Below are 140,566 nucleotides of genomic sequence, written 5' to 3'. Positions count from 1 at the left end.
CCTTCCTTTAATTATACAGGTGACATTTCAGACATTTAGTCTGATTTTTTTTGCATCTGCATATTGAAAACACCCTTTTAAAAATACTTTAAAAAATAGCTGCTACCAGAACATTTATTTAGTGAAAAGTAAATCTTATAAAAATTCAATTGCGAAGTAGTTAAGGTATTTGAATTTTTTTTAAAGAAGAAGAATCCCAAGAAAGAAAGTATTTGATGGCTAATAATCTCATTTCAATATAATAGGACCTTTCTTTTGCAAAGAGCAAGACAGGTTAAAAGATATAATTATGACTTTGCAAACTCTCCCAAGTGCTACGAGATCATCTGACAGTTCTGATCCCGGGCTCAGCTCTCAAAGGGGAAAAGTCTTTGTCTAGTTAGAGAGTTAAAGAGACAGGATCCCTATTCCACCCTCTGCCTACATTGCAATTTAACTGTCAAAAAAATCCAAGCTGCAAAATTGTCTTATTCCAACACAGCGCAAGAAAAGAGAGAGAGGTTTGAAACTGACCTGTCAAAAGCACCCTGTTTAAAAATGTATAATATATTTTAAACATTTTTTTCTGGAGGTACTTAAAGGTTAAAGATGTGCCAAAGAAGTAGGATGGATTTTTTTTTTTCCCCTTCACGAAAGCTTTTTAAAACAATTAAAACAAAAAAAAAAATCATTTCAAAATTAGGGATCATCAGTGTAAAAAATCCCCTGAAGATCAAAAGGAACACATTAGAATCACATTAATTCTGATTAAAAAAAAAGAGAATAAATCCCCTTTTTCAATGGAAAGAGAAACTTCGAGGACATTTAAATAGTGTTTTCATTGTCAGAATTTACAAGAAGGTGGAGCAGAGTGTCTGGAAGAGACGAAGACCAAGACAAGCACTGAGCCATGAGGAAAGATACAGGGGCTGCTGCTGACAGTCCGTCCTGGATATTCTTGGGCTCTTTAAAGCTTTGCTTTTTTTAATGTTTCAAAATAGTGAAAGAAGGAGGGGAAAATATTTTTTCCCAAGTAACCAAGCAAAAGAAGCCATTTCTTAAGGGGAGTTTCCAAGGAGCCACAAACAAACAATTCCAAATCATTTTTTTACCAAATATAGATGGCAAGCAGGCAGCCGGACATGACCAAAGGCTTTTGCACGGTGCCACCCGCGTGGCATTTTGCGGTACCACGAGCGCGTGGCGTGGCACCAAGGCGGGTCCAGCCCGTCCTGCTGCAGCAGCACTTCCCTGGCCCAGGACCATCGCCGCAGGATCAGGCCCCGAAGGGTGTCAGCAAGGCCAGCGGCAGCTGGGGGCTGCAGAAACGCCTGGCTGGGATCTGTAAGCACGCGAGCCGTGTGTTTATCTCTCAGAGCATGCGATGCATTCCCCTAAGTGGCGAGCGGGGGCCAAATTTCCCTATTATCCATCTCACTGCAAGGCAGGAGCGAGCCCTTCATAAAGCAGGAGTCCATTCCTCAGAGACAACAGCTTCCCTGCCTGACAGAAACCAAGTGGGGGCATGGCCAGGTTTGTTCACCCACCTCCATCAAGCCCCAGCAAACTCTACACCAAATTGGAGCAACTGAGAGGGCTCTCGCACTGAGAGCTTCTCTGTAGCCTTTATTTGCTGCAGGGGGGCTTGTCCTCCAAGGAGCCAGTTGGGTTTTCCTCCATCCTAATCAGCAAATTGTAACCTGCTCCTTCCCATATGCGGCCTGACTAACGGTCCTGCCATACCTCTGGCAGGGGCACAGACAACTGGTTTCACACCTGCGATTGCACGTACCCGGCATGAAGGGAGAGAAAAGGACAGACAGAGCCACAGGTGTGAGAACTGTAGCTTTTGGACAAAAGGGTTGCAAAATAATGTCCCTGCCTGTCCCTCTTTGGCATTTCAGATCTTTCACGTAAATAAGTCCTCTCCCACGTGCTTGGGTCCTAAACCCACAAAAAAAAAATGGAAATCTCCTTTGGGCCCTGCAGCTGGTCCTTCTAACCAAAGGCTGACAGGGAGGGTACCTGCCTGTCTTATCCTCGAAGTCACAAGCTAAAATCTTTCCAGGACTGACAGGCAAAGGATGCTACCTCAGGGAGTTCCCCAAGTCACAGGAGGAGATCAAAAGTCCTAACTGAATAGTGCTCGCAGACAGACAGACTTGTATTGCCTGCACGAGGGCTGTGCAGCTGGGCTGATCCCATAGATTTAAAGTGCTTTGAAACATGCAGTTATTTAGATTTATACAAACACCAGGGCCATAGGCTCCAGGCATCCTTGGCATATCCAGTAAACACACTCTAAATGGTATCAGTACAATTCAAGATAATGGCACCAGCAAGACAAGTGGCATAAAAATCAACCAATCAACCGACCCACCAGTGCTCCCCTTGCCAAATCTCCCCCCTTGCCAGCCCTCTTCACTCTGTCATTTCCAGGTGGTGGGGGAATAGATGAGCTTTGCGACAGCACTGTATGACACCATCAGACACAGGGAACTTTGGAACAGGGTTAAAGTAGCAGTTGTGTATTGGTGTTTATCTTCAATATTTTAATATATATAAAACTGGTAAATCAGAGTGTGACCAAACTAAAAAAAAAAAAAAAAAAAAAAAAGGAGATACTCATTAAAGCATCCTTGCAAATTGATTTGCATACCTCCTGCTGCATTAGGCAGTGTGTGAACACAGTCCTGCATTTCCATAGGACTTGCAGGGTGACCAGGCTTTAAGTATTACTCACTAAAAATTAAAGCCAAACTGGACTCCTGCCCTAGGAAACTCGCCAGATTTCTGCTCTTAAAGGAATGATAAGCCTTTGGGATGCTGCTTTTCTGACTGTGCAAAATCAGGGTCAAGTCTGGGATAAGAGCTCCTCATTAAATAGCTCCAATCCTGCTTCCCTTAAATCTGGAGGGAAGCCTTCCACTAAGAGCAGGACCAGAACCCACCAGCAAGACAAAGGTGTGCTCCTGGCAGCCCAGATGGATTATATGAGGGCAAAGGGCTTTCTGAAGGTGTTCCTTCTAGGTATGTTGCTCACAAGAAGACAGGAAAGCCTTCCCCATCCTTTCCATTAAGCCCTCTGGTCCCATATTCTCACCAGTTTGCCTCAGCCTTTCAAGGGATGAGGTGGTGAGGGGGTTTCCCTGGTGTAACCAAGAGCAGGATGTGGGGCTCCTCGGTAAACAGTGTACGCTAAAGCTGACTTCATGCCACTGGAAAGCTGCCATGATTCTCTCCACGCACGAACCAAAACTCATCTGCTTTGCACATTTTCCTCCTAATCCAACCTGTTCTCCAGCTCATCTTTTCTTGTTTGTGATCAGTTTGGGAGGATTTGTGCCTCTGCGTCAAGGACAGTCTAGCTGCTTGCTTATGACAACAGCAAGAGGGCTGCAGGTGTCAAAAGGAGATTCCTGCAGTGAAAATCGTGGATTTAGTTCTGAGGAGACACAGATAGCGGGGAGTAAGACAGTGTGTGTGTCACCTGGTGAGAAAACAGTAGAGAGTGGCAAAGAGCCACGGCACACGCTGATTCAACGTGTGTTAAGTGTGTAGCAGGAGCAGAAATGTACACACAAAAGGGGAGAGGAAGTCAGCAGGTGTAACCCCATCAAGTTACACAAGACAACCCATGCTTGGGTTTACCGTTTTCACCTCATCGCTTCCCTTCCCTCCTATTGCTGCAGAAGCCACCCTCATCTGAGCATCCCCAAAGGCCCGTTCCACCTGGCACCCTCACTGGCCACTTCAAACCAAAGGCCATGGTTAATACTAACAGCTTTGCCAGGATTTTCTCAGACAGGGGAAATTTGCAGGTGATGTGAAGTTAGCGATGCTGGCTTTGTACAGCAGAGTATGACCCTACAGAAGCAGAGTACCTGTCCTCAGAGCAATGTCTCACCATCAAATGAGACAATTTCAGCTGAGCTGTGAGCTGAGCTGCCTCCAGGCTGGGACAGGCTCAGGCGACGTCCCCACTCTGCAGTCGGTCCCCCCTCGGCGCACAGCACACGTTTCGGTTTGATTGATTTTGTAATTGCTCGTTTAATTGAACAGTTACAGCAACACTATCAGGAAAAGGTTTCAGGGCTGGGAATGGGGGTGGGAGGGGGTGGGGGTGGAAGGGGAATTGGAGCTGGGGAAAGAGCAAAATGGGTTTTTCCCTTTCTCTTAAAATGAAAACAGAGAGAAGAAGAGGCAAGGAGCCGAGTTCCCTTTAGCAGGCACTGAGGAGGAGGAGAGCCAAAAACAATGCGTTACAAAAAGAAAAGAAGAAAAATTAGAAGTGGGTTGAAAAGTGTGGCAGGGCCAGAGGGTCCCAGGGACTGCTTAGCCTCTAACTGACATCCTTTTCCTGCTGGCTGTGAATGTGGGCATGAGGAAAATGGGCCACAGAGAAGGAAAGCTGGGAAGCTGTGTGAGCTGTAAGCGGGGGAACAAGCAGGAGGTGGGAGAAGATGCCTCTGTGCCTAAATAAAACATGCATGAGCAATATGGAGAGACAGGGAAAGACATACTTGTGTCAGAGATGCTGCAAAGAGCAGAGAGTGTATGAAAGCAAACCAGATGTGTACAGGCGGGTCTCCATTTCAAGCACAAGTAAGGGTGGTGTGTGTAGCATATCCTTGTATGAGAGGCAAACCTCAGGGGCCTGGGAGAGCAGACCAACAGATATACATAGGAAAGCTGGGATGGGTGAGAATAAGAGTGCACATATATGAAAGGAAAGCAAGAAAAATAGCAAGAAATATGGACATATCTGCAAAAGGTGGTGAGTGTGGGAGAAATGAGGCCACTTGGGTTTCTCGGTGAGCCTGCTATTGGGTACTTTCCACTGTCATGATGGGATAGGAGGTTGCCACTTTGCAGATCTGGTGCCACGCTGCTTTTCACATCTGGGACTGTGTGGGCATTACTTCCATGCGTCTGTGAACTTTTTGAAGCATTTCTGCCTCCAATCTCCATACCCTGCCTAGCTGGGTTTCCCACAGGGGTGAGCAGCTGTTGGCACAGTGGGACTTTGCATCACTTTTCACAGCATGCTTGTGTATACCCGTGTGAAGGGGTGGGCATGGACACGTGTGTAAATCCACTACATGCTCATCTGTGTGGTGGACATCACGTACCTCTGCTTCCAGTTGTGGCAGTGTCACTGTATGCCCCGCTGTGGTGTGCGTGTGACTGAGCAAGGAGCATGTGCTTGTTGGGTGTGTGTCAGGAAAAGGACAGGAGAATCCAGACAGGGTCAGGGGGGAAGGTGCACACAGAGGCCATGGTGCAGCTCCACAGCAAAGGAGATCAGGTTTCAGGAGAGCCTGGAGCTAGGGCTGGAGGGGGACAGGAGGTGGGCTTTGCTGCCTGCATTCCCTGGCAGGCAGCACAAGGCAGGTTTAAAGAATATCCTTCCATTTAGGAGTTTGTTTATTATTCTTAACTAAGCGGCTCAGACAGGCAAGCCGGCAGCACCATATCCACACTGACTTCCCAGGAAGGCAGGGAAGGGAGGGACAGGAAGGCAGATTTCCAGACTAGGGGACAAAGGGATTTATATACCGCTGGGCTATGGAAGCGGGCAAAGCCGCTTTGCCAACTATTTAAAAAGAGTGTGGAATACACCCAGCTTTGGGATGTCAGGGTGGAGTCTGGGTGGGGTGCAGCTGGAGTATGGCAAACAGGATCATAGCTGACTTGCTGTTCCAAAACCCAGCAGCACCTTTGAGTTGGCTGCTCCTCTTACACTTAAGAACTTCAGACTTTTGTCTGAAATTCCTCAGAACCAGGAGCAGAGTCAGCTATGTGTTTTCTAGGGAGGAGGGAGAAGTGATCTCTCCTCTCTGTTAAAATCCACTTATTCCATCGGGAGTCACAAGGCATCAAGATATTTGTGGTAACAGGAATTCCCTCACCTTGCAAGTGTGCCCATGCCAGGGAGTCAATGCACATCTCCCAGCTCTGTGTTTTGGCTTGTCTGGCCCATCTAGCAAGTTTTCAGCTACTGCAGCAATGACCAAGAACACAGCTACTTAGCTAGAAAGGAGAGAGAGTACTGGTGTGCAATTCTTACAGGAATAGACCGAATATATCTATGGACTCCCTCGAAGCATAGATGATGCAGAAGGGAAAAGGTCTGCACATCTATACATAGAGTGAAATACACAGGAGTATTTCCCTGCATATAGCTTGTGCATGCACACCAGCTCAGCTGAACACTGCCCATATGTGCAAAGACACACAGATCAGCATTTTTCAGCCACCAGCTTTCACATCTCTGGAGTCCAGTGTGCAAAGGGAATGCTGCAGATCCAGGTGACGGGGCACCCATCTGCAGCATATGAGCACACAAACCCACCCCACGTGTGAACGGGAGAGTTAGAATCCGTGCAGCTCAGAGGGCAGAACTGCAAGGGAGGGACTATCTTTGCCATTCGCTGAGTGCTGATGTGTGTGCTCACACTGTCATGAAAATGAGGTCAAGGAAGGTCATTCAGTTCAACAGTATAAATCAAGGAGGAAAGTAGAGTGGAAGCCTGTGAATACTCGGGAGATCTCACCAGTGGGGGGTGGCTGGGGGAGCGGAGGAAGGGCTAATGAGTCCGAGAATGCCACACACGGGTGAAGCAGAAAATAACGGTGAATGAAAGCAGCCAAACGGTGGCAGCCAAAACAGAAGGCAGGAAAGCCCAGCCTCAGGTCCTTTATCCTGCACTATAACCAATGCTTCGTGTTAACTCACAGGATTATTCTGCCAGAGCAGGCAGAAAGGCTCCACACCCTCCAGTCCCAACCCGCTGACAGGAAACCTTTCACTGGAAACTTGCTTGCATTCAGTGCAAAATGTCTCACTTCTGTTAGCAATTTGTTCCCCATCACAAGCATTCCTGGGAGAAGTTTGGCGGGGGTAGGAAACGGGCCAGGAGGGCTGCATGCGGGGCGCTTCCACCTGGCGACCTGGTTAATACCACAATGGAGCAGACAGCTGGCCTTTCACCACCTCTCGCTCTCCCCTGTGTCCTTCATTCCGCTTTTCACCACCTCCCCCTCCATTTCTGTCCTTTCTCCTCCCTTTTGCCAGACTCCTCACTCCCCTTCTCTGCTTCCCCTCTTCTTTCATCCCTTTATTTTTCTGCTGCCATGTGATCTTAGCACATTTGGACCTCAAGCTTTCTCCCCTGTCTGCAGGCCTCCCAAACTCATCACACCTGTGCCCCACTGTACTCTCTGGTATGGCAGAGCTCAGCACTTTCTCCTTGGGCTTGGTCTGAGTCTCCAAAATGCTTTTTGTGATCAGTCTTCCCCCAGCTCTCTCTGGACAGAAGTCTCCCTCTTCCCTTCCCCCTTCTCTTTCTCTCCCGCACATAATATTTTCCATATGAAGAAGCCTTCCTGAAGCTGCACACTGCCCTCTCGGCGAGTCTTAGGCGGGTTAGAGGAGACCCTGGGAGCCTTTAATCCTCTCTGTCTCGCTTGCTTTCATCCTCAGCCACAGCTGGACGCCCCATTGATGTGGAACAGACCAAACACCAGGCCTCTCGCTAAGCTGCTGCTGTGGGGCCTCTTCTCCTTCAGAGCTGAGTCCGTGGCCCATGTCCTGCTTACCGAGTGCCTGTCCCGGGTGCCCCACAGCCCCCGCACACACATGGCCAGCACCTCCGGCTCTGCCTCCCCCCCCAGCCATGCTCCTGCTCTCACTGCTCACTAAAGCTACCGTTTCCCTGAGCCACCTTATTCTAAGACAAGCCCCCACCTTTTCCCTTACCCCAGCATCTCCCTTTCTCAGGATTCTTTAGCACCAATTCCCCACTGCCTCGCACCCCTGCAGAGCATCAGGCCCAGGTGAGGGTGAAGGACTGGTTTGTGTTGCTCTGCTGAAGAAGCAGCTGGTGGTGATGGCCCCAGGGAGGGCCTGGCAGGCTCCATCATCTGGCAGATAAGGTCTAAAGGCTGGAGTTTGCTTACAGGTTTGGGAAGGAGGGCCTGTGGCTGGCTCATCAAGATCTCTCTTAAGGCACGCTGCAGGGTGAAGCAACGCTGTATAGCTTCTCTAAAAACTTTGCAGCATGTACGAGATGGGCCGAGATGGGCACCTGCCTCCTGGAGCCAGGGGAAACAGAGGAGTGAGACAGACAAACTGCCATACGCGGGCACCTGCCCACACCCAGCAGCGTGACACCGCAGGCTTTGGTCACTGCGGCCCGTGCTAGCTGAGCGGTTCATCTTCACGCAAAACACGGGGAATATCACAGAGGCCCTGCAAAGGGTGCCCAGCTCCCGGCAGCTACCCAGCTGCTCACGAGCAGACAGGGGACTTGGCTGCCGAAGCCCCCCTGCGAAGCCCGCTCCTGCAGACCCCAGCCCCAAGCCCAGCACCCCATTCCTGAGCTTCCTCTGCCCTCTAGTGGCCTCGCACCCCAAAACCAGCCCTTCCCTTGGCAGCACCCCGGGCTCTGCAAATGCTCCGAGCAGCCCCAACGCTGCCGCGACGGGGACCCCTCTGCCAGGGCTTCAGGACAACGCATAGGGCAGGTGGACCTAAAGCAGGGAAGTCTCTGTAAGACCACTGACATTTTAAGAAGTGTCTAATCCAAAGAGGTTTCTGTGGGTTTCACAACAAGGGGAGTACATCAACTGGAAGCAAGAATTTCTGAGGAAGGCAACAGAGAAGCATATGGTTTCATCCTTGATTGGGTGAAAAGCTCAAAAGAAACTTCAGGGGGCTTTGGGGCCTCCAAGTAGATAGGCAGGGAAGAGGTGGATTGATGAAAGAGTTCAGAGAAGGTGGAAAAAGGTGATGCAAGCTGTCAGAAACACAAGCTAAGGGGGAAAATTAGAAGATGGGGATGGTTAGTCTGCAGTGGAAAGACTGAGGGAAGGTATGGCAGGCATCAAGGTGTACAAAGCAAGAGAAAAGGACTAATGTGTTCTCCAAGTTCACAGGGGATACAAAAGGGAGCAAGGCATTTAAATAGCAGGGAGAATCACATATTGGGAGAAGCTTTCAAATAAGAATGGTGCAGCACTGGAATAGGTCACCAGGAGAATGCTGCAACCTAAACTAGTTAAACAGAGATCTTTAGAAATTACATCGAGAGAGCTGATCCTACTGTGTGTCACTGGGCTAGACTAAGTGACCTCCTGAGATAACATTCATCTTATTTTCTGTGTTACTATAATTAAAAGCCATATTGAACCTCTGTCAGAGACGCAGCAAAAGAACCAACTTCATTACTTCCTTGCTGCTCCTTAGTGACCAACATGCTGGGTCCTGGACAGACATCTCTTCATGACCCATCCTGCCCTGAAGAGCTTCTCTCCTCAAAGACAGGACCTCCAATGGACATGGCAGATGCCGATGTTATGGGAAAGGATGAGGCATTACAATGCAGCACAGTTCTTGGCTCAGTTTGTAGTCAACCGGTTGCAGAAACCAAACTAATTGCAGACTCTTGGGATTTGTTTGTAAGAGAACAAGTGCATTCCCCCTTCTTGTTACTGAGCATCAAGTGCCTGATGAGAGAGGGATTTGGGGACAAGACAATGCGAAGATATCTAGCACAAAATGATTAGCCAGAATGTATTGTTAATAAGCTGCTTATTCATATAATTGGAAACTATTTGCAGCCAGGGTGTCAGTACAGTCTTTCTGCACTGCTCTGATGGAGCGAGGCAGGTAGGCACAGGCCCAGGGGAGACCACTGTGAGCGCATCTGCTGGCAGCGAGGAGGCAGCAGAATTTACTGCCATTACATTTCTTTACTGTCACCACCTTGAAGGGCAGAGAAGGGCACCGGGATTTCAAGGGGAGGCAGAAGGGAATCTGCCAAGCCCCACTGACTAGAGGCATGTTTCCCAGTATGACAAGCACAAGGTGTGTGGGAGCAGAGTGGAAGGACAGGCCTTCTCCAGTATCCTCAACAGCAAGAATGAGAGTAAGGCCAAGAAAGCACGGAGTCAAGATAAATAAGATCTGCCGCTACTTGTGCTTCCCAAAGCAGCTATTTGAGCTAGAGCCAGCTGCAGAAGATCCACAAGTGAGTCCACCCCAGAGCTGTGACAGCCATTGCTAAAGGAAGACTTTGGTTGTGGCTGATGCACCCATGGTGGCTTGGTGATTGAACTGGAGGTTTCCACAGCTGGCTTTGTCCTGATTTCCAGGAGGCAGAGTCCCTTGGGGGAGGCCAAGGGAAAGAGGGGGAAAGCTACAGAAGCTGTTCCCCATTCCCTCTGCCAGCTCTGCTCAGCTGGTGCAAAAATACAGGGATGTGGCATTGCACCTGCCCCATGTTTTAATCCTTCCCTCACCTCCACTGTGGTTGAACCCAGGCCTGCAAAGCACCCAGGTTCAGAATCAGCCACATGGAAGTTTATGTGCTTCTAAAAACTGAAACAGTTCTCCATTTATCTGAGGCCAAGGGCTGGCTGATTTTAATGATGTTGCTAGTGTCAAGGGGTCTTTCAGGGATAACATTGAAAGTGCAGCAAGATGGTGAAGCTGATGCAATGGGGGGAAAATAGCTTCTCCTTGAATTCTGCCTAATACATCTGTCTCTTCTGAACTGGCTGAGCTCTGTTGATATGAACAATTCAATTATTTAAGTATGAATTTGGTTATAAAACAGCAGTGAAGGATTTCTGTGCCAAGCCAAGTGGTAAGCCACTAAACTCAACCACTTCTTCCAGCAGTACCAGTGTGGGATAGGCAGTACAGAGAGAAGGTATCTACTAATCCTCTCATCTGCCCTCAGTGGTGCCCTGTCTCTTGGCCCCAAGACAGGCATGGAGCCAAGATTCCTCCTGCTTCTGCTCTTCTATTTTTCAGGTAAGAGAAGGGGTGAGGCAGTATAAGAGTCAAGGGAAGCTCAGGTACAGTGTTTCTCTTTCATTTGTCTAAGGTCCTATATAATGTGTGATATTCAAGTATTAGGAAAGGAATTTTTTGAAAGTTTCTACCACCACAGCAAGTTTCTTTTCAGATTGAGAAATTCTCTGCACTGCTACAAAACAAGATGGGCCAGCTCCAGTTCCTATTACCTGGAGATTCTGGCTTCTCCAGGACTATAAGCCAAGTCACTCTGGGCACAGTCTCCCCTTCCAAAACAGGTATAAATGTGTCATGCAAACACATCCCCTGGCACTGCCTGGCCCAGCTCCACCACTCCCTGAAAGGACCATGTTGTCACTAGCTCAGGGGACAACCGTCCTGGCAGTGATTCCTTCTCTGCATGTGCAATATTTAGTAGAAATCAGTTACTTAAGGACAGGCTAAGTCTGTGTGAATCAAGATAGGAAGGCCTTAAAGCATTTGTTTCATGGCTGTTAAATGCCTCTTAGGAGTTGATTATTAAGATGCAGAACCTAGGGTACTGAGACACACCAGACTCATTGCACAGAGCACTGCACCTTTGATGCAGCACAAAAAGCAACTCTGAAGGGAAGGATCCCTCTGAAAGCCTCTGTCAAGGAAAACGTGAGTCTTTGGGAGGCAGCAAGGAAGCAAATGTACATAAAAGAGTTGCTAATAATTTTGGAACTGGGATCATCCAAATTACAGCAGTGTAATACTATTTCAGCAGCCCCCAGGAATGACTCACAGAGATTTACTATCACACAGAACTGACAGTCTTCTATTTCCTTACCAAACCTTTTATATCCTCAGTCTTTTGAAGCCTCCACAGAACCAGCTCAGGCCTGTTAACTATTCCATAGAGGGAATATAATTCCACATATATTTGTCCTCACTGTATCTCTCAGCAGAAAGCTTGAATAGGTATGAAAAGATCTGTCCCTGAGAACAGTACTAAGCTGCTACCAAAGCTGGAGAATCTCCTCATCTTTTGACGGCCACAGTTTCCTGCCTGATCCCTCCCTTTCTCTTGAATACACACACTGAACGCACCAGCCATCACAAGAGCTTGTTCAGAACTACAGTGGAGCTGGCACTGAGCCACACAGCATAATTTCTTTGGGGTTTTTTTAATGGACTGTTTCCGACTCATGCTCAAGCAGGACAGACTAAAACCAAGGAATCCTCCAACATTACAACATAAAGAACAGTTTCTATACCAGGTCTTCACAGACAGTCAGGAATCTTTAGTTGAAGAAAACTATAGTGCAAATTTGTGATTTTTAACCTCAAACCATATTTGCTTTCTGTGAAAGATCATAGTTTTTACTTAAAGTAAATTCATGTTATCCTTTACAATACAGTGAAAAAATAATTTGTAGTAAGGAAAAGATCCCATTTTCCTATTAGCAATGCAAAGAAGTGCTGAGATACAACATCACTTATCTTCTCTTTTACTGGAGAGAAATAAATACTGGAAATTCTGAAAATAGGGCTAGAAGTCTATTCTCCCTGTATGGCACATCACAGCCTCTTGAACAGGGAAATGTTCCTAAGCCAGCACTGAAACAACAGCATTCCCTCTGCCAGCCTGGAGCTTTATCCGCTCACACAACTCGTGACACTGCATGAGGCATGGACAGACCCACGCCATAAGAAACGCTGCAGAACTGGCTTCTGCAGATGCTCTGCTGCCTGCTCTCTTACAGTCCTCTTCCCTACCCTTGTTCTGTCTTATTTGCTGCAAGGTTCATACTGATAAACAGGCAGACAAGCACAAAAATGACTATAAATCTATGCATATGATAAATAACCATGAAACCTGGGGGAAACATTTGAATGTTCCCCAGCCTCCCCTTCTCCCTTACCTTTTGTTACCTTATTGCTAGCTCACATGCTCCTCAGACCAAGAATTCAAAACAAAATGCTATTAAAATTTGCTACATTAGTCTCCTTTTTCTCCACTTCTGTGGAAAAAAAGGACAAGTTATTTTAAAGCTTACCTCAATTTTATGTTCTTTCAAACATTTTTGCAAGAGACTTGTCTGCCTTTTTTTCCCCCAAAAACCACAACCTGAGATAAGGCAGCCTGAGAATTTACTCAGCAACTCCTAGCTTGCTAGATTCTTCCACAGTCTGAAAAAAAGAGTGACTTCCTCTACCAGAGGTTTTATACTAACTAGTTGATAATGGGCTGAGGCTGCTCAGCTGTGAACACTGATGAGTTTCTCCCAGCACTGCTGTGATCATGGTAACAGGAGAGATGGAGCCCTTATATCTTGAAATTGCTACTACACCTAAATCCAGTGGTTGCTTTCTGTCAGAACTGGGGACACTGTGGGAAAATAAGTTGTTATGAGAGAGCAGGGGTTGTGTGAGGTACACAGGGCTGGGGTCCCAGCTGAGGCCAGGGTCTGGGTTTCACCTGTGAGGACTTTAGCCCACAGTGGATATGTCATTCATGAAAGATGTGTCATCATGGCTCTTAGCTGGGATTTACGCTGTGGTTCTTATGTTCTGCAGTGGTCCAATATCACTCTGATATGGAGCTGAAGAGTCTTTCTGTTGTATGTCCCTATAATGTCCAGAACTACAATGCTACAAGGAAAGCCCAGTGCTGAAGGAAAGATGTGATCTCTTGCTCTGCATGGATTACCACCTATCAGCATGTCAAAACAAGGTTCATTCTGAGAGCAGCAGTATCCTTGATGACACCCAGAAGGAGACAGTTGCTGACACAATGCAGAAACTGAAAGTTGAAGACCTAGGAGTATATTGCTGTGCACACTGTACATGTTCTCATTTTTCCCAAATAATTGAGATTAAGTTCTCTGTTTCCAACAGTGAGTATTTCTTTTTAAGGAAAATGAGGGGCATTTTGTAGATTTCTGCCTCATTTTATCTTCTTAACTTTTCAGTGTTTTGCATTACCCTCTCGCAGGTTACTGAGGAATAGCCATAGCAGGTCAGAACAAAGGGCTCCAATACTGGTTGAAGCAGATAATTAGGAAGGAGTATAAAAACAGAGAAGCACATAGAAACAGCTCTCCAGAATACTCTCCCAGCCTCCAGTGATTTTCTGGAGAGGATATTTTTGTTATAAGAGCAATGGCTCCATTCTTTTTTCTCTTTAATTTATCTGCTTGTTCTGCTGATACATAAAAACTTCTAGTATATGAACAACCTGTGGCAGTGAACTCCGCACTCAACGCATGTGTGGAGAATTTCCTTTTCTCCTAACTAGTGACTTCCTTAGATACAGAATTATTGCTCCTGTTCTCTTTCTCCCTGCTATTCCTGATTTTATAGACTTTTGCAATATTACCCCTGTCATTTCCTTTCCAAGCAAAAAGTTGTTTTAGTAATTTCTTGTGCACAAGGTGCTTCAGATCTTTCTCTGTTTTGCCTGGTTTTCTCTGATCACCAACTTGGCTGACAAATTCAGAGCAGTCTCCTGATGTTTCTGTTACAAGAAGCTTTGCTTTGTTTGGGGATAATATGATTATATTATTCTAAACTTGCTTCAGAAGGACAGAATATTTTGGATGCTTTATTTAGCATCCCAGTTCAATTCAAGTCTCCTGTAGGTAAAATGCCTGTGAACTGGATTACAGTATTGTGCTTATTCTAATTGCAGGAGGCTGATGTAATTGGACAGTTTGTCTGGACCTTACCAACCAGTTTGACATTTTCCAGAAACCCAAGGATATGTAGTGAGGGAGATGCAGTCTCTCTGCTGAGTGCCCATACAACATGCAAGATTACAAGGCTGTGTGGAAAAGCCTGGTGCAAGACAGTCGGGAAAGAGTGTGCTGTCTCGGTCAATACAGAAAAGACAAGCAGTCAGTGTGAGAATAACACTCAGAAAGGAAGATACACCATGAATGAAGACACCCAGGAGGGAGTTCTTAGCATCACCGTGGAGAAGCTCACAGTACTGGTGGACTGGGGGACTACTGGTGTGCTCTTTATGATGACTCTCACCTCTTTCAAATACAGGAAATTAAGCTGGCTGTTTTTGTAGGTGAGTGTCTCTTTTTTTTTTTTTTTTTTTTTTTTTTTAATTAGAGAAACTCCTTACTCCTCATTTTCCTTGCAGAGGAATTCATTTCCCAGGATTGCTGCCCCTCCTGCTCTACCTGTTCTCTGCCACTCATTCAGTCATGCCTGTGGAGACATTACTGTATAATGTGCAAAAACCAAATGGTTCTGGTTTGGTTTCTCCATCTGGGCACTCTGGGGGTAGGCACCCCAAGGGGTCTGTGCATGGCAGAGAGCACAACGACCAGGCGAGAGCAGCAAAGGGCCTTTGCCATCAGGACGGGCTGAGCTCTACTCACAACTACTTCCCCAAATGCACTCTGAAATTATCTTAATATCAGTTTTGTTGCAAAACACAGTGAAGGATTTCCGTGGGAAAGCACTGCCTTCAGCAGCGTCACTGTGATGTGGGAGGGCTCACAAGGCAGACACTTTTGAACGGGACACGTTTGGGCAGCCCCCAGCAATGCCCCTTCCCTGGGCTTGAGGACAGCCATGGAGCTGGGAGTCCTCCTCCTGCTGCCGCTCTGCTTCCCAGGTAAGAGAAGGGCTGGGCATGCCTCAGGCTTCCCGTGCACCCGGGGCAGTGGAACATCCTTCCCCACCTCCTGCTGCCTGTGGAGCTCCACAGTGAGAGGGAATCCAACGCCAGCAGGACTGAGCTGGGCAACTCGTGGCAGAGGTGGGGAGGAAAGGGGTAGCCCCAATTCCCACCACCACACACCTGGCTCCTCCAGGTTCCCAGGACAAACCACCCTGGGAGCACAGAGCTGCGGCCTCCCCTAGTTGGGATTTCCCATCACACTGCCTGGCCCTGCTCAGCTCCTCTAATTGCAGCTGTGGGTCAGGACAGAGCTGTCGGGGGGCACCTGCCTGCCTCCCCTGCCATCCCAACAGAAAGCACAAAGCTTTCAGCATGGGGTAGGTTGGGGAATCAAGGTAGCCCTGCACCTAGCACAGCGTTGCACCCAGGAGTCGCTGGGCATCCTCCGAGGATGTGGCACGGAGGGGCTGTAGGCTGTTGGGGACAAGCTCAGGCTCGGCCATGGATCGAGCATTTCATCCCCAGCACATACACTGGCCCGGCTCCTCAGGGCCACTGTGTAGGGAGGGGTTGGTCTCCATTTTGCCTGCAACCAGGAGCAGTAACAACGGGACGGGACTGCTGCAGCAGCTCCAAGCACTGCACTATGCACAACTTCATTTAGACTTGAAGGTCCAACTCCTCTAGCACCCGCATGTCTGTGGGTTTTAAATCAAAGATACTGGATTTTAAATTGCAGATGCGATCCCAGCTCAAATCTCAACACTGCCCACCAGAAATCAACCTTCCTGTTTCCAAATAGGTGAATTTAGCAGGGGGAATGGATCTTGATTTTCAGAGTTTCTCCAGCCACAAGTGCCCATGTGGGAAGGTCGGAGGCAGAGTTTGTCTGTGTTCACTGGGAGGCTGTGGGCAGCCCTGCATCAGCTCCCCTCTCCCTCTCCACATCTATTTACAGGTTTTCAAGCTCAAACATCTGATTCTGAGGAGAGACTATCAGAAGGAAGCACTCTGCATGTCCAGTGTCCTTACACTGCAGGGGTTACCTACCAGCAGCAGAAAGTCTGGTGCCGTGTGAGCAATAACAAATATGAGCCTTTAGTGGAGACGAGCAGGCCAACAGAATACTCATACAGAAACCAGGCCACAAATGGGAAAGTTACAATAGAGGATGACAGCATGCGTAAGACTGTGTCCATCACCATGACTAACCTCCAGGCAGAGGACTCAGGCACATACGTCTGTGCTTTCTTGTACTACTCCAGTTACAGCTATTATCTACTAAAGATGATTTCACTGAGTGTTTTCAAGGGTGAGTACCTTGGGTTACCAAGGGTAAGGGAGGCTGGGAGGCACATGCCCACCGCTTGCAGGTCAGTGACCACATTTGCTATTTTGCAGAGCTGCATAAGTCGGAGTTGGAGACTGTCTCTGTGCAGTGCAAATACAGCGCCTTGGTACACAGCACAGATGTAAAATTCTGGTGTCAAGAAGGTCAGACTGGCTGTAAAGTCCTGGTGAGGACGGATTACCCTTCAGCACAGGGTAACAGCAAAGCTCTGGAACACAGAACAGTGATCCAGGATGACACCCAGAGAAGGACTGTCACCATCACCATGCAGAAGCTTCAGGCCCAGGACACCGGTGTGTACTGGTGTGCATTCTACCGTGGCGCTCATACCATCCAGATAATGGAGGCCAGGGTCTCTGTGTTCAAGAGTGAGTACCTACTGGCAGCCAAGTGTGGATGTCAGCAGACTTCAGCCCCACCTTCCCTGCTTATTCTCCCTCCCATCCTGTGCCATGCCACTGAGGAGCCCAGAGCTGCCACCGTGCAGCTGCCACCCACCTCTCCCTGTCTGTGTCCCCCTGGGCAGACACGCCAGTGGCTGCCCAAGAGGCCTTTGGAGCCAAAGCTCAGGCCTGGCCCTTCATGCTCTGTCTGCTCCCATCAGAGACTCAGGGGAGGTTCCCATGAGCTCCCACAAACGGAGCCGCCGCTCTTCACAACTGCTTCCACAGGGCTGGTCTCAGGGCCTCCAGGAGCATCTTCCCCAGCTCAGCACTTGGCTCACTCATGCTGGACGCTGCTGTAGACCTCCCCCACTGCCAGGGATTGTTTTTCCTCTGGCCCCACAACTGCCAGCCCTCCCTGGTCCTTGCCTCCCAGACCCTATGGGCTGAACACATGTGGTCCCTGGGGGAACCAGCGGAAGGGGACAGGACCCATCCAATTTGTGACTCATCTCTGCACAAGTAATCTGGGTCCAGCCCCCTTCCGCTCCTCATGTCTGGAGGTAGAAGGAGATCCAGCCTACAGCATGCATTCCAGTGATGGGGAAGGGGTGCCACTGTGCCTGCTTTTGGATCTCACCAAATGTGCCGGGTGTTTTCCAGGGACCCAACAACACACAGCCAAGAAGTCAGGCAATTTCTCTGTCCAGTGTTCATACAATGCCCTAGAGTATGGGGCTGCGAGAAAAGCCTGGTGCAAAGAGGTTGCTGAGAAACCATGTACCATACTGATCACCACAGATTTGAAGCCCTCAGGATACCCCAGGACATTTCAGCAAGGCAGACTCACAATCCAGGATGACACCCAGAAGGGAGTTGTCACTATCACCATACGTGAGCTGCAGGCACAGGACTCCGGAGTGTATTTGTGTGCGCTTTATGAACATGGTTATATTTTCCGAATGGAGGAGGTGACGCTCAATATTTCTGACAGTGAGTACTGACCTGCAGAGAAATGTGGTTGGTTGTAGATTCCAGACTCACTTTCCTACTCTCTCCCTCTAGTCTCTGCACTGCCCAATTTACACCACTTCCCGCACTACAACTGGTTGCATTTCCTTGCCCAAACCCCACATCATTGTACCTTCTCACACTAACCATGCTATGGAACAGCAGCAGGGATCAGAATTGAACCACACTTGTGTGCTGTGGTACTTCTCTTTTACCTGAGAGCAGCTTCAGTCATTTTCACAGAAGTGTTTCTGTCACTCATGATAGCAGTCCTGCCTCTTTATAGCAACTCAACCCTTGGCTTTCATAGACTATTAAGAGCTTCACATTTGGTTGCCAAGGGGACAACCTTCAGACCCATATTTTAAAGATTTGTGATTTTGAGGTTTTACTTCAGCATGATGTTTCAGCAATCTGTGATAACACTTAAGCACCTGATTGTGGCAGATCATTACCGTGGTGCAGCCCGTCTTTCAGGAATGTGGCAAAGCAGCACTGAAGGGATATGGCAATCCAGAAGATAAGGAGGAAACTCCTAACACATGCGACTGAATGCAGTCTCTAAGTGAGCAGGCTCCTGCACGCACAAACTCCCCTGGGCACAGAAACAGTCCTGGAAGCAATTCTTGCAGCCGAGTCTTTCATGGACAATGCTCTTTGCTTAGTTTTCAGCAAGCCTCTGTCTGCTTAAGCACGGAGTCATTAAATACTTCATTGCTACCTAAAGATCTTTGCCGCAGAACATATCTGTTTGCACTTATAGCACTTCCTTCTGCCATGCACTGGGGTGGGTACACACAGAGCAGGGTTGCTGCTGCGCTCCTTGTCCCCCCTCCCTCCTATATTTTGATCCTTACGTTGCTTTGCCTGCTGCCAGCAACTCTTGATGACACAAGCTACAGCCCGAGCAGCTTGTCTGTGCTGGGTGTCACAGCGGGAGTAGATTTACATCCATGGTAGCAATGGCAGGGAAGTTGATAAATGCAAAGCAGCCCAGTAGTGATTATTCTTCTCTTCATGTTTGTGATTGCAGAGTCGGCTGGAACAACTTTGTCAGGTACTGCAGGCACAAGTCAAGCAACGCCTTCTGGCGACGACCCAAAACTGAGGTAAAGCCTAAAAAAAGTCTCTGAGCTTGAACACAGAGATGAGTTATTAATGTCTCATCCACAATACACCTGTCTTTCTGGGGTAAGCAGTCTCTGGGCATTCTGAAGACTTCTGCTTACAGAGAAATTAGATAACAGGCATCCTTACCAAAGATGGCCTCTCCTCTTCCAGCTCCTGCTCAGAGTGTAATTATAAAGGAAGAAGCAGATTGGTAAAATCAAGTCACAGCTTTCTGGAATGTAGATGCCTATCTACTTTTTTATCCTTATCTATTTGGGCTGTGCTCTTTGCAGCAATAGAAACACCCAGATTCTGCCCCTAAGCCTTTCTGTCTCGACTTTGCTCATTCCTGTCCATGAATATTTAACAACAAAATAGTCCTTGGCTGCTATTTTATCCTTCTATTTACCAGGCTGTTAAATGTAAAGGATTTTCTTCACGTTGTAGTTTAACCCTAGCCAGCAACCAAGCCCCACACAGCCGCTCACTCACTCCCCTTGCAGTGGGATGGGGGAGAGAATTGGAAGACTGAAAGTGAGAAAACTCATGGGTTGAGATAAAGACAGTTTAGTAGGTAAAGCAAAAGCCACATGCACAAGCAAAGCAAAAGAAGGAATTCATTCACCACTTCCCATCGGCAGGCAGGTGTTCAGCCATCTCCAGGAAAGCCTGGCTTCATCGTGCCCTACAGTTACTTGGGAAGACAAACACCGTAACTCCAAATGTCCCACCTTTTCCTTCCTCTTCCCCCAGCTGTATATGCTGAGCATGATGCCATATGGTCTGCAATATCCCTGGGGTAATTTGGAGTCACCTGTCCCAGCTGTGTCCCCTCCCAACTCCCTGTGCCCCCCAGCCTGTTTACTGGTGCAGTGGGGTGAGAGGCAGAAAAGGCTTTGAGGCTGTGTAAGCACTACTCAGCAATAACTAAAACATCTCTGTATTATCAATACTGTTTTCAGCACAAATCCAAACCACAGCCTCATACTAGCTATTATGAAGAAAATCAACTCTATCCCAGCCAAAACCAACACACTTCACCTTTGGACATCTTCTGTCATCAACACTACAGCAGCACCTAAGAGTAACAATCATACATCAGTTCCAATGTGCTAGGTGCAGCAAAACACAGGCAGAAAAGGCAGTACCTGCTCTAGAGAGCCTGGAATTGAGCTCTGAACTTTGAAGAGTGGCTTGTTTTGAAAGCCTGGAAAGTAGTTTAGGAAAAGCTCAGAAGGCACAGCCAGGCAGGAAAATTATTGCTGCAGGAGAACCAGACTCTCCTGCCAAGTGCATAAAAGCTACTCCTGTCCCTTTTTTTGGTCACTGTTTGGTAATTGGCTGTGCCAGCATCATGGTGTGCTACCATATAAAACTGGTAACTCCTTTGCTCTCTTGACTTCAGCTCAAATGCAAACTTCTTCATCCTACTCTATGGGGTCCTGAGCATCCTGCTCATCCTGGCACTCATCAGCTTGATAACACTGTGCATCAGGCAGCACAAGCAGCTGAAGAGAAAAGGTATGTGGAGACTGGTGATGCCTCACGTTCTAGTCTGTACTAAACAGGGCTTTCTCTGACCGTCCCTTTTTCACTCCAGGAGAGCTTATTCCCAACTCACAGTGTCCTGGAGAAGATAAGGCAGGTGCAGCCCGGGAAGCCTCAAGGCAGGCTCTTTGCTGTGCTCTCCTCTCGCAATAAGTCAAACCCATGTTCCTCAAGACTGCACAGGACACCTCCTAACATGTTAGAGGAGAAGTAAATTGAGAGCAATGTGTTCACCAGATTCAGGGTAGATGGGTCCCACTGGCACACCCATTGCTTCTATCATTGGGCAATCCCACAGCCTTCCCCAAAACTCCTGAAGCATAGGCAATGCCCAGGCATTTCATGGACTTCTCTACTTCTAAAACCTCTGATTTTGGTTCATTCCAAAGGTAACGGACAAGCAGATCACATTTATGAGAAACCAGAGGACACAGCACAGGTAAGGAAAATGATAGATTTCCCATATGGTACTGAATCCCTTACCAACAGGCTGTGAGGAGCTGTCTGACCCACCTGATGAGGACGTTGGTGCTCATTTTTTGTTGTGCATGGGAGGGGAAATGGTACGTAATGTCACTAGAGAGGGGAATGTTCCTAGCTGGAGAGGGGGGTTTGTGTAATTAATGTAAGGAAATTCCAGTAGGAATAAAGCACAGTGGAGCAAAATCTAGTGATCTGTGAAAAATGACTCAAAGACTAGAAACCAAGGTTAGATGATGAGGTTGCAACCAGTATGCAGGAGAGGTGATGAAGGAAAGAGTTTTCTTTTCTTTCACCTCTGTCATGACCAAAGGTAAATTTTCACATGGCTTTTCCTTTCCTCCTGGGAAAATCCTGTTCTTTTGATAACAGCTGTGGCCTGGCACTGAATCGTGTTAACAAGAGGTTTCTCTTTCTTTTCATAGCTTGACAGCACTGAAAGACTGGAAAGTCCCAAGGATGACAGCAAAGACCTAAAATATGTTACCCTGAACTTTAAATCCAAAATCATCCTTCAGGATCCTCTCTACTGTAATGTTGAACCAAGTCAAGCTCACATGAAACCCAAAGATGAAAATGTGGAATATGCTATCATTGCAGTCAAGCAGTAACCAATGCATGACAAAGGATGAAACACAGAATCCCAAAACAATCCAGAAATGGAAGAAAAGAACTGGAATACAAAGGGGGAATGAGGAGTAGAAGGTGTGTCGATGGACACTGGGGAAAGATCTAAGTTTTTGCTGCCATGTGTATGTTGCCTATGCATTTTAAGACCTCCTATTAGAGTCTAGTAGAGAATTTTGACACAAGTGTGCAGATTCTCTCAGGACAGAGAGGTGCTGGGTAATTCCGAGGATCCCTTGCACATCTTCTTTCTTCAATTACATTAAAATGCAGACACTTTGGAGAGGCAAGTGTGGAGGACTGACCTTTTGAAAAAGGATATTCATCTGGATATGGATGGGTTTGGTATTTCAACTATATTCACTGGTAGAAACTCTATCCTATTCCTAAGGGTTCAGCTACTATGGCCAAGGAAACTCATTCCAGTGCTGTAGGGATAAAACTCCAGCCTTGCTGTGTCTGGGTTCATTTGCCGTGAGCACTGGATTATAAGAATAAGCAGAAACAATAGCTTAAGGGTGTGTTGCAACATGATGATATGCTGCATTGCAAACTTTGCAAACTGGGGATTGTGCTGTCTGAATCTGAGCACCAGACAATCTTGTAGCTACAAAAGAACAGTGCATACATGTAATAGGTACACTTCTTGAGACCTAATGCAAATTCCCATATAACCTAAATTTATCGGTCTGCTAGGGTAAGAAGTAAGATGGTAAGAGGCTTTCAGACTAAAGCTAAATGTTGAGCTTTAGATCAAGAAATAGAGCGTGCATGCTGGAGTTTGGGGGTCAGAGGGAATGAAGTTGATGACAATACTGACTGCATGTACAAGTGTCCCTTTACAGAGTGCAGAGGGTTGTGGGATGGATTCGAGCATGGCTACTGTGGGTTACACTAGTGAGAGTCTCCAACACTGCACCTTCTAGGAAACTCAATTATTTCCAAGTTTGAGATTTGCTCTCTGGGTTATCCACAGCCACAGCATATTTATGCAGTCTTTGAGGCCTGTACATTAAAACCAGAATGAAGCAGCAGCTGAAATCTGAAGTTACAGGTATAGTGTCCCATGTGTAGCTTGTGCAGATGCCCCATCCTTTCACCACCTCCTAATCAAAGGCCCTTACTTTATTCAGCAACTTCTGGGTGGCCTGTTGCCTTACACCCTTTGTTCCAAGAACACGCAAACTGTCTGCTTACACCAAGGCAGTGTGGAATCAAGACAAGGAGGGAGAACAAAAATTAGTATTTCTGGAGAAAGAAAAGAAGGGAACAACATGTGGTATTGCACTAGAGGAGTGGACAGGGCACGGGGATGTTTTTGAACAGAATTTGCCTTGCTGTGCTAACTGCAAGGATGGTCCCCGAGACAGGCACGAGGAAGGTCTGTACACACTGTAGCGCTGAGCGAGAAGCTGGCAGGCTGCGCGAAGAAGTTGCAGGAAGTATGACACAGACAACAAAGGAAGAAGTATGAACATAAAAGGGCTGGTCTCAACATCGGGTATGTAATAGAAGGGACACAGTGGTAATTAAGAGTGGATTATTTACAGATGAAAATGTCCAAGTAAGTCAGACACACGATACATTTCTAGATCTCCAGTGCAGCTCTGATGTAGGCTGGCAATTTCCAAGAGCTGCCACAGGAACACTAGACTGGCTGGGATCTCATCAAACCCTACTATCCCAAATAACCACACCATAAACTATCAAGCATGTTTTTCCAAAGCATTTGGTCTCTCACCTTCGTTGTTATGAGGCACCTTTGCATCTCTGCAGGAATAGCTATGCAGCCAGTCTCAGATATAGCTCTGTTGTTTTGCAGCACTGTGCTGGACTTCAAACAGCTCTTCCCAGACTATTCACCAGTGCAGCTGGTTCTTGGTAAGTTTGCTGGAAGACCAATCCAAACCAGCATGCCTATTTCCAGCACTTTTTAATTTTTTGGCTATACCATAAAAAGCAAGCTTTTGTGGCTTCTTCTAAAGTCACAGGAGACCAGAAGTGTGTGTGCAGCTTCATGGGAGAGCTCACCAGGGCCTTGGAAAATGATACCATTACTTCCCTGTCTCTGCTGGAAATACTCCAGATGACACATTTGCTGCCTTTATTTAACAGTCATGTGGTGAACAATATGAAATGAGTTTGCTGGGGCTCAGCTCAATTTCTCCAAAAGACCAAAAACCCTGACACTTTATTTGGCTGCACTAAGATCTGCAGACAGGTGGCAAATTAAGGGAGCCTGAACAACTTCTTATTCCCAAGCCAGTCACATTCGATAGGCTTCTCTTGATATGGCTGCAGCAGGGAAGCTGATCTATTTTTTGAGATTTTCAGAGTTGACATGTTTAACTTGAAATGACAGAAGGAAATAGAAGATGGTTCTGGAAATGGTTCATTCAGCCCAAGATTCCCCTGTTTTCTATTCGTGCAGTCAGTTACACTGGGTCAAACAGTGGAAGTGTAATAGTAGAAAACGATTGAGTGGAAGAGAGACATTTTCAGGGAGACAGTTGCTTCTGATCAAAGAGAATCCAGATTTGTGCTCACTGGAGCAAGAATGAACAAAAACTGCAATCAGTAAGCCTCACAGAATTTCTGGATACTGTAAAGTACCATTTTCTTAAACACTAATTAGAGGAAAGAAAAGGAAGGCACATTAATGAATGGATAGACCTGCAGGTTTATCTGCCTGTTAAGAAGCAGACAGAACACAAGAAGGCAGGGTCTTTTGGTATTTGCATGGAAGATGTCCAAGTAAATAAATTCAAAAAAGAAAAAATATTAACCCATCGACAGCATACCAGTTTGCTAATACTAAAGGAGGTTACCTTAACTGCAGTCCTGAACTACTGCATCAGTATGGCACTGATGGGATCTGAATCAATGCCCCCATCCCTTGATCTTATGTCCTTTCTGCTAGGTACGAAATACAGATGTCTGCTTTGCTCATCTAAAGCACCTCACAGCTTCACCCAACACAGTGTTGTTATCTTCTTGTCTTCAGTTATATGTCAAATAAGAATGATGCGTGCGCAAGCTCTTCTAAATCTTTCTCCTGAAAATAACCCACTAGATTATGTCCTTGCCCTTCTTTCACCCTCATGATGCTGACTGAGCTACCTGCAGAGTGTTGATGAGAGCTGCCCTTTTCCTTTTGGCTTTCCAGAAATTCACCTTGTGCAAAGTTTGCATGTAAAGCCTGCTCTGGTGGACAGGCATCACTGCTGCGCTGCGTGGGACTCCCAGTACCCGGGTTACAGCTCATCACATGATGCTCTCGTTCAGGCTGTCTAGACTAAATCATGGTTGTGAGTGGGCAATGCTGATGCCTGAATTTTCAGCCCACGAGAGAAATGCCTGTCCCCGGTGAATTGCTCAATAGGCAGGATGAAAAAGATGCCAAGTTCCTGTGCTCATTCCTTCCGGCAGAGAACGGAGGAGGGAAAAGCAAGCTGCTCTTGGGCAAGAGCCCTTTTCACTTTTCTTCAGACTCCTCTCTTGTGCCCTTTGCTGTTTGACTGACATGGAGAAGCTTGTGCACTTCATCTTCTTGGTCTTCTTGTCAGGTAAGAAAGTGTACGTGGCCTGGGGTTTTGGTTAACAGATAGGGCAAAGGATGGCTGCAGAATTTAGGCTCTACTTGTACCGTGTATAAGATTAATGATAAAGCTATGGGAAAAGACTGCACAGGTCTTGAAACACAGTAGCTTTTTCCTGGATGCAAAGGCATCTTTGTTGTAGCATGCAGTTCTTTGGAAGACCAATACAAACACTTACTGTGGGTAAAGTGTTCTGCCTGTCTGTATGCTGCAAGGTCCAATGCAATGCAAAGCAGAGGGAACCTGGGCGAGTGGTGATCCAAGTGCTCAGCTTTTCTTGTAGGGATCCTTTTGAGTCAGAACAGGAAATGCTGTTGACAGAAGTCTTGTGTGCCTTCTCATAATGAAATGTGAAATTGCAAAATCGTATATGTTTGCATTTGTAGGGCTTCAAATGTAAATTGCAGCCACTAGGGTTCGAGAGGAGGAAAATAAAAGTCAGTGAAGGGGGCATCTCTGAAATCTTGGGCACTTGACTATTTTTGGTTTGGAAAGCAGTGTGCATCTGAAATGAGGCACAGGACCCAGATGGCAGCCTTCTCTCTCCAACCACACTTTGGACATCGCAGATATTTGCAGCAGTGCACAGAAAGGCAACAGATTCAGGCTTTGAGAGCACAGAAACCTGTCTCAAAAAAATTGAACGAGTTTGGAAAAAAATCCACTATACTTTTTTCAGTAGCACACAACAAAGGAGGAGGAACACAAACAGCAAATGATCTGTCAGCAGAACTGATTGAAAAGATAATGACACAAAGTTTTCCATAGGGGCATCAGCAAATCTTTAAATGCCATGATTCTGATGAATAGATTTTTTGCAATGCTGTTTCTATTTAAAACAAAACCAAAAAAAAAACAAAATGCTGAGGCCTTTCCAGTAGCTGAAGGAGCAGAACTAGAGGCAAGGAGGGGTCCAGAAGACAAATAAGAGAGGGAATTAAAATGTTCAGAGGGATTGCACAGGACTGGACTGGACATGAAGTGAGGTAAGCCTTGACTGGAACAACCGAGTGGAGCAAAATATTAGGATAAAGACTTGTAGGTGTTGGATACTTGGAGACCACAGATCCATTTTTATGCCTTTTTTCTATTCAATCCTGAAATATCTTCAGATTTTTTAGTTTACAATTCACTTAGAATGGTTTAAATTATTTTAAGAAATGTTATTAAAAGGCTCAGCCAGAACAAAGTCCTTCCAAGAGCACATTTTTAAATTTACTTCTGTTTTATCATTGCTTACGATTTCACAGAAGGCACTAGCCTCTGAATTTTGTCACTAGAAATACAGAGATTTCCACAAATACCACACTGTGCTTCTCTCTGAAAGTATTAATAGCTCAGACTGGTCCCTCTTCCTTTCCCTACCATAAAGAGGAATGGAAATTAGAAATAAGGAACTAAGGAAAAAAAAAAAAAAAAAGTCAAGCAGCCAGAGACCACTTGTCAACATGATTAAAATTAGCAGGATATTAAAAGACAGGGTGAAAAAACTTGCTAAAATCCTGGATTTAGAAATTAGGAGTGGGATTAAGAAGTAACCTCCTAAACAGCTAGCGGGACACTGCTTTGTAGGTGTCACTGTGATTCTAGGGAGGATTTGGAGGGATTAATTTTTCAGGGCTGTGTTGCTTCTCTCTCACTGTGTACAGAGCCTTAAAATGGGGATAAACTTAATGCACATTTACTGCAAAGGATTGTTTCTGCAGTGGAGGGTACTCCAGAGCCAAATTTGCATCTACGAACATATGTGGAAGGGCTGAACTCAAGACCAAAACCTAAAGCAAGCTGCCTTGATGCAGCTGTATGCAAGTAAGCAGGCTGGACATTGCAAAGCAGGGGTGTTACAGCAAGACTAGCCCAAGGAGAGTTACACAGAAGCAATTTGTCATTATTGGGTCAAGTTATGTTTTTATGAGCTGCCTTGTAAAAAGAGCTTTTGAAAATCAAGACAGCTTGCCTGATGCCAACTCAACCTACCTGAAGGCCCAGCTTCATGCTCCTCGGGACCAGAGGAAAATGCAAGTTTATATTTAATCGCCTAATCATGCTGATAAATTGCTTCCCCTTACTGGGCAGGAGCCCAATGATTACAGAAAGTGCTGTGATTGAGCTCCAGACTGCAAACCAGAGCAGTCACCACAGGGCCAGAAGCGAAGGCAAGGACCAAAATTTCCCAAGCTTCAGAAAATCTGCAAATATTAACGAAGCTGATACCTCCTCCTTCCCTCAGTCCCCCCCACATAGCTGCCTGGCAAGAGCCAAATAACACATCAGTCAGAGGGATGACTACAGACATATTTCAAGAAAGTCTGAACTGAGGCTCTGAATCTGAGCACACTGTATCTTTCATGGGGGAAGCAGACAGGTGACAGCCCTACAGTTGACAACAGCCATCACTAGAGTTGTAAAAGATGGAAATGATGTTTAGCATAAACATAGTGGTAAGGGATAGATATGAAAGAGACTTGGCTCATCGCTTCTTCCTTCTCTCTTAGCACCCTGTGCTGCAGAGAACGTCACTGTGGTGTACGGAGTGGAAGGGGGCACCATTTCTGTCAACTGCACCTATAACCCCTGGCAGCAGCGGTGGAGAGAGAAGAGCTGGTGCAAGCAGATCGACAAGACCACGTGCCAACATGTGGTGAGCGCCCGACGCTTCTGGCTGCCATTCCTAAAGAACAGGAATGGCACCACCTCCATCAGTGACAATGTCCGTGAAGGGGTCCTGACAGTGACCATGAAGCGACTCAAGAAGCAGGATGCTGGGTTGTACCAGTGCAGAACTGACTACCTGGGGGAAACAAGCAGTTTAAGGAAGGTGCAAGTAGAAGTGCTGACAGGTACGTCCTGGGGCTCTGAGTTTCATGAGTTCCTGAGTTCCTACTTAAATTTCATGCGTGTCTCCAGATGCCAAGGCCTCACTTTAGTAAACATCTACTTTTGTCTTGCTCTAAGGAGGTACTGTGTTTCATTGCCTCTTTTTAGTTCCTGATTTACAGCAACATGACCTCACTGTTACAGGACATCAAACACATGTCATCCCCTTATTGCTACACAGATTAATCTTCTAGCACACAGCACAGTGCTCAATTTCACCTTGGTTATATCTATGCCTAGCTGGGGCACTGGTGCTGGGGAGACCAATGAATATCACCCAGAAACATCTGCAGACTAAACTGTTCTGTTTATATCATCAGCTGTCCTGGAGACCCAAACGCCGGAGGAGCCTAGTGCTGTGCAGAGCGTCTCCAGGTAAGCCATAAAACTGCTCATGCTGTGATCTCCAGTGTTCCTAGTACTAAGGCAGGTTAGCATCGGCAACCCCATTTGAAGCTGAGGAATACTGCCACAGGCATATTCTCTACCGCTTCCTAATCTATGACAATTCCTAGAGCTGCTGTGTAGTTTCTAAACAGCAGCTTTATCCAAATCCAGAAAATGCAGTGCTTCAGTGCCAAGCAAAACAACTCCTGCAGATGATAATTTATCCCTATGTGAGATAACATATTACAGTTGTTCTAACCTCCCAAGCTCTGTTGTGCACAGGCAGGGACTGCCTGTTGCAGGAGATCTTACCACCTTGACATTGTGTACTACAACAGTTTCTCTGAAGGTTGAGCCATCCTCTTCATTGTCGTATTTATGGTTCCCCATAGCATCCCTCCTGAAGCCGATTTCACTGTCTCCTATATCATTGCTGGATTCCTGGTTATTAAGTTCGTGGTGGCTGTGCTGATCTTTATCATTGGCAACAGTAGGAAGAACAGAGAAACAGAGCAGAAGAACCAAAGCTTGAATGAGCAGCTGGTCCTCCCTTTCACTGGCAACCTTGCACATGATGGGATCAGCCCCCCCTGGGAGAGCACGGCTTAGAGTCAAACCAAAGGGAATCCACAGAGAAATCAAGCATTTGCAGTCAAAGCTTTTCCACCTGCCATAAGAAAAGGATTGCCTGCTAAACACAGGTATCGGTGAACCTATCACTCTAGAGAGGGAATGCCACTATCTGCCACCTCTTCTCATTGGCGCTGACCAACTTCTTCCAACACAAATGAACTGAAAAGATGCTGTCGGTAACACACCTAATGGAAGAGGATGGCATCAAGGGCTCAAGGGAAAGGAAGAATATGAAGTCTTTCTGTCAAGAGAATCAGCACAGACTTATCTATGTGCAGAGATGCTTCCCCAGGGATGGTAAAGGTGAGAGAGCTCTACTCAGTTTGCCCCCAGCTCATTGCTAGGCCAGAAAACACTTTTCTGCTCTATACAGATACTGGCAAACGCTTTGTTAGAAGTAAAACAACAGATACACCAGTGAACATAAACAAAAGTTCAGGTAATACATCTCAACGACCATGAGTTGAGTAACTCACAAACACATCCACATCATGTAAAAATGGAAAGACATGGATGTCTCTCAAATCTCCAAGAAACTTCTCCTGATTTATTGAAGACCAGTGTTAAAGAACTAATATTTTTTTTCAAGGTGTCCATGTCTCTACAAAACACTTAAATACTTCCCCAAAAAGCATGAACTAGATGGTTTGTATTGAAAGCTAATATTATTATTTGTCTATAAATCAGCTTTGTAACAGATTCTACTCTCTAAAGATTGAAGCTTTTGACACACTTTTGGCAAGGCAATGCTCTGCTATCATCACTGCCAGTAGCTGCACCACACCACCAAGCAGAGTTATTTCAGATACTCATCCCTGGTATCATTTCACCAGGGTCTGAACTGAGACTCATCAACTTCATGTCATCTCAGAGCAATGCCAGGTGAGAGATTCTGTCTTTCCAAGGTGTTGAAGACTAGCTCTCAAAAATTGCCTTGGACGGTATGGATCCTTGGTAAACAGGCACTGTGGAAAGCCATAAGGAACTTGAGAACGTAACAGAAAGGGATATGGAGCCTACATGCAGCTCTAAACCCACTTCCTCATTTCTCAATTGTGAACAAAGGATGAACTGCCTCTGTATTTCTCCCTGTATTTTTGATACCCTCCCAAGGGGATGCTACCAACATGTGATCATTGTTCATCACTCCCCAAAGTGAAGCTGAATTTAGCTCTCCCAGAAGAGCCCAAACCCAAGGACATTCGCACTTCCCTGCACTGCCTGCAAAGCTAAATAAAATCCAACTGGTTATCTGACTTAGTGTGCATTCATAATAAAGAGCTGCAGTACACCAGATCACAACACATCACCCAAAGAAGAGATAATTCTTAGAACATGCTGATGTGTTTATAATGTACAGAAATGCTCTGAGCCAGCTGGGCAGGTTGGCACATCCAGCCAGCTCCATTTACCATCATGCAGAAACAGCAGCTCTGAACCCAAAACCACATCAAGCTCCGGTTGTGCTCTGTGTAAACTAATTTCCTCTATTTCCAGAGGGTGAATTAGCCCATACACAGTCACACACCACTGCAGCTGTACTAACACAAACATAGCTTCAGTATTTCCGGATGGTACTGTGGTGTCCAGCCAGATGTGCTATAAAACGAGGGAATCGTAGCTCTAACCAGGAGATCTGGGTCCTAGTTCCAGCTGCAACCTGTCAAGAGACCTCAGGCAGGGCCACCCACCAGCCTCTGTGATGGCACAGAGATGGTTCTCTACCACTGTATAAGGGCTTTGGGAATGAGGGATATAAAACTTGCATGTAAGTACAAAGCAGTAGTAAGACTGAACACATCCAACTGAAAGCTGCTCTGTAGTATATCAAGGTAGCCCTAGAGACCAAAAATGCCTATTTCTTTTCCAGCCGCACAGCCTGATTGCTAAATATGGCTATCTAGACAACAACATATTTAAAGTGAAAAAGCAGCCAGTAAACATTATGCAGCTTTCTCAATCAAGAATTAATATTAAGATTGTGATTAAAAGATATTCTCAGCAATTCCAAACTAGCATCATCACTCTAGGTAGCAGATGACTGCAAATGACAGAGCAAGTTAGCTTCCTCTGCAACAGAGAATTTCTTGGTGAGAAAGAAGCTCTGGGATACATTTTTTTCCTCTATGCCCTAAAACACTTTCTGCTTCAGGATGGAGGTTTTCCAGCCCTGCTGCTCTTGCTAGCACTACCAGGTAAGGGGCGGAGATTCTTCATTTCTCCTCAGAACAGGATGCTCTCTGTGCTGTTGCAGGCACTGCACACTGTTACTTGCTTGAGGACTTTTTATTCAGGCCATTTATAGCCAGGCACAGAATAAGGTTCCCAGAAGTCAATAAGGGGAGGAAACATTCAGCTTGAAATTTGCTTATTTTAATCATACAGGCTTTTGGGTTCCCATTTTTGTTTATAGTAGTTCTGTAATGTGACCAGAAACTGAACTTCATGGTGGGACACTTGGAAATCTTCACCCTTCTGAGACCTTTCTCTCCCACTATTGTGAAGTTCTCAGCCTGAGATCACCTAGCATATGGGGGAGGAAAATCTGTGCTTGTTGCTTTTTCCTGATATGGCATGGATCAGGTATTGTCATAGACAGGCTAGCTGGTTTTTGCTTTCTTATTGCAAATAAATACTGACTCCAGAGAGAGAAACAATAGGAATAAAAATGGAAAAGGGGTGATCTAAGGCTAAGCATTGATTTTTATTTAGGCAAACCTGCAGAATTAAATTACTCTTCTCAGAGGGCCAACGTGAGAGTCCCAGTGCTACAATATAAGAAAAACTGGCATACCAAGCTGTGACTAGTTGCAGCATCATTTTCTTCTGTCTTTGGAAGAATCATGCCTGGCAGGAGAGGACATGTAAGTGATTCTGTATACGGAGGGAGAGTCCTCCAGGGCTAACTGCTCATATGATGTGCATAGGAATTTATATGAGAAGAAATTCTGGTGCAAGGAGCTGTCAGAAAAGTCTTGTCCAGTCTTAGCCTTGAGTTCCCCTTTAAAAGAAAGGATTAACCCTAAACATGCTCTGCATCCTTCAGTTGACCTTACAGACTTTGAATGTGACTGGTTTTCTGTGATTATGACAGCACTTCGAAGAGAGAATTCTGGCACATATCAGTGTGGGGTGATCTGAAGAATATTCTGCTGCAAAGAATACAGATGGTGGTTTTACTTGAGGGTGAGCTATGAGGTCAACAGTGTACTGGGTGGGAGACAGCCAAAATAAATCAAAAATGATGTGTCATCTTCATTTTTGTTTCACAGCAAAAGCTGGTGTATCTAGACATAGAGATTCCATTAGAGGTTATCAAGACAGGGTAAAACTCTATTATATAATTCAGCACAGAACCACAATATGTACCTGTATGTATCTAGAGGCAGAAGTGGCCAGGAAATTATTTTTGCCATATGAAATAAAAATGTTTCAAAGAAAAAAATAATATAATAATCAATATTTTATGGATTACCATCAAAAACAATGAATACAATTTTGTAAGATTGTATTAATCAAAATGAAATGTGTTTGGGACAGAAATATTTCAAGTAAGTTAATGAAAACATGAAAACCATACTTGCTTTTGCACAAAATTTTCCATTCTGTTAGAAGTGTTTTACAGTCACAGAAATCTTTCACACAGAAAAGCTTTGATAACTTGTGTAGAAAATTTGTGAGATGGAGCTTCAACTTGAACATGTAGATGAGGCATAAGAAATATGCTGAGGCGGCTCCATGTCACAGCACCTGGGGAATTTGACAGCAGTAACAGCCCTGGAACCTGACACAGCCCATGTTCAGCAAGGGCAGCAGTAATCCCAATTTCCCCTTTGTCACCCCAGCTTCACCTCTAGTTATCACCCTCCTCAGAGTGGGGCTGGTTATTTCCTTGTCTTCTGCAAGTTCTCTTTCTGCTGATGTTAGCTCTGCTCCATTGTTGGGTGAGATGTACATCACAGTGGGGATTGCTTTTTCCTGTCTTCTCCCTCTAGTGAATCACCACTCTCTTTTCTTTAGACCTTATAAAGCTATTTACCAAAAAAAAGGGAACCCCTTGTCCCTCCATTGCTTGTATTCTCTGATAGCAAACATCAGGAAACTTCAACATTTTATTTGGTGCAAAATGGTGTCCCAAATTAGATGTCAACCTATTATCAGAGGTAACTCTGATCAAAGTATTGTTAAAGTAGGAAAGACTGAAATGATGAATGACTTCTCATGGAAAATTATTAGAATGTGGCTGAAAAAGCTCCAGTTTAATGACTCAGGAGAATATCATCTTGAAAGCCATTTCCAGGGGAGAAACAAACTACTGAATAGGATCATGCTGGAAGTTTTGGGTGAGTTAATCAAAAAATTAATGATCTTCTAAAAGTCAGCAATTTCTTACCACTTGACAAGAAAGATTACAGGTCAATGCTAAAGAGCTCTCTTCTAAGCCTAGAAATTTCCTGAGACACATATAATTCCTGAATTTCTTTTTTTAAAACAGATTTTTAATACATACTAATGGTATAAACAAATTGCACCTAACTAGTGGGGGAAGTCTGGCTTGGCTTCGTTGACTAATTAAATTTTACATTTACATCAGCAGATGAAACAGACTCCAAGCAATCTGAATCTTTGCCTGAATTTCTGTCTGAGTTCATCTCTTTGCCATTAGTAAACTTCTGTATTTGTTTTAACACCTTACTTCCTTTCCTGCTTTTAGCCAGCATGGGAGGCAGAAAACCAGAAGATATTTAGTGGAAGCTATTCTTTGATTTTTCTGACGTGACTGAAAAATGTGTATAGGAATCACATGATACATCTTTTTTCTAAGATGCTTCCTTTCTAACAGCAAGTGCCCAAATAAGCAATTCAGTTTTCATATCATTCTCTAAAACAGTATGAATTTTAATGACTGACTTTTACCTTCTACAAAACTTGTCTCCTGCAGGAGCTGTCCTTTCCCTTTGATCTGTCACAGGACCCAAACTTGTAAGTAATGCAGACACTAAATCTCCTATGTCCCTCTGCACATGGTATAATCACTGATTAAGTAGGTTTTCCAAGGCATCATGCAATCAAGTAACAAAGATTCTGCAAGAACAAAAGAAACACCAGAGGACCACAACCCAAAGAGAAGAAAACTGGAATCACAGTATGTCTCTTCTTGTCCTACTAGCTGCTTACTACTACCACTCTGGCAGGGCCTACACTTGCTGTTTTCATTTAGATACACTGATAACAGGTAGTATCCAACAACCCAAAGAAAACTCCCAGCTTTTACCTGAAGAACTGGTTGATCCCATTCCTGTGATTCAGCTGCATTAACTAACCTTCTTTTACGGGTAAATAGCACAGGATGAATTTTCTTGTGCAACTTCACAATTTCATAGCTAAGCAAGCAACAACTGGACCATTCTACAAACCTGCATAGCAGGATTTTTTAGCATGAGAAAAATTCACCAGGGATGGATTGATGTGGGAAAATCACTCGCTCTTTGTTTTTTCTCAAGTGGAAAACTGGAATCAGGATGTGGATTTAGACACCATTTCATTTCCCACTAAGAAGGTGGATATTTCTAACCCCACAGATGACAGCAATAAGGATCGCAGGTAAAAAACAAAGACTCCCGGACTCCAGGTATAGCATTCTGGATGCACTGCAGGATTTGAGGAGTGGTGTGACAAACAACAGAACCATGTGCATGCACACACATGCACACACAAAGAGGCTTCCCTTTCTCACCTATAGAGTTTGGTCCAACCTCCCCACGTCTCACGAAAAGCTGTAGAAGGTTCATATCAGTTTCAGGAGCACTAAGTGAAGCTTCAGCTGAAGATGCTCAGTTTGACTGTGTTCTTACTTTCTACCTGATTAAAAAAGGGACAACTATATGGGCCATGCAGTGCTACGACTCTGCCTTTTGTACAAGCAGACCAGCCCTAGCTAAACATAGCATGTCAGACAAGAGTCATTACCAGGCCTGATCAAAGGTGACCCTGTTAACGATCCTGATCAAAGACAGACCATGGGAAGGGCTACTGCATCCTGATGAGGGATGCCTTTGAATTCTGGTAGCACTGCAAATGACTGCAGGAACAGAATTCAAGCTCCTGAATATTTCCCAGGCTTGCCAAGTGCCAAAGAAAATACAGCTGAGATGGATCTTCTGTGGCTTTAGATCAGTACTGACCACATGGAACCACACTTGTTTAGAGACAGCAGGGGTAATATTTGCATGCTGAATTTTTATCCTGGAACCATAATCCATTTTCAAACACACAAAATCCCCTCCCAAATTAACCTAGTCACCTCTGGTGCTGTAAATAGTAATGGAGATATCATGCTTTTCCCTGCAGGACTCTCTATCCTCTCATGGTGCTGAGTTCCTTCCTGCCTTCCACTGCTCTCATTGCTACCATTATATTCCTCATCACCACTTACGTCAGAAGGAAAAGGACAGGTAAAGCTCCCTAATCCTCTTGTCTAGTTTTCCTGCCCCTATAGCTTGTTGTCCCACCAGGTCTCTTCATAGCAATCACTGTCCAGGGTGGCAATGAGACTGAGTTGAGAGTGAAATACAAGATGTGAGTAAAATCACAGGGAAGGGATGGTAGGGGTAGTGATTTTTAAAATGAAAAGGTAAAGGTGTAGTTTTACACTCAAAGGAAATTCTGTCCATGGCAGGAAAAGGGGTGGACTTTGGCAGACATCCCTCTTTCAGACAAGCAGCACTGCAGATAAGATATCATGAGAAATCCCACATTCCTGGTGCTTTGTCATGCAGAGTCACTGTCTCTGTGTTCACCACTCACGTGGGTTATAAACCATGCAGTACCACACACTGTACAGTGGACACATAGCATCCACGCAAGCTAGCAGTCTGTATTTGTTGATTGTTTGACGTCTAGTTGCAAAGCAGACACAACCTAGCTTGGTTGGTTAAGTCATAGCCCTTCTGCATATTTTTGTTTATAATACTCAGGAAAATAAATGTATTTTGATACCCTAACTGTATCAAAAATAAATTTTTATAATTAACTGGCCTTGAATCTTCAGTCACATCACCAAAATTTCTCATCAGAGGAAAACTTTGCTAGTTGGAATTGCTCTAAATAGTGTGTTAACTGTTGCTGCAACTACCCAGTCCCATAAATCTTAGGAAGTAGAGTTTTTTGCGAGAGAAGTTTTCTAAACTTCTCTAAGCACACATTCCCTTTTTACATGCATTCCCTTTCCTCTTCCCCAGTTTCATGATACAAGGAGAAAACATTTGTGCTTGTAGATGAATCTAAGACTAATATTCAGAAGCAAAAAATGCTGAATTTCTTTTTAACTTCTAATTTTTCATGGCTTCTCAGGACGGAAGAAACAAAACAATTAGAATAGCAGAAGGAGAGCTGAATGATAGTACAATATATGCTGTCATAAGACACCAATCTCAACTGAAGCCTGAAGATGAAGATATGTCAACATGCAGCCTTCACCAAAAATCTTCTTCCACATTCAAGAACCACCAGGCAATTCAGTTTCCTCAAGGCCTGTGGAATATGCTACTGTTATCTTCAGAGCCAGAACTCTACATTCTGGAGCTGAAAAGAGAACACCAGGTTCACCTAAACAAAGCAGCACAAAGCCTTGGGCTTATCTGCAGAATTTTGCTGAACTGCCCTTAGAAACAACCCATTTGTAACCAAAGTTACTGAAGCTGGATACATACGGTGTGTGAGGTAGAAAGCAACTGAAAGGATGAGGCACATGGATGCACAAACCTTCCCTGAAAAAATAATGGCACTTTTCTAATAGTACAGCATCACAATTCAGTGATTGGTAAGCAAATCTAGTGGGAAGTTACCATATATTTGCTTTTTCTAAATTGCTCTATTTTTAAACGACAGGCAACTATAAATGCAAATACAGGAAACTGGTTCTCTCTGGTAGCAACTGATACAGTGACACAGTAAACAAACAGCTGTGAGATATGGGAACACAGTGCTTCTGTTCAGACTTTCTTTAACAGATCACTTAAATAGTCATATATGAAACGCTAATTATTTCCCACTCTGATAAGATCCAAGTCAACAAAGTCATAAAGAATCTGCTTCATTTTAAACATAGGAGTTGTTTCAAGGACTTCAGAGAGACAAGTAATGCACTTGACATGTTTTAGTAAACAAGGGTGTTGTCGAAAAATATTTGCCTATGTTAAAGTATAAAATGTCTTCAGTTTGAACACATGGGTGTAGAATTTACACCCAACATTATTTATTTATTTATTTTTACAAAGAAATAACTTTGTATTGCCTTGCCTTTGGTGCTTGTTGTTTATTAATGCCACACCCACGCTACTCTATAAATCTAATGGTTTTCAGTTTTTAGTATTAAAACTGTAAAAAGACTCTAACCTAGGTCCTGGGTGGCATGGGAGGAAAGGAACGTGAAAAGGCAGAGAATGTCTCTATGAATCATATAAACACCACTCTGCCCGCAAGTGCTTATACAATTCTGAGGGGTGGGGGAGAGAAGAATAAAATTCTATTGACTAGCCTAACGTGACTACACAGTAGCTGATTATTTTGTCCCTATATTGCAAATTCTGTGAAAAAAAAGTTTAAAACCCCCCATAATAATAGCTAAAGAAATAAATTTCTGGCTTCCTAAACAGGTTTGCATGAGTTCGTTCTTCACTTCCTGTCCCAACTTCCCATTTTCTGTTCTTGCATATGGTTATTTCCCTTTTTTTTTTTTTTTTTTTTCGTAATCATCACTGCATTGACCAACTCTGGAAAGAATTAATGACTGACACCCTTGTGCTTCGGGTAATTTTTGAGATGTCAGAAGAGTTGGTGTACCGTTAAGGTCTGCAATGACATACAAGACGACAGACAAATGGTTAACATAATAGGCTTCAGTATGCAAATTAAACTCCTTGTTTAGCCTGTTTGACTCTTTGAAAGCATCTAAAACTTTCTATGCCTAAATTCCTCATCTGGGTGCAATGGCATACACAGTGGAAGTTCTGGGGGCCTCAGATCCTAAAGTAAGAGAAGTCAAATAATGAAATAACAAACTTAATAGAGGCTTACTGGTATACACTTCTTTCTGCCCACAACGCTGAAGATGATCTACTATCATATGATAAATCTGAGAGTGTTTCTAGGGACAGTTTATCTCTATGGATGGCATCAGTCCTCTGTCACAAAATGTAAAAATGTAACTGCTTGATTTAAAATAAAGACATGAGAAATATTCTCAAATCTTTCTAAATTTGTAGCATCTTGCATCCTCCTGTGCAAATGATGGAGATTTGCTAGTAACCGGAACTGCCTATACCAAGGAAAAATAGTAAGACCCAGCTCAAACTGGCACATTTGGTAGTTAAGTTTGAAAAGCGTCAGCAGCCCATCCAGTCTAATTCTGTTATGCTCAGCTGTGGAACCACATTCAGGAATGGGCTAACTCCTGTACAAGCAGCCTCTGGACATCTGGGACATTACAAACCTGGCCATGTCTTCGGACAAGCCTGACAGAGACAGCCAGTGACCTAGTTCTATAATGGCTGTTGAATAGTGGTGTAGGCATGTTATCTGGCTAATATCTGGTACATCCCCTCGGCTTATCTTTCATTTGATGGTAGCAGAAAATAAAGTTGCAGCATTCTAGAAAGCGGGTATATCAGATGGGTAGGGCACAGCTGACAGGATATAAGATGGCAGGAGTTTTTTTTAAGACCGAGGCTATTAGTCAATACATTCCATTCAAGTGCTTCCAAACAACTCCTCTGTCTTTCTAAAAGACATCTAGTTACAACTCATTCAAAATGTAAACATTCTCTGGAACCTATGGTGAAACAGTTATTTGTTTCTTCTTTGTCTCACTTCAAAAGCAGTAAACACTAAGAGGACAGTTTTCATCTCTAATAAGAAGCAAACAAATATCCGTATGACTAACAGCTGGGCACCTTCATCTGTTACCTGCTGTTCACTGCAAAGAGCTCTTGCCCTAAGTGCACTGTAAGAACATAACAATCATATAAATTATACTCTGGAGATTCTGCTAAAGATTAGCAGATGGAGGAACTTCTCTCTAAACTGAGGGATTGCTTTAAATTAGTCTGCTCCTGTTCTTGTTAGGGAACAGAAAAGAATTTCAAATTAAGAATAAAGCAAAAAGCTGTAAAAATCAATATTTGAGTTGCTTTGTAATCAGATAGATAACCTATTATGTGTTGAGGGCATTCCCTCCAGGCCTACAATACCTGCTTACTCCCTTGGGTCACTGCCCTTCAAGCTCTTTTGCATTCACGAATCTGCAGCTGTGAGGTCCTTGAGGATTTATTCTGCTCTATTTGCCAACAATCACACTTACAGATCTTCTGCATTTCATCATGATTGCAGAGCTGCCAGCAATGCAGTGACAGAAAACCAGGCCAGCTTTTTCCAGGACCCACACCAACTGCCAGCCTGTGGGGGCTCTGCAGCACGTAACAACAGTCTGAGTCAGGAGGCCAGATCCTGTACATTTGGCAGAGGAAAAAAGGCAGCTTCAGAAGGTATTTCCAAACAGCAGAACCTGACTGGATGTTCTGAACTGCCTCCTGGAGGAACTTCTATCTCACCTATAGGGACACCATCCTCCTAATTTCAACACTTAACTTATGCAGTATGGTTATGCCCCATTATAACTGGCATTAGAAGCATGCACCAATTTTCCACTGGAGCTCTGGGACCACTTCAGTGTAGCTAAATACAAACTCATTCAGTATTTCCAAGCTGTTTTACAGCTAGTGTAAAAACGTCACTCACGGGTGGTTCACTTAGAAAACACTATTAAGACATCAACTGCATGAGAAAGAGACACATAGTGTTTGATGTAAAACTTGCCTTTTTTGTTCTGTTTGTTGCCAGCTAGTGACATTCACATGTGTTTTCAACCTTTGCTAGCAGAGATACTTTGCACCCATGACGGCAAAGCCAGGCCCCCTGAACTCCAGTAGTGACTACTGTTCTTTCAAGAACAAGGTGTATAGCGACAAACATCTGTGAAGTTCAGTGTATCTCTTCTAAAAGAGTGTCTATCCTAAGAACAAAGGAAAAAATAGGCAGAACATAATGTTTTACTTTTTTGTATAGCTGCTATTAGCCCAAAGAGCTTTGCAAACTGTAAACATACACAAGAACTTTTTCAACAATACTGTAACATACAACTACTTAATACCACACGAAGATTGCCTAACAGTGTGGGACCTCAGCCTTGATAAAAGTATTTACATTATCATAGTGAATGTTTAAGTTACAATATTACTGAGAGATCCTGAGCAGCACCAGTGGAAGAAACAGCATGCCTGAGAAGGATTAGCAGGCAGACATGGAAGCTGACTCTCTTAAACCTTTCAAAGCCTCCAAAATCCTCTTAAGAGGAGCTTCCTTTTGTGCCAAAACACAAGAAATAAGCTCTTTCTAAGGTGTCCATTCAGCCATATTTGGCCAAAAAAGATAACAGCATGATATTTGGGAATTTTGAGACACGAAGAAATCATCTTCCTGGAAGGTAACCAAGACCATAAAGGCATGAATGTATTGGAAAGAACATTTGGGTAACACAAAGTTGGATTGTCATCTCTTACACAACCCTGTACAGATTCCATCGCTGCACCCACAGGACACTCCCTGTGCTCCAGGAGAGCTTCTGTATAGTCACTGGCTTCTTCTGCGTGGCCTTTTTGGGGTAATTATTCAATGCAATGAATTCCACAGCAAGCATGCAAAGAGACTGAAACATCACTGAGGCTTGCTGAGCATTATGCCAACAGATATCCAGGAGCTGTCTAGCTATGGATGGGACATAGTGTGACTTCTGGGCATACTTCTCTTATTAGAGTGGTAATTTTTTTTTTTTTTTTTTTCTTCCCCAGACAATTGCTCTTTTCTCCCAGCGCATACTCACTGAATATTTTCCCCACACTTGAACGACACACAAAAGCAACACTCGCAGGGTCAAAGCAGCCTTCCTTCCCTTCCCCAGGTCAGTGAGGCCATTTCCCAACTCCAAGTGGGTCACAGGAGTTTCCCTGGGCTCAGAGCTGAGAGGCAAGGCCTTCTTCCATCCTTCATGCTGCTGTTTCTCAGGCGGCCCAGCTCCTGCAGACAAACCACCCTACAGCCGCCATCTTGAGGCACTACCGCAGCCTGTGAGGAAGAGCAGCAGAGCAAGATGGAGGCCCACCTCACCAGCCAGAGGTGTCCCAGAGCAACACCCATCCAATGAGCACCCACGGTGGGACAGCCCAGCTTCCCTCAGCCAATCGGCTTCCAGCACTCAGGCCCTGAGGGCGGGCAGAACGGTCCCCTCAGGCAGTAAGATGGCAGGATGGGGAGGAAGGGGAAGACGAACACCAAGATGATCGGGCCCTTCCCTGCAGGGCAGAAGAGCGGCAGGCACACCCAGCCATCCCCCAGGGTGGAGGCTGAGCTGCCCTCATGGAAGGCAGGAAAGCTCGCCAGCCACCTACGTGTTTCTCGGCAGTGCTAAAAACACTGCCTGCCCTCACAGCTGTCACTTGCTGCCACTTCCCTGAAAAGAGCAGAACGTCTGAAAAACAGAGCCAAAGCCTTTTCTCAGTTTATAAATTTTTATTAGCTGGATAGTGTACACAGTACTTACAATTGCATCTATTAAAGACCAAAATACACTTGAAAAAATGCATCATATAAAAAAAATTATAAACTTTTAACTATATACAAACTTTGCCTTACATTACGCTAATCTCAGTACCCTCCCACACCCATTCACAAAGAAAAGATTTTCTCCCCCCTTTTTCAACATGCAAGGCCTTAAAGCCATTTAGCATCACTTGAAGACCATTTTCCACATCCCATTCTTTACACTCATATAAAACTGGTTTTTGATCGGTTTGTTGCTCCAGTGCTCTCAGGGTCAATTGACAACATTTCTCCTCGAGCCTCTTCTTTAATCCTCATCCACTCTTTCACACACTCCTAAAGTGGAGTTTTTGCTCAAGTGTAGACAATCCACAAAGAATTCTCATTTAATTACTAGAGAAGTTTGAACTTGATGACATCTGCAGTTTAACAAATTTGCCCAGGAAAAATAAGCAGGCTTTTTTGGTAACATGGTGCTGACCGATAACTCCAATCTCACCAAGCAAACACTACTTTTAGAAGTGATACACATAAACCAATGCAAATGAAAAATATGACAATAGCACTCAGGCTTTCACAACACTATTTAAAGTATTAACAATAAGACTTCCTATATAACACAAATCCATAGGTCTTAATACATATTCTACAACAACGGATCAGAGAACCTATATATGAAGGGCTTATTGGGAAAAAGTTCTAGCTGTTCTGAAGAAATTTACAAGTTCTTTAAGAAAAGAAGTAATTACTCATTAAAAAAATACCTATGTCAGAGCAAGAATCTTGCTTCTCTAACTTCCAACTCTCAGAGGGCGTTCTTCAGGACAGAGATTAGCTGTCAGTTGAAGAGCAGAAATGTTATGGAGAGGCTGTCTTACTCCAGCACAGAAATATTCCTCCAGCACATGAACACTCCACTGACAAAATGTACAGATGCTCTAAAAAAAATATTTACAATAATGCTGCAAAGTCAACTAAAGCAAATTTTTTGTTATTCCTTCACTAAAAGAGAGCTACATATTTCCTGAAATGGGTGACCTCCCAAGAAATGCTAGGTGAGGATTTCATAATCACCAACTGAAGAAATTAAGCACCATGCTCTCATTGGCCAAGTATTTTAAGGCAGAAGCAACCAAAGGCACCAAAGATGCCATCAATGCAATGGAGGTAAACAAATGTTTTTTAAATAATTAGAAAAGACAAATCAAAAGAAAGAAGATTTATTTGCACATCAAGAACTAGGCCACCTCCTCCCATAGCTGCAAGCGTCACTGTGTGTAAAAGTTTCTTTCTTACCTTCAGCTCACCGTATCAGCTGTGGTAAGGGTAAGAACATGGAACTAAAAATTCAGAAAAATAAACTGAACTCCATTTAGAAAATCCAGCTGCCTAACTACAAAGGCCAAATCTGCATTTCTTTGTTCTTTCACTGGCTATGTACTACCACACATGGCTTAACTAAATACAGTCATCCTTCGTATCCAGACAGGCATACTCTTCCCCCAAGATTGCCTGCTGGCAATGTAGAATCTAACTTTTCTCCACATTTTTGCTCCCTCCTTTTGCATTCTTTTCCATCTTCTCATACTCTTAGGTCTAGCATTTTTCTCTTTTATCCAAAGTAAATAGAATTTTCAAGGCTCTGTCTTTTTGTATCCTCCCAGTCTTGGACAACTTGCTAATTTGTCCTCCATTTTGCATTTAGTTGTAATCTTTCAGTAAATGGGAAAAATATAGAGGGGAAATAATACGGGTCGTGTTCTTCAAGATGCATTCACATTTTTGTCACTCGATAACAGAGTTGACTGATTTTAAACCAGTCTTGCCCATCCTTGGCTGCTTTCCTCAAAAACATCTCACCCTCTGCAACTTTAGCTATTCAGGTTCATCACCACCTCCCTCAGTGACAATGTCTGGCAGTATTTTTCATCCCACGCTTAACCGTTTTGATGCAGTTTTATGTTTTAACTACAGAACACCAAAATTAGAAGAGATGGGACTACAGCACGCAGGTGATACACAGAGTGTCTACAGAACTCATTCAGGATGGGAGGAGACCAGACATCAAAAGATGCAAGCAATACCTGTTAAAATTAAACTTACTGAACTACAGCTTCCATGACCAAATTTCAAATTAGTAAGAATGGAGCAAGCTTACAGTCAGTAATAAGCTACAGAAGCAGAGATAAAGATATGTTTTGTCGAGATACAAAGCCAGAAGCCAGCTATAGGTCATAAAAAAATCCTTTTTTAAAAATGTAAGTACTCTTCCTTCATTAAGAGCCACTTTTTTATTATTATTATTTAAAGAGGATAGTCTATAAAAAGCCTGAAAGGTTCATCAATATCTGCCTTCAGTTACATCAGGATGAGCTGAGTTGAGTTGCCCTGTGCTTCTGCTGTCATGAAACAATCCCTCACTCTGTGCAGAATGAGAGAATTGTTGAACTGATTTAGAACAGACATCAAGAAACACCATCACAAAGACAGTCAAGTGCTATCACTCTGAGACTGCGGATTTTATGGAAGGACCATGCACCGGACTAGCAGGTTAGAAGGAAGATGCAAAAAAATTCCTTCAGGAGAGTCTCAATTAAAAGTTTTAATCTTTTTTATAACTAGCATTCACTATTCTTCCAAAGCAACAACTACTGGCAATAAACATACCAAAAAACACCCAGAGATTGCTTTTACTAATTAAATCCTTATCCCCGCATCACCATCTCCCATCTTACTTCTTGGAACGGATACACAATATATCAAGTCCTGTGATAATCTTGAAATATTTCTATCATTGTGACTGGATGGCTGAACTTTTCCCAGAGAAGAGCTTGCTGTTTACATATTTCACAAGGTGGAACAGAAAAGTACCCCCCTGCAGTTTCTGCCAGTTACAGAAGTGCAGATGCAACAACAAGGAACCGTTCAGTTGACAATAAAGACCAAAGGTGTAAGAAGTAGATGTAAATAACAAGTCTCTGCTGGGAAAACAAAGTATTGTGGTGTAGCCACATCAGTGCTGGTTGCTATAGACTGGATTATGTCTCTGTACAGAAGGGCTGTAACTCCAAGAGGCCTTTGCCAGCCCTGCTTCAACACACCAGAGTTATTGCTGATCACTGAGTCAGTGGCACACTCTCACCCATGGCCAGTCTTAATGCAAGAGATGTTTAAAAGAAGAAAACAAGGCATGAGCAGTCAGACTCTGAAATCCCTGTGCTGCATCAGAAGATATACCAAGAAAGTCGTTAAGTTTCTATTTGTTGAGTCAACTGCAGTTAAAATCTCAACCACATAGTGAAAACGTGGTGCTTGTTCTGTAGAAAAGGATAGGCTGTGATATGGTGATTGTCCCACTGAAACTCACTTGATACACTGGAAAGGTAGAACAGACTTGCAGAAAGGACAGGAATTCTATTCAGTTATTTTTTTTTTCTTTAAGCAGTGGTTAGGAGACTCTGATCATCTGTGTCATTGCTTCTTCATTGGCCTGAGTTGGATCCTACAGATACAAAATACATACCATGTTGTAACTTCAACATTTTTTCCATCACAGCAGAGAGAATCACACACAGCTATCAAGAGAAGATACTCCTGCTCCATCCCTTGATCTCTAAACATGTCATATTTTTCCTGGGTTTTACTGGCCAGTGTAAAAGAATGGGATAATATAAAACTTAACAGTCCCTAGTAATGTGTTGTTTCTGGTAATAGGGAAGACCCTAGTACTGCTCTACTATGTGGGAAGGATTCTACTTCAGAATGAGAAATATTCTTCTTCTAAAGCCACAGGTCTGCTTTAAAGCACTAATCAACAACAGAATTTGCTAATTCAACTCTACTTTGTCCCCTCCTCTGAAAACTCATCTTGTACTACTTTTGTAAATCAGTATGCAGGTAAGAATCAGATATTCACATTTTTAAATTTTCCATCAGATATAAAGTGTCTCTACCTTGAATTCACATCTTAAAAAAAATACTTCTGGTATGCAACCAAAAAGGCTGCAAAGACTGTATTCCTTAGGACAAATAAATACATGCATTCTCTGTTTGTAAAACAAAGTGAACACATTTCTGTCAATATTACCATAATTTCATTATTCAAGGCAAACAGACACTTTCTGTCTACAAAAAGTGAGACAAGTTTCTTTACAATGCCTGAAACAAATTCAAAGACAGAGAAGGACAAAGATCAGCTGCCTAGCCCAAAACCAGTACAAACAAAACAGTACAGACACCTCTAAAGTGTATTCCGAGGAACTGAAAGTGACAGTTGCCCAAAGAACAGACAAAATTCTCCTTACCTGCATATGAGGGCTGTCTTTTTCCTTTGGTGAAAAGAAACGTCCACCTTCTCCCCGCTTCCTGGCCATAGCATGACGATGCCGAGATTCATGCAAGTATTTCTGCAACAATATGAAGGATGTAATGAGACCCCAGGACTACTACCAAGGGACTTAAAAAATAATAAAAAAAAAAAAAAATTGAAGAACACTAAGATTCTTGTCCTCATTTTCCAGCACAGGTGGTTTTCTGCGCGCTTTTCTCAAAAAGCTACCCTGTATTAGATCCGAGTTATATTCTTACCCTTCTTTCTTTGGGAATTTTTCCCTCTGCTTCAAGCTTAGCACGTGCCTGCCTCCTCTTAAGGATCCGGTGATACTGCTTGGCATTTACATAGAGGGGCTCTTCTTCCAGCATTTCTGCTCCAGGCAAAGGTATTCTCTGAATAGCTGGTACGGATCCAGCTCCAGGTACCATCTGTACAGAGAATATGTTTTTAGTACTTGTAGCTCAGAACATAAAGTGAATACAAAAAAAGTAATTAAAAAAAAAAAGTTAAAATCAAAAGTGCTTAGTTTTTGTTCAGATAATGCACCTACTTGAATGAAAAAGGAGTAATAAAGTTGTTCTCAAACTGCAGAACAAATTTAAAGAAATCAATTACTTATCAGTTGTGCTTTTTTTCTGATAACGGTAAAATTTCAATACAATATACAATTCTATGACCACGTTACTGCTTCTTGTATAATTAAGCATACAGGACATAACCCAAAAGAAAGAGAAGCAATGGGCATCACTTATTTAATTTATATGATAATTTCAGAGCATTTCTTCAGCATATATTACTTGTAGAGCTGCTGACATCTAGTGGGTGTGAACAGTAAAATTCATGTTAAAAGGCCTCACAATACAAAGAAATAAGATTTGGCAGAAAGAGAAATAGATACTAAGGGATCCTCAAGAAAAGCAATGGTCTACTCAATCTTTTTAAACCTCTGCTTATCAGTTAACAGCTTATTTTGAATTTCAGTTTCTAGATTTTTTAGCTGAATAATGTGATGTGAAAGAAAAAGTACAGAATACATAGATCACAATAGGACACAGTCCATTAAAACTGGAAACTTGTGTTGTTTAAACTACGTGTAGCTACTGAGAAGACTGGCCATATTAAGTTGATAAGAATCTCAGACAACAGTTTGTGGAGAGACATCTTAAACCTCAACCTTTAAAAATATCAGTGGAAAGTGAAATACATACCATAACCATTCCCCCTGAATTGACAACATTTCCAGCAACTGGCAGCGTCACTGTGACAGTCCCTTGTCCACTACTGGTTGTGTTGGTGTTGGCTCCTGTTTGGACAATCTGTGCTCCAGCCAAACTGGCTGCTGGAATGGTGATCATGCCTGTAACAGGGACTGTAACTTTAAGAAAATAAAACACAAAAGAAAAACAAACAAACAAACGAACAAAAACCAAAAACATGCACACAAAAAGAAGGGAACACCATTAGTCCCACTTCTGTTTTTCACTCATTCATCCTTCCATAACATGCAAAAAGATTCAGAAAAGCATTGCAAATTATTAACTAATGCCATCACCTGGTTCCCAGATTTCCTATTTTTTGCATTTGTATCTGCACAGTAATCCCAGTGTCAGATAAGAGATCGTGTACTCTAGGATGCAAAAGCAAACTTAAGAGTTTCTATTCTAACAGTCCTTGCCAAAGAAAAGAGCCATTTTTTATTTTTCTGGGAAAAGAACCGCGGACTGAATTCCTATATAACATAAATAGTTCTTCCATTCACTATGCCAATAATTCCTATCACAGCACTCACGGCACTACTAGCACTGTAGCTCAATGCTTCCTTTGACAATAATTACAAGGCAATAAAAACCTTTCCAAAAAATATCAAGAAGTCCTGACTCTTCACACCAAAGCTCATACCTTGTTGGAGAATGGTTCCATCAGCATTAACTGGCTGATAGACTATGGTCTGGCCTTCAGCTGCTTGTGCTACCTGTTGTCCTTGAACTGCTATTTGTTGCTGGGTCTAAACAAAACAAGAACACGGTAACTTTACAAATGGCTTATTTTTCAAATTTTACAATTCTTGAATTAACACATGGTGCTTAAGGTGTCTCAGGCATCTATTTCTTTTGCTTTATTACCAGCATCAAGAAATAGGATGGAGTACAAACCAACTGAACTGTAGATAAAATACCTAAAGCACATAAACCATCCTTTTTCTAACAGTGTAGTATTTAATACTGAAAGAAACAAGTTTTAGGTTTCCTGTCTCAATATGAATATGCTAAAGGAAGAACTATTCTTCTCAGAAATTTAGTTTTGTTTCTAAACAAAAGAATCAGCAGAAAACCCAGGTATGACTAGACTACTTCACAAAATGGCGCAAGTATGAAACTAGCAATACTTCACATTTTCAAATTTCAACAAATACACAAAAACAACCATGAACCAATAAAATACAGAAACACAATGGATAAAAACATGCAATCTATTTATTCTGCCCCAGAGTTATGTATGAAAACACTACAAAAATATGAAATTTATTCTCAAGTTCTCCTCAATATTTACAATGCCTCATTTTTTTTTTTTTTCTTTTTTTTTCCCCTTTTTTACTTAACCACACCTTAAGTCATTTGTCAAGTTTCTCTTCCTATTTCTCTCAAAAAAACCCTTTCATGCTGGTGCAGTTACCTGTGTCTGGCCAGCAGTAACTGCAGTCTGTGGCTGCTGTATAATGATCTGCTGGGTCTGGCCCTGCTGCCCCTGTACCTGCACAGCCTGCCCACCTTGAATCTGAATCTGACCTGGCTGGACCAACTGAATCTGTGGAAGAAAGAGTCAGAAAGGAACATTAACTATGCCTCTTATTTCTCCCTCCTTGGCCTCAGCATTACCAAATCATCTCTGAGGATGATTTACTGTTGCAAAGATAAAGAAAGCACTGATTCTTCTCTTTTTCCATTTTAAAATTAAGAGTTTTAATTTATTCCTCCCTGTGACACAGCAGTCACAACCATACAGAATAGAGGAAACATAACATGCTAGTGTCATTATGCCCTAGCAGTTCTCCACTGCTTACACAATAGAATGGTCAAAAGAAATATATTATTCATGTGAAACTAGGACTAATAATAATCAGGTGAAAGAAAAAAAAAAAAAAAAAAAAAGAGAGGGGCTACGATATCTGTAGAGTGTTAATTATCCAGAATACAGAAGTACTCCTGGGCGTATATAAAAGTTGTCTTCTGCTTTGCAGAGAAGTCTTTCCACCAATACAGAACACAGATTAAAAAAGAACAACTGGAATAAGGTTTGAAGCTTGTACTTAAAAACCCAGTTAAGGATTTTTCCTCCAGCAACCAGACTGTAAAGAACCTAACACAAAATATATTGTCTTTCAAAAAACAAACAAAAAAAATATATAAACACTAAATAAACTCTCAGAACACCAAGACATCATGTGCCTTCCTGGACTGTGCTGAACTTGATTCCTAAATCCCGTTCTCAGATCACTAGAGCACTTTCATTATGCCACTGTTACAGTTCTTCCCTTTGCTTTCGAGGAACACACTTCGAGCACCTGTTTAAATTTAAAAACTGTCTTTTAGACAAATATTTCAAATAATTGCTTCTAATTAAATCCATCTTCCATACCTTCTACAGTATTACCTTCTGTGCAACATAAATGTTTAAATTCACCTTCGGCCATCATGTATTAGATGAACGCAGCACAAAAGTTATTTTCAATAAGCCTTCTTAAATAAACATTTTAAAAAATCCTCTTTCTGAGCCATAAATTGAGTAAGCACCAGATCACCAGTTATACTGCAAGGGCCAGTTAAAGTAAAAATTAAAAAAACACAACAAACAAAACACCCCAAAACCCCAAACCAACTCCAGCTGCATTTTAAGGGACTTCATTTAAAAGGTTTACACATCCCCATAAAATACAAAAATCAAATGCACAAAGAATTTTCATTGCATTCTTAGCACGCAGCTTACTGCCAGATCCATAGCTGGAGAACAACCGTCTTTACCCAGTTTATTTTAAGAGTGCTGAGGCAAATGTACTGTCTGACAAAGCGAGAACATCACAGTTCATTCTCTGTAACTTATGTTAAATAAAATTAGGGTTATCTCACCTGCTGCAGTCCCTGTGTTCCAGAAACCGGGACTTGCATGATTGTCTGGCCCTGACCGCCGGGCACAGCCTGCACCATGATCGGCTGGCCGGTTGATGTGATCAGCTGACCTCCGCTTACTTGTACCATTAGTGGTTGACCCTGGACCTAGGAAACAGGAGAAAAAAACAAACAGAACAATGAAAAAATCTGGTGACTTAAAGCCAAAAACTGAAGTGGCTACCACATGAGGCTAAATGCTTACCTATTTTAATGCGGTGACCAGAGAAACTGAGCAACAGTTACTAACCTGGGTTCATAATCAGCATGAAGTATCTTTAATTTCTAAAACTTTTTCCATGATGCGCTACTGGATTTAGTAAAGTATCTTTTTCTGTTGCAGTCTAACCAAAATTTCCAAGTGTAATTGCAATAAAGCATGAAAAGCATGGCTAAATTTTCCAGACACAGTAACTACCTTCATGCACAGGCCAAGAGCAAAGTGTAATAAAAGAAACTTTGTTATCCACATCACTATTACTAATCTTTAATTGGGGTTCCTAATTAGAAAGCTCTAAATAAGCTGTTCTGACAGAGATTCTGAGCTAGCTTCAACTCTCTCCAACTACATGCTTACATTTCCAACTACATGCTTCCATTTCCATTTCCTAACTGATATATAGCATATGAAGTTCTTTGAGAACCTTTTCATGGTTAAGTGAAATTATAAATGTACACAAAATGCAGTTCAGTAAGGAAGAGTGAAAGAAAATCATCATCAGCCACTTCTTGGCCCAACAAGGCTTACAGAAGATTTATAAATTTGGCATAAGAGTCTCTGGACTCTTGGACCAGGTGTGTCTCTGGTCACTAGGAAAAAAAAGCCAATGAAAATAAAAGCAAGGGGAAAACCTCTCTGTTTATAAACACCCTCACCCACTAGTTCCCCAAAATATATCTTTGAAAATAGCACACCTCCATGGCTTAAGTGTGAAATGAGTCTTATGAACTAGGTAATCATTCCTTACCACACTCTGAGTTGTTTAGAAACCAGAGCAACACAACATGATGAAAAGTCACTGAGTTCTTGGGTTTTCTGCTTGCAAATTTCAAGATCATGCAATAGCAAACGCTCACTCTTCAACCACTGTAAAATACCAGGCTAAACATCAGTACTGATTTTCAGCACATACTGAACCACCTAAAAAAGTTTCACTTTGCATAGTTCAAATACCTTAGTGAACGATGTGCTAACACATCCATGGAAACAACCACAGTGATCAATGCCCTACATAGAATACAGTGACTTTACAGGTCACCTAATACCCTTGCAACACTGTTCTGTTCCTCAACCTCATAACTATAGCATACAAGTCCCTACCAAAAATCTGTACTATTTATTTTGAATTACAACAGAGAGATAAGCATGCTCGTATCAGCCACAAAGAAGCACAGTTAGCAGTACAACATCCAGTAAGCATAAAGAAAAACGATACATTCCAAGATTCTTGTTAATGTATTAAGAGCAAGCCAAAGAAAAAAAAAGAGGGGGGTACATAAAGAAGACCAGGAGGCCACAGTGACCCAAGCAATTCAGTCAGCCAGCTTTTCATATTTGAACTCTGAACATAAATGCTGTGTTCAACTTTACACCTGGCAAGACCATTCTAGCCTCGTAGAACTCTCCTCTGAAGAATTAAAAAACAAACAAAACCAAAATACCAAGTGAAAAATGCACTACTAAACTGCTACAGCCATCCAGGGTTTATCAATTCCTTTAAAAGCCGCCTACATAAGCTAGTGAAATGAAGTCTGCAAAAACAGAAAATACTTCACATTGAAACAAACCGAGTTTTGAAATAACATTGCATTTCTTTCCAATTTGTGATACATTTACTGTTAGGATACATAACTTCTGCTGGATTTCCTGGATTGCTGTTGTTCACACATAAGTAAAACAACAGATCTCTCAATCCCACATAGGCCATTCTTGTCCTCATGTGCCCTTTTTAATCCCAGATGAAAAGTTTCACTCACAGGTCATCCACCCGCTTTGTCTTTCTTTTGTGTAGTGAAGACACAGAACTACTCAAAGTGGATACCAGAAATCTAATTTCCTTGGAACTACAGGAAATCTTTGGGTTGTATCTCTTGACTGTTACTTCCTCATCTTGGTGGTTTTTCCTTTCAAGTCCCATTTCAACAACTATTCACTTTCAGAATTACAGCAGCAGGAACTCATGAATGTATCAGGGTTCTGGCATGCACCTGAGATCCAATGAAATGCTATAATCCCATGCTCTTCGTGGAAAACCCTACAGCTAGCATAAAGCACAGATACTACTAACACATTTTCCTGTTCCTATTTCAAACCCTGGAAAAAACACAGCATTAGATATGTGGCGATGGTGAGAGTCATGCAGTGCTCACAAACACAATTAGAGAGATCACCACTACCTGGAGGGTCTGGACTTGCTGGCCTGAGGCGGATGCCACCTGGGCCTCAGTCTGCAACTGGACAGCAGTGACACCACCCTGCTGCTGGGAATAGGAACAGGAATAGCTTGAAACATGGAAATGCACAGCTCTGACAAGAGACGACACTCTGCTAGAAGAGGGTGAATTTAAAATTCATACACACTGCTCTTGGAACATAAGGAATGGGAATATGTTTAGCAAACCTAACAACGGAATACCAACAAAACTGCATATGATACTGACAGGCTTCAATATCCAAACCAAAAATCACTTACAAAGAACATGAGAGATTATTTTGCAGAATTTAAAATCTCAGCTTCATTGTTTTAGACTGCTACCTTTCTGCTTAATGTTTCCTTTCACTGCCCAGGTTTCTTCCTGCGAAGGGGTTCCAGATTTTTCTCAGTCTTGTTAGTTACAATAAAGGCCGTAAATCCTTTCTGCACAGAACATCAGCACAGGTGTCTACAGTCTAAGCTTCATCTGTGTCACCCCTGCATCAACGTCTTCCCACCACTGACCTTGAATGACAAATCTTGAGAGGTTGCAAGAGCAGTTAAATCTACAAGCCTTTTCTATCTTTAGCCTCTTTAGTAAGAGTCCCAAAATAATCTGCATTAACTGTGTTAGCATTTTGGAAGATGAAAGATATCTCTCTACTAAAAGCTGTACTACAACAGGCCTATTAAAAAAAAAAAGAAAAATATTTTATGTCAAATACAACACAGGCTTTAAGAGCATGTAGTAAAAAATTATACAAGCCAAGCTATGGTTTAACCTCTTTTTCTACCTACAAAGTGTCAATAAAACCAAATAAATTTTTGAGTACCTGTTGAAAGCAGGTATTTTTGATAGTTCTTAATATGCAATTTTTAATCTCAAATATAATCTTGTTCTTATTGAAAAAGTCAGTTTCAGCTAAATTCAACGGAAGAAGCTGGTCCCCACCATCAAACACCCAAACAGGCTGATGACAAAGCAAAGAGTATCTCACTGAAAACATAATCCAGTGGCTCACTCATTTACATGACAAACTAAAAAACTCCTCTTGCCTTGAACCAGAACAAACATAAGATGCAACAAAAAATCAGCAGCAGCAAAACTCATCTGTAAATGCATTACTGTATCCAAGTGGGTGAAGCCTAACAACAGCAAAAATCTATAAAACCTTAAAAAACACCAACCCTCCTCATTTGCACATGATAATATGAACTAGAAACTTCTTTCTAGAATGGATTCATTCATCCAAAGCTACACATTTATTCCAATTCCTGTACTGTGTGCTCATTTTGATCCACCTGCAATTCTAAAAAGGTAGCTCAATAAGTATTTCTTTTGAGAAAGCTGGAGGAGTCATCTATGGGCTTGATCAAAGCCTATTTCAATTTTGGGGAAAATCTACATTGTTCCTTGTAGATAACTGACTGAATCAATATTCCGTTTCCTCCAATTTCAGAGAGGATTTGTTACTTTCCTCATGTCACCACCAGTTTGCAAACTCCCTAATACACTAAAATTTGGTGAGTTGTATACATGTAATTTTATTAATTTAATTTTATAACAAATATTAAATAAAATAAATGTATTTACTCTGACTTCAAGTCACTGACCAGGTGACAAAAGTCAGGTAAGCACATATCCAGACAGTATCATGAAGCATCTTGCTGGTTCTGTGAAACTCTGAAAAGTACAAACAGATTTGTAACTTGGCACTGGCACTGCCAGCTCACCCGTTATCACTTTCCATACCTGCTGCTGAATCTGTCCAGCCTGCACAACGATCTGCTCTGTGGAACTGTTACTATTTGCTGCATACTGCTCCATAGTGCTTCAGTTCCAATATGGTCAAAGGCACACCTCAGTCCTCCGTGTATCTGACAAGTTAAAAAAGCACGTGATTATTGTCCCAACATTTGAAGATTAGTATTACATTACAATAGCTGAAAAGCAAACCATCTGCTGACATTGAGGTCAGAATCAGACAGTAAGAGCTTCTGTTTAATCAAGGACCTACCTCTTTCAAAATGTCACCTTACTTTCATTGAGTAACAAAGCTAGAATTGTAATTTCAAGAACATCTAACTTGACTGAGAAGCAGGAAGTATCTTAACCTTAATTCTATCATTATCTTCAGTGAATCACAATAGTAGCTATGAACCTATTTATCTTCGTTTTACCCCTCAAAGTCTGTGTACTCTGGGCTACGGACAGGTGCCTACACTACATATTGGTGGAGGAGAGGGGAGTTATCACTAAAGAAACTCACAAAATACAAAGTTTAGGTGTGTGATAAATAATAGAAGAATTTTGCTTTCGCTAAAAGTAATTAAACAATTATTTCTTAGGCTAAAGCTATTATTAGTACAATGATCCAAATTTTAAGAAAAGTAAAAGACTTTACTACTGGGAAAAGGGGGGAATTGATCTGAGGAAACACCAACCCAACAGCCCCCCCTCCTTGGGATGCTCACCAGATGATCCATAAAGGGTGGTAACTCTTTTGCAATGGAATGAGAAAGAACAGAATGGGCCATCCCTGGTATCCCTTGTCCTTGAGATAAGAGAGGAACTGAAACCACTGAGCCAGAAAGACAAAGGAGCTGCAAATTGGCCCAGACTTGAAGGACAAGGTGTACTGTGACCACAAGACTGAAGAAAGAAGAAGATAAGATTGTAGAAGAAGCCAGGAGGTGTGCTGAAGGTGTTGAAACTGGCAGCTGTGTGGAGAAAAGGGGGTTTGAAACTTAAACAATTTGGTGTGCCTGGATGGAGCTGCCACTCCTCGGCCACCCCAGCGCTGCATGTGCTCTCTTACCTTAATAAAGATTCATTAATCCATATTTGGATGTGATTTGCCTTAATCTACCTATAACAGGTGTAAAACCAAGCTCCAAGAATTCAACAAAGCTAAGTGAAACTGTCTCTCCTTTCCCAACTATGCAGCACGCCTTCCTCATATCTCTTTCTTCTCTTCCCACTTTTATATATTTTGAAAATAGCCAGCAGATTTCTCGCTGTTTCCATCCTTTTACTGCCTCTCATTTCTTGGACCCTTGCCTATACATATGAAGAACACACTGTTGAAATAAAATACTTAGTTCCATTACCTCCTTCTCCCTCATATTTCTTCTCAGTTGATCAACAAGGGAAGAATTCTTACTATTACTTTTAACGAGGTATTTGATTTATGCTATGACTGAACAAGTACCTGCTACATTAATGAAAAAGCAGCCTGTAACTTTAATCTTCGAAGTCTAAAGCAACAAAACCCCAGGCTCCTTCAGTTTTCAAAGAAATACACACAAAATGTATTCCCAACTTTAACTGTAAGAGTTGCTGTGGTTACTACTGTAATGACACCTCTCACACTCCATGCTCTTCAAAACATCCTTTGTACTTCAGTGTCTTCCATTTATCTTAAGAACACGTCATTTTTTCATCAACTTACTCCTCACCATGGCCTAAGAAAGGCCACAATGATTTTACACTTTGTTGTTTTCTTGCTTCGGTTAACACCAAATGTCGCTTACCCACAAAAATAAATGATTAACCAGCATGGATCATGACAGACCAGAAGCATGTTCATTACAGGGGGCACAATACTCAGCCATAACAATGTAAGAACCTTCGCAGTCCCTACCAAATATTTTGTTCAGAATAACAATGTAACGTTGCTAACCCTGGAGATCACAAAGATAATCTGTGTCACAGCACTGAAAGGCACTACATTTTAATGCAATTTTAACTCTATCCTTGGCCCATTTGGTAACAGTTTTTCATAGCCTGCCAGAATAAAAGATAAATATTCTTTCTGAAGATGATACCATCTACTAAGGTTATTAGTTCAATTTTGCACTCCATACTTAATTTCTGCCCTAATCCCTGTGGGCCTGTCAGAAAACAGTTCCCACATTTCATTCTTCAGAGAAGTATTTCAATAGCAAGCACAGGGTGCCAGTAAATCGTATTTGCCAAAAGTTCTCTGGCTTCCTTAATGGCACAATAAATAATCAAGCACATGCGTACTTCTACTTGGAAATGCTTCTTCACAGACGCCAGTATCAAGTCCCTGTCTTGTTTACATAAAATATTAGCAGCATTGTAATCCTCACTCTCTGCACCAGCTATGGCTAGCCAAAGTTACAAACAGAAGACCTGACATGTGCTTGATTATAGTTCTTCAAGGGATTACCTAATTTCCTTCATTAAAACACACACCACTGGCTTTACTGTATCAAAGTTAAATTTTAAAGACTGGTGATCTACTTCAATGGCATGCTCCTCCCACAGCTGATCTCACTAGTGAGCTCCCCCTCACCAGCTCCCTGTCTGCACTGAAAATGACTTAGTGTTCTAGTTTTATTAGCATATATTCATATATATGTATACAGACACATATATAGGAAGCTATAGAAGCTACACCAACAGCTCCCTCGGAAAATAAGCTACACCACCAAGAACAAACCAGCATCATAAACTGTGCTAGTACTTGAGCTAGCTTGAAAGCATTATTTTAAAACACGCTGCACCCTGAAACAACATTACTAAATTGGGTGAAGTTTCTAGGGCAGACCCTGTCAGTCTCTGCAGATAACCGTTGTCCTCCAAGGACACCAGGGGAGGACAGACACCCACGCAAGGCCAAAGATGGGATTTAACTAAACAACAGCACAGCCAGGTCACAATCTTATTTCCCACTGTTGGGCAGAATAAAACGCGTGGTACCCAGATTTTGTTTCCTTCTTATCAAACTTGCAAGTCAAGGAGTTCACCCAGGGACCTTCTCATTTTACTGCAGAAAGCCTCTGACCTGGGGGTTTTCTCGGCGGGCAGAGCTCGCCGCGCCGTGCTCGGGCGGGTGAGGCAGTGCCCCGGAACCCACGGCGGAGGAAGCGGGGCAGCACCGGGGCCCCTCGCTCCCGCAAAAGGGGCGGTCGGTCCCCGCAGAGGGAGCACACGGCTGGCGACATTTGGCCTCCAGGTGCGTTTACGGGGGGAGGCGGGAAGGGGAGCGTCTACACCCACTTCTCCGGCACGCCGGCAGCCCCGGGGAAGAGGGAAAGGGGGTGGGGTGGGGGAGCGACCTGCCCTTGGCGCAAACTCGGCGGCTTTCTCCCCCCCCCCCCCCACCCCCGCCACCTCCCCCGGGCAAGGCGGGGAGGAGGAGGAAGGCGGGGGTGGGGAGGAGGAGGGGCAGCCCGGGCTGCCCGCGGCCCATCTGTCAGCAGGGGCGGCGGGGAGGCTCGCCCGCTCCCCCCCGCTCGAAGGCGGGGCCCTGCTGCTCCCGTCCCAGCGGCCCCTCACCGCCGAGGCCTGTCCCCGCCACGGGAGGCCAACCCCGCCGCGCACTCCCCCCAGCTGCCGCCTCCTCCTCCTCCTCCTCTTCCTCCTCCGCCGGCCCCACGCCCGCACCTCCCGGTACGCTCCGCCCGCCCCCCACCCCAAGCCCTCTCCTCCCGGGGCCCGGCGGCCCCAGCCCCGCTGCGCCCCCGGAGGAGCCGGCCGCCGTCCCCTCGCCTCCCCCAGCGCCCGGCCGGCCCCGGCCCTGCGAGCGGCCTCCTGACTGGTCACTCGGCCCCGCCAATCCCGGCGCTGGGGCCGGCGCTCGGGGGCTCCATATTGGCTGCTCGCACTCACCGTGCCTCGCTCCCCCGGTTCGGGTCCCGCGCTGATTGGCTCCGCCACCGGCCCCCGAAACCCAATCAGCGCCTGCACTCAACCGCCGCGCAAAATGGCGCCCAACCCCGAACAAAGGCGAAAGGGGGGCGGGGCGGGGTGGGGGCGGCGCAGGCGCACAGCGGCGCCCGCCCCGCCTCCTGCCTCGGCGCGGCCCTCCACGCCGGGCCCCGCCCATCCGCCGCTACTGCGCCTGCGCTCCAGCTGCTGCACGGGCCTCCACTGCCCGCAAGACGCAAGCGCGAGGCTGCGCGAGGCTCCGCAAGGCTCGGCTCCACCCACCCCCCCACTCCACCACTTCCCCTCTCGACGTCTTACCCTAGGCTCCGCCTCCGAGCGCTTCGCGCATGCGCCGTGGCGGCGGGAGGTTGGCCGCCGGAATGTTCTCGGCGGGTATCATAGAGTGGGCGTTCCTCCCGCCTGCCTAGAGAGGCCAGTGAGCGAGCAGCGGCGGCCATGTTCCTGTGGCGATAAAGCCGCCGTGGTGGAGGAGGAGGAGAGCGGGGTTGACAGATGTGGGGAGCGCTGGGGAGGGTTTTCGTGGCGCAAGCCTTGGCTCGGCGGCTCCTTCTCCGTACCGTGCCCGCGGGTGTGGCCTGCTGAAGGGTTTCCTGAAGGGGCAGGGTTGATTTGGCCTGTGGGTACCAGTTGCGTGGTGACCTAGGACTGGGGCCTCGGTGCACCTCATGGGCTGGAGCTGTGGGGCTGTAGTGGGAAAGCTTGCGCTGTGCTGTTCAGGGGTACTGGCCTCCCCCTTTTCCATTTCTCAAGGGGTGTCTTGATTGTCCCAGCTGTCCCACAGATAAAGCCAATTTATCCTTGCACATTCTGGCATACCAGCTTATTGCATAGTTGGGGGTTCCTAATAACTGTTTTTCTCTCTGTCATCTTTCCAGCCACAGGAGCTCACGTTACCATGGCCACCCACTTCTCCAAGGATCATGTAAGAAACTATGAACTAAGGGTATTGTTTATTGAAATTTATGTTAAGCTCAATGTAAAGGTTAGGCGGCAAAAGACAAAAAAAAACTGCTTATGCAAATAGCTGCCAGACACCACTTGTGTGAGACAAGATAACCTGTGAGACAAGATGACTGCGTGAGATAAGATAACCGCAATTGCTTACACAAACCAGATACTTGTGCAAGCAGAAGGGGGTACTGATCAAAGACAACCACGAATGTAAAAATGTATAAAAAGGAACTGTTTGAACTGATCAGTACGGCAGTTGGCGGAGCGCAGACTCCCCTGTCGTCCAGCGCTGTCTTTGCTCATATTCTACTTGCTATAATTAATAAAATTATAATTGGATTATGATCCATTGTGGTCTCAATTTATAACAATTTCATGGTGCCGTGACTCGGATAAGGAACGGTGGGCTTCTGTCCTCCGGGGAGGCGCCCCGCGGCAGTCCGCGGCCCCGCGACTGATAGCCCACCCCATCCTTACCGACGAACCTAAATTCTAGAATAATGAGCAAAGGAGAAACCGGTAAAATCCCATAAAAATTCTGTGCACGGGAGTCCGGACGAAGACGCAGGATGCGTAAGTATATTGCGAATTTGTTCGCGGGTTTACCGTTCGGGCGGGATTGGGTTTCCTGGATTATAACGAATGAGAGGTTCGATATACTGAACCAAGCGAGTGCGGACCCTTAAGTACTGCGTTTCCCATTTCCCGCGAGGGACTGGGCCAGGAACAAGGGGAGCAAGTGAGTGTGTGTTTGTGGATAATCCAGAAGATGGGGGCGAAGGGCAGCAAGCCTTCGACTCCCATGGGAAGGGTACCCACTGTACCTAAGAATACCCCTCTGGCATATATCTTAGACAATTGGAGATATTTCCCTGGAACACTAGGGAAAGATAAGCAGAAAATGATAGAATATTGTACTAAGATATGGGGAGGGAAGAAGATTTCTAAAAATGTCTTTTGGCCAGTCTGCGGGTCAGAAGAAGATATGATAAATGCAACAATTAAATCTCTGGGTTAATAATAAAAAACCCCTTAACCCGGAAGAAAGTCAGTATGCGGGAGTGTGGCTAAAAAGACTGGGAGCTAGACTTTACCCGCTGAATGAAATAAACTAAACAAAAGAAAAAGAAGGAAGGGTTAGACAAAACCCTTCTAACCCCCCCTCCTTACATTTCCCCTCCTGCTCCCACAGCCCCTCCAGAGGTCCCCAGAGCGCCCACTCCCCCACCGGAGTCGGAACAAGAGTCTCCCCCTCCTCCTAGACGTGTAACTAGAAGCTAAAAAGGGGCAGCTCAGATGTACCCCCTAAGGGAAATACCCATGGGGGGACCTCAACCCGTGATCGGATATATTTCCGTACCCCTAAACTCGGCTGACCTATGAGATTTTAAAAGAACCGAGATGGGAAACTTAATTGAGGACCCACTCGGAGTGGCAGAAAGATTAAATCAATTTTTTGGACCAAACCTTTATACTTGGGATGAGATGCAATCTATCCTTGGTCAATTATTTACTACCGAGGAAAGAGATATGATTAGACGAGCAGGAATGAGACTGTGGGATGCTCAACATGCCCAGGGACCTCAAGCGGATATTAAATGGCCACTCCAAAGACCTAATAGGGATAATCAGGATCCGGTGCATAGAACTCATATGCAGGACCTGAGAACTATAGTAATTCAGGGAATTAGAGAAGCAGTACCCTGTGGCCAGAATATTAATAAAGCATTTAATGAAATGCAAAAGAAAGATGAGAGCCCTACTGAGTGGCTGAAACGACTGAGGAAAGCCCTTCAGCTGTATTCTGGGGTAAATCCAGACGACCCTTTAGGGCAAGCACTCCTCAAAACTCAGTTTGTGGCAAAATCATGGGAAGATATCAGAAAGTCTATGTAAGGCGAGAGGAAGAGAGCAGCAAGTGACAAGTAAAAATGATGGTAGCAGCGGTCAGAGAGGACCGTAAAGGACGAACTGGTGAACACAGATCTGCTGGAACGAAACAAGGGAACGTAGTAGTAAAGAAGGAACAGAGATGTTGTTTTTACTGTGGAAAGAAGGGACATATAAAGAAGAATTGAAGAGAAAGGATCAGGGATGAGGAAATATTGAAAACGGAATAGGAGAGTCAGGGGCTCTATATCTTAGGGGACCGGAGTCATCATGAGCCCTTGATAAAATTAAAAATAGGTCCCCATAAACAAGAGTTCACCTTTTTAGTAGACACTGGGGCTGAAAAATCGACTATTAAACAAATACCTGAGGGATGTAAAATTTCCTCGGAAAAAAGTACAAGTAATTGGGGCAAAAGGAGAACCATTTAAAGTAAACAAAATCAAAAATGTGGTATTCGAAACTGAAAATAAATTTGGAATGGGTGAACTCTTGCTCGTCCCTGAAGCAGAATTTAATCTGCTAGGACGAGATTTAATTGTTGAATTACAATTAGAAATTAAAGTGAAAAATCAAGAGCTAACAGTGTCTACTTATCCTTTGACCGTGGATGAGCAAAAACAAATTAACCCCGATGTCTGGAACTCTCCGGACACAATTAGTAGACTGGAAATCCCACCGATTAAAATCCAAGTTTCTGAACCCCACATACCTGTGAGGGTAAAGCAATATCCCATTTCCTTAGACGGACGGAGAGGATTAAAACCAGAAATTGATCGATTATTAGCACAAGGAATCTTAGAGCCTTGTATGTCACCCTTTAACACCCCCATTCTGCCTGTAAAGAAACCAAATGGGAAATATCGGCTCGTACATGATTTAAGGGAAATCGTTTAAGGGAGCACGGGGCGGCTAGGGTTAATCCCTTGCGGGGAAGTCCCAGCGGCAGGAATTCAAGGGGGGATGGGATTTGTGGATGTGCCGCTCACTAATGTAGAAGTGAGGGCGTATAAGAATGAATTTAGGAGGTTATTAGAGGACCCTGTGGGGCTGTCAGAGAAGACTGATCAATTTTTGGGACCCAGTATATATATACATGGGAGAAGATGCAGTCGATTACGGGAATTTTTTTCTCTCCTGAAGAAAGACAGATGATCAGAACGGTTGGAATGTGGATATGGGAGAGAGAAAATCCGCAGGGGATACCCGGGGAAAGGAAACTCCCTGTAACCCCTCTGCAGTGGAATCAGAATGAACAAGAGCGGAGGAGAGATATGAGTGACTCTAGGTCATTATAATAAGAGTCTGGAGGAACTCCTGAGAGAAGCACAGAAAGTAGATATTAGGAAGGATGAAGAAGAGGCTAAAACTAAAGCTAAAACTATGATAACTGCACAAGAAGCTGTTAGAAACAAACACAAGGAATCTCAGACGGGAAATCACAAATTTGAAACAGGCAAGGGAATGAAAGGGGAGGCGGAACCAAGAGGCACCACTGGCTAGGGAAATCACAAGGGAATGTTTTCATTGTGGGAAGGGGGGGCATTATAAACAAGAATGCCCCCAGAGAATACGGGACCTGTTGGTGTTTGAAGTAACCCAACAGGATGAGGGTGGTAATCACTAGGGGTGTCAGGGACTCTACCTCCTGGGGGATATACCAACAGAAGAGCCCTTGATAAATTTGAAATTAAGACCCCAGGAGGAAGATTATGTAAAAGATACAACTTGGGCTGTAGGGGCTAAAGGTGAAGGGGTTTTTGGTCCCAGTTATAAAGAATGTGTTAATACAAGGGGAAGATCAATATGCTGTTAATGATTTGTTGTTAATGCCAGGGGTAGGATGTAATTTGCTAGGTAGAGATTTACAAGTGCAATTAGGAATAGGTGTGGTGCTGGGTGAAGGAAAACTAGTGGTTAAATTACTAGAATTATGGGAGGAGAATCAGGGAGGATATTTAGGAACCAGAGCATAACTGTTTGGATTTTATAAATTATCAAACGAAAATAAGAGAAGATCTGTTAAATAAACCTTTGCCCTATAGAGAAAAACTATTTATTGATGGGTCCTCTCGATGCCTAGAAGGAAAAATATTGGGTTATGTAATTATCGAGAGGCAGAAGATGGAAGTGTTTGAAAAGGGGAAATTACCTGCTGGGTGGTCAGCACAAGTCTGTGAACTCTATGCCCTAAAACAGACATTGGTATATTTGAGAGATAAGGAAGGGACAGTGTACACAGACTCAAAGTATGCATTTGGAGTGGTCCACACATTTGGAAAAATATGGGAAGAAAGAGGGCTTATAAATACAAAAGGGAAGGAGCTAGTACACGAGCGGCTGATCAGAGAAGTTTTAGAAGCCCTGAAGCTCCCCACAGAAATTGCAATTGTGCATGTGAAAGGACATCAGAGGGGAGCATCAATGGAAATAAGGGGGAATAATTTAGCAGATTAAGTAGCCAGAGAAGCAGCTACAGAATCATCATTGGTAGTTTTATTGGTAATAATACCAGGGGATTATGAGAATTTAGCCCCAAATTTCACAGAACAAGAAAAGGATATACTTAAAAATAAGGGGGGAAAAGATTCAGAAGGAAAATGGACTTTAGCAGATGGAAGGCAGATGTTAAACAAAACAAGATCATGAGAAATTCAGATCATGAGAAATTCTGTCATTAATACATTAGAAAATACATTGGGGAACACAATCACTTTGTGATCATTTCCTTAGACAATATGGGTGTATAGGAATATATATGGTGGCTAAACAACTAGTTGATCGATGTTTGATTTGTTAAAAAGTGAACAAAAAGGTAATGAGATAAAAAAAAAAAAAAAAAAAAAAAAAAAAAAAAAGGTGGCTGGGGAATAGGAGCTAGCCATACAAAGCCTCCAGGTAGACTTAACAGAGCTACCTTAAATACAAAGGTGGAAGTATTTGTTGGTATTAGTGGCTCACTTAACTCATTGGGTGGAAGCAATCCCCCACACCAAGGGCAATGGCAAGCATGGTATCCAAGGTGTTACTGGAAAACATTATCCCCAGATATGGATTAATAGAAAGAATAGACTTGGGCGGAGGAACACATTTCATTTTAAAAATTATACAACAGCTATCTGAAGCCTTAGGGATCGAATGGGCATGGCACACCCCATGGCATCCTCGGAGTTCTGGAAGAGGAGAAAGAATGAATCAAACTTCAAAACAAACCTTGACTAAGTTAATGATTGAGACTCAGATGTCTTGGATTAAATGCCTGCCGTTGGCCTTATTAAGGATCAATACTCAGCCACGAACAGACCTGGGTATTTCTCCCTATGAAATGATGTTTGGATTACTATGTATGAGTAATGACAGGGATATTGTCATCCCTGAAGTAGGAGATCAGTATGTAAGAAAGTATGTAATAAGAATTGGTAACACTTTAATGAAACATTGGTAACACTTTAATGAAACTGAGAAAGAAAGGACTTCTGCCTCAAATATCACCATTGGCTTTTAATATCCACAATGTAAAACCAGGTGATTGGGTATTGATAAAAGTGTGGAAAGATTAATCATTAACTCCCGAGTGGGAAGGTCCATTTCAGGTGCTGCTGATCACCGAGACAGCGATCCGAACAAAAGAAAAGGGGTGGACTCTTGCCTCCTGAGGAAAAGGACTGGTGGAAAAGCCTCAGGAGTGGACTGTGGTACCATCAACTGACCAACTACAAGTCACCCTCAAAGGACTAAGTAAATTCATCAGGAGGGGATTGAATGACTCTTAACCAGTGGTTTGACTGGGTTTTTGACTGGGTTCAGAGGTAACACTGTGAAAATTTACTTATTCATTTACTTACTTGCTGTATAAGGAAACAAAAACAAAAAAACAGACAAAACCAAACAAAAAAAACTGTCAGGGAAAAGCTGGCGTTTACCGAGCATTAACTGACAGACATGTTACAGAGTGGCTTTTGGTAACAGATTATGAGCATTTTGGATTCAATTAGGCATTGCTAGAAAATCAACCTAATAGGGTAATACCTTGTCTCGAGTGTATGTATGGATGTCATGAAGCGTGGGTTTTGTGTGAATGTGAAATGTGTTACCGGATGTGGTACTTCTTGCAGATGGAGAAAATTGTCTTATAACTGTATAGGGAAGGGGCATGAACTGTAACCTTGATTTACGGGGAAAAAGAGGTTAGTCCCCAGAATTTGTGATGTCCCTGAGAGTTGATGGGAGGACACTATCGGAAAGTGCCAAAATTTTGCTTTGCTTAGAAACAAAGGAAGTGGCTACAAAGGAGCTGCACTTGAATTGACTAACTCTTAACACACGGATTTGTTAAACAGTAGAGGGCAAGACCGGGTTAACCTCTGTGCTCGCCACCAAGAAGACCTTTTTCTCAGCTGTGGGCTGCAACCCCATAGGCATGAGAGGTGGGAGTATATGTTATACCGGACCTCTGCTAATCATCCTGGTATGGTTTGCTTTAATAGTGGCAAATTTGTGCAGCAAGTGCTTTACTGTTATGTCCAACATCAGAGTGGCTTTGCTTTCCCAAAGACAGAAGGGTGGATGGAGATATTTTAGTGGGAAGAAGAGAATCCAAGTAAAAGATGTGACAGAAGTAAAACAGCCAGTACCAAAACCGCCGAAAAGACCTATAACAGAACTTTCAACATGGTTAACCAAAGGAGATGGTGGTTTACATAAGCAGATACAACTACATGCGTACTTGAAAGAGGAACATTTACAAGGGCAAAAGATATGTAGTAAAAAGGCAAACAAAGTGAGGGCTACCAACATCAAGGCTGCACAATAAATTGCTGCCCATGCATAAGCACGCTCCATTGTTTTCGCGGTATCGGAGGTACAAGAGTGAGAGCGCGAGTGGCGAACCTGCCTGGTCTGTAGGGATCAGGAGTCAGGGTCCACATACGCAGCAGGAAAATGGATTTCCACGCCCCCAGTCCAAAGCGCATGTGTTGCTGGAGGGTCTCGAAAGTTCGGCTATACCCGGATGGCAAAAACAACTGCCAGGCCCGCCCAGATCTAGGCAGCACAGGCATTCTGGGTGGAAGAGAAACTTCCGCTCATTGCGCACTTGGACCTTCCTCGGTCAAGCCGCTAGCCTGGGGCTGGACTATCCCACTAATCTTACTGATCCCACTGGATTGCAATCTTGGGAAGATGGGAGTAGGGGACGATCCCGTGTGCGCCGGCCTGCTGTTGGGATTTTTCATTATATTGGTGGTGACTGTCGTTGCCATCGCGGTATGCGAGGGAATGTCTCGTGGCTGGTGTCGGAGAAGATCACCTCCTCCCCCCAATCCTCCAAGATCACGAAGACAACTAAGACGCCCTCGAAACCGTGATGAGGTGATGGAAACAGACTTATAGTTCAAAGAAGAAAATGTTATTGATCAGAGGAGTTACCGCGCGGCGCGTGACTGTTGTTCTTGGACTCTATCTTTCTGTCGCTATCGCCCCGTGAGTAAGGGTAACAAGACATCGAAGGACAACATCCAAAGGACAGTGCTCATATCTTTAGTTCTTACTTTTTCTCTTTCTGATTGTGTCGCGTGGGACTTTGCTGGATTGTTATACAGTTAATTATTTCAGGTTCTTGTTTGCTAATAAATTGTTGATTATTGTTTACAGAGTGTCTGATAGTACGGTTGACTGTACAGTTCGGCACACAGCTCGAATGTGCTTAACACCAACAGGTGAAACAGTAGTAGCAAATTGCATGTTGGTCACAACTTGTTGGATTAACTGAACAAAGCAAGGAATAAATAACACACGGCAAAAACATTAAGGCGACAACTGCACATAGCAGATAGAATAAGAGCTGTTTTACCTATGGTGCTCTGAAAACACCCTCAATGTTAGATTCAGAATGGTGGGATGATCTATTAGGAGCTTCCTGGTGGAAAAGATTGTTGTGAATGCGTTATGCCACGTGAAAACTATGATTGTAATTGTAAGGTATTATCTTGAGAGTGTTATGATAAATGTTGGAATTGTGGAAAAAGGTTTGTTTGCAGTGACGAAAATGAAAGTAGCATCTAATAAACAATAATAGGATAAAAGAAAAAGGGGGGATTGTAAGAAACTATGAACTAAGGGTATTGTTTATTGAAATTTATGTTAAGCTCAATGTAAAGGTTAGGCGGCAAAAGACAAAAAAAACTGCTTATGCAAATAGCTGCCAGACACCACTTGTGTGAGACAAGATAACCTGTGAGACAAGATGACTGCGTGAGATAAGATAACCGCAATTGCTTACACAAACCAGATACTTGTGCAAGCAGAAGGGGGTACTGATCAAAGACAACCACGAATGTAAAAATGTATAAAAAGGAACTGTTTGAACTGATCAGTACGGCAGTTGGCGGAGCGCAGACTCCCCTGTCGTCCAGCGCTGTCTTTGCTCATATTCTACTTGCTATAATTAATAAAATTATAATTGGATTATGATCCATTGTGGTCTCAATTTATAACAGATCAGGAGGAGAGAGTGCGTAGAAAATGGGTTATGGGTACTACTGCTGTGATGTGTGTCTCTATAAAGAGGCCTTCCTGTTACTGGAAGCCCAATAACATGGCAGCTGGCTGAACCATGTAGCTTTTTGGAGTAAAGTGGCTGATAATGCTAATTTTCTTGTGATTTTGTGCATATGTCAGTGATGTGGATATTGTACAACAGCACAGAGCTTACCTGCTTAACTAGCTAAGTGGCGTTATGTCCAGCACTGACACGCTGGCAGTATGCTGAAGAGGGGCACTAATCCACTTGTACTATTACATAATTTTATTTCTTGGGCTTTGAATTTGTAAAATTAACTGCTGAGCTGACACATAACTCATAACAGCTCTTGTAGAAAAGATAGTTAACTGTATATTTTGTACATAATTTCTGCCAATTCGCTTACTTGTCAACTGCATCTTAAACTCAGTGCTTTACAGTCTTTACGGGCATGCCACATTCCCTGTTAAGTGAATAATCTGTTACTTGAATCTGTGCTCGTACCTTATTTTTATTTACCCTTCTGTTTGTGTTGTTTTCCAGATCAAGTGTGTTAAGGGGGACCTTTTCTCATGTCCCCCAACGGACTCGTTGGCTCATTGCATCAGCGAAGACTGTCGTATGGGTGCAGGCATAGCTGTTCTTTTTAAGAAAAAGTTTGGAGGCGTACAAGAGCTGTTGGATCAACGTGAGTGATACGCTTGGGGTGGAGATGCAGGAGCTGAAGGGAAACCTTGATTTCCAGCAGTAAGGGTATTCCAAGCTACTTGGGGTGCAGGGAGAATTACGTAGTGGAATGTAACTGTTTCAAAAATACCATCTTAATTTTTTCACTTTAGAAAAGAAAACTGGGGATGTGGCAGTCCTCCGAAGAGAGGACCGATACATTTACTACCTGGTAAGAATGGAACATTACTCATGCACTTCCCCGTAACTAAACTATATTAAATATGATAAGGGCTTTAATAGTTGTGATTTTTTTTATCATGTTCTTCTAAATAAGAAGTGTGCAATGTATTATTCAAATATTGCTACTTGAGAAGGAGCCAAGCTGTGTTGTGTATATATATTTAAACTTTAAATGGACGGAACTGGTTGCTAAATTACATTGTTTTAAGCTATGAAACGTAGTTCTTTTTCCAGGTTTATTCTCTTCGCAGTAGCAAATCTGGGTGTGGAGTTTCAGAGTGTAGTGGAATGTGGTTTTTAAAAAATAAAGTAGTTTGCAGTTACTATGCCAAAGGCACAATTGACCTTTTACATTTATACTTAGATTACAAAGAAGAAGGTTTCTCACAAACCAACATATGAGACTATGCGAAAGAGTTTAGAAGCCATGAAAGCTCACTGTCTGAACAATGGAGTTACTGACATTTCCATGCCTAGGTAAGAAAATTAGTCACTGCTATGTAAATACTTCAGTGTTTCTTGCATAGAAGGATTTTTGAGAGATGATCCCCTGCTGTGAAATAAGAGTTCCAAGTATCCACTTCTTCTTCTATTCAACACTTCTGTTCACTTGTGCAAATAAATTTACATTGCCCAATGTGTTTAAATGATAGCAGAACATACAGGCTTGGTTGTTTTCTTATTTTAACTACCCTATGTTGACTTAGGTGAGCTGTGTTAGTGGCACATAAAACTGTAGCTGCTTGAAGGGCTAGTTGTTCATAGCACGTTCCAAAACAAGCCATTACAGTTTTTTTGATGTCTCATTTTCCAGGATTGGATGTGGACTTGACCGCCTGGATTGGAATAAAGTTTCAGAAATACTTGGGGAAGTATTTGAAGACACAGATATAAAGATCACAGTTTATACTCTGTGAGCGAAAGAATTTAAAGGGAGCCCCATTTCCTTTGCTTTCAGGAGTGGAAAACTGTTAACTGATGAGGGGGGGAAACTGCATGCTGAGCACATTCTTCATCTGAGCGTAGCTCACTCTTGTGTTGGCAACAAAAAGAAAAAAGCTCCAGAGCACGTAATTTTGGATATAGTGTTCAGGGAGCCTGTGAAGAAGGCAGGGGTGTTGTAACCCTGGGGGAGTTCCCAGTCTGTCCCAGCAAGCCACCAGATGTCACTGGTCCTCCACAGAGGACCTGCCTGCACTAGAGGTTCTACGTAAAGCTGACAGTTCCTATGCAGAGTGAAATTGGAGCTGTCTGTTGCTGAGGTATTTGTTGGTTTGTAGTAATGATGAGCTGTGGAGCCCTGTAACTGTTATTTTTTTAAAAGTTTTGCAGTGTTCATATCTGGCATACAGTTCCCTTACTCTTTGTTACAGGATTAAAAATTTAATTTCTACCTTCTGGCTACAAATGCAATTTTTAGTTATGAGATTGTACTTGCTAGGAATTTTGCTGCCAACATTAAATAAATAACTTTTCAGGACTGTGCTGTCAGATGAGAGCACAGTCCTTTTGGAAAAACATACTGATGTCTGTATGTGTTGTGGCTGTGTTCAGGGGAAATGCTGGAGGTGTGTATAGACACCATGTGGGTGCATTATGTACCGTATAATTGGTATAGTTTGCAGAACTCAATTTTATGAGATTCCACATGTAAATGACTGTTGTGCTATGAAAAGTCATAGTATGGAGTTTAAGGTTTGTTTTTCATATTTCTTTTTTTACTGCATTCATAATTTAGGTGTTACATGTAGGGTGGTGTTTGCTGTCATCAATAGCAAAAGTAAATCAGTAACAGTTCAGCAGATCACTGATAAACACTTGATTTTTGTAAGGTTTGGTTCCAGTACTGAAGAACTATCATATACTCAGCCTTTCCTTTCTGTTTGTTTTTTCCCACTCCCCCCTAATAAATCTTTGTGACTTTTTTTATAGTGAATGTCCGGAAAAGTGCCACATATGTTGAATAAACCTAAAATGTGAGATATAACAGTTGAAGTTTGTAGCATAACATAGGGTTCCTAATTGGTTTTTCACTATGGATTGAATGGGTGGAGCGTTTTCTGTTCTTAGCCTTGTGGATTAATCTGTGCTGTGTGGTTTCTTTGCTGATGCAGATGTGCAAATCCTGTTTGTGTCTTTAAGAGCTTCATAATATTACTCTCCGTGTTTGTTGACCATCCTTTGTAAACTTGCTTTTGGTGGATAATTGCTGTAGCTAAATATACAACTGGGGGGGGTGGTGGAATAAACTCACTAAGACAAATAGGAACTTGGAGTATTGAACTGGTCAAGAGTGGACATAAAGGCTGCTCATTGATTTAGCCCTTATGCTTATTTATGTTTGTTTTCTTAAATCTAGTGGCACAGAGGTGAAATCCACAGTGGCTCCACAGAGGGTTTTTCATTGCTGCTTGTTTTTTCTGCCTTGAAAATTTATGCCAGGATTTAGTGTAGTTGACTGAGGTAGGAGATGGTTGCGGTCAGCAGTTTTATTTGTGTGTATGTGTATGTCTAGCACCTTTCCTGCTTGTGACAGTGCAGGAGAAACCAACATGAAGAACTGATTGGAAGCATGATCCCTATCTGACTCTGTTTCTTAGCTGATGAGTGTCCTTGCAACCCTTGTTTGGTCTGTGCCTCCTTTTATATAGGACATGATGTGCCCATATTTTCTCTCTCTCTCTCTCTCTCTCTCTCTCTCTCTCACACACACACACACTTATATGTACTCTTGAAATTTTTCTGGCATATAGTAATTCTCCTTTCTCATGCTGTACTTCAGCTATGAAATATTTCATACATGGCTGTCCCAGGATGTCTCACTTGTCAGATTGAATTTAGGACCTCTTACAAATAGAGAAGGAGGAATAAATAGTACTATAGGTTTTTGCAGTGACTTCTAATTTTATTTCACTTTGCTTTTCCCAGTTTTATGTCACAAACATCACTGAACAAGGGGAGAAGGCATTTGATGTATTTGAAATGAAGTTCCTAGGGCTCCGTCATAATTTAGAATAGACCAGTTAGGGCTAACTTAAATCATAGCTCTGATTATTGAGGAGGTCAGAGGAAGAAAACCTTTTTGTCATCTTAAATCCCTTTTAACATTTACGAAGTACGTACTTTCTAAATGCATTTATCTAATGGGCAGCCTTGTTCTAAGATCTTTTCTCATAAAGTAGTCCTGCTATGTGAGGTCTACAGTCTTTCCTATAGGTCCACTGCAATCCATTTCATTCAAGGCTGTAATCACACAGCATGTTGCCTTCTTTCTTATCAGCAGAGGCAGCATGGGTTTGTTTAGGGTAGGAGGCAGGGAGGAACAAAATAAACCAAAAAAATCCCAAACACCAAAGATCTGTGTTGTATATGTATTTGTAGTCCATCAGGGCCTCATCTTCCAGAAGTTGATGTTCCATCCTGCTGGAATCAAAGCTTTGGAAAGCAGGAGTGTCCCAGATAGCCAAGTCCGTTGCATCTCTCTTCATAGATCTTTTCTGAATTAGTTGTGAGGAAGGAAAAAGAGCAACATGTTAGAAACTTTAAATGCTTTCATGTTGTGTGGTTTAAATAGGTGACTCTTCACTACCCCTTTAAAAAAAACAGGGAATTCTGCAATGATCACCATGGTTTTCTTTAATGTTTATTTTTTTTTCTAGAGGGCTAGACTTTGGGGTGGGGGGGAAATCCCCTTTTCTCTACATTCCTCTCACTGTTCCCACAAGTGTCCTGAATATCACATATGTGGGGAACAGTGAGGTATTCTTGTTGTACCTAGTGACCCTAGTACCTTTTCATTCCTGGAGATTTTTACTCTGAGGAGAAAAAGAAAAGCCCTAAATCCCTTACGTGTCTGCTGTGGAGTAGTCCACTGTAGCATTACTACCCTTGAAAGGGTAAGGTACTGCCTAGGATTATTTTCAGTATTCAGATACAGGCAAACCCAGCCAGGTATTTTGAGAGTAACAGTAATGGAAATTGGCTCTGGGCTACGCCTTTAACAACCCAAAGTAAAACCAGGAGTTGGTAATACTAATACAAGGAGATAAGTGACCAAGTGGAAATCCTCACTCACGTGAGCTTCAGTGCAAAATCTCAGCCAGCTTTTCCTCATAATATTGGAAGTTCTCTTGAATGTCCTCCCATGGCACGAAAGCCTTTGCTGCCTCTCCTTCCTCCTGTTCCACAAAGTTCTGCCAGACATACTCAAAGTCTTGAGGCTTCATAATCCTCAGCTTGCAGCCAACTGACTTCATTTTTTTCAGGGCAGCCTGCATTTCTGGCTCTTCCCACATGAAGAGGCGCCCTACCATGATTGTCAGATGCAGGTTCTTGTTCTTCTTTAGGGTCTCGGTTATGTGATCAGCGCAGGTCACGCAGGGACTGGAGGAGACGTACCAAGTGATGTTGTAGCGGAGGCTTGAGTCACACTTTGGTAAGATTGTGTTGAAGAAAGCCATTTCTGCATGGGCAGCTGCATGCTCATCTTCCAGGTAACCCCGAGAAGTCACTGACTCTTTGCCTTGGGTCTCAAGAACATAACACAGGAAGGTTTTGTTCCTGCCTGAGCTGTATTCCACATTCCTGAACTGGAATTTGAAAAACATGGCTGGGAGGCGCTCTCTATAGAGAGTGGAGAGGAGAGAATCATCTCAGAGGCAGATAATAAAGGGTTATAGCATTGGTTTAGTTCCTGTGTGTGATCTTGGACAAGTCGCTGCATCTATGATGGCTGTATTTCTCCGTGTATTAAAAGGAGATGCCTTTTAATAGGAGGATAAAAATACATTAAATATTATAAGATATTCAACTAGTTTTGCTGTGTGGTGAAGGCTTCCAGGCCCATTTTCACTACCTAGTCTTTTTCACTGAATTTTAAGTAACTGTTACAGGAAGTTTCTGGTATCTACATTTGAGGTATTTGAAGAGGAACTTGCTTCTGAAATGTATTTCTGGAGACTATGATATTTACTGTTAAAAGGAGGGATGGCAGCTGGCATTTTTCTAGTCTTAATGCACCTGTAGCCTGAACTGTTCTGTTTTCTAGGCCATTAACATAGTTCTTTCAGGGTGGTGTTGCAGTGTTAATCTGTGGCATTTGTTGTCCTGAATTGTTAGGATGATAACTGTCATTGCTAATTAATGTTTTACCCCCAGTGCTTTTACAGGCTGGATCTCCTCTGAGGAGAGGCAAGTGTGACTGACTACTTGCAGTTTTTACGTGTTCTGATCTTACTCTTCCAGTATCAGTGGAATACTAATGCTCAGTAGGATTATATTGTGACTTCAGTTTAATAAAATATCTGAGATGCACTTTTTCACAGCAACATTAGATTTTATTTCCTACTGAAGCTCAATAGCGGTCTCATGGATACTACTGATAAACTTCAGGTACTTTTAATTTGTTGTGCACCTCTTCCATTCTGGGTTTCTAAATAAGAATAATCCAAAGTGAATTATTGCAGTGAGTAATGTGTTTGCAATCCTCTTTCACTCAAACAGGGTAGTCTGCTGTTATGTTAACTTCCTTAAATGAGTCCCTTAAAATACAGTGTATAGCTTTTATGCATTGCTGACTGAAGAGGTGAAAAAGGGAAACGGCATTGTCCCACAGTACCTGTTCCTTTCTTATGGAATACCAGGCTTTCACGATTGCCCCCTGTAGCATCTAACTGTGGAGCACATAAGTATAAGAACTAGTACTTGAAGGATGTTGGGTGGAAAGATTAAAAAGATATTGCTGAGAATGAGCCTTTGTGACCCGTGAAATGCTGCAAAGTGTAAGAGTGAAGACTGCACAGAGTAGCCAAAACCAAAGTGAAATAATGAAAAGTAGTAACACAGCATTTCACTTACTACACACTAGTAATCTTCCAGTGTGTTGTACTCCTCTCATCTGAGCCTTAGGTGGACCTATAACCTTGCTATTCCCAGTGAGGCAATAATGAATCTTTGTAAAACAGAAAGTGTCTTATTCATCCCTGTCTCATCTACAGTCAGATTATAATGTCAGTCCTCTCCAGGGGGGTACACTGATCAAAGGTCAGGAGAGATTCTCAGACTCCTGGAAATTTTAATTGGGGAGAGCAATTAGGCTGCAGGAGTAAGTGGCAAAGTGTCATTCTGCTGAGAGGAAGGAACGATCTGTGATGCAACATCTCACAAGATGTCTCCAGAGGCAGTGGAAATAAATGGTATGAAAAAGAGTGAAAAGAATCAAAATAGATATGTTATGCTCACTTAGTAATGTGGGAACGACAAGTGAATGTCCTGTCAGCTTGCTAGTGGGAAATGCTGGTATGGGGGACAGTGAAAATGTGGGATGGTTGCAGGTCAGGAGTAAGGACTGTTCATGAAGAGCTGGATCTGTCCCCTTTAAAATTGGGGAATTTTTTTCCTATAGAGTGCAAAGGACGAGGCTTTGCTAGGACTGCATGAAAAGCCCCAAACAGCATGATACTCTGTGCAAATCAGAGGGATTGAGATGGGAATTCTGAGCAGAAGGACCGGGGAATAAGCACTTAGGAGTTCTGCATGTAATACCTGACTGCAAATGCTATTTTACATACCATAAGCAAATGGCTTTTTGTTTAGGAACAAATTGGAACTAGCGTGCTGTCTAAATACATAACTCAGTAAATTATAGCTATTGTCAAGCTTCTTTAGCTGTGTTATTTTGAAAGCAAATACAATTTTCCATAAATGTTTAATTCCACATACAAAGTTTCAGAAATTTCTCTTTTGTATATGTATATTCCGTACTTGCCTTAACACAGCCAGGATTTTTTTTTGCTGTCAAAGCCTGGTGGCATTTTAGGCTTTTGAGAAAGTTAAAACATAAAAGAACACCCTGTCTATTTAACTTTTTATGATACTACAGAAGTATCTAGGGTCCATTTGGGCCTGCTACACAGATCCACAGTAAAAGGCCCGGAGTTATTTCCCAGTTCTGTTTTGGATTTCCCAACACATGATTTTACAGATGAATAACTTCACTTGGAATATCAGTGTACTATACTAGCCAAATGGTGTGAGAGTTGATGTGGTTAGGTTGGCACAGTTGTACTTTTTACTGAGAGAGGAAGATCATTAGTCTTCTGAATGCAACAATATGTACGAGTCAAAACTGTTTCGCTCCTAGAATTGCATCTACACCGGAAATATCTACTGTTGCTGTCAGTCAAGGAACACTGTAATTCTTTTCACATATCATTAATTCGTGACAGTGGAAGTTTAGAGTACAAGTTTGGCTTTAGAAATTTTACTAGAAGCAGGTTTTCAGCTGCTTCTTAGACAATACAATTAAACTCTTAAATTGTTCAATTCTGCTTAGATGGGATCTGCACAAGATGGGACTTAAACAATAGAAGAGCCTGTTTGGGAGCCTTCCATGCTATTACTGTTTTAGCAGGCAGTGTATTAATGAGGGATGAGAAGCAGTAGTGTGGATACAGACTTTCATTTTGATTAATGAGCAAATAAATCTTGCTGTTTGGATATGATTTGGTTTACAGTTCTCTGCACAAACCGGGATAAGGGAAAATTGCACTGGCTTGCACAACTTCTAAACTACACAGAAAGACTACTTTAACTGCCTTTTCTTAGCATTTTGACCTCTGTTCCTGTATATGTTAGATGACTTAAAGTTACCTGTTAGAGTGAGTCTCATTTTCTTTAAGATGAATTGCAAGACTTCCACTGATTTTATTAAAGACTACTATCAGACCATTTACTATAGTCCCTCTTACTCCCTGAACTCCTTTCTCTTATTGAGACAAAAAAAAATCACATGCTTCTGAGAACAGTGCTTTTCCTGCTTTATATCCAAGATAGTGAGTTGTTCCTTGGTTAATGATTCTTTAATGATTTCTTTGAGGGCCAGCTATGTTGGGTTTGACATAAGCCACCCATTGCCTTGTTTCAGAGCTAAGTTTGTAAGGCTGCAATAAGTTGTTTTAAAGTAACATCATGTATTTAAATTAGCACATCAGAGTCACATGGAAGTTCATTCCTGATTGAACTCTCTTGACTGCAAAGCAGTTACATCAGTGATGAGATTGAGTCTCTGTTTTGATGAACTGTTTAAACAGCAGTGATCTGTTCCAGGATGTATTGACTCAGAAGTGTATTTAGTCAGACCTTCTAGATGGATTTTATTGCTTATCATCTCAGCATACATCTAAAATTAGCTGGGGTGTTTACCTAAATCTGTCCTCCTAACAACATGGAATGTGCATTAGCTTAATAAGTTTCTGAAAAAGAATATAAACAAAGGTAAGGGCATTTTCCAAGTCTAAGTAGCTGGCTGAGAGCTTGGAAAATTTTCTGATCGTGAATACACAGGCAAACAATGAGCTGTGTGTGCTAGTTAGGAGGAACCTGCTTAATGCCATGTAAATTAGGGCAGGGAGGACATTTCAGCACAAGTGCAAGCTGTAAACTTTGGTCCTGACAGGGTTTAGCTGAGTCCCTGCTATGTGACTCTTTCCAGCAGAGGGGATTTGAGCAAGGTGTCTCTGGTCCTGTGAGTGATTGGAAAGCCCCGTAGTGAGTGATTCAGCAGTGGAAGAATGGGCAAGAACAAACCACATGTACTGGAAGACTGCACATGCACTTAAGTGCCATATGCTGCGTAATCTCACCTTTGAATTAAAGCATGCTTGGCAGATGACCCTCATAACATTGCAAAGTGAAGTATCTTAATTGCATCGTTTATTTGGGTAGATTAATTCTCTTTGCAAACAACTGAGCATCAGAATACATCCCTGAAATAGCTGTGTCGTCTACTACAACAAAGCCCACTTCTTTGGAAACTCAAGTCTGGCTTCAGATAGTCTGTTCCTGAGTAAATGACTAATTCTTGGCAAGCCTGTTTTCCCATGTTTGAATGGCAGGTGATGTACAAATGTTAATATTATCTCTGTTTTACCTCCCCCTTTTTTTTTATCCAGCATTAAGGAAAGATAATTCTAACAAAATACACATAGATGTAAGTTCCATTCTCATCTTTTCTTACACTGAAAGCTGCACTGCTATAAATGCTAAACAAAAAAAACTGTCATCTTGCATGTGACTTCACAATCTATTAAAGTATACAAATATCAGATATTTCAGACTAATTGCTTTTCTGCTTCTGTTTTTTTCTTGCAATTAGTGAAGTTTTCTTGCCATTTCTCTCTACTAAAGGCATCGTATTCCATGTAAGACTTGCAGGGAGGTTTTATGTATATGGAAGGTTCTTTTAGTAATTGTTTACAGCCACTGAACTGTCGCCATACTCTTAATAAATCACCTGCTCCAACAATAGGATACGCTGCAAGTGAGCTATGTGACCATCTGTATGGGAAGGTAAAAGCTGAAATCTTCATTCTCCTACTTCCCTGAAGACCATCATTAAGTGGTGTGATCTTTATGGATTTTCTAAATGCCTTAAACCTAACTTATGAAGTGCTTGTCCTGGGTAGCAAAGTGTTTTGTCATCTGTTAGATCATATTGAGATGAAAATGATGGAAATGCTGAGACAGAAACCTCAGTCTGTAACAATGATACTGGATTGAACAGATAATGTGCTTTTAAGTGTGCTGAAATAAGGTAGGCTGGAGGAATACAGCAGCTGCCCAGAACTACTGCATGCTAGGTAGAAGAGAATGGGAACCTCTGAGAGAATAAAAATGTGGGATTATCTAAAAAAAAAAAAAAAATGCTGTAAACTAGTAGGAGATACTGTTTAGGTTTAAATATTTGTTCAGTGAGTATACTATGGTCTTAAATTTGCTTGCTCTTTGACAACTATTCACAAATAAGCACATTTATGCTGGTCTTATTGATTACAGAAAGCCTGTAATGATCAACTGTAACAGGAACCAAGGATTTATCACTGTTAAAAGTAGCCTCATTTATACCCTGGGGAAAGTGTAAATAAATGTATCTACTTAAATGTTATGAAATGTACGCAAATGGGGCTTATATTTATCCAGGACTGTGAGGCAAATGTTGACAAAAAAGGAGTTAATATTTTTAAACAGAGTAATTATGTTCCCAGTATTTTTCTTGTAAGCCAGACTCCTTAGAGATATTGGCAACAGCTTGAAAACTTGACTGTCATAAGATGCCCCTAATTTAAGGGCTAAAACCGAAATGTAATTGAATGTAAGTACTTCCACAGTTGCAGTTATGTATTTTTTGTAATTCACATAACTGGCTTTATTGACTGAAAATTTGTAAAAATCCAAACAGTGATCATACCAGGTCGAGACAGTCTAAACTCACAGTGTACTTCTTAAAGTAAAAATTACTGGATTTTTCTGTACCACTTTCTAGATCCTTTAGGATTTCTGCTTTACCTCCTCATTCTCACATTTAATAGCCAGCATATTAGTAATAAACTAATAATCAGAGGAGACTTTGTTATGATTCCTACAGGAATTTACTAGATTAATTATAAGCACTTTCCAAATAATACTGTGATGAGGATGGTCTAAAGACTCGCATCCTGACAGCTCTGTGGTCCCTCACCAAACACCTGAGTACTTCCATGTCAGAAACTTAAATTCCTATCTTGCTTGGTATCAGGGTATAGAATGTGAAAATCAGCTGGTACCAGCTTAATGTATGTAGATGCCATAGCACAGACTTCAACTCATCCTTAGAAAAGCATTGCCTGAGGCTTTCTTGCATCACTTTCTGCTCTTACTCTCGTGCCTCTGCCCCGGTGCAGTTCCAGCAGTGTGGCTCATTCCTAAGCCTTGGCAAGTTAACTTTTCCTATTGTTACCCCTTTCTGAAAGCACCTGTCATCCCTCACATTCTTGCTGCCACCTTTCCAGAGTGGAAAGTCCTGTCAAATTCTGCAACACCCTTGTCATTTCAACAAATAATTTCATTGCAGGATGATGCTAAAAATATTTTTCATCCATGATTAGCACACTAATTCCTATCCATGTAGTTGGGGTTAGCAAGGAATTTTGAAGATACTGTCCAATTCCTTAGCATTTTTAATTGCAAGTTAATTGTTGTAAAGCTGAAAAATCAGATTTCCTCACTGAGATTCATTTTAGTACATGTTTTAAGAGTCTGGAAGTTGTCACCATATGTGTTGTTGGTCCAATGGCTTATATAAACAATTTTTATTGTCTTAGCTTCATGCCTAGCAGAGGGATGTGCTTTTCTTAAAAGTCACTGCTCTAGCAGACATATTATTTCTGTGATTGTGTATGACAGAGACCAAAGGCTGCAAACAGCCCCTCCCCAAGAAGTGATTTTTCAGAGCAGACACATTTTAACAAGAAAAAAATTTTTTTTCACCCCTGTGTAGGAATGTAACCCAATTGTATGAGATCAGATAAAGGTGCTGTCCTGCCTCATGCACTGTTTTCAGAAATGCCAGCCAAATTTTATTTGCAGAATCTTTCTCACCAGTGACCACATCACGGGCAGAAAGATTCAAAGTGGGATTTTACAGTCTGGCCTGAGCTTTACATTCAAGCAGCTGTAAAAAATAATGGTTTTGGTTTACCCGCTGGGAACACTGCCTTGGTGACTGCTAAGGGAGACCAGAGGGAAGAATGACATAGGGCATCTTGCTACTACTACAGTGAGCACTTTGAAATGCTTAGAGATAGCAGATTGCAGAGTTTTTTCTAGTTGCAGCTGTCAATTAAGTCTGACAGAGTTCAGCTTCCTTGTAGATCTCTGTTATATCTGCCTTTTTCAAAGGCCAGGCTCACTGGAGCAAAAGGAGCTGCTTGCTGCTTTGCTATCTTGAAAACTGCCTTTTGTTTTGGTGCCTTTCTGTGAATTAGGCTTTTTTGAAAGTCAGGTTCCTGCTGTGGGTGTGGAGCCCTTGAAAATATGAACTTCTAGCTCTCTTGAAAAATCTGTCCCTTAGGTCCATAAAGCAAATCAGCCGTAGCAGGGGTATTTTTCCTAATCTACAGACAGAGAAACTTTCAGACAAGAGCCATTAATCACACCAAGAAATCAATATTCAGTGCTCATCAAGGGCCAATACCTTCCATCCCACTATCATCTGGCAAGCGATCCCATTGCAGTCAGTGGGGCTCCTTGTGCTATAAGGGAATCAGTCAACACTATAGAAACAGACCTGCTTGTATAATAGAAACAGATTTGTCTGCTGCCTGGTGTGAATCCATCCTCTCTAAAACTTGGTGAAACTTTTAACAAAATCTCAAAATAATGAAAGCTGTACTTACACCATTTAAAAATACTCAGAAGTGCACTGGTTGCAGATGCTGTCTTTAATTACCCAACATAAGAGGTGAGGCAGAGACCTTTGGACATTCCCATTTCACTCTCTTGCACCCTCATATTTATATCTAAACCTCTTACCCTGTCACAATTTCAAATGGCGGCAGGTCTTCCCGCTTCACTTTCTTCTTTTTTTCCTCACCCTCTTCTGCATTGTCAGGTTCACCGTTCTGGGTGTTGCTGGGCTCCTCCTGCTTTTCTGCCATCTTCTTGAGTATAGGGGTATTAAATTATGGCCACTGGGAAAAAGAAAGAGCAATTTCTGAGAGCTCTAAGTGAGAGGAGACAGCAGAGGGAGGAGGGAAAAACAGAGCTGGGAGTTCCTGCAGTAGACACAGTTGTCAGGAGCTAAATATGGAACAAAGCAGCGCTGATAGAGGCTGGATGGGGTAGGATGACCCAGGGCTCTCAGATGTTGCCTCCTTCCCTTGCTTTCTCTTGCTCTTTTTTAACAATCTCTCTTGCTCCCCTTTTAATTTAAAATTAAGTGACGACTTCACTGTGGGCGGGTTAAGCAATGGGTGGAAAATCCTGGAAGCATAAGTATCTATTTATCCGTTAGTGTGACAGATAGCTGGCAAGATACAGAGCTGGCAGCTTTTCCTTCTACGTTCTTTTGCCAGTTTATTATATTGCTGACCTTGAAGGACCACTGTTTTGGCTCAGGCAAGAGAGGAAAGGGGCAGTCTCCATTTGGTTTTCTGAAAAATCCCCATTGTTGGTGGATTTGGGCTCATGGGCCACCTGGAGCGTCACAGCAGGAGTGCTCAGAGGAGCAGGAGACCTGCCCTTTCCTTCCACCCTGCTCGTCCATGCAGGGACACTGAAAACAAGAGGTGAACAGGGTAAAATCTTGATTGTTGAAGTTAGTGTCAGATCATACTGGGGTAAATGTGAGCCAGAACCTTCTCCCAAATATTCTAAAGTCAGACTTATAATTCACAGTGGGGCAGTATTTCTGGTGCAGGGCAATTCCACGTGCGTGTGCTGAGCATCTGCCCGTTGTGTATTTTTTCTCTCCGTTGCCTGAATGTTTGAAAAGTTCCCAGCATAGTGGGAGCAATAACATAGCTAGGTAAGAGTAAGCAGTTGAAAACTGCTGGACTTAGTGATTCCTGCAGTATTTCTTTGTTTCTTTCACATTTGCACTGCAGAGGATGCAGATGTTGAACGAGTGATTGCACTGGGGCCAAAGAATCGGAGGGATGAGAGCCTGTGGTGGAGGTGTGATGAGAAGTGAAGTGTGTGTGGTTATGCAGTAATAACTGGGACTGGTGTCAGCAGCGTGCCGAGGACAGAGTATTGGAGACATTCTGGTAAGGTACTTACTGGGATTTGTCTGAACTGGTGTGGGTGTGGAATCTGCCTTTCATACAAAGAAACAAGAAGGACTATAAAGATTTTATTGCCACGAGTTTGGGATGTTTGGTTTGCTCGGCACTGTATCAAGCAGATTTCTTGAAGAGGCAGTGGTAACTTAGGAGGATACTTGGGGGTAATGTAGCCTTCACATGAGCTCTAAAAAGAGTTTTATATGTTTGGTTTGGGGGAGTTGTCTTTTTTTTTTTTTTTTTTTTGCCTTCAGGATTATGTGAATTTCTTCCAATTTCTCACTCTAAATTTAAATCATTTAAAGTTTGTATAAAGCCCATGTGAGCCAAGTCTAGTGAAAACCTGAGTTGAGGGTGAAAGTAAATGGAAAATGTGTAGCTCTGCAGAACTCATATTTTAGCCAAAGCATATTGGAAATCAAATCTCCAGTATCTTGGGTTCTGCACTTAGTTCAGAACCCACCGTCACCAAGATTTGGATAAATATGAAATATTAAGCTATATTTGATCGAGTGTTCAGTCTGTACTTAGTGGAAAAACTGTTCTTAGTTTGTGGAGGATAAACTCTATTCTGTGGAAGTCAAACAGGTGTGAGTACCTGCTTTCAGACCAAACTCAGTCTTTGTGATACTGTTATAGTCGGCTCCTTAGAGACTTCAGATGGGTCTGTGCTATCACAAAGTGAAACAGATTTATGCCATTGGGCAGATAATTTATTATCATAGATAATTCATTCAGGCTTCTCTTTCAAGCCCCTTTGCTGACAACAGTCTCTCTGTGCTACAGTATCCTTTGTAGATTTTAATTAGTAACATCATTGAAACACAGTCCTTCTGGGGACGGAGCACCCCCCCTTTTACTCCCACACTGTTTGCTAGTGATGAGAAGTTGTTTATTTGATGACTGACACAACTGACATGGAGAGTATTGTGACAACAGCGCAGTGAAGGATTTGACAAGTTCCAAGACATCCTATCTGTGGAACATATATCTTTCATTCTCATAGTGCAGAATTTTATTTATTTTTAAGCTTAAAATACTTTCCTGGAGGGCAGGTGTAGTGTTTTCCCTCTTGCATGGAGACTGTGCTCAAATTCCAACTCCCCTGTCCAATTACTCTCACCTTTGACATTTCAGGCACTGGTTTTGGGGATGGGAATCCTCTCTTAATGAGTGACAGCTTGTTTCCTTCTTACCCTAATACTTTAAAGCAGCATTCCAGCCCCTCTTCAGTCCCTCTGACCCACTTTTCTTTATTTTTGGAAGCTCTTGATGGCTAGGGTCCCACCTTTCCTGCAGCCTTTAGCTTTCACTGGCCTGGCCCCTCTGCAGAGTTCAGAGCTGAGCTCTAATCTAATCTCGGGAATGTGGCACTGAGACTCTACCTCTACCCAGCCCTTCCCCAGCTGCTTCACAGCTCCATCTAGGGCAGTGCACTAAATAGTCATGATCCACCCCCCTGCAGCGTCTGCCTGCGCCAAAAATATAAAAGGACACCACCGAGTTGCTGTCAATCTGACGTTTTGTGTTAGAGCCATAGGAACGAAAGCTTTGATCAATTTTGTTTGGCTGGTTTTAAGTGACCCTAGTTTCCCCGAAGTGAGCACATGTGTACAAGAGTGGGCGTGCATGGGCCTAATGACTGAAGCCAGTGATGGAAGTTATTTTCCGTCAGCTAGTTCAGAAAAGGAGCTGGAGCACCGGGTGCTGAGGGGTGCTAGGGATGAAGCTAGCCTCACATAAGGACCTCCCAATGGCACTTCAGTTAACTAAAATCATTGTACTTGCCAACCAGCATTTTTATTGAGGTTTTCCTCCACCCTCTCCCCACTGATTTAGTGGTTTATTTAGTTGACTGTGCATTTAGTTGACATTCTCCTCGGAGAGCCCTGCACAGCAGAATCGCTGCTCAGCCACAGAAGAGGCACAAGAGATCCACACGCACGTCAGGTCTCACGCAGGGAGAATGAGAATCAGCCTGTTGCCTCTCCCCCACAGCAGGGGCTAAACCGTGCTCGTTTCCAGCAGAGCCCCATGGCCTCTCCCCATACCCAGCCCGGAGGTGCAGGCTCTTCCCTCGTAGGTCATCCTCGTCAGCTGCTGCCCCTCGTGTGTGGGGAAACCTCCAACGGAGTGGCCACAACCCTGCACCGCAGCCACAGGGTCGGCTCTCGAGCCAGCTCCATCTCAGTGGCACAAACCCAAGCTTGCGGTTTCCTGACGGTTCTCCGTCCTGCGACAGATGTGTCCCGCAACATCTGGCAGTCTGGCTCCCCCTGTTTTGCTTCACTGTGTGGGGACATCAAGGCCAGAATGGCTGAGCAGCGCTAGATGAAGTCATGGGGAGGAGTAGACCTCAAAGACACCAACTTGCGGTAAGATTTGAAGAGCTGTCTGCATGGGAATGCTGCCAGCAAAGGCAACTGCTAGCAAGGCAAGGCTACGATGACAGCCTGTTCTGGGAGAAGCTTTCTGCCTTTGCTGGAGTATTGGATATTAAGGTCTGATCCTGCATCCATCCAGGTCCAGAATAGTTTCACCACTGACTTTAGAGGCATCTCTGGACAATCTGATGACTATATTTCCATCTTAAATATGTATCTCACAGAGAGAGTACTGTATTCCCTTGACTTGTCTCCCAGGCAGGTTGTCTGCTGTTCATCTAATTGCAGCAGGAGTTTCTTTCCTGGAGTTAAAATGGCTGTTTTCCTTTCCTGGTCACAAAGGGGCAGTAGAAGAGACCTGGCTGCGAAAGTCCCTGCCAGGAAAAGGAGTCTTTTATTGCATTCTTGGGCTGGAGGAACATTTTTGGATAGATGCGAGAGTGAAATAAGACACTGACTGCGTGAGTCATGGCTCAGACGTGCTCTCTATTCCAAGGGGACAGCTGGTGGCACTAACAAAACATCTCCCTAGATACATTGTCTGGCAGCAATCCCCCTCCTGCTTTTTCCAGCTGTAACTACCGTTACGTGATAAATAAATAAACACTCTGACAGTGATGTGCAGAGGCAGCTTTCCTTCCCTCTGCCCCCGTAGGCTCTCACCTGTCTCTTTCCTCCCGCTGCAGGACCACAAGGCCAAGATTTAAAAGAAGGGGCAGAAAACACCGGTATCAGACACCGCAGCATCCCAGGGGTTTGACCTGGACAGTGCCATGGCCCTCCATGCAGGGCGATAGCTCCCTGTGAAAGGCACTACACCGGAGCTGAAGGGAGCCGTGGTGCAGGCAGAGATAAGCCATGCTCTCGCCTCCTTGCCTGCCTTATCTTCACAACTAAAGCCTGGGCCTCCCCGGCCCGTGACCCCCAACCCTCGCACACCCACGCTGCTGTAGAGCCGGGAAGGAGCGTGTTTTGTTGGCAGGTGCCCTTGGCTGGCTAATTAATTCAAAGCCCAACTGGAAGTTAATGACCGCTCCAAGCAGCACAACCTCCTTCCTGCTGGGCTTCTGCTGCAGTTTTACTGGGAGTGGTTCAAGGGGAAGGTCTGCACCAGCCATGCTGCAGGTGCTCAAAGCCACAGGAGTTTATATTCGGCACCACCCCATGCTAACAAAGGGATGGTGGGGAGAACTGCTGTATATAGGCAGCTCTCTGAAGTTTACATGCACACAGCAGCAAATCCTCTCTAGCATTTGACTCTGTATTTTAATATAGCTCCAGACATCAGCAAATCAATTAAAGTTCCTTACTACTGAAGCCAGAGTGTTTTCTGGAACAGCTGGTAAATTATTGAAAGAGACAAGGCTTAGGAAAAGAGACTGGACTGAAGGGCAGAAAGATTTTGTTTATGCACAAATACTCTGTATCCAGCAGCCAGGGGCTTGTGCCCTTTGGGCTAAGATCAAGTGTAATGATCAGTTTAGTATCAAATACATTTTTCTGGTAAGACTGGCTGAAGTTTGAAGAGAGGGATCATCATTAGACATGGTGATCTGAGAGGTGGCTCTTCTCACTAAATGCCGTGACCCCATGGAAGCTGTCACGAATGCGCAGCCTTTGTCTGAGTCACTGCTTGAATCATGTAGCCCGCGACACGGCCCGTCGTGAGTTACGAATGTTCCTGATGCTGGGTGGGACATGGTATCCATTTCATAAACTAACTGGGGGGGGCAGGGGCTAGACAAACACCTTGCATGCCTGCTGGGGTGATCCAGCCTGTCTGTCGCCTGGTTAATGCCGGCATAAGTAAAACTTCCCAGTGCTCCTTTTTGGATCCCCTGGGGAAAAGGGCCCCTTGGGAGGATGGTGTGTGGCAGGGAGGGCCCTGAGCTCATGCACTTCCAATCCCCTCACTCAGATGCAAAGTTTCGGTGATTTTTAGCAAGCCGGGTTCCTCACTGCGCTTTGGATTTCTAGCACCTCTTTAGGTTTTGGTTTTTTCCTCTTCCCTTTAGTTCATTTGTAACACAGGGATGGAGCCAGACAAGGGCTGCAGGGCCACGTGCTTCTTCCAGCCATCGTGTGACCAGGAGCACAAGCCCCATTACACAGCACTACTGGGGAACCAGAGCCACAAAGGCAGGGGCTGATTTTGGTCTGCACTGCACAGTGTAACTAAGAAATTTTCTAGATGACTGACTTTGAAATGTTGTTAAAGTTATTTTTATGCAAGGGGTTTTAGTGTATCTGTTTAAACAGCAAATATACTAAATGATGCTTTAAATATTAATACAGGAGGGTGCTTTGCTGAATTTGTCAATTGATTTCAAGCTATTACGTATATTACATGTAGGAACATCTATTTTTGCTGCCTGCAAGAAAATGCAGGTAGCAAAGGTAAGCTATTAGTGCACTTACAAGTGGACTGGAAGGAAGAGGAACTGAAATGAAGACAAGAACAAGTCAGCTAGTCACACCAGTTGGGAAAACGGGGAGGGTAAACATGAAAAGATGCAAAAAAATCTGTTACTCTTAATTCCAGATTTTCTTTTATGTGCAGAAAAACATGGAAAGAAGGGGAAAGAGGATTAATTTATGAAAGCTGACCAAATATGCATCCATATATTGAATTTGGAAATGTTATTAAAACACTGCAGGTTTGAACCAGATCTGGAGTCACTTACCAACTGAAATGTGATTTAAATACTCTTCCCCTTTCCAAAAGCAGGGATCACTGTAACGACTTGCCTTATCCCTCCTGGCTTCACTAGGTGGCTCTGCTCCTCTATTCCTCGTGGCTTTGCCATGCTAACTGGGAAAGGACGGGCATAATGACGTTCAGGCTCCCTAAATCATTCTTAACTCCACTGAATTGAATCTCCAGCCCAGATATTAACTTATTTTTTGGAAGAAATAATTTATGTCTTCCTGTCCTTTGGCATGTGGCTTTCTGGAAGACACAGATGAGGCATCACAGTAAATAAGCTCAGTGGTAACATACAGTTATAGAAAGCCCTGAAATATACAGGACTTTTTTTTCACTTTTTTTTTTTTTTTTTTTTTTTTTAAGTAGCCAATGATCTTTCTAGTACTGCTTGCAGTGCTCATGCTTTATAGTCCTACTCCTGCTTACAGCCACATCTATTCAATGGCCTGTTCTTATGCAGCTTTTTACTCATGAGATTACAGCAATATGCTTGCAGCAGCAGTCCTGTATAAAGGTATCCTGTAGCTAGAAGGGAAAAATAATGGATGGGATCAAAATGACAGGTCAAAATATATGACCAAATTTAGATTTCAACTGCTCTCAGCTACTGGTATTTGTTTCTCTTGGCCCCAGCTTTCAGTCGTGCTGAGCACCCAGCTCTGCCACTGACATGAGCTGGAACCAGGAATATTCAGCATCTCTAAAAATCAGACTTGATGTGACTTGGGAAGGACCCCAAAACCAAGAATTAGCTTCCTTACCTTGAAGCTGTGGGTGAAGCATAGTGGAGGATCCTGTCATGGGGATGCACCCCCAAGTGAACATGTCTCCACTGTGCAGGGGCTGAAGGAAATTTGGGACATTTAGGCTCAAAACCCACACAGCCTGTTTACTCCTAACGTGCCCGGGGATGAGTCTGGCTGCCGGAGCCCTGCAGAGCCTTGCAGCTGATCCTCTTCCCTTTGGAGCCAGAGCACAAGCCATGGACTCCAGACAGGATCTCTTGAGCTTTTGCAAACGTAGTGCCAGACCAATAAAACAAGAATAACTTGGATTTATTTATTCTCTAAACAAAAGTGGCTTGTTTTTTTTAAAAGCAAATACAATTTATTTTATATCCCCAGCTAAGCCCTCCTACCCCCCGCCCCCCTTTGCAGGTATACCCACGCACCTTAATCTACAATCAGCTGCCAAAAAGAAGATCCACTTACCACTTTTCTTCACATGTATTGCTCTTATCAGTTAAAAAAATAATAGTAAATATTCTCTGTAGACAGCAACATCTAAGGTTCAGATCTATCAAAGGCAATAGCCAGAATAATGGATAGACAAGGGCTGGTCCACACACCTCTTGTGTCTGATTCTGTCATGGCTTTGTCTCATTTCTCTGGAACTACTTGTATTTTAACCTTTCTTGATTAATAATATTCAGGAATGGAAAGACTCGGATGAGATAGCTGTACTGCACCTGACAGACTTGGCATGGGGCTTTTTGCCAATCGTGTAATTACAACCTTCAAGGCAGCATGAGCAAGTTCTTAAATTTTACAAAGGCTCTTATGCTTCTGTACTTCAAAGAAACATTTTAAGTATTTCTTTCAAAGGCACTGATGTTAGTTTTTCTTTTCTGATGAGGAATAGCGCACAGAGGTGGAAAAGAGAAATTTCCTCTTGGGAGAACCATTTGCATTCTAATCATTGCTGCTTTATCTTGTAGCATGAAACTCAAGAAGTGCGATACTCCACAAATAGAAGTCAAAGTGCCCAGTCTCCTTTCACTAGCAGAACAAGACAGATTACTACTTGCTCAGTAGCTGACAGATAAAAAGTTAATGGTATAAAGCACAAACCAGGTGATACATGAAAATGAAGCAACAGCACAAATAGCAAAAAATCAAGTAAGTTCTTAAAAATTGGTGTGCATGGTGGAAGGGCATTTTTGTTTGGTCCCAGAAGAGGAGATGGGATTTACAATGTGTGTGAACAAGTTCTGTTCTCTGGGGGAATGGTAGCAGTTTTGAGGGGTGTCCAGGATTGCTACTCTGAATTCTGCTTGGTATCATGAGATCCTAATTTGGCTAATGGAATTTGACGTGATATCGTTATGGTCAACACATAGCTGTAGCCCCCAAACCTCAACAGTGCTGGAGAAAATAGTTCCCGGGTTAAGGATGCATGGTCACTTTAAAGGAGCACACAAGTGCATGGTGCAGACTTTTCTTTTACACAACCACGGTGAAGGTGGGAAGAGGAGGCATGTTCTGATGCCTGTTCCAAAATGAATCCCCCAAATTATTAGATCTTGGTTCACATCAGCTTAGTTTAGTTTCACAAAATGCCTTCGTTTCTGTCCTGTTATTCACTTTTTCCTGGTTTTGGCTCAGGGTTGTCCTTCCAGATGCGGATTGTGAGACAAGTTGCCATGGCCAGCCAGCCCAGGTACGGCACCATCAGCAGCGTTGCTATCTTGTTGATGCGGTACCAGGAGCACATCGTGCCTATCACCAGGCCGTCCAGGCACAGGATGTCAATCAGTGCCTGGAGCAGAGAGAAGAGAAAAGAATGACTCTGGTGCTCACTCTTGGGCACATGCAGCAGGCTTCCCCGGCACAGCTATAAACTGTCCTACTACGGGTGGTGAGATGGAAGAGAAATGGGAGAGGTTTAGCACTGAAAAGTCACCTAGAGTGATCCTAAACCCCAACACCTTGGCTCTGAATTCTAATCAGTGACATCTGAATATATCACCAGGAGCCAAAACTAATGTTAATCTTTTTTTTGTTCATTATCAAGTTTCACTGATGAATACACTGTTTATGATGATCAGTGCCCCCTTCTGCTGATAATGCCTATGCAGACAGATCAGAAACATGCTTATGTTAGTACCGATGGCTGTTATCACTTAACAAACTTCCTAAACGTACTTTTCATCCACAGAATGACAAAATTCAGATGGAAATACAAATCTCAGTCCATGCCTCCATCACCTCCAGGCTTTGGCCCCTGAGGTAAGTGCTTTTTGGATGTAGCACAAGTCCTGCTCTGCCATGCCATGCCTTACCTTCGTGCACATCCTCCTAACAGGCTCTGCAATGCACAGTGCTTTGTATTTGCTTGATAAGCCACTCACAGCTAATACACCTCCCCAGGGATGCTTTGCTGTTTGCCAGCACAGGGTGTGACTCCCAGAAGGACTTATCTCTAACCCCGAATCCTTAACTAGGAGATGCAGCAGCTGGACAACTGACTCCCTGATCTCCCGCTCTGGTCAGGCCGGCTATCTGCGTGGCAGGAGCAGGGTGAGGGGTGGAAGGGACTGATACCATTGTCTAGAACAAGGCACAATGTGAACCATATCTGAGCAAAAGCTCTTCTTGCAGCTCTCTTTACAGTTGCGTAGTTGAAAAACCTCCAAACAACCCCAAAACCCATGTGGCAGGGACACCAGCAAACAAACCTCCAGCAGATGCATGGATGGGCAGATACATTACCAACTTCATGTTACGTGCACCGAAGAAGAAGGGAGGCCAAGCCCAGTTCAAGGCTAGCTGAGCCCCGTAGAGACCAAGCGGGACGATAGCTTTGCTGCTGCAGCCACCCAGGTCATTCCATATCAGGTAGGAGGCATAGCTGTGAAGAGGGAAACACATTCGTGTTTTGCAGTGAGTAAATCCCCCATACAGACAAACTCTTTTCATGTAAGATTGTGTCGCAACAGGGATTTGCAGGACAGTCATAGTTGCATGACAGCTGCATCCATGTCCCTCCCTGCGCTCAAACCCATCGCCTGTCTCGTACCTGCGTGGCTTGTACAGCTTCCCAGGGCAGTGGCTGTTTTTAGTATCAGTTTACAAAGCCGAGCATGGGCTGTGCCCTTGGCCAAAAGCATTGCCTGCGGTGTGAATCTGAGGAACTCAGCCCAGAATTTGGCTCAGGCTGTACTTAGCGTACCTGACATGCCCTGCTGATTTGGGTCCAAGGGATATCCCAAAAGCAAATGAAGGAGTTTGAAATGGCTGCTCTTCTGTGTGTCAGAAACAGGAGGCTAAGAGGAGGAGCAATATGTAGAACTTACCCCATGCCGGTGTACAGGACAGTCCAAGCAACAGGGAATATTTTGCGGGGTGGACACCATGCAGGCTTTTTCAGCTTCTCATACCAAACAGGTATGTCTTTTCGGTTAAAGAACCAGCCAAGGAAACCTCCAACGTGAGGCAGGACAGTAAAACCAACAGCATAAGCCCACATCCTTCCTTGGTGACTTGAACTTGGCCTGCTGCAAGTTAAAAACAATAATTGATTATCACTTTAAAAGGACATTCTTTCCAGCTTTGATCTTTCAAGCTTTTTCTCTAATTGCCCATATTCCACTTCAGTCTCGAAGGCAGAAGGTAAGTATTTAATACTGTATTCAGCTCTGTTGCTGGCTCCCCTCTGCCCATCTCCCAGTCTTTGAAATGGGGATAATAATTTCTGTCATGGTTACATTTTTCCCCTTGATCTAGTCAGAAAAGTGGCTCCCCCCTGCTATTCCACGGCTTCTTGCAAAACTCATGTGGCAGGGTTCAGCTAAGGTGGTTATATTCTTAGAAGATAAGACTGCAGTTACTTTTATCATTCCTCCTCTGAATGCTTAAGTCAGACAGCACACAAACTTGAACGGAGGCTACACGTCTCAGCAGAGCTCTTCTCTCTCCTCTGCAAGCTATTCTGAATATGAAAACCCACACAGTTCATGCCCAGAAAACCCCATCCATTCTGACTTCACCTAATTTTTCACTGTGGATTTATATTTTAAATGAGATCTATAACAAGACAACATCCTTGCAGCAAATGTTAAGTGCTCAGTGAACCTTGTTTAATCATCCCTGCAGCCTTAGCAGGCAGAGGTGGATTCTCACCTCTGTAAGCTGAGGCACAAGAGTAGTTTCTTAACTTGCTCACGGTTCTCCTCTTGTATTTACTTTAATAATTACATTACGCTCACACACAAGACAGCTTGATAAGGATAACATCTAGCATTTCATTCTCTGTCTCGTATTTTCCCCTGCCATTGTTCTCTACAGGACTCCGAACCTGCCAGTCTTCTGTCCTCCTTCCTTTGGTCTCTGTATTCACCTGCCCTTTTGATCCATTAAGGAATTAACCCCAAATTAGCATTAATGGGGAATAATTCATAGGATTCACCAGGAGCATAGCAGTTTTGTGCTGTCAGCATAAACACAAAATGTACCTGAGCAAATGCACTCAGGAAAGAGTGGGTTTTAGCAATGCAAGAAGAGAGAAGCAGGCACAGAAAATTCCCTTGCCCAGGGAAATGTCCCTGGCACTCTGAGCCCTGGTCAGAGAAACAGGGAGCATGAGGAGAGGACTGATCTGCACAGGCATCTTTATTTGGGATTTTAATTCACAATTAACACTTAGCTATATCCTATGCTAATTGTTATTATTATCATCATGCTACAAAGCATTCATCTTTAGAAACGCACGCCAGCAGTACAAGCCAATTTACACATCAATAAGGACAAATACCCCAGACACCATCTCTAACTAACAATTTCTTTACCAGACAATTTATAGCACTATTAAAGTGTCTATGGAACCAGAAAATCAACCGAACACTGAGAAAAATAATAGCTGTTAGTCCTGCTTTTAAAGTGTAAAACAGCACCAGCTGAGTTCTGGTTCTTCCATAGTACTTCAGAAAAGTAAAATGGGAAAAGTAGATTTTTCCCTCCTCCCAACTCCTCTGAAGTTGCCAGACTAACCTGATAGACTGCAGAAGTAACTGAGGGTTGAAAATAACACAATGCTGTTATAAAACCTTATTTTGTCTCACAGCTGTTATAACTTAACGGGGTAGGAGCTGTAAAAAAACTTACCGTCTCTTACTGCCTTTCTCTCCTTTACAAAGAAAAAGGGTTGGACATCCAAGGCCAGCTCCTGTCTCTACTGCTGGTGTTGCTATACAGTGGAGAAATTGTTGGCTGTGTTTTACCTAAATAGCAGAAAAAAGGGTGTGTGTGCGTGCACTGGTGGCTGTATCAGATTACACAAGAGAGCCCACGTTTGGCAAGAATTACAGGGGATTTGGTGGTGGTTGAGCAACTGTGAGGAGGGCAGGAGTGGTTTCTAGGTCCAGACACAACTGAGATGTGACATCCGAGGCTCTTGGCTTGGTCTGAGGAGAAGTATCTGCCTGTAGGTTAGAGGGTGGCTGCATGGGACAGGGAAGCACAGTTTTATTGGGCTGGGAGTGCACTGGGCATGCAAAAATACAAATTAAAGTGTGTCCCGTATAAATGAACGTGGTAATTGTGTAAGACCTTGTGCATAAGGGATCAAGTCCTTAACAGTAGGACTTCTCTGTGTGTTACAGGGATGTGAGCTGTGCTGATTTACTCCATCCGAGGATCTGTCCCAGAGCATGTCTGTGGGTGTGAGCGCAGGACAGCAGGAGCCCGAGGATGTCCCTGCCATGCCGGTCCCCTGGGCACTGTTTAACAACATTGATTAACCAGATGCTTTCGGTGGTTGCCTGTACACCAGCCTTTTGGCTAAAATTCACTGGAAACCACTTGAATCTAAAATAAAGACATTACACGAGCATGTTAAATGAAAAAAAAGAAAAAAGCTAGAAATCAATTTCCATTAGTAAGCTGTCTGCAAGGGATGGGAAATGAAACACTAATTTACTTCAGTTATGGGTCATTACCTGAATTTCATGGCCAGAGGCAGAATTGCTGGTTCCTAGCAGAATGCAATATTACTGTTATAACATAGAACCAATGAGATCTTCTGTTTTATTGGGCTCAGAAGGAAATTATTTTTTGTGGGAGGAGAAAGAAGGAAAAAACCGGCGTAAAGGGACCGATTTTCAGCTAGCATAAATCAATGCAGTGGTGTGTTTATATAGTGTAATTGCCACTTTGAAATAACAGATGCAGCACACATTAATCAAGCGGTAGCCACCTGCATATTCTTTCAGAGTCTGTTGCTATTTGCGATTGGAAACTTCTGTCGTGCAGTGATGCAGCTCCTCTGTGTGACTGACCGGTTTCCGTTGCAGCCAGCCACTTCTGCGCTGAGGTGGTCATCATGCAGCTTGCTGGGCAGCATTGCCTTCACCAGGCTCCGGCCACTTTGTCAGAAAGCAAGCAGTTCAACAGTTTTTAGTTAGTAGTATTTCCTACCCTGGGCTTGAGCACAAAACCAGGATTACTGGTTTGCTTGGCATATAGCAGTTGTCTTCCTAGGCTGGTTTAGAGTCCAACGGGCTGGAAGAATGGAAGACTAAGGGTCAAATCACAAGGATCTCAGTAAATCTGTGAAGCTGGGGATGGTGCTGCGTAACTGGGGAATAGCAGATGCAAAGAAGAAAAAAAAATAGCAGGGGCAATTACAAGCCTAAAAGTGATGTATCAGCCCTACATGCGCTTTAGGGCAAAGGAAGGAACAAATGAAGACATGGAGGTACCTGGAAAAATGGGACAATGTGTAACAGATTTGCCTGAAGTGGATCACAGCAGGCTGGATGCCACTGCCTGGGCAGATGTCTGTTCCCTAAGCAAGAAGATGTGGTACACCTTGCTTGTCTGGCCTGAATAGCATCTGTTATGGTGTTTATTAGGTGATGACGCTGGCAGAGGGCAGTAGGGCTGCTGGGCAGAAGAGACCACGAGAGGCAACGCAGAAGGACAAGGATCAGGTTTGGGAAGAGTCTTTGATGGCACCAACCAGGGATCCAGGATGATTTTAAATACAGTATGAGGAGGTGCACAGACACACCGAGACAAGCGTGTGTGCGTGCCTCAGGCTTCCCCTTCTGTGTGTGAGCACATGCCACGGGAGGGAACAGTCTTGCAATAAACCGGAAAGACTTTCTGTAGCACAATACTGGTTTTCCTCTGTTACCACAGATTTATGTCTCAATATTTCTGGGTTGAATCATTTTACAGTAATACAAGATGAGGTAATACTACCTCTTAGTAAAATAATTTCTATACTATGTCTTGGTATGCTTCTGATTATTAAAGTAATATTACTGCTGGGTTTCAGATCACTGCCGTATCACTGCAGTGTGTTTTCATGAAAGAAAAGACATGGGAGGATTGAGTTACACAACTGTGTTTGTTATCCCCTTCTTAGCAACCTTTGCACGCTGTCCCAAGAGGTTCTCAGTCTATGCAAGATTAATTGCCCAAATATAAAAGCCCTGTTAACCTGAATATATTATTGAAAAACAGCATATTTCAATCTGCCCTACTTTTGAAAATAGAGATGCCGGGTCAGCTCCTGGCATAAATCTGCAGTGCTCCTCGGAAGCCAGCGGAGCTTCTCTGATTTACATTGGCAATAAAGTCGTCCTGGTTTGTCTGCCACTGATGAGAGAGTGAGCGTGCTCGCCGAGCTGCCACAAAGGGCATGGCGGTGGCCGGGGAGGAGCCTTCATGGCAGTCGGTGTCTTCCGAGCAACTCAAACCTGCCAGCCTCGACACTGCAGGATAAAACATTTAATTTTTCAGTATGAAAAGTCATTTTAAAAAAAAAAAAATCCCTTAGTTTTATTTCTAGTGCTTGTCTTTAAATGTTTTCAGTTATGTTGAAATAAAAATTCCAGATAATATGAAATGATATAGGAATTTCCAGCTGTTCAATCGTTTTTTTTTCCCACGTGGGTTGAGGTGGCCCTGGGCAGACCAGCGCAAGAGCTCATAGCCCCTCAAAACTTGGATGTGGATTGCTGGATGAGCTGAACCTTGCAGCTTGAATTTCCACCCTCTCTCCACTAGAGGGAATTTTAAAACAAATTTTTTTAGGATTAAAGTCTGGTTTTCAGTGTGTTAAAAAGTACAGCCTGCAGGACACTGCTGTATCTGGATGCAGAGGGCATCTTCTGTAAGGCACAAGATCCTTTCTCGGTCCTGGCTGATTATAGCTAATCACAAGAACAAACTCTGTTGTGAGATGAATAGCAGAAAAGGCTCCTTAATTTTTTAGGGCTCAGCCTTTGATTTCTCTCTGCCAGCAGGGAGAACCAGGCGCACCCTGGCTCCCTGCCTCTGCATCCCGCAGGGCTCTGTCTGTGGCCAGCCGTGAGCTGAAAGGCCAGGCTGAGTTTTGAGGTGAATTTTGAATATTGGGGCTTCTCATAGCACTGCTTGTTTGTCAGGGCAGAGCTGGTGAGGGCTGGCGTACAGAGCTGCCTATGTGTGATAACCAAAAGGGGAATGCTTTGGTCTTATCTGTACGCAGAAGTTGCACCTCAGTAGACAAAAGAATAAATTTTAACGGACACAGTTCAACACCTTCTTTCATGTTGGGAGTAGCTTAGTGTAGAGATAGGCAGATGATTGCAAGCAATTAAGTTATGCCGCTTAACAAATTACCACTCTCTAGCTGAACCTCTTTAATTAACCACATGCACAGACCCAGCCCAGCACTAATGAGACATAAAATATTTTGCCCTCAACCACAGTGACCAGTAACACCTGCTCTGCTAGAGTACTTGGTAGCACTAATTTTGACCTGCAGCAGTCGAACTGGCGAGAGCAGGCAGCCGCTACCCCTGAGCACCCTGCGCCGTGTTGGCTGCTCGGCTTGCACGGTGGGATGCTGGGCTTCTGCCACTGCGAGGATGGTACTTGGGGATGTGCAGAGGGCTGGGGTTTTGTCTCTGAGGACTTATCCCTTGCCTGGCAAAAAAAGACCAAAAAAAAAAAAAAAAAAAAAAAGCTGCAGAAATGGCACAAAGTTGCTGGCAGGGTGTTGTATTGCAGTGGGTTCAGTGTTACCACAACTCAGTTGCTTAGTTGTGCCTTACTAAGTCATGATCACAACCCTTGAATTAATGTCGGATTGGGGTATCAGGTTTAAAGTGAGCCAGAATAATAGGGATCACGAAGGACTTTATATTGCCTTAATATAGCAGTTTAAAATGCGTTTCAAGGTCTGTCTTACATGCAGAGTTAATTGAGAAAAGCTATTGCAGTTTCAAGTGATGCTCTCACTAAATTGAGTTCACTTTCATGTGTTGATGTGCCCTAAATTACACTGGTGCAGATTTCCAGCCAGGCAAAGCTTTGTAGTAAGGGCGTGATGTTCACCAGTTATGAAAAAAAATGGGGAGAGAGTTTTCCTGCTGGTACTTTCAGAAGAAAGGCAGAAACTGAGGGGCAGCACTTACCTCTCTGAGGTCTTAAAAAAGCAGCAGATAGCCTCTGGACCCTTAGCTGTATTTTCTGTAACTGTAAGAAAAGATCTTAGACATTTCTCCAACCAGGTGGTTCAGGTAGTGAGTTGGAAAAGTAAGACAAGCATCAGCAACAGGCATCAAATGGTGAATTCAAGGAGACTGGATACGTCCTATTCCTGGAGCAGGATGGTGTGACCCTTTCCTGCACACACCCTGGCTAACTCAGCCTCCTGCCTTTGATTTATAACTCACCTTTCCCTCCTGCGGCTGCAGCATTGCTGAGCTGTCAGTGAGAGGTCGTCAGGGTCTTTCACAAAAGCTCTTCCAGGTTTGAGGGGTCTGTCAAGCCCTTGGCATGCCCAGGGCTCAGTAAGTATAAAACCTGGAAACAAGCTCTGTCCAGTTACTAGCGAAAGCATCAGTCAGCCTGCAAGGTTTTTATTGCTGGCAGTTAAGAAGAAGTGGACCAGCTGTCTTGGATTTTCAGTGGAAGGAGTTTTCTATCCTAATTTATTAATTCAAGGTTTCCTCAAGACCTGGGAAGCAACATCACCTCTAAACCTGCACTTGCTATACAGTTGAGCCCAAGATGAGATTGGCCAAGAAACTTGAAAGTATTTTGTTGTTCTTTTAATGGAAATGCCCTTTTTACTAGGAGGGAAAACTTCAGTAACTGTTTCTTTTTGCTTCTTTTTTTCTAAGTATTTTTTCTGAGAGTTGTGAATCTATCAAAATGCATCAAAACAGTGCTTTGAGAATTTTTTGTTAGGAGAAACACTATGCTTTTCTTCTGTGTTTCTTCAGTCATAGCAGAAATAGAAAGTGAAAAGGTGAAAGACCACAGGAACTGGAGGGAATTCCTAGCAAAGGGAAAATAAAGGTAACAATTCTGCAGAAATTCATGGTCTTATTAAAGGAAGAGAAACCACAACATTTGGAAGATATGACAAATGTGTGGTTTTTTCATTTACTTGTTCTGAAGTGTGCACCCTTTTCTTAAGTTGACAGCCCTAATCTTCGTGTTATTTAGGACCTCCATTTGTTGGGGGTTGGTTTGGGGTTTTTTGTTAGTCACTATAAGCCCATCTCTTTTTCCTTTTTTTTCTCCCCAGATGCAGAGATGTGTGAGTAAAGTGACTCTTGCCTCTTGCAGCCTCCTCTCCAGGAGGCTGCAGCGAGTTGTGAAGGAGAGCTGATGCTTCACATCTGGGCGCCTCCCAGACAGGGTCAGCAGGTGGATCACAGCAGAAATGCGCTATCCGTTCCCCATGCTTTTCTCTGGTGGCTTCTAAGGTCAGTTCCTCAGCAGTTGGGGTGGTTCTTACTGTGGGGGCTTCACCCTTGGCAATGATGGCCCACACCCACCCGCCACAGCAGTGGCTTTTGCAGGAGCGTGGTCTTTTCTGCTCAGCAGCAAAGGAGTTGCCAGCTGCAAAGTCTCGAAGGGATGGAGCACAACGCTTCTGCTGGGGAAAATGCTCAGTTGTATTTTTCCCTGACAACATCTGCATCAGGGAATAGCAAAGATGGGGATGCAGCAAGGGTAGCAGTGCTTGCAAATAAAATGAGCATCTATGAATAGCTGTAGAGTGCTAGAATTTTGCTGTCTTTATGGGTCTGCCTTTCCCTCACTCACAAATGCCAGCTGCTAAAAATGATTCATTTCTTCTTAGAAAGCTGTTCTGCTGTCTTGGCAAAGCCTTGCTGCTTGGTGCCTTGATGGTAGGATCACACTATTTTTAAGGAAATGAAGCTGAGCCATGGTCATTACATGTGTTGTCATTGTTTAGCTACAGATTTTTGCAAGAAGATCTCAAGGAAAAAAAGGGTTGTGAAACATCTTGTGCTACTTGTGTGCTGCTGTAGAGTTCAAAGAGGGTGTCATCTGAGCCATGTAGACCTCATCCAGTTTCAGCTTTCTGACCTTTGGTCCAGGTTCTGCAGAGTAAGTGTAGAACAACCCCACCTAAATCATGGGTGTAAATCCCCCCAGACAAGCACAATCAGCACATGGTAAATGCCAAGGTACCTCCCTGGACTATTCTGGTGAACATGTTGTTGGGCAGAGTCATGGTTCAAGCAAATGTGAGGGCATTTTTGGAGAGAGGGAGTTCTGAATGAGAAATGCGACATGTATAAAGACAGTGTTATGGTTTGGTCTCGCCCGATGACTGGTATAAGTGGAAAACTGAATTTATTGCTTGCTTTGTGCTGAATCAGGTCTTCTAACTTTAACAGAAGAGGCTCCTCCTTTACAGCAGAGACCAATCCAAGGGCATTGAATTACTGCAGTATTCCCCACAGCCATCTGATGATAAGGGTATGTCTAAATGGCATATTGAATGCAGACATGAAATTGCTCTGCCAAAGCTCTTGATATCTGGACAGACTCCAGCTTTGATCCAGAAAGCTGTATGACTGCCAGGAAAGCAGAGCAGAGCCCAACTTCATACATGTCAGAACGGTCACATCTGCTGCAACAAGCTCATCTCGCCCCATGGTCTAACTGATAGTCATACCCCCAGGGTTGTCTTCTCTTGAATTTGCCCAGACCACCATGATTCATGGAGATTGTTTAGGGAAAGTCAGAGAGATCTGGGAATAAGGAATAAATTGGAGAAGACTCTGCATGTCTGGCTGCCATTTCACAGAATGGAAAAAACCACTGGCTTAGTAAACTGTTTGCTGCAAGCTATTCTCACAGCGCTGCCACAAAGGCACTCCTGCTGTCGAGGTGCTAGTGCCAGTTCACGTCAATCATGGGGGTTTACTGCTGCCCGTGTTCCCCTTTCAGCTGGGAGATCAAAGTCTGTTTCCTTCAATTCCTTTTGTGTCAGTGCAGCCAGGTCCCATGTGGAATCCCAGATATCAGTGGTAGAAACGATGCGTGAGATGAATGGACGTGAACAAGCCCTTGGGAGGAAGCGTATCCCTGACATTGTAATGACAGAGTGCTGAATCTTAGCCAGGGGCTGAGAATCTTCAGACACATGCCAAATGAAGGAAACCTGCCTGGGAGCGAAGGATTTTTATTTAAAAAATTAAGATGCTAAAAACAAGTGTGATTTCCCAGCTCCTGCCCACTCTTGTTTCATATCCTGGAAGTTAACTAGAAAATCCCTTATTTCTGCAAAACTCTGGGTGGTTCAGAGTTTGACCCAGTTTTAGAGATAAGGTACTTGTCTCACATACCAGATCTAGACCGAGATCTAGATCGCTACCAGATCTTGGATTCTGGTTTAGGGTCAATTCTATTTGAATGACCAAAGGCAAATACTTCAATAATAGTGGCCTTAATTTTTTTTTTTTGGTAATTTAATTAGGAGCTTGATCTGGTTTTGGGGCAGGACACAAAGTGGATTACAGGAGCAGCTGGCTCTTTAATTAGGGCCATTTATATTTTGTTAAAGTTTAACCTTTACTTGCACAGAGAGGCAGTGACAGCAAGGGACAGAGCTTCAGCAGCGTGTTTTTGTGTGCAGAGCGCCAGGTCAGCCAGGTATGTGCAAGATTGCGTGACTGAGAATACTCTCACCTTGCTCGAATCTCGCTGCAGTGATCCCAAAGTACCAACTGGTGACTGTGACATATGGCTATTTATAGAGACCAGGAACTAGAGGGTAAATATTTATTTAGATTCCGATGCTTAATCTGCTACTGGCTGACTCTGTGGAAAGCCTAAGCCCCCACTCTTTCTGCAGCAATTTATAACCAGAGCCTTCATCTCCTCTCCTTCTCCCAGAGCTCCCATACACATTCCCCAGGATTAATTCTGCAGAAAATAGGCATGGCCTGGGTTCAGCCCCTCCAGCACCTTCTGGTCCCTGACCATCCTGGCAGGCATCCTGCCCTCCATCTCTCCTCCCTCGTTTCAGCTGACTGGCATTCAGAGGTAGAAATTGCAAATCCAGGCACCCGGGGAGCATGAAGGGTAATGGCACGAAGCCGCCGTTCTCTGTTGGACAGACAGACTTGTTTGCGATGACGTGGGATGTGACAGAGCGGCGGATGGGAGCTGTGGAGTCCCTTGGATTCATCGCTAAGCTGGCTGAACGATGGCAGCTGTGCTGCTCTGCAGGCTGGCAAGGCAGAGCCACCCCTGTTAAAAAGCCACCTCTGTTACACCCCGGAGTCCTGCAGTAACCACAGGTCCTGCCACTGCCCACCCCTTGTCCTGTTCACAAGCAGAACAAGAGATCCCTGTCGAGGCTGAGGACAGGGAAACAGGAAGGATGCTCCATGTCCTGCAGCAAGGACTGATGGAGACAACATCTCCCCTGCCCCACCGCGGTCACCGGGGGCTGCCTGGGGCTCAATGCCTCCCACCACAACCAGTAACCAAGTGACTGGGGCTCCACTGGGACGTTCATCCCAGCCCCAAAAGCAAGGGCTGTAGTGGGAAGGTCTCAGCAGAGGTGGCTGCAGGCGGGGATGACTGGCTGTTAGCACAGGTGGGGTGTGTCTGCGCTTATTAGCGAGGTGTGTGCTCATTAACAAGGCACACAGTCCCAGCTGTCACGCCCCACGCAGCGGTGTTAAAGCAGCCTGTCCCCCAACATCACCTGCTTCTTCCCCCACTGCAGAAGCCCTGTAGGAATGGTTGGGGGGAAGCTGGCATCCAGACTGGTCCTGCAAGAGGAGAAAACTCAGGTAAGCAGCAAAGGTTTGCCTCTGAGCAAAGGAGAGCAGTGCAGGAGAGGGAGGGCAGCTTGGTACAAGCTCATGCCCTGTCTTGGCATGTGAAGGGAGAGCGGTTAGAAGTGGTGGGATCTGGGCTGGTGTTTGGGGAAAAAGTAGCCCAGGACAGTGTCTGGTGCAGGAGCCCCAGTTCCCCATCTTTGTGCCAACCCTGGTTCAGATTAGCGAGGTGAGTTCTCTGTGCAGTCAGCTGGAGTGTTGGCTAGCAGGAGGTATTGCTGTCATCCCCAAACAGGACAGTGGTAGCACCCCCCCATCTTGTTGGGCTTTTCTGTTAAGAACACGTTTCCCTTTCATTTGCTGGTGTGTTTAATGGCAGTTGAGAAACGTGTTGTAGTCCTCTGTAATGGATTTCTCCTTTGCAATTTCCTATCCTTATTGTTTCCTGCTAGAGAGGTGTGGACACAGTGGAGATAAGATCCTTAACTTCTGGGCAGGTCTAGCAGCTGATCACACAGCAGATTACTACAGTGGTCTCTTCCTCATCCCTGCAGCATCTGCTGTAAGGGCACTATTTCTCAAGGATAGCAAAGTGAGTATCAGCAGGAGATTTTTTTTTCCCCCCAACTAGCTCTTTATGATAGAAAAAGTGTAAGAAAGCCTGGTGTCCCTAAACTAATGGGGCGATTTGGACTAAATAGCTTGTGTAAATTTATGCAGGGGAACCTGTGATACAGCCAAGAGCTCCCCAGAGCGCTCCGTAAAGGAGTACAGCTTCTGGAAGAAAACCTTCAACACAGCCAGGAAAAGTTTGCACTGCATGTACCATTTTTATTTTCACATATATATATATTACATCATTTTAAAACAGAATATTTGTGAAAAAAATGGGGGGGTTGGGGGTAAAAGCAGCCCACCATGTTCCACACAGCCCCTTTGCCTGCCGTTTAAGGATGACCTGCGCTGGGGAAAGGCTGGCCTGCAGACAGAGATCTTTCCCCATCTCCCCGCTGCTACTGGGACAACCTGTGGTCTTCCTCTCCTCCTCCCCCTGGCATGAAAAGGTGTGTACCAATCCTTCCCCTCCAGAGTCAGTGCAAAGCATGCTTTATTGCTCCATCATGTACCCTGTTCCCTTCCTGCAGTGCTGGGAGAGACCTGGGGCTTCCTGGGTGGGGAAGGGAGCTGGGAAAGGAGCTGTGTGAAACACCGTGCACTTTGATACCGTGAAAAAGGCAAGGAAGAACCAGAATTAATAGTGATAGTGTGGTTTCAAGTATATGTGTAAAACCCATCACACAGAGCTTCACAGAAGGCTGCCACCAGTCCTGACCGTGAAGAAAGCAGTTTCTCCAGGGCAGCGCTGGCCCCTGCCAGCCTGGACCCCGCAGCACCCAGTGTTTGGCAGGGATGGCTCAGGGTTTGGCTCGCGACGTGAGGAGTGGCTGGAAGGGAGAGGTGGTTCTGACAAACTAATAGCTCAGGCGGATTCCTCCATCCAGAAGGAAAGAGCTGGGAGAGGGTGGGAGTAAAATATGCTCCCAAATAGGCTCAGTAAATGAGACTCTTCTTTCAGAACCTCACCCCTTTTCTATGCACCCATTATTACCTTCAGAATGAAATTCTTCTGCCCGCCCCTCCCAGACACCTCTGCTTGAACCAAGAGTTTTCTGTCTGGACAATTCCCAGTGCTATATTCCCTTAACACCTCTCCTGGGGTAGTCTCTTGCACACAGAAATCCTCACCAAATGTACCTTTTCCTTCCTGTACCCCGTAATACGTAGGGAGCTGGCGGGCAGAGATACAAGAAACCACGGTGAGCTCGTGGCCCTGAGCGAGCTGCCCTGACTTGCATCCACATATGGTTCCTCCAGCCCTGGGGACTGGCACTGCTGCCTGGACAGCCTGCACCCCTCTTTGCTATTTCTGGGGTGCATCTCAGCCTTCACTGGGCACTGTGACACCGAAGCCATCCCACCTGTTGATCCTGGGGCTGGGTGGAGAAGGGAAACAGCACAAGATTTTCTTTGACCCTCTTCCTATCTGCTCCAGGAGTAAGCAGACTAGGCAGGTACTGTTACCAGTGGGTGCAGGTAAGTTGTAAGCATCAGAGGGAGCCAGTCCTTCCTCAGATGCAACCCTGGCTTAGGTCCCTGATGGTAGAAAAATTACATGCTTGCTTAGCAGCCATCCACCAAACCCTACAACGATTTTAGGTAGCCTTGCTTGGAGTGGGGGTGAAACCTTCCTTCCAACCCAAATGATGCAGTGGACAATCCCCTCCTTGTGAACAGCCACGGCAGAGCCTTCTCCTCATCTTTTGCCTTTGTTTTCCAGTTGAAGGCTTCCTGCCCTTGTTTCCCTTGCTCAGAGGAAGAAGCCGAAGCCTCGGGGGCAGTCATGCCCCAGTAGCACCAGTGGCTAGGAAGGTGGCAGCAGGGAGAGCCTGCTATTCAGTGCATCAGATAGACTTGCTTTTGTACAAGGTCCGATATGCGACTGGGTAGGCAGTTAAACAAAGCTTACTGGCTAAAAATACTGTAGCTGATCAGGGCTTTTTCTTTGCAGAATAGTGGCTGATTCAGCCCTGTAAGGGAAGTTTGGGGTTATTCTAAGAATGTAGTTTTATCTAGATCTCTTGCTTCTATAGCAGAGATGTACTTTTGTTTGTTTGTTTTGTTTTGTAAAAATGGCTCCTGGCACTGCCAGCCTGAGAGCCGAAGCCTTCTGCATGTAGTCAAGGTGGCCTGTGGTACCTTGTCCAGGCCCCTGCCCAAACTCTGCCGAGTGGGGCTTCGAGGTAGATACCTGCTGTGGCTCTCTAGAGAAGACCCACCAACCCTACAAAGAGCATCAGCTTCTGGGGAGGGCCAAGCCTTTGCATCTTGGTCTGCTCTGATCCCAGCAAATCTAACCCTGCTGGAGCCTGTTCCTGACCCCTGAAGCACTCGGCACTTTCCCCAACAGCAGTCCAGTACAAACCAGTGACACCTGCCCTTGCTATGGGTCAGAGCACGGCGCGTACCCACAGCTCTGGGTGTGCAGACTCACAGCTGATGGGTACTGAGGTCACCTGGACAAAGAGGGGGACCTGGAAAGGAGGTTTTTCCCTTCCCGTGGGAGCTCAGCCCTGCTCTGCCCTCAGAGCCAGCACCCAGGTGGCTGTGCCTGCAGTGCTGTTGCCATCCAGTGACAGGACACAGTACTACAGACCAGACACCCATTCACAGTCCCAGTTGAAGCTTTTTTCCACTTAGTAACCAGTGTCAGGAGGCTGGGAGAGGTGAGAGCAGGTGGAGACAATATGCTGACATCCTGAGACAATCCTCCCTGCAAATCCCCTGAGAAAACGGATAAAATGGAAACTTGCCTTTGCTACAGCACCTATTTTAAAATTTCTCTTCTCTGTCCTGATATCACAGACTTTTCTAAGGCTTCATCATCTACCATAAAGCTGAAAAATGTTCTTTTTTTTTTTTTTTTTTTTTGCTGGCCTTACAGCTGAATTTGGCTTGCAAGGTGGAACACTTTATCTGGAAGATGATAATAAATTACAAGCAACGTGGCTTTTTGTACAAGCAAAAGTTTTCTCCAATCTATTAGAGTTCTTGGAGTGTGTTGGTGAAGTAGTGAATAAAAGTTGATGTACTGTTTTCTTGCCAAGGTCCTCTGAAAAAGTCCTGATGCAGACACAACCAAGCCAGAGAACTAGCTTAGAGTACAGTGACAGGTTAATAATGTGGCTGATTAAGAGAAAAGGAAAAATAACAATTAGCAGTTCATTTTCATCGTGGCAAAAAGGCTCCATCTGGTGGTGTCTTCACCCAGAGAAGAAGGTAAGGAGCGGGGATGGGAAACTGCAGATATTAAGTTGGTTAAACTGGTTCACACCAGAAAAGAGTCTTGATCTTGAGATCTGCTCAAGATGGGTGAACAGGTGGCACGATGGTAAAAGAAGTTGTGTGTGGATAAATGCAAAGAAGTACACTGGCAAGAGGACAAATGAGCTAGCTGGGCATTCGGCTGCTCAGAGAGAGGTGGCACAGCCACAAAACCTGAGCATGGACAATCCACTGGAGATCTGTGCCGGTCAGCACAGATAAAACAAATAAAGCAACCAAAACAGATACATATATATATATATATATATATAAAGAGAGAAGAGGAGTATTATAGCAAATATTTTAATGCCTTTCTATTAAGCACAGTCCAGGGCACTCCACCAGGAAAAGGGATACTGCAGAAAGAGTCAGGGTCAAAATGATAAGCACAGAAAGACCCTGATATGGAAATAGGCTAGAAAGGTTGCTCTTCTTATGTTAAATAAGGGATGTAAGATTATGGCTGGTCCTGCTAAGCCTGTGCAGCTGCAAAGAGAAAGGATGCAAGGTGTCCTGTCCGTGCTTGGACAGGACATGCAGTAACAAGCTTAAACTGCAGCAAGGGAGAGAAGTTGAGGGAAAAAAAAAAAATATATATCTGAAGGTAAAGATTAATGTAGGAATCGGCAATATGGGGAGGCAATACTGGAGGGCTTTAAAACCAGGTTAGATAGCTGTGTGTCAGGAACACCTGTGCTGCAGATGGGCTGCTCTGAGGGGCTCTGCCCCCCTTGGGCTCTCGCGGTGGGTGACACCAGGCGGGGCTGCGGGCGAGCCGGGCTCTGCCCCGGTTCGGTGATCCCTGAGTCAGAGCTCTGTCAGCTGTGGTCGCTCGGCTCGTTTCGCGGTAGCAACACCAGGCAAGTTCCCTGCTCCAGCCATCGGGGAGATGCCCCAGAGGGCAGGGGGGCTCAGCCTGCTCAGGGCTACAATACTGCGACTCCCCTTGTCCCATTCTCCAGCCCAGAAGAGCTCTGTCTGCATTAGGAGAGGAGCCCAGACATAGGACCCGCTGCTCATTTCCTACCTCCAAGGTCCCTCTGGCTCCCTCCCCAGCTGGCTGACCTGCTCTAGGAGGTGAGTGATGCTAGAAAAGGATGAGTTTGGCTTAGACAGGGCCAGTCATGGTTTCAAGCCTTACAGGGTCACCTGGAGTAAAAAGAACAGCGCTAAACCACGAGGTCCATGCTGGGATGCTCTCCCTGTTTTGCAAAAGTCAGAAAGATTTGAGATGGGAGAATGGAGCCTGCTTCCTTCCCTCCCCCAGAAGTCATGCTCAAGCATTAGTCACAAACAGAACAAGGTGAAGTCACTTCCCAAAGACACTGTGCCCAGAAGAGGCTGGGCCCTGCTGTCTGGGCAGCTATAAAACACTGCATTCCTGTACATGCCCACACCATCCTGCCCAGCTGAGCTCAGAAGGCAAAGAGCTGATGCAGGGATGGGATGTAACTTCAGCGCTTCCCACCGAGAGCAAGGGAGACCAACTGGTCTCACTTGGGCTACTCGTTTGCCAGCATCCAAATCTATCGAATGGAAATTCCCCAGCAGAACTGGAGGGAGGGCAGGCGGGCAGGCTGCATACACCAACCATTAGTCACCCCGCAGCTTTTTAGTGTTTGAAAACCTGCTGGTGCTTCCTAGGTCTGCCAGCACGCAGCCTTTGAGCTCGTGGGGGTGGGGGGTGGGGGGGGTGAGGCTGCACCCCAGCAGCTGCATCAGCCACGGGAGAGCTGCAGGGCTCCAGGTTCAGGCTGCAGCAGGGAGAACCTGCCTGCCAGCACCATCAGGTGTTACCCTCGCTTGTCAGAGGACAGGTAGTCAGCTTGTTTTTTTTAAAAAGGGGTAGGGATGCTTGTTAAAAGGAAAGAGAAGGCTCAGGAACAGAAGGAAGGTGAAAGCAAGCCCCACGCGGGCTAATGCTGGCTTGCCCCTCCAGTGACTTACAGACAACACTTGCAGCAGCCAAGGCTGCAATCCCTCTTCAAATGCAGGCAGGGTTTGGGCTAGAGCCATCAGCGAAGGGGGAGCTCTGCACCCGCCCCAGGGAGCGGATGAGACCCTCGCACACGCACTCACTGGCATTATCACACCACCTCTGTGAGCCCAGAGGAGGCTGTTCTGCCTCACTGCTGCATGCCGGGAGCGTCACAGTGATGCTCTGTCCTCAGCAGCTAAGTGAGGCATAAAACAAACAACAGAGTTGAACCTTCCCCCCTCCCACTGCTTCTCTCCATAGCTCCCCAGGGGTGTCTGCACAGATGGCAGAGACCCTAGGCCCTGTGGTGGGAGGGTCACAGGTCCAAGCTGCTCTCTCTCTCGGAGGTTCCTTGAATCCCCCCTCTCTTGGGGGACGTCAATGCAGAGCAGAGATTTGAGAGAGCGCTTGGCCAGACCCCCCCCCAGCCTCTGCCCCCGTCTCAGTTAGGGCCTGAAGAAGCGTTGTACCACTAAATGCCCCACCATGACCAGGGCCACCACCACCAGCATGTACTTCATGTAAACATTGTCCAGCTCGAGTGCAGCCACCTAACGAGAAACAGAGAATAACCAGAGCACGTTAGATCTGCCCGGGCCAGGTTGCTTTTCTCCCTACACCCGGGTCACCCCACCAGCGCCAGAGCCCCCAGGCTGCACCTCTCACCGGCCGGAGCAGCGCTGCCTCCCCTCGCCCCCGAATCCCCCCCGGGACGGCCCCGCGCTCCCGCTGGCTCACCCATCCTCCTTGCTGGGCGATCCACTGGGCGATGCGGTTTCGGAGCATGAATTCCGCGACGTAGCGGGCGATCCGGCGGAGGAAACCCGGTATGCCGTGCTGGTAGACGTGGATGGCCATGCGGTAGCCAAAACCCAGCAGCGCAATCACCCGGCCCCAGTTAATGCCGCTCTCGAACAAGCTGAAACGAAGCCGATGGTCTGATTAAATCACTGCTGTGGCTGGCCCAGAGCTCGCTGGTCTCTGCACCCCAGGCCGCGGGCTCCCGAGCAGTGCCGGTTGCAGAGCAGGGCTGGGGATGCCGTGCTAGTCCTCGAGGTGCATCCCAGCTGCACAGGCAACATCATTTTGTGGCTAAATGACACGTGGCTGCCCATAACCAGGGTGTGCTTTCAGAGCAGAATAAACATGGTCTTGGTCAAAACCACCATTTGCCTCAGCTAGGTGGGTGAGGGATGTCCTAGGGAAAAGGAAATTACCAAATCCTGTCTACACAGCTCCAGGCTCTGAATTGCTGGAGGGGAAGCTTTGCAATGGTGTTTGTTGACCTGCCACCTTCCTGCTTGTCCTGCCTTTCCTTCAGGTCTCCACCTGAGTGCAGGGCACATCAGCTGCCTGGAGGTCCTGGGTTTTCACAGGCAAAGGTATTAAAGCAGGTTAAGCTGGAACTGGTGGTGGTTTAAGCTGTCAGGCTGTGGGCTGCCGCGAGCTCAGCAGCTGCTGTGCTGCAGCCCGGAGCAGGAGCTACCACCCCCCCACCCCCCACCCCAAAGCATCCCTTGCTTGTGCAATCACACCTGAAGGTAAGGAAGTTTAATTATATCTAAGGACAAAGCATGTTAGAACAGGATTTTCCCTTTTCCTCCACAGACAAACCGTTCCAAGGCCAAAAATCTGATCTTTCCTTAAGACTGATGCTCCCAAGGTTTCGGAAGGCTCCAAAATGTGCCTACTCGATGCCTACTGCTCCTGACACAGGTTTTGGTTGCTGTGGGCACAAACGGCATCACTGCACTGACCAGTTTTTGAAGTTGTTTTTCCTAATTTCCAGCAAGGCAAGCAAGAAGGGTAAAAAAAGTAAACGGAGTAGATTCAGGCCCCGTGTTTTAATCTGGTGCCCTGTCCTGGTAGTCTCTGCACAGTCGAAGGGAACAGTTTTCTCTGCAGAGCATTGGCGTGGAGCTGTCACCGTGCAGGTCGCAGAGGGAGAGGGAAGTTAGAGCCCGGGAAGAAACAACAGAGAAACAGGTAGCACAAAGAGAGGGACAGAGGTTAATTTACCTGTTCGCGGTGCGTTAACCGCCTCAGGCTGGCAAAGTGGTGAAAACAGCGCAGCGTGGCTTCCCAAGGACAGGGGAGCAGGAAAAGGACAGAAGAGAGGCAGTTAGACAACAAACACCGAGCGGAGGGGACGCAGGGACAGGGCTGCTGCAGCCAGGGGTGCTCAGAGGAGCCCGGGACCCCAGAGACCCCGGCTTCTCTCCTGGCTCTGCCAGGGGTCTTCGGCATGACCCCGGGCAAACCATTTAATGCGCACAGTGTCTTGGTTTCTCTACAGAGAGGGGTGAGGGCTGAACCCCTAGACGGCCACCTCGATCCAAGCCTGTACCTCAGGCAGTTGTACCTGTACCCAGGCGTTGGCTGCGCTTTGAGCGGGTGAGCTGGGCGAGGCGGCTGCCGGCTCTGCAAGCCTCCGGAGCATCCCCCGTCCTGAGTTAACCCCATCCCGGTCCACGTGGACCGTGCCAAGGGCGGCGAGTACCTGCCCATCCCCACGGCCTGCGGCTGCATTTGCTTTGTGCCTCCGAAAGCCTGACTCCCCAGGACTTCCCCGCCATCAAGCAAGCAGCAATGGGACCAGCAGCAAGACTGCCGTGGTCCAGGGCTGGTCACAGCCCTGAAGGGGAGCTGGGATGGTCACTTGGCTACTGATGCACGGGCCACACTTCCCAGCTGCACACCCCCCAAACTTTCTGACCCCTGTCAGCTTGTGCAAGGACTGTGAGATGTTTAGTCAGGTGGAGACTGTCCAAACAGTGCACGGGAGGAAGAGCAGACAGGCAGAAAGCACAGCAACCGTCATGGTGAGCTTGTTGGGGGCTCAGCCCAGGGATGGTGGGTGAAGCTTGAATGGACGGGGTCTGTGTGCTGGGGCAGAGCCGGGCAGGCAGCTGCTCTGGGGTGGGGGCAAGGGTTTAACCGAGTGCATTGCACCCCATCTGACCTCTCCTTCCCTGGCCTTCTCCAGGAAAAGGTGTCCAGCCCACGCCGAGGGAGCCGGTGGCCTTACCTGGAGGCTATTCTGGTGAAGTACTCATAGGCGTTCTCCTTGGTGGGCTGCAAGGATTTCAGCATGTAGCGAAACTCCGCATCGTACCGCTCGTTAATGTCATCACCGATGATGGCCAGGCGCCTTCCCACCAGGCTCCCGGTGCTGCCCGGAGGGAAGACGGCATTACGGACAGGTCAGTGGGACCGGGGGGGGGGTCTGTAATGGAGCCTGGCGAGGGATGGGGCTGAGGGACGCGCGTGTGGTTGGTACCAGTTTTACCTGCCCAGCTCCTGCTGGATCTCCACGATCTCTGGGTCCATGGGCACCTCCTCCCCTCTCTCCTCTCTCTCCTGTTGGTAGCGGTAGAAGGCATAGCTCCGAAACACCTCCTCCGTCTCCTCTGCCACCTGATCTTCTGAGAGGGACAAGAGGAAGAAAAGTCAAGGGAGAAGTTCATCTTCCTCCTTTCCCAAGTTGGAAAGAGACCATTCCCTCATTTTCAGCCTAAATTTTGCTGTTCGTATTAACACTGCCCTTTTGTAGTAAAACAAAAAGAATCCAATATAAATTGGTTCTCAGAAAACTAACTTCGAAGCCGGTCTTTGTTCGCAGGGGCACAGGCCCACCTTTTGAATCCATTTTTGGCAAGAGACAGCTACAAGACTGTCACAACACAAACCAGATGTTCAAGTGCTTGTGCTTGGCAGCTCTCTCTCACCTCTCGATAAGGGCATTGCTCAGCACAAACAGGTTCAGGAATCTCAGATTCAGACCCCAACGGGAGGCAAAGTTCAGTCCAGTGCCGCCCATCAACCCTCAGCAAACAATCTTGTTTTTCAGTGTCACTAATGATCCTGCCCTTGCACGGCATCAGCAACGACATGGTGAGCAAAAGTTAAACTGGTCATTTTAGATAGCTCCTTGCCGATTCAATCACACATCACTGGTCTCACATACACCCACCAGCGGCACTGCCAGGGCAGGGTTTGTAACTTCTGTGTGGGCTGCTGGCAGGAACAGAAAGGAGAGGAGCTTTTGAATAACTCGTAAACTGTAGCCCAGAGAGGTGCCTCCCCGTTTGGTGCTTGAAAGCAGATAAACAGCCAGGTGATAAGTTTGAACTGAATGCCTGCTCCTGCTCCAGCACACCCGTTGTCTCTGTATGAGAGCGGACGCCCAAACCCCCTGCTTTGCTAAAAATCATCCATGGAAGCCAGTAAGCCCCTTGTACAGCAAGTGGGAGGCTGCAGCCGGGCAGGGGGGGAGCCAGGGCTGTCGTGGGGGTGAGCTGAGGCTGGTTTTGGGTGCCACAGCTTCCTTCCCCTGCGCTCGTAAACAAGCAGGGCTCGGCACGCCAGGTATTCGGGGTTCAGCGGGGGAACGTGCCCGTGCGGGAACGTCACCCGGCCCCGACAGCGCGCGAAAACCGACTCGGCTCCGCGCGAGCAGGAAGCGAGTCAGAAACAACCGACGTCGGCCAGCGTGTGCCCGGCTGCAAACGGCTCAGCTCGAGACCCCCCCCACGCACATCCCCGCGCCCACGCTGCTCGGGGAGCAGCGAGGGTCTGGCTGTGGCCAGGACCTGCCCCCTCCGGAGCAGGGAGCCCCCGGCGAGGCGTTTCGGTCCCGTAGGTACCATGGTGACCGATACCTTATCACACGCGTTACACCGCTCCTGGGGAAAGCACCCGGCTTGTCACGGGATGTCTTTGATTAGAGCTCGGTTTCGGCTGGCTCGAGAAGCAATCTGGTCTAGAGCACCAGTTCCCAAACAGCCGGCAGCCCAGCTAAGTCACCCCGCAGGGCTCGGGGGGAGCCGGCCCTAAGGTCCTGCTAACACAGCTCTTGCCAGATTCTTTTCCGAGACGCAAAATTTGTAGGGGACAGAAATAGTGTGGACAGATCAGAGCCCTGCTCCTTTGACAGGGTATCACCATTCAGGGTGGAGATTCACAGACACCAAACGAGGTGCAAAGCCCAGGTGAACGAGCTGCTTGGGGGAACAGCAGAAGCGCAGGACCCTGCAGAGCTGTGGCTTTAGGCGAGCGTCCTGCAAGGCGTGCTGGTGACACGCTGCAGATCAACACGTCTGCACCAGCAACGCTGTCTAGCAGCAGCGCAGCTCACTGCAGCCAACCCAGCTAAAACCTTTTTCCAGCATCCCAGTACATCCACCCACCAGACTGGCCACGCAGTTCTCTGGCCACTGGAAATTGCTTTTCCAATGCAGAGATGGTGCCCGAGCAATGTCCCAGAGCTGGGATGTGGGATCTGGCCTGGTGGACACAGCTGTCCTGGCAACACTGCTCCATAAAACCCTGTATGCAAGCCTCCAAAATACACTGTGCCACTTGTCACAGAGTTTTTTCAGCTGGTCACGTCTACATGGCCCACGTGCGGCTCCGGGGAGATGGGCCCAGCCCTGGATGGGGTGTGGGGAAGGGAGAGGACCTGTTGTGCAGAGACTCAGGTTACACAGAGCTCAGGTTGGGTAAATAAAGGTGAAGGGAAGTGACAAGCCCTGGTCGCTGTGTTTTCAGGGGACTGTTTTTTGTTTTGCGGGAATGGGTTTATTTGGCGGTAAATAAATCCCACCTTTGGAGGAGCCAGCAACCGCTCCACCGAGAGCCCGAAAACGAAACCGACTGACTCACAGTTTCAGTGAGAGGCAGGGTAAACACAGAGCGAGAACAAAAGAGGGAATAAATGTACCAAAAAAAAAAAAAAATATATCCCTGGTTCTAATTACTCCAAGCGCTATTTTTAGTAACACAAGGACAGGCGAATACACAATTTTATCCCCCAGGTGCTAACACACAGCACCCACTGGGACCACCTCTGGGTTTCTTCCACTCGGAAGAAGATGATCTGGATCTAAATTTGCCTTGTGGACTCCCAGTGCCAGGAACAGAGAGGAGGAGAGTGGTTTGGAGCTCCGCTGGGATCCTTGGGCTCCATGTGGGGTCATCGGGGCCATGTTAGGGGGCTCGGGAGCTGCTGTGAGCCCCCACACTGCGAGGGAAAACCTGCTCCGCTTCTGCTTCATGGAACAGCGACCCTGCCATCCCCAGTACACCCTCAGCACCAAGACCAGACCTCCCCATCAGCCTCTTGCCCAGATCCACACCGCAGACAACACTGACCAGACCCCAGCCAGTCTCAAACATGCAACATCTGCATTTCGGTGCAAGATCCTTTATTTTTCACTGTTCCCATCTCCCAGAGAGCAGCTGCGCTCCAGTGACAACTGGCAGGTCTCATCAACGTTATCCATCAGCCCTTGTTACAACTAAATAGCCCTGCTACAGACTGCAATAATGACAGATGCAACCTGGCAGCATCCCTTTCGAGCTCAGGAGACAGGCAGTAACTACGCTGAGAGGTGCATCTGTTTGCACAGAGGGAACCAAGAGCCGTCTCTGGAGATTTCTGCCTCGAGGGGAAGCTCAACTCCACCTCCTTGTAGCCACAATTCAAGTAGGGGATGAGCAGTTATGGATTTGGGTTAGCTTCCACCGGGCAAGGCAGCCCCTTGTGAGACTTATCGCCTGTCAATAGGAATGGCATCCAGGAGCAAAGGCTGATCAACCTGACACTGCATCATGTTGACATAATCCTGCACAGCTTGCACCCGAGAGCAGAGCTTCTAGATAGGCAAAGGGAAAACTGTCACCCCCAGAGGCATCTGCACAGCACAAAGCCCTTCCCCTTATTCTGCTCTTTAGAACAAATATCTTCCCACCTAAAAGATGAGCAATATTCTCAAACAGCCTCCCTGCAGAGCTAATGGGCAAAACACCCTTGGTTTTAAGACAGAAATTCATCTGACAATAAGGGAGATTCTCTGGTCCAGATTCTGGGCTGGACCCAAGAAACCTGCTTTAATTCTTACGTTCAGTGGTGTCCCACCAACACACCCAGTTACAGGCTGGCAGCAGGGGCTGGGGACTGCAGCAAGTTTCTGCTCTGGTACTTCATTGCCCAAGCTGAGACTTGTCCCATATTTGCTAATCTACTGAACTGCAAAGGGAGGCTGGGCCCGGTGGGATGCCCGAGATGGGTGGGCATCTCAGCTCTGGCCACGTATCTCCCTCTTCCCCGTCCAGTTTTTCATAAAAGATTTTTTGGGGCATCTTTTGCAGGACAGAACAAAGGAGTCACAAGGCAATTCCATAGCAGAGTTATTTCCCAGCACAGCCATCAGAAGGATGACCGTTTGTTTTTCTTTTAAAAATCGAAATCACATATTGATGGGAGATGCAGTTCAGTGGGAAGCCCAATACTCTGTGTCTGCGCTGGAGATAGGAACTGCATGGGCACCAGACAAGAGAGAAGTATGTTTAAATAGTTTTGGTTGCTCTACAGAATGTAGGAGAACCCAGGGTTAAACAGGCAGCTTGCATTTTCTCCTACTCATTTTGCAGGTGGTCTTGGCCATGAAGACAAGGAGACGCTCACAAATGCATGACTAACATCCCTGAGCAACTATATATCAGTTCATGACTTGCTTCACATGCAACGTCAAGTCCAGAGCTAAGATAAACAACCAGGGACCAAATCTCACACCTCTTTAGGTATGTTACGTGAGTATTAAACACTCACAGACAGATGAGAAAGCCCAGGTAATCTGAGGAAGACAACAGTTGCCAATCTGACACTGCAAACTGTGAGTCAGGGTGGCTGGGCTTTCCGTGCACAACCCTGACACCCCGGGCATCCTTTCAGAGGCTCGCATCACACCTTTCTCCATTCCCCCAGTAGTAATAAGTGGATATAGCGATACATCACCTTTCTCAAAGTGCTTTGGGATTCCAGCTGACGTGGACCACACAGGAGCTAAGTGTGACCACATAAACAATGTTTGCATCACATGGACTAGCCCCTCTGCAGTGTAGGGGGCTGGGTTGCATTCAGCATGGTTGCCTGCAAGGGTGGGGGACAGCCACGTCCATGGCTCCACGGAATTATCCAAAGCATTCCCGTAGCTGTGTGTGTGCCCCGGCAGCATGTCCGAGCAGGGAGGCACTGCCACCCCCACGTTACAGGTGAGAACTGAAGGAGAGCAAGGCTACTTTGCTGAAGTCTGAGCCCCGTTTCCTGAGCTCAGCTCAGCACTGTTGGTCCTGGGCCTCCCACCCCTCCTTCTGCAATGTTTGCTCCCCTTTGTGTGACTGTTCATGAGCTAAACTGCTCCTCCTCTTCATCACGTACTGTCAGGAGTATGAAGCTCCTGCCTTCATCTACAGTGCCCTAAAACCACCAGAAGTGCAAATTGCCACCCAACCTAGACAGAAACAGCAGCATCTTGTCCATGACCTAAGCAACGGCTGGTAGAACAAGGGCTCAGAATGATGCTTGAGCAAATCCTTGAGCAGCAGATAAATCTCTTCACTCCCTACAGCCTCCAAAGATAAACAAACAGAGCAAGCGAGCCCTAAATGAAAGCCAGGCTTAATATCTGTTGACAAAAGCCTTCTTCCACCCCGTAATCCCATAGCACGTGTTGGTGGAAGCTGCACATTGCTGCTCCTGCTGGAATCCAGAAGGTTTCTGCCCAAGAGGTGTGCAGAGATCCTGCCTCCAAATTCCAGAAGGACCCGCCTGAGTTTTGGGAAGTGGAGGGATACCAGCACTTCCAGTAAGTGTTTGCAAGCATACAGGAAGCGTGACTTTACAACAGTGTGGTTAGAGCTCAGGGCCTGATCCTCCTCTTGCTGGTTTTCACATCATTATCTCATTGGCCTCAACAGGAAATCAGCATACGTAAACAACTGTTCTTATTTATTTTCATACCTTGTAGACTTTGGTAAGGAAAGGACAGGGTATTGTTTCTTCCAGTGTATTCATGCAGGATCTAGCACAAATGGTACTCTGAGATGGAGAGGAGTCCAGGCAATACCAGAGTATAAATAACATTATCAGGCCAATAAAACAGCTCTGAGCTGGATCTGAGCTCAAATACATAAACAGTTAGGTATAGCTTTTAATCTCCGTTATTGACAGAGCTGCAGTGACTCAGCCGTATTTACAAGTCCACCTGCAAAACAGGTTAAGAAGTCACCTGTATCCAACAGCTTTCTGTGCAGCGGCATTTTATCATTTTGGGATGAAACAGAAGCTGAGGTTTTTCCCGGGTTCCTTTCGGCCCCATTCCCAGTTTCACCCATTAGTGTGAAACGCAATTACACAGTCTGCTGGGCTCGGCACACACGAGGAACGGACTGAGCCGCTTCCGAACGTTGGTGAGCTGTAACTTTTTACCGCCGCTGTGCCGAGGCACACGGCAGACCTGACTTCATCCAGCAGCCGATGCAGCAGCACTGAAACCAGCTGCCTGGGACCAGGCGCTGCTCAGCAAGGGGTGTTTTTCTCTGTGTTTTGAACATTAAGCACCTTTCGCTCTCTCGTGCTCAGGGAAGGGGAAGTAAATGAGATCAGGCCCCGGACGTACATCTCGCAGCCAGCCGGGGTGACCTGCCCCATGCCCCAACCCCTCTGGCACCCCCCTATGCCTGCCTCAGCGTACCCCAGTCCAGCAGCTCCCTGCACACTATTTTTCCTGTGCTTTTCAAGCCCCGCTTGCTGCCCACCGCACTAATCCAATGCCAAGCTTCTCCCAAAAGCATTGAGCATGTGCTCTCCCAGTTCAATTCAGCATAGCTTTACGGAAAGGATTTATTATCCCAGTCTTGCAAAGGGCTCTGATGGTATAAAAAAAAACCCCACCATCTTTTCAATTAAACACATCAGGAGAATGGAAAAGAAAAAAAAAAAAAAAAAAAAAAAAGTGTTGAAAATGCTTCCTCCCCTGAATATCACAGCAACCTTTTTACCTGAGTTGAGCTCTTGTGACTGCCTGTGCCCGTTGCTCCCCCGGCGTCCATGGGCCCTCGGTGGGTCACCGCTGTTCCCTGAGGCCATTGCAGAGAGATGCTCGGGAGGATCAGCTTTGCCTGGAAAGACAAGAGACAGTCAATGAACCAAGCTATGAGCAGCGAGCAGGGACGCCGGAGCCTCGCAGCCCCTTTTCTCCTGCACACACCTCCCAGGCCAGCCTCAGGAAGCCCCTTTGGCTCAGCCAAGTGCTCGGAGAAGCAATGCTGCCTGCTTTTATCTCTGCCAGCGACCTGGCTCCTCCCTTCCCGGCACTCACTCCCTGATTCCTGGCCAAGTCCCTTGGCTAGATTTCTCCTCTTCCTAACACTTCTCAATAGCATGTTTGCAGACAGTTATATGCCAGAAAAGGGAAGCCACCTAACTCACCCCACTTCACCACCTCCCCACCCTTGGTGGAAGCCTGCCAACTATCCTCTGACCTGCTCATCCACGGGCTGCACCGGCTCCCACTCAGCCCAGACAACAGCAGCACCTGCACTGACTGACTTCACACTGGGATGAAAGCAAAAAAAAAAAAAACAACAACCTAAAAATCACAGCACAAAGGGCTCTATGACTGCCCCTCCAAGAATGTGTCCGGGAGCTGAGCCGTGGGGCTCTGCTGCTGCCCCGACCTGCAGCCACGATGGTTCAGAGCGTGGCGAGAGCAAACCAACCCACGGCCGCGCCGAGCTGCAGCCTGTTTCTCCCAGCAAGCACCTCCAACTTGTTTTCCACAACTTCTACAAGAGATGAGCCCTCTGTTTTCCTACATACAGAGGCTCGAATTCCTCCTGTTCTTTATGTCTCCTAAGCTTCTCAGAATAAGAAAGTTAAATGACAACCAAACGCAAAGCTCATACTGCCCCTGAACTTCACAGGGTATCCTAAACCCAGGCTGTGGTTTAGGGCGAGCTGCAGTCCTCAGCTTCTTCACCCTTCTGCTCAGTGCACTGACCTCACCCCCTGGTTTTTGTAGAGAAGGAAGCGGGGCCACGCGGTTACCGTCAGGGTTACAGAGAGATCACTGCAGCTCCTGGCCTGCTGCGTGGCATGCCAGTACATGTTCCCCAGCCAGACTTCTACAGGGCTAAACTGAAGGGTGTTTCTGATTTGCACCAGGTCTAAATTCATGAAGACACTTCAACACCCAGAAGTTTAAACTGAATCCTAGGCAAAAATTTTTACAAGTTCTGGTTATAGATAAATATATATCCATGTCAAGATAGATATCTATGTCAAGATTATGCGACGCATGATCCAAGCTTACAACCTCACACTGAAGATTATTCAGAACTAAAAATACATTGAGACCGTAAGCAGTAATGTGAAGTACAGCCTGCAGTCAAGGTGGGGATGGGGGCCTGGAAATGCAAAGCTTACCAGCCTGGCTTAGAAAGTCATCTTATATTTGCATTGCTGCAGTCAGGGACCCTCAGCCGCAGTGACACACAGATGGAGATGCTGTTTTTTCCTACGCGCCTCCGAGGACAGGATTTCCCTTTTGCTCCCCAGCCTCGAAGATCCCCATCCAAGGAAAAGCTGCAAACGTGATGACGATCAGCAGTTGGGACCGAGGGTAGAGCTGGGAGGAGAGCTGGCTCCCCCTCGCCCAGGTCAGCAGAGACCCGAGATCCAGAGCTGCTCCTCTCCTTGCTCTGCTCTGGGCCGTGGTGGAGACAGCTCGGGGACTGCTTGGAGCGGATGCACGTGCCCCGGTCCCCTCCTCCACAGAGGAAACCCTCCCGTGCTTCCTCCGCTGCCATCCCCAGCCCCTCCTCGGGCGCTCAGCAGGGCCGCAGCTGCAGCTCGCCGTGCTCAGGAAGGTCTCGGTGCCTTGCAAGGGGGAGGAAGACCAGACTCGGAGCAGCTCTCTGGAGCGCGTGGGCAAGCGAAGCACTATGAATTTCTACCGGCCTCGACGCTGCTACGACCCGAGGAGGCACTGAGCGCTGGGGAGGATGCGGATACATCCAGCCAAAGAGTTCAGCTGCCTCTGGAGCTTTTACAGCTCGGTCTGTAGGTGCAACTGGTCGTGTTTCACACGCTGCCTCTGTCCCAGACCTCAGCCATGAGTAACAGGGGAGTTTCTGATGCAGACATGACTGCTCGGTGTGAAGGATGGCTGGTGTGCACAGGAGCCCAGAGCCCGAGAAGCAGCTGACTCATGTGATTCTTCACGTTTGCTGTCTGGCAAACCCTTAGGAAGCGGTAGGCTGCGACTGTGGCCGTCATTACAAGGAAGTTTCATTTTCGGTTTCCTTCTCAATATAGTTTCTTGCAGTGCTTTCTTCTCTTGCAACACGGGACACCGCAGCCCTTTTGCACACATGCACGTCTGGCACCGGCAGCTACGTCCCCATCAGCACGCTGCTGGTCCCCACCCTGCTCCCTGGGGAGCACCCGAAACTCCCCCTCCTGCAAACCAAGTGAATGCCCAAGGTAGCTCACTGCCAGTCCGTGCTGGGGGTCAAAGTGCCTCAGACCATCCTCACCAGTATCAGGAGTGCTGCTGCCCACATTCCTCCTGCTTCCCAGCCCAGTGCCCCTTTGATTTGCCCCATTCCTCCGTTGTTATGGGAATACCATGCTGGAAGGGAGCAGGAAGGGGTGTGAAGGAGGATACGACACCCATATGCTTAAAGACAGCCCAAGGCTCCAGAAAATGAAGGCTCTCCAGGACTTCAGACAGGACTCAAGAGAGGGTTTGGAGGAAGTTGCAAGTTACGGGGACCAGTGTCTAAATCAAAAGATTCAGCTCCACCCTGACCTTTTGCTCTTGTAGGAGGCTGCAAAGGGTTAAAAGATGGCACAGGAGTCTTATCTTTATTAATGAGCACATGCCATGCAAAGAATCGGCCTTCCCGGAACCTGCCAACCTTCCCTAATAAAATAAGACCTTTGCCTCAAGTGTTTCTCATTTGACCCTCATCTCCTTTCCTTAAAGGTCTCTGACACATTTCCTGCACGCTCTCATGACATGCTCGCCACTTCTCTCAACTTTTCTCCAAAAGAAAGTGCCTGGGTGCCAGGGAGATGGTGGGACTGGCCCAGAGCAGGAGGCAGAACTGCAGGCTGTGGGAAGGGAGAGGATCTGCACGAGCTGCTGTAATCCCTCTGAACAAGCCTGGCTGTGGGGCTCTGAAGTCACCCCGTGACATATTATGAAGATCCTGTTCCAGGAAATGTGTAGAGCATCCTCTGGGACGAGCATTTCCCAGGTCTGGCCCTGGGCCCGTGCATGGGAGTGATTCCATCGTGCAGCATGCAGGGCAGGAAACCCTCGCCAGGACAGAGAGCCCGCAGGACTCCTGTGCCCCGCTGCCACCCCTGCACGGCCAGCGCCGGATCAGCCCCGCTCCTCCCAGCCTGGCCTGGAAGAGCAAACAGGTGAGTTTGCCCAGTTTGGTGTTTACCCACCCAGTATGGCACCAGGGTCCAGCTGGCCCACGAGCCCCATCACAGCCAGGGTCCCCCCCCCCCCAAAACCCCACGTTGTCCCCGGCACTGCCGGGTGTGATGCCCACAAAGCCACTTGTGCCATGCCCGGGCCTGGGGTCACAGCCCACAGCGGGGTGAGGCAGTTGTCACCCCGCTCCTCGCCGTGACGCAACTCTTCCCACCGACCGCTCACGCAAGCCTGTCCACCCTGAGCCCCTACCCTGAGCGCTGGCACGGGGATGCCGGGAGAGGCTGTCACCACCACGGCCTCACAAGAGGTCAAAAAAATAAAATTAAATAAATAAATAAATAAATAACCAACCTAAACTTGGATTATAAATATTATCAAAGCAGCAATTTTCCCTCTTTGAGGCAACGAGCAGCTCGCAGTGAGACCTGGCCCAGCAGAGTGCTGCTTCTCCGAGGTACGTTGCCCTTGTTCCCCGGGTGGTGCAGGATGAGGCCCCGCGGCTCTGCCGGGACCCCCCGGGGCTCCCGGTGCATCCCAGCACCGCCCGGCCGGGCCCGGTGAATAAAGATAACCCATCCCGGGGTGGGAGAGGGGTGGGGGGGAATGGGGAGGGGGGGAAAGGAGGGGTGTCCCCCCCCCTCGCTACTCACCGCGTCCCGGCGGGGACCAGGCGGGTCGGGGTGTCCCGGGGGGCTAACGCATCCCGGCGGGGAGCTGCTCCATCCCCGCCGCCTCCCTTCCTGCCTCCTCCCCGGAGCGCGGCGCGGGGGAAGGAAGCGAGCAGGGCCGGGGAGGAGGAGGGAAAAGGAGAAGAGAGAGAGAGAGAAAAAAAAAAAAAAAAAAAAAAAAAGCGAGAAACCCAACCCCAGACCATAGATGCAGGCGCGGAGCCGGGCAGGGCTCAGCTCCCTCTAGAGGCACCTTCCCCGGCCGGAGCGTGGGAAAGCGGCTGCGGAGCGGGTCTCTGAGGGGCTGGGGGGGGGCTCAGGGGCTCCTCGGGGGGCTCAGGGGGGCTGGGGCATCGCCTGGCTGCGGTTTTGCTGGGAGCGGGGTTGGGGGGGGGCTGCTCTGCCGAGCTCAGCGGTGCGGGGAGGGCGCAGGACGGCACATCCCAGCGCCCGGCTCGCCACCGTTCCCCGGGGAGTTTGGTGGCTTCTCCGGGGGTTCTCCGGTGATTTTCTGACCTTTTTATTAAGGGTGCGGCTTCTTAGCACGACCGGTTTGCCCTGTGTCAGGTTCCCCAGCAGGTAGGGCCAGGAGCCCTGTTAAAGTCATCATTAGAGCATTTCTGGTGCCTAATAGGAAACTCCTGTGCTGATCCACCAGAACAAAAAAGTCGATGGTGGCAGAGGTGGTTCACATCAAGCAATTTAAGGAATTTGAAATCCGCTGAGATTAGGAAAAATCGCAGTGGCTGGAAGAAAGGGCACGATTTACCCTGGAGAGCAAGATAGCTTCTTCTCTGGAGGTGGCTTTTCGGCTCAGCAAGCTGCTTTTCCTCTCTTGGTTTTTTGGGAGGCTGCCAGGCACTGCTGGTGCTGAAAAATGACACATAAGCAAGGGCTCGGGGCCGGTAGATTCCTGCCTGCTAATTATCAAATTGCTTGTCTGTCCAGTGGTAGGAGCACTGTTCATGCCCTGGGATGACGTGCCCTGGGGGATGCTCCCTGCCTCCGAGCTCAAGAGAGAGATTTTTGAATTCTTGACTTACTTGGCTGAGCTTTGCCAGGGAAAACGGGCCCCTGGCTGCAGAGGGTCCCACGCTGACTCCAGAGATGCCCTCTCCCCTTGGAGGTGGGGGCTGCTGGGGACCTGGCCTTGGCAGGCCTTTCTGATTGACACCAGTGAAAAGCAGGTTGTGGAGGGTGAAGCAAATGGAGAGAGGATGCCTGCAGTGACTGTGGGGGCAAGGGAGATGTGCCTTGGCCAGAGATGGCTTTCAGGGAGGTAAGATTAATCATGGAGCAGAAGGAGGTGAGGAGTCAGCTAATGGAGACTGTCCCCATCAGCCTGGTAGCAAGGGGTCTGCCTTCCTCCCAGTGTGTGCTCACAAAGAAACTCCTGGTCCTGGAGGGGGGGGATTGAGGCCTCACCATCATCCTTAACTCTGCACTGAGCCTTGGGGTGGGTTTTGGAGGTGAATGTAGCAATGGTGGCTGTTTGGGTCTGCGTGTCCCTACTTCTGGGTTATCCCAGTGTCCCTGCTGGTCTGTGCTGGTGGTGGCTGTGCTGGTGCGCAGCCAGTGTGATGTGTGGTCAGGTTTTAAGCTGAATTCTGGCACAGCGGGATGTGCTGACTGCTGCAGGATGAGTCCTGTGCTTCCCTCTGCACGTTACATCAATGTGGGCTGTTCCTGAGTCTCCCCTCCATTTCAGATTTATCATCCCTCAGTATTACTTCATTAAGCAGCAGCATCGGTGAGAACTTTTGCAAAAGCAAATCTCATCTAAAGTCCTTCCTTTTTGCAAACCACTTCTCTTCCACCTCAAATACATTGCATAAGACCTCTGTGGCATGGCTGTAGAAAAACAACTGGGAAAGCGGTACTAGGTGAGCATCAGGTGTATGAAACTCATAGCTGCTTCTAATCGCATTGAGCATCAAAAGGTGTGGCAAATAAACTATGCAGGAGCCTTGGGCAATTCCTCTGTGTCCACAGCAAGTGTAGCAAGGAGCTTGTGGGGACTGAGCTGTGGGTGGGCAGCAGGGACTTGTGCTGCGATGTCTGCAAAAGGCTCTGCTGGAGAGTGCTACAGAGGGGAGAGATAGCAGGGATAAAGCTAAATTAATTTGAAAGCACCAGCTCTGTTATGAGAATGGCCAATATAGACATCAAGAAATGATGGTGGCAAGAAAGTATTTAGGAGATCATTTGATGAGCATCTGAATCCTGCTTGTGGCTCTGGTGCAGGTGGCCGGCCTTGCTATTGCAGTGGGTTTAAGATGTTGGAGCAATAGGGAAGAAATTCCCAACCAGCTCTGTCACATTAGCTTTGCAATTGCTGATGCTGATGTGAAATGTCCCCCGCTTCCATCAGCAGGCCCTTTTGCTGGTGTGAATAAAGGGATGTATTTGCTGGTGTAAATCAGAGATGGATGGCAGCTGCAGAGGACCCTCCGCTTCCAGGGTTCACGCGGGGTTTTACGATGTGGTTTCACCAGCTGGTTGATGTAGTCTAATCTGTGCTGCTGCTGGAAAGGGGGCTGCGCTCCGCTGTGCATCCCCAGCCCTCTTGGGCCAGCAAGAGCAAGGGGCTGACATCAAAACACACTTTTTGAGGCGAGGAGGGCTGTGGTCTGTGCTTTGCAGGAGCCGTGCCCTGTGCTGGCCACCCGAGCCCAGTGATGGCAGAGGAAAGGAAACAGGGGGGCGCAGCTGGAGGGTGGGAGAACCTCAGTTTCAACCAGTCATGATGACATGGCAGTTTTAGATGAGTTCTTCTGAGGAAATAAAACCTTTCTTGCAGCCAGCAGCTTGTGGGCTAGCTGAGCCAAGGATGAGCAGACACTGGCAGAGCCAGCCAGAAGAAACTCCTAGCGCAGAAGCAAAGCTGAACTCCCCTCCGCGAGGGATTCATTACATCAGCGAGAGCCGCTTTACGCCAGTGTTACTGCAGGAACATTGCGGGGGAGATCATGCCCCTGCCTGAGAGCGAGGTCCTAGGAAGATGCCATCCATCTGATGCCCATCGGAACTGTGCCAGAGCGGCCGAGGGAAAACGGGTCCTTGAGTTTGCTGCTGTTTCGGTTCCTGCCACTACTGTTGTGAACCTATCGCACTGCGACGGCAAACGCAGACGCTGCTTGTAACAGCCGTTTGCTCCGCTGCTGCCTGCAGAAGTAGTATTTTTTTATCTTTCTCTCTTTGGCTGTGGTACTGCGCTTCTGGAGGAGTTCTTGTGTGCTTTCATGAGCATTCCCCCTTCCTCCCACCCTCCCTTGGTGGTGTGATGTTTCAGGGCTAGGCCAAACCGGGGCAGAGCTGGGAACGCTGTAAGAATGAGTTGCTGTGGGTGGAAGGGAGGCTTCACCTTTTAGGGCCCGTCTTCTCCCCTAGCTCTGGGCTGTGCTTGCTCTGTATCCCCCTCCCAGCCCTGGGTTGTGCATCCTTTTCCCCCCTGGGTGACATCTTACCCCCCCTCCAGCCTTATTTTAGATCCCTGCCACTGTCTCAGTGCGGCAGCTCTGGGTTCTGGGCAGTTTGGGGCCGTTTAATTCAAATCCAGTTCTGAGCCGTTGAGCCGCCGGCACCGATGGATGCCCCAACGGCTGCCGGGGCTCCCAGCCGTCCCTCCCTGCTCCGGTTCCTCAGGAGCCTTTTGGGGCTCCCACGGAGCATTTGGGGGGCACAGGAGCCCAGAGTGGAGGGGTAAGACCTGGGCGCCGTTGAGGGTCACAGCAACCCAGGGGAGCCCTGGGAGGATGCTGAGGGGGAGAGCGCGGAGCCGTTGCTGGGGCAGCTGGAGGAGCTCAGCCTCGCCGGCTCCCTGGGGAGCAGCACGAGCAGAAGCTGCCTGACACTGAGCACCCGTGACACGGAGCTGGCGGTGCCCGGGGCCGCGGTGGACGCTCCTGCCAGCAGCCCAGCCCAGCAGCACGCAGGCAGCGAGGAGGGGACAGCCATACCAGAAGCTTTCGGTGACAAAGCTCTGGAGATGTAAGCGTTGGGGTGGGGGTGACGTGGGGCCCAAAGCCCAAAGCTTGCTTCAGCGTCCTTATCGAGGGAGCGTGGCCTCACGGCCGTGGAAGCCTTAGAGGGATTGGTGCTTGGCTGCATCAGCCTTGTCAGATCCTGAGCAGCCAGCGTTTTGCAGAAGTTCTGCTTGTTTGGACTTTATAATCAGCTGCTCATCTGGATTTTATAAAACCCAGGTTTCCCCCTTTTCCTTCCCATCTCACCATTGAAATGAACCCAGTGTTTCCAATAAGGCTGCAACTGGCTTCCAGAGCCCGCACAGCTTCAGGACATCCTGCACCCACAGCAGGCAGGCTCCCTTCCCATCACTGCCTGTGCTGCTCTCACCTCCCCACGTGTCCCCAGGAGGCTCTCGGTGGACCGCGGCACCCATCAGAAACCCAACCTCTAGCCCTTGGCAGTCTTTGGCCTCTCTAGGGTGCTAACAGGGGATGCAACCAGATCCAGCTGTGTTAGTGTTGGTGCCAGAGGGTCAGAGATTGCAGTGCTGGTCCTGGTGGCCTCCACTTGAACACACCCAACTGTGCTTTGCCTCCAGGGATGAGCTTCTTCAAGGTCTGGGTGCTGACGGTGAAGATGTTACCTGCAGTTCAAGCCCCGAGACAATGTTTTCTGTGGACTTTGATGACGAATGGGAGAAAGAGCAGCTCCTGAAAGGTGAGCAAGTGGCTCAGAGAGAAAGGAAGTCCCCACCTCATGCTTGAGGACTTGAGGGCTGCCTGGTGGTTGGTGGGAGAAGTCCTGAGGAGTGACTGGTCGCCTTCTTCCCGGTCTGTATGCTGCTTTTTGGATATGGGCTTCGGGGCTAGTGCTGCACGCTGTCTGCTGGCTAAACGTTGGCATCAAAGCTGCATGTTGGAGAAGACCAAGCAGGGGATTGCCCGGGGAGTCAGATCACTGGGGAGAGTACCCAAGGAGCAGGGCAGAGAGCACTGAGAATTTCCCAGGGGATGCAAGGGGCGAGTGGGCAGCCCATTGCCCACTGAATTCAGTGCCTGGTGTGCCTGGCAATAAGTCCATTTGCTTTCCTGTACTTGAGGATCTGTCCCTGGCATGGTATCCTCTTTCACTCTACTGTGGGCACGTTTAATTGCTGTGCCAAGGGCGACATGCAGGAAGGGAGGTGACAGCTCTGGGGAGTCACTGTTTTCTCTGGGCTTGTTTTAAACAGCCGATGAGTGTGCAGGATCCCTGAAAGCAGAGCTGTCCCAGTGGAACAGGCTCTTCGACACGAACAAACATCGACGGACTTCACATAAGGTTGGTGAAAGGACATGGAACAAGGGGCTAAGGTGGCAATCACTCCTGAGAAGGATCTACGTGCAGGCAGATCTAAGTGCCCTCAGGCCTTAGGAAAGGTGTAAGGATAGATCAGCATGGGGGATGCTAAAACTCATCCCTGGCACTGCCAAGGCGCTCCCGTGTTGGAGGCTGTGGGCTTTCAGCGGTGTCTTTGGAGTTCTTCTGTGGTTCCATAGTCCTTTCCAGCTGAGCAAGGAATGGTCTCAGGATGCTGCTGATCAGTGATGGGCAACACATGGTATTGGGACGTTTGTTGAGATGGGATGGATGGGAGTGAAACAGGGAGAGTGGCAAGAGCCAGGCCTTTGGGATTCCTTTCCTGGTCTTCTTACAGACCCCCACTGTGACCAGGGTTGTTTAATTTGGGTAACTTGTTACCCACCAGCGTTGAAACAAGCTCTATGTGCAAAATTATCTTGCTGTCCCTGACAATCCCATTGTGATGGCTCCTGGATCTCCCTAACGGGTCGATCCAAAGCAGAACAAGAGATGCCCGTGCAGACTAAGGCTTCATCTGAGATGAGGGTCAGGTCAGGGATGCTGGTGATTTCTCCTGTTATCTACAAGTTGGTGTGAGCAAATCAGAGGAGGCCACGGATGGAGCGGGATGGGTGTCACCAACGCAGGCAACATAGGCAGGGCAGGTTTGCAGCAGAAAAAAACAAGCCTGCAGCAGAGCAGAGGCTCCAGCTGCTCGCTCAGGGCTCTGAGAGGCGCTGAAAAAGATGCAGGACTTGGTAGAGCTGCAGGAAATAGCCGGGGTGGTGGACGAGTTGGTGGTTTAATAAAGCTGTTCTGCCGGAGCGTGGGCGTGGGGTGTGAATGGCGCACCATGTAGATGCAAGACAAATTAGGCCCCCTCTCTGCTGGATGGTGCAGCGCATTAAATCAGCTCTTTGAGAAATGGTCAGTATTTTGTTCCAGACAGCAAAGAGGGACTCCGGGGCAGTGTTTTAACAGTAGTCTTGGGGAGCTGCCTGAAGCTGTTAAAAAGTTGGGGGTTTAATAGCTTTCCTTTCTATACATCATAACCATGCCCCTGCCTGGCAAAATATGGGAGATAAGAGCCGAGTTAACAGTTAGGGCGTGGGAGCCTGGAGACCAATTGTCTGCTGGGTTTTGTCACTCACTTCCTACGTGACCCAGGGCCAACCTTCTCCTCTGCTTGCCTCAGTTTCCCATCCCCGCCAGGAGACATCTACTCAAATGCATGAAGCGCTCGGAGATCTCTGGATGATAAATTGTCATGGTGGCGTGGGGGGAAAGAAGAGGTAGAGGTTTTTTTCAAGATCAGCTACTAGAATTAGCATTACATCAGCATCAAGCTGTTGTACAGAGGCATTTTGTCAGCATCGACATCATCTATTTCTTTTTTTTTTTTTTCCACTGCAGCCTCATGCCCTGGGAAGCTTGATGGAGCTGGAAAGCGAAGAGGAGCCTCTTTTGAATGTGGCTGCTGATACACCTGCAACACCAGTTCTCCCCCTCCTGCCTGCAGACCCCTCTGATGTGGCCCTGGTTGAGAGGTGAGCTCCTCTGCTCTCTCCTGCCACGGGTGGGAGCAGAAACTCCCGTGGGCTCCCCCCCAGCCCTTCGGCAGAGCTGAGGGAACCTGCTGGGGAGAGAAATGTCCTCGTAGCACCAGATGGCACTCTTCGACTTCCCACCGAGCTGAGCCGAGCCGGGGAAAACCCAGCGGGGTGACACGGACACCCGTGGGGGGTGTGCAGGGCCACCCTGGCTCCCTGCCCCTTGGCAGGCTGCGGGGAGCAGGGGTCAGCTGGGGACAGGAGGATGGGCTGCATTGAGGTACCAACTCCGCATGGGCCAAAGGGGTTTTCCATCATCCTACAGGTTTGGTCAGCCCCCCCAGGCAGCGGGGGTGTCAGGGGTGGGCAGGCTCGCCTCCTGCAAACCCTCGGCAAAGCCAGGACTCCCAACCCCTGTCCCGGAGCTGCTGGAGCGTGGGTGGCCGTGAGCCCCGGCCGCGGTGCCGGCAGCCTGCACACACCACCCACGGCTCAGTCCGGCTCACCGCAGCGTTATTTAAATGTCCAGAGGATGTGACTAAGGGAAAAGTGGTTCTTTGCTCCCCTGGCTGCTCTGGAGCAGGGCCACCAGCAGCACCCAGCTCAGCGGGGTGCCATGGCTCTCCGGGGACGCGGTGGCACGGAGAGCAACCGCCACTGCGAAAAGGAACAGCAGCCCCCCCTGTTCTTCATCAGGTTTTAGCCACCGAGTTTCCTCCTGGTTCCCGCCGGGGTTGCTGGGGGAGGCAAGGCACCTTTCCCAGTCGGGCAGGGTGGGAGGATGAGGATGGTGGCAGCGCCAAGTGCCGGGGGCCGAGGTCGGAGCTGCGATGCCCCAGCTCCCCGCAGCGCACAGCCGCCGTGCCAAGACCAAGGGTGTCTCCACGCCAAGTTTGTCACGGCTGTGCTGTCTCTGGGCTCTGGATGAAGAGAGAACATGAGGCTTCAGGCAAAGAGCTTCTCACATGCACCAAATTTATCAAATTGATTAAAAAAAACCCCAGCAGATCCAAGCCTTGTTCCTATAATAGCTATTGGAGCATGTTGGACGTTAATCAAACTGTCTGTTTGCCATGTCCAGAGAAGCCAGCGTAAACCAGCTTGTGTTTTTCAGGCATTGCAAGAGCTGTCAAGCTGTGATCTGTTTAGGACAAAATAATTTATAAATACACCTTCTGATAATCTGTTGTATAAATATGGGAAGTCGGGGGCGTTCTGTGACTGCGTGTATCTATCAGAGGGGCTGATAAATCTGTGTGGGGGCTGAGTGTCTTCGTATGGGCTCCCAGTGAGACGGGAGGGAAGGGACTCCCAGATCTTCCTCCTTTTCACCTTTGTCCCCAGCACAAAATTGTTCTGTCTGGACGGTTCCTGCCAACTTTTCCTATTCCATCTGAAATATTTCAAATAACGGAGCTCCCATCCCTTCCCTCGGGGAGGCACACCATGGCCTGTCTCCCTGGTGTTTCTCCTAATCAGATAAGAAAGCTTAACCCATCACGTCCTGGGTGCGCGTCCTGAAGCACGGGGCTCCTGCGAGCACCCTGAGAAGACTCGCAGATCCTCGGCGTGTCAGCACGGAGAGTGCTGGAGCGCGGCAGCAAACCTCTGCAGCACAGAGCTCGGGGCAACCTGCTTATGAGGTCCTGCAGGTCTGTGATGATGTGGCCAAGCAGTCAGCAGCTGGGGTCGGTTCCTGGCTGTGAGGACACGTTGACGGTGTTATTCCAATTTCCTGTAGTACTCAGGGTCCCTCTGAAGTGTTTTTCTTTCTCTGACCAAGGTTTTCTGAAGACAGAGCAGGAGAAACCAGGGCCTGCTTTGTGAGAAGCGGGGTACAGCTGGGAGCAAGCGGAGCAGGAACCCCTGGAAAAGGCTGAGGTCAGTCTAGAAGAGAAAAACGCCATCGGTGCACTGGTATGGGACATCTCTCCCGGTGCCATGTGCCACCAGGGTGCTCTGTGGCCACAGCTGTATTTCTGCCTCCTTCCCCAAGACACTGTGGGTCCACAGGCAAGGCACTTGGCCCAATATGCTTAAAATTGCATAGTGTCAGGTCCTTATGGATTTATATCCATTTTAGAAAAGCTGGTGGCTTCTGTAGAAAAAAAACCAGCATGTTCCAGTTGAAATTATTTATGAAATGAACCTAGTTTTAAGTCTTCCCCTTGAAAAGACCAGCTCTGCACTCCCTGCCTCAGTTTCCCCTTTCATACAAGGGGTTGCATACCAACTCCTCTCCTCCAAAGCACCTTGTGGATCAGTGCTGTATTTCTAAATGCCTCTGAAATCTGGTCTGACAAAGGGCTCTGGGCAGAACCAGACAACTGGTTACAGAAACCCTCTGTCACCACGCGGAGGAAACGCGGGGGGAGTTTCCGAGCCTGGCTCTGCAAAGGCAGATCCTCATGCTGGTTATCGCTCCTCACCGGTGTGAGCCGAGGGCAGCTGAATGCCAGCACTCTCCTCCCGAAGGCAGGGACAGCCCGGGAGAGAGGAAAAAGCAACTTCCTTCGCTCCGTGCAGAGGAAGAGCGTGTCTGGGCGGCGGGGAGTGGGGTGCTGGGGGGCTGCCTGCCCTCGCTGCCCACCGGGGCGTGGGGGGTCACTTCACAGCACCCCATCTTCTCCCTCCTGCAAAGGCCAGATGTGTTGTCTTGTCTTCAGTAGCTGCAACAGGGGGAAGGGCAACTCCCAAACAGCATCGGAAAATGGAGCGTGGAGGCGGTTTCTTTGTCTCACGCGTGAGGGGCCAGGAGTTTTATTGGGTTGTTTGCTTGGTTAATTTTCTTTTTATCTCCATGCTCGGCTCTCTCCGCAGCCACCTCGCTCTGCAATGTGTGGGCAGGCGCAGACTTAGAGAATTTAGGAAAGCACCTGGGGTTTAATGGGGATGCTCCTCTGTTTGAACCCATCTGCCGTGAGGTCCAGGGCACGGGTCCGATCCCCAGAGCCTGCACAGTAGCTCCTTTCAGCCTCGGAGGGGGTGTCTGCAAACAGATGCTGATTCATAAGCACGGTCTTCACAGGCAGATAAAGGCAGGGGCAGGCCTGGCGAGGTTCCCGGAGCCCCAGTCGTGGGGGAATTGCTGGTGTCCAGCTTCTCAGAGGCAGCAAATGGGGTTGGAGGAGGGAGGGGTGCGAGCAGCCAGGCACCGGTGGGGCGTCAGGTCAACCTTGCTTCATGCTGATGCTTGCGGCGTGGCGGCACAGGTCCGGCTCTCACAGCAAGAGATGCGGGAGGTGCCCGGTTGCTGCAGGGGACAGAAGGGAAGAGCCCATTTGGGGGGGCTGGGGCGGCACTGGGAGCCCCGCCGGGCGGTGGGAGGCAGTGCCGCTCTGCGGCGGCCGCTTCGGGCCCTGAGGTGCATCCTTTCCCTCCCTAGATCCAGCTCCTGGGAGAGGTGGGGAGCAGCCCCCGACAGACCACCCAGAGAAGAGATCGATGCTTCTGCTCTGTTCCCCACCCCGGTACCAGCTGGGCTTGGGCTTAGGCTTGTCCCAAAGAGCTCCTCAGCTCCGGCTAGTTCCTCTTCTTTCTCTGACATTTGCCTTCAGTGAACATACCACAGTTCCCTCTTTGCTTTCTCCTTTCCTCTTCCTTGGGAAGCACCCATGAGTCTCACCTCCCCTGGCTGGCACAGCCTGGCTTTGGTTTGAATTATTTATTTTTTTTTAGATTAAGCATTTAGTGTAAGTTGTTCTTGCTTCTCCCTCTGATTATTCACTTTCCCATATTAAACAGTTCTCTGTTGAATTACTTTTTCTCCTTTCCCAATCCTTCTACCCTCCAGCTTTTTCATGTTCTCCACATTAGTTATTCTCCGTGGCTTTTAAGGTTTTTACTTATTAATTTTGGGGTAAGAAGAGACAAGTCTCCAACTCTTTTCCCCACCTACCACAAAAGGAGCAGTGCAATCCGTTTGGCCAGTGGTGATCTCCATACAGAGGGATGAGAGAGGGGCCGGGGGGGTCCTGTCCCCGTGGGTTGGAGAATTTCCCCCCCTGCCCCTTCATTTTCCCTTGGGTGCATGGGAGGAGGTGTCCCAGCCCCTGCCTCCACCCCAAGCTGAACCACTGACCTCGGAGCGGTTCCCAGCCCTCAGCAGCTCATTCATGGCCGGGCTGGAGGAGCTGCTGGCAGCCGGGCTCCTGCTAATCTGGGAATTGTATGCCAGGAAGCACACACCCAGCCGACCTGCCCCAGACAAAGCCTGCAGTGTACGCACCAGCTCTCCCCAGGCCTTCCTCTGCGCGGCTCGGGGCTATTTCTGAGCAGTCCCCAACCTCACTGCTTCCCTCCCTGGACTTGTCCGAGGGTCGGGCACCTGCTTGGGCTGCAGTGCCAGAGCTCAGTGCTTCGGCGATAAGCTGGGGCTCCCAGCCTGGCATGGCATGAGATGCTCTCACAGTCATCTCACGCGCCCGCCGGTCTCCGGGGCATGTCACTAAAATGGGGCTGTTGCATCTAAATTCTGCTGGCTAACCTGAAACCGTGGCTGTGAAAGAGATGAACTCCCTCATCACCCCTGGGCTGTTTACTCTGGACCCTAACAATGGCAAACTGACCACAGCCATCATTACTTTCTTGCTAGATTGGTTTAGCAGAGCTGTCCTGGCAATATACCTTTCTCATGTTGCCTTCCTGGGTACCAAAACTTTCCGTCCTTGACACATCCTTAGGAGCCTTGAGCTCCAAATAGACTTGACTTCTGTGTAAAACCATCTGAGATTTCCCGAAGAAAAGTGCTATATAAAATGTAAGTATTATTAGCAATCTCTCTCTGCCAGGTCATATGTCAAACACCAGCACAAGGAGGTGTTAGGAGGAAGGGTTTGCCTTGGCTGAGTCATTTCATAGCAGCTTGTTTCAGGGTTATGTGCACCTCTTTGGGAAGCAGCTGGTGTCGTCTGCTAAATTAGGTCTGGCAGAGGCAGCAAGTCATTTCCACAGCATCCGAGCATCCCCGGGCAGCACGGTCCCTGTCCCTGTGCTGTTCCCACTGCCTGGGTGGGAAGTGGAGACACCTACGCTGAGCTGTCCTTGGCAATGCGCGGGGCAGGCTGGTGGAAATGAGCTCGGTGAGCTCTTCTGCTCTACCCTTTGAGGGCAGAGTCGGGCCCGTTGCCTTGACAAGAAGCTGCACGTTCACGTGATGCTCCCACATCCTGCTCGATGTATTTTAAGAAGGTTGTTTACAAACACTGATGTGGTGCTAGAGCAAGCGAGGCTGCTCGCAAACCGTGTGAGGTGAGAGAAAAGCCTCTGCAGACCTCCGTGTCTTCCCGTGCACTGAGAGGAGATGACAGTACAGTGCTGGAGCTGCTGCAGCTCTTCCAACTGCGGAGGTGGATGGGCCAGTGGGACCACTCTGGCACTGGGAGGCTCAACCCAATTTCCTGCACTGTCCTGTGCTTCCGTGCAACCTTGTCCCAAGACGCGTGGTCTGGCTCTGCTTATTCCGCATCTTCAGGAGCACCACGAAGCCCCAGGCGTGGCCTCCTTTGTGCGAGATGCTGCACCAGCACGGAGTAAAATAGATGACTAGTGCCTGAAATAAGTTCCAGTCTGAGATTTCCAGGTCTCACAAAGCTGTTGTAAAGTTGCATTACAAATGTAAGACACTCAGATATTACAATGATATGAGCCAACATAATAGAATATTTAAAATGAAATATTCATCTGGATCCTTAGTCCGTGAAAGGGATAGAGCTCTGCTGGCTTCCGTGGACTCACACTAATTTATTTTTTATTATGACCCATTTGTATTTTGATGGTGTCTGGGAGGTTCTAGGAGATCGCCTCCAGCTTAAGATCCCATTATTTCAGGTGCTCTAAAATCACAGAACAGCTCGACAATCTGTGCCCCAAATTTGAAACCGCTAAGGATGTAGCCTGGTATTTGTTAAAAAACAAACCCATTCTCTAACACACACAGCACTTCCTCCGTGCAGGGTGTCTGCACCGGCACGGACCCTTCCCTGGCAATTCAGATAGGCCTCAGAAGTCCTCTCTCTGCTGATGGTATCATGCTGGCTGAGAAAGAGATTGTCATTTAATCAACAAAGAGCGCTTACAGCCCCGGACCAGATGGGAGAAATATTTGCCAAACAAAGACTCTATTTTCAAGGAAATCCTCTGACTTCTGCATCGAATGAGAGAAATGATTCAAGGGCTGGAGGCAAACAGCCAAGACAGCCGTGGGTAGGAAATTCTCATGTCATGGGCTGAGCGGTTCTCCTGCCTCATCCACAATGGGAGCGAGGGCTACTTGTACAAGCAGATATAATTCCTGCTTTACATTCAGGAATTATTTGAATCCCTTTGTGGATGCAGGTCTACAGATATACCCGTTTTCTATTTGCACCCACCCATAGCCCTCCCAGCGGGACGCCTTCGGGCTTGTGCAAGGAGGTGAAGCAGCAGAGACCGGGGCAACCCCAGCACAGCCCCAGAGCTCGGTGGAACAACCACCGATGGCCCGACCTCACCGGAGAAATCCAACGCAGCATTTCCAGCAACGTGTCCTGCACGGGGCCGGGGCCAGCCCCTGCAAAGCGGCTGCGTGCTGCTCACACCTCCCTCCCAGCAGCATCGGGGCATTTTGCTCGCCAGAGCCATGATTTTGATCAAAGGAAATATTAGTCATTGGAGACTTGAGCCTTTGGTGCTAATGCTAGATGTTAAGCCGGCACCTGTGCTAAAGAAAACTCCACTTCACCAGCATGAACATGCTTTGTGTCCCAGTTTAAAAGGCCAACGAGGCAGTTGCCTCCTGCCTCTCTCTGTGCAGGCTGTTCATTAGCTGCACGGAACCAGCGCTGCTCCTGGGACAGCCTGGATGGGTTTTCAAGCCATCAGCTGCCCAGTTACAGCTGCCTTTCCACAGCCCCAGCCGAGATGCTGATGTCTTCAGAAATCACGGCCCAGCTGCTGCTCTGAATCAGGCAGGAAGGAGCTGCATCTGCTGCAGCATATAAAAGAGCTTTTGGGTCTGTTGGTATATAAAATGCAATATAATGCTACCTATAATTTTTAAAGCCAGCTCCGGTCCTGCAAATAAAATACCTCTATGGTTCCTTTTTTCTTTCCTTTAACATCTATAAACTCTGCCTAACTATTCCTCTTCCCTCTCAGCTTGTGACTGTGTTGGTTTACGGCATCATCACAACCTCCTGATTGATTTACATGTAAAGTCAGTAAACAGTCGCTCCCACCCTCTCCAGTCCCTTATCCCAGGGCTCCGTGGCTGCTGGGTGACTCAGCAGCAAGGAGCACAGGCATGACTAACTCTTCCCTCTACAACAAACAGATTTTGAGTCTTTGTTCAAGGCATTCCTCTGTGCTGGTGGAAGCTGCCTAACTTCCACCCTGGCACAGCAGCGTGACTCATCCCGAGGAGGTGCATGCTGATCGCCCGGGCACGAGGATGTCCAGGTCCTCCAGCACCGCTTCTGCACGTATCCTGCTGCGGGAGCTCGGGCTGGGCCAATGCACGCAGCCGTGCCGGGCTAGACCCAGGCAGGGCACCCAGCCTTCCCCTGCCCTCCCCGAGCCCAGTGCTCCCTCAGTCACACCCAGCAAGTGTTATGCTCAGAACCGGGTGTGCCTGGTCCCTCGAAATCAGAGCTCCGGCTGGTTATTATCAACCCTCCCGGTGCTCTTTGGGCTGCCTTCCTCCCAAGCAGCTTTTGGACCCGCCGCAGGGGGTTGTCCACCGCAAAGCTGATTGTTGCTGGGGGTTCACATCCAGCCTCTCTTCACCCTCCAGCACGATGAGATGGGCTTGAGAGCGAGAACATCCCTCAGCTGGGACATCCATCCCTGCCAGGGTGAAAACATGTCCAGTGAGACACCATTACCACACACCTCATCTTTTCTTTTGCTCTTTGCTAAGCAAATTTTAAGTGGGGAAAAAGCCAAGAGCCCAATTCTTTGGTCCACCACTAAGTGTGGGAGGGCAGGTGAGCCCACCCCAGCCCTTTAACTGCAGTGGTGGGTGGGGAGCCTTTAAAGGGAGGGAACTGGGGTGGGGGGAACATTTCCTTCTGGCAGCCTGGGCTGATGCGGTTCTGGGGTTGAGGGGTCTGCATTGCATGACCACAGCAGGACCTACATCGTGAGTACTCACTCTGGGGGGGTCTTTTGTAGGCAGCTGGTGCATTTGGGGTTTGCTACATTGGGGTACGTGCAAGAGGGATGCTGCAAAGCTGTTCCCCTGCTCTGGGCTTGCTCCCCCATCCTGTGCTAGGCTTGTCTGAGAGCAGAGGGAGAGAGCAGGGCCAGGGCTCCAGTGGGGTGAAAACAAAAATGTATTTTGCAGCCTGGGCTGGTGACCTGTGTGCTGGCTGCCTCTGGGGATGTCCCTGGATGTCCAGCCCTGGCAGCTGGTCCTGTCCTGCGCTCCTGCTGCAGGTTTTCTGCTGGCTTGGGCTGGGTTTAGCTCTGTTTGTATGCAGCCCCCCTGGCTGGGGTATGGGCAGAGCCCACTCCCTACCCTCACCTCCCCACACAGCACCCGTGGCTGGGATCCCCACGCTGAAGGGTACTGAGCCCTGCGTGGGACCTCGCCATATCGAGCACCTGTGTCCCCATGTGCCCCCCCATGATGGGGGTGCTCTGCCCCCAGCAGGGAACCCACCAGCAGTATGGGGACACCCCACTTGCAGATCCAACCCTTGCCGTGCTGCGTGCCCAGAAACTCTCCCGATGTCCTGCACGGCAGCAGGTCCCCAATTTGAGGTGACAGCAGGCTGTGCTAGGTGCCTGGGGCACTCCTCACTCGCGAGGGCTAGGATAGGAGTACAGCACGGTGTGGGATCCCCCTCCCATGGAGTGCAGAGCTGCCTGTGCTGCAGCATCACCCCGAGCATCTCCTGTCATCTCGGAGCTGTAACACCCGTGCAGCAGCCCGGCCACGCTCGCAGCGGGTTTCCTTTCATTGTCACATTTAGGGAGCCCATAAAACCCCCTGCGAGCGCGGGCTGCGGCGGCCAGGCTCCTGCAGGCAGTGCTGCCTGCACGCTCCCGTTCTCAGCACGCCCGCGCCGGAGGGGAGCAGCGTCTGCTTGTCCACCCCCCATCCCTCGGGGATGTGACCGGTGTGATGGAGGCGGTGGCCTGGCCCAGACAGGGAGGCAGCTGGTCCTGGCCCTGAGCCACATGGTAACCCAGGCTGTCATTCAGCAGGAAAGCATGTGGTTATCTCAGCGAAGACTGTAATTAGGCTGCTTGGCACTAACTTGTCTCAAAAAGCTGGGGAGGAGGGAAGAACCTCAGATCAGCCATTTTATATGAAACTTTACAGGGAGAAATGGAGGCCAGGGCAGGACAGGTCTGTAGTGGGAAGCCAGCTCCTCTGCGCTCTGTCCCTTCTCTCCGTGACATTCCATGCGCCCTTCAGACCAGATCCACCCCGAGAGGAGCTGGACTGGGTGCAGTGGTGCACCCTGTTTAAAACCAGCCCAGTCCCCAGCATCCCTGTCCCCAGCGCAGAGGCGGTGGGATGGAGCTGGAGCGCGTCCTGCGTCCCGGCAGCGCGCGGAGGTGGGCACCGTGCCCGCCCCGGGCTGTAGCTGGAGAGCATTTTCCGTCCGTTCTCCGATAAGATGTGTTGTTCATTCATCGCTGCATGTTGACCGCAAGCCAGGCAAGAGGGCCTGCGTGGTCCACTTGGAAGCAGAGGAAATGCTGCCTGGCGTGGTAATCCATCTCCAAAAGAGCTATTGAAAGAAGAGGCTGTGTCGCTGGCTCCTCTGTGCTGGAGCGTGGCTCGCAAGGGATCCCTCTGGATTTCTTCAGGGGCTGAGACACGCTGGTGTGATCCGATTCCAGCAGTGCTTAGTGTTACTCTGGAGCTGCTGGCTGCTCTTGAAAACCTGCCCATCGATGGGGACCGTGCGAGGCAGTCTGGGCTGGGTCTCTGCCCTCGTGTGCAGGAATGAGGAGGGCTTGGGGGGAATAACAGGGCGCTTTACCCGGGATAGAAATTAGTGTGCGCCCTTGGAGATGAGACAGCAAAGCCGTTAGTGATGCTCTCACATGGGCATGACTGTAGTGGGCAACAAATCAGCTGATTTGGAGCAGAACGGTTGTGCAACTGTGGAGGAGTTTGCAATGTGGCTGCATGCAGGCGATGAGCGAGGTGAGGGGCAGCGGACAGCCAGCCGAGCCGGGGAGGGTTGCACAATGCAAAAATCTCTTGGGCAACTCCCCAGCGGGGATGGGAAACGGGCAGTGGGGCTCTTCCCTCGCCCGTTCTGTCCCTGCCGCCGTCCTGGCCCACGCTGAGGGTACAACTGGCAGCCCCAGCCCCTGCTCCACCCCACAACTAACCTGTGTTTGCTTATTAGGGAAGCTACAAGCCTGTGCAAACACTTCCATTTGCTTTTGATAAAGTGAAGGTAGAAAAAAAATCATGCCCGTGAGGTGTGGCCGGTCCCGGCAGGCTGCTCACATGGGTCTGGGTCGTGCTGGGTCCCGGCTCCCAAGGGCCATCTGCCAAGGGCCACGAGTCCCTCCCTGCCCCGAGCACCCGGCCGATTCCCGTGTCACCCGGCCACGCTGGTGGCTGTCCCCAGCCCTGCTGCTCTCCAGACAACCACTGCGTTTGTCCCAAAGTTGCTAACGGCAACTGCTAATTGTTCTCTTGTTCTGTACTATATTTAATTCCCCACTATTATTTTTTCCCCTTTTAATCATAAAAAGCCTAAATTTCCCTCGGGGAAGGTTATTGGCTCAAGTGTGGAAATATACCTGCAACTTGCACAGAGCTGAGCCACCGGGGCATTGGCTGTATTTTTAAATCCAAGTACAAGGTGTCTTCGATGCGAGTGTCGCTTAACCCTTCTCGGGGAGGGTGGGAGGGAGCGGGGGGGGTCCTTCCCCTCTTCTCTGCTCCTGCTGCTCACCCTGCCTGTCCTCGGGGTGAGTGGCTTGGAGGTGTGGACAGGAGGGCGGGTAAGGAGCAAGTGTGGGTTTGGAGGAATTTCTCTATTTTTGCCCCATTTTCTTATGGCATCCTCTTCTCTGTCTTGGCGGGGTGAGACCAGCGTGTGGGCATCCTCCCGTGCACAGTGAGGGTCAGCCCGAGCAGGACCACGTGTGCACCAGCATCTTCTCCTTCCCAGGCCATCTCCCGCCACCCCTGCGGGGATGGAGGCTCAGGTTCTCTGAGGTAACCCGGAGCCTCAACACCTTTGAGGATGTGGGCCAAAGTCATCCAGTCTGAGAGCTATTTTGGGGGAGCGTGGCTGCTCCCGTGAGACCGTTCACACAGCCACAGTCAGAGACGGCCAGGCGCGAGCGGAGGCACAGATGGGACAGGCAGGAGGGAACTGGCCCTCGTCTCTGCCGGTTAATGAAGTCACCCGAGGGGGTTTCAGCCCTGCCCCAGCAGACCTTGGGT

General features: G+C 46.5%; 6 protein-coding genes and 1 long non-coding RNA gene across 28 annotated transcripts; 4 read left to right on the top strand and 3 right to left on the bottom strand.

The window, feature by feature from the left end:
* Nucleotides 1–15,297: 15,297 nt before the first annotated feature.
* Nucleotides 15,298–22,210, top strand: LOC104363666 (polymeric immunoglobulin receptor). Its single transcript, XM_009970153.3, has 8 exons — nucleotides 15,298–15,404; nucleotides 16,369–16,722; nucleotides 16,812–17,129; nucleotides 17,808–18,137; nucleotides 19,189–19,264; nucleotides 20,671–20,786; nucleotides 21,203–21,252; nucleotides 21,719–22,210. Exons 1-8 carry the CDS (start codon nucleotides 15,362–15,364, stop codon nucleotides 21,902–21,904), a joined length of 1,473 nt encoding a protein of 490 aa, XP_009968455.3. The 5' UTR covers nucleotides 15,298–15,361; the 3' UTR covers nucleotides 21,905–22,210.
* Nucleotides 22,211–25,325: 3,115 nt separating this feature from the next.
* Nucleotides 25,326–34,379, top strand: LOC104363664 (triggering receptor expressed on myeloid cells 2). Of its 4 annotated transcripts, XR_006166034.1 has the most exons (5): nucleotides 25,429–25,486; nucleotides 28,015–28,359; nucleotides 28,717–28,771; nucleotides 29,176–29,719; nucleotides 34,359–34,379. XR_006166034.1 is itself a non-coding variant. In XM_033009332.2 (4 exons), the coding sequence occupies exons 1-4, from the start codon at nucleotides 25,444–25,446 to the stop codon at nucleotides 29,390–29,392; spliced, it is 558 nt and encodes a 185-aa protein (XP_032865223.2). In that variant the 5' UTR covers nucleotides 25,326–25,443; the 3' UTR covers nucleotides 29,393–30,713. The 4 variants fall into 4 exon arrangements, 3 of the variants coding, with proteins under 3 accessions (XP_032865223.2, XP_032865222.2, XP_009968453.3); XM_033009332.2 differs by lacking the exon at nucleotides 34,359–34,379 and having other exon boundaries at nucleotides 25,326–25,486; nucleotides 29,278–30,713; XM_033009331.2 differs by lacking the exon at nucleotides 34,359–34,379 and having other exon boundaries at nucleotides 25,326–25,486; nucleotides 29,275–30,713.
* Nucleotides 34,380–42,288: 7,909 nt separating this feature from the next.
* Nucleotides 42,289–58,712, bottom strand: NFYA (nuclear transcription factor Y subunit alpha). Of its 10 annotated transcripts, none has more exons than XM_042800295.1 (10): nucleotides 58,622–58,712; nucleotides 54,734–54,858; nucleotides 52,961–53,047; nucleotides 50,528–50,674; nucleotides 49,077–49,208; nucleotides 48,303–48,408; nucleotides 47,612–47,778; nucleotides 46,658–46,831; nucleotides 46,375–46,476; nucleotides 42,289–45,572 (listed from the first exon to the last, which is right to left on the bottom strand). In XM_042800295.1, exons 2-10 carry the CDS (start codon nucleotides 54,806–54,808, stop codon nucleotides 45,519–45,521), a joined length of 1,044 nt encoding a protein of 347 aa, XP_042656229.1. In that variant the 5' UTR covers nucleotides 54,809–54,858; nucleotides 58,622–58,712; the 3' UTR covers nucleotides 42,289–45,518. The 10 variants fall into 10 exon arrangements, with proteins under 10 accessions (XP_042656229.1, XP_032865510.1, XP_032865514.1 ...); XM_033009619.2 differs by lacking the exon at nucleotides 58,622–58,712 and adding an exon at nucleotides 57,795–57,892; XM_033009623.2 differs by lacking the exon at nucleotides 58,622–58,712 and adding an exon at nucleotides 57,795–57,892 and having other exon boundaries at nucleotides 47,612–47,760.
* On the top strand, nucleotides 57,867–70,473 carry OARD1 (O-acyl-ADP-ribose deacylase 1). Of its 7 annotated transcripts, none has more exons than XM_042800306.1 (7): nucleotides 57,867–57,965; nucleotides 59,557–59,603; nucleotides 68,025–68,033; nucleotides 68,586–68,730; nucleotides 68,882–68,940; nucleotides 69,316–69,428; nucleotides 69,766–70,473. In XM_042800306.1, exons 2-7 carry the CDS (start codon nucleotides 59,577–59,579, stop codon nucleotides 69,866–69,868), a joined length of 456 nt encoding a protein of 151 aa, XP_042656240.1. In that variant the 5' UTR covers nucleotides 57,867–57,965; nucleotides 59,557–59,576; the 3' UTR covers nucleotides 69,869–70,473. The 7 variants fall into 7 exon arrangements, with proteins under 7 accessions (XP_042656240.1, XP_042656239.1, XP_042656236.1 ...); XM_042800305.1 differs by lacking the exon at nucleotides 57,867–57,965 and adding an exon at nucleotides 58,136–58,402; XM_042800301.1 differs by lacking the exon at nucleotides 57,867–57,965 and adding an exon at nucleotides 59,089–59,175.
* On the bottom strand, nucleotides 70,272–93,884 carry APOBEC2 (apolipoprotein B mRNA editing enzyme catalytic subunit 2). The gene is given in 5 exon segments (XM_033009631.2): nucleotides 70,272–73,574; nucleotides 81,300–81,457; nucleotides 91,132–91,270; nucleotides 91,716–91,916; nucleotides 93,523–93,884. Coding segments are annotated over 4 exon segments (1,011 nt in total). The 5' UTR covers nucleotides 91,889–91,916; nucleotides 93,523–93,884; the 3' UTR covers nucleotides 70,272–73,033.
* On the top strand, nucleotides 87,680–95,603 carry LOC116965601. Of its 3 annotated transcripts, none has more exons than XR_004409487.2 (4): nucleotides 87,680–89,538; nucleotides 90,025–90,079; nucleotides 90,578–90,648; nucleotides 94,020–95,603. It is a non-coding gene; the product is annotated as an uncharacterized LOC116965601 (long non-coding RNA). The 3 variants fall into 3 exon arrangements; XR_006166033.1 differs by lacking the exon at nucleotides 94,020–95,603 and adding an exon at nucleotides 91,676–91,780; XR_006166032.1 differs by lacking the exon at nucleotides 94,020–95,603 and adding an exon at nucleotides 91,021–91,113.
* Nucleotides 95,604–106,642: 11,039 nt separating this feature from the next.
* BAK1 (BCL2 antagonist/killer 1) lies at nucleotides 106,643–122,442 on the bottom strand. Of its 2 annotated transcripts, none has more exons than XM_042800104.1 (6): nucleotides 122,282–122,442; nucleotides 118,177–118,296; nucleotides 111,623–111,758; nucleotides 111,362–111,505; nucleotides 109,072–109,252; nucleotides 106,643–108,884 (listed from the first exon to the last, which is right to left on the bottom strand). In XM_042800104.1, the coding sequence occupies exons 2-6, from the start codon at nucleotides 118,262–118,264 to the stop codon at nucleotides 108,780–108,782; spliced, it is 654 nt and encodes a 217-aa protein (XP_042656038.1). In that variant the 5' UTR covers nucleotides 118,265–118,296; nucleotides 122,282–122,442; the 3' UTR covers nucleotides 106,643–108,779. The 2 variants fall into 2 exon arrangements, with proteins under 2 accessions (XP_042656038.1, XP_042656039.1); XM_042800105.1 differs by lacking the exon at nucleotides 122,282–122,442 and adding an exon at nucleotides 119,603–119,770.
* Between the last annotated feature and the right edge of the window lie 18,124 nt (nucleotides 122,443–140,566).

The sequence above is a fragment of the Tyto alba genome, unplaced genomic scaffold (assembly GCF_018691265.1).
Source record: "Tyto alba isolate M040663 unplaced genomic scaffold, T.alba_DEE_v4.0 Super-Scaffold_30, whole genome shotgun sequence".
NCBI lineage: Eukaryota > Metazoa > Chordata > Aves > Strigiformes > Tytonidae > Tyto > Tyto alba.
Note: the sequence above shows the minus strand (reverse complement) of the source record. Positions and strands in the feature narration are given on the sequence as shown.

Excerpts from the sequence above, each read along its gene's own strand:
- LOC104363666 (XM_009970153.3), top strand. The coding sequence starts at position 15,362 with ATGGAGCTGGGAGTCCTCCTCCTGCTGCCGCTCTGCTTCCCAG. Across the intron at positions 18,138-19,188 it reads GACGCTCAATATTTCTGACA|AGTCGGCTGGAACAACTTTG; the intron begins GTGAGTACTGAC and ends TTGTGATTGCAG. Across the intron at positions 19,265-20,670 it reads GGCGACGACCCAAAACTGAG|CTCAAATGCAAACTTCTTCA; the intron begins GTAAAGCCTAAA and ends TCTTGACTTCAG.
- NFYA (XM_042800295.1), bottom strand. The coding sequence starts at position 54,808 with ATGGAGCAGTATGCAGCAAATAGTAACAGTTCCACAGAGCAGATCGTT. Across the intron at positions 53,048-54,733 it reads CTGGACAGATTCAGCAGCAG|CAGCAGGGTGGTGTCACTGC; the intron begins GTATGGAAAGTG and ends TCCTATTCCCAG. Across the intron at positions 50,675-52,960 it reads AAGTCCAGACCCTCCAGGTA|GTCCAGGGTCAACCACTAAT; the intron begins GTGGTGATCTCT and ends CCTGTTTCCTAG.
- LOC104363664 (XM_009970151.3), top strand. The coding sequence starts at position 25,444 with ATGGAGAAGCTTGTGCACTTCATCTTCTTGGTCTTCTTGTCAG. Across the intron at positions 28,360-28,716 it reads GCAAGTAGAAGTGCTGACAG|CTGTCCTGGAGACCCAAACG; the intron begins GTACGTCCTGGG and ends TTATATCATCAG. Across the intron at positions 28,772-29,175 it reads GCTGTGCAGAGCGTCTCCAG|CATCCCTCCTGAAGCCGATT; the intron begins GTAAGCCATAAA and ends GGTTCCCCATAG.
- BAK1 (XM_042800104.1), bottom strand. The coding sequence starts at position 118,264 with ATGGCCTCAGGGAACAGCGGTGACCCACCGAGGGCCCATGGACGCCGG. Across the intron at positions 111,506-111,622 it reads ATCCAGCAGGAGCTGGGCAG|CACCGGGAGCCTGGTGGGAA; the intron begins GTAAAACTGGTA and ends CCCTCCGGGCAG. Across the intron at positions 109,253-111,361 it reads TTCACCAGAATAGCCTCCAG|CTTGTTCGAGAGCGGCATTA; the intron begins GTAAGGCCACCG and ends GCTTCGTTTCAG.
- OARD1 (XM_042800302.1), top strand. The coding sequence starts at position 58,716 with ATGGCGCCCAACCCCGAACAAAGGCGAAAGGGGGGCGGGGCGGGGTGG. Across the intron at positions 59,176-59,556 it reads GGAGAGCGGGGTTGACAGAT|CCACAGGAGCTCACGTTACC; the intron begins GTGGGGAGCGCT and ends TCATCTTTCCAG.